At 43.5% G+C, this 144,179-nt stretch overlaps 2 protein-coding genes and 1 pseudogene across 3 annotated transcripts; 1 reads left to right on the top strand and 2 right to left on the bottom strand.

Moving 5' to 3' along the window:
• The first annotated feature begins 24,588 nt into the window (after positions 1 to 24,588).
• On the top strand, positions 24,589 to 87,601 carry C8a (complement C8 alpha chain). The gene is made up of 11 exons (XM_052175594.1): positions 24,589 to 24,665; positions 42,504 to 42,597; positions 45,304 to 45,448; positions 46,571 to 46,718; positions 55,685 to 55,874; positions 57,218 to 57,418; positions 58,063 to 58,303; positions 76,711 to 76,833; positions 78,189 to 78,343; positions 83,062 to 83,293; positions 87,450 to 87,601. The coding sequence occupies exons 1-11, from the start codon at positions 24,589 to 24,591 to the stop codon at positions 87,599 to 87,601; spliced, it is 1,758 nt and encodes a 585-aa protein (XP_052031554.1).
• On the bottom strand, positions 49,018 to 54,997 carry LOC127679727 (alpha-enolase-like; annotated as a pseudogene).
• A 13,347-nt stretch (positions 87,602 to 100,948) lies between the features above and the next one.
• C8b (complement C8 beta chain) lies at positions 100,949 to 141,223 on the bottom strand. 2 transcript variants are annotated; one of them, XM_052175591.1, is made up of 12 exons: positions 141,138 to 141,223; positions 134,050 to 134,206; positions 124,842 to 124,983; positions 122,481 to 122,622; positions 121,003 to 121,135; positions 118,623 to 118,820; positions 114,959 to 115,199; positions 112,922 to 113,050; positions 111,466 to 111,629; positions 104,403 to 104,556; positions 103,487 to 103,555; positions 100,949 to 101,100 (listed from the first exon to the last, which is right to left on the bottom strand). In XM_052175591.1, exons 1-12 carry the CDS (start codon positions 141,221 to 141,223, stop codon positions 100,949 to 100,951), a joined length of 1,767 nt encoding a protein of 588 aa, XP_052031551.1. The 2 variants fall into 2 exon arrangements, with proteins under 2 accessions (XP_052031551.1, XP_052031552.1); XM_052175592.1 differs by lacking the exon at positions 118,623 to 118,820.
• Positions 141,224 to 144,179: the final 2,956 nt, after the last annotated feature.

The following is a 144,179-nucleotide window of genomic DNA, read 5'->3' as shown; positions in this document are numbered from 1 at the left end:
GATTTGAATGGAGAGGCGGAAGGCGGCAGATTGGCTGCCTTTTATTCGTATTGCAAGATGAAAGTCTTTCGTCATTGAAAGGAAGGAATCTCTGGGTGGCAGGCATGTTTCTGTCAGTGAGATATGTTTCTCACTGTCTCTGGAGCAGAGAATGTTTCTTCTAGCCATGGTGGCACAGCTGCATCAGTGTGCAAATCAGTGACTTACTCAGACATTTTGTCACTGTGCCATGTAATCACTCACATGAACATTTGTTGCATTGAATTACCTCATGTAGTGCTTGCAAGTACCTAGGCAAGGTATGTTCTAAACCCCCATATAACAGATAAAAGATGTGGTTTGATTGGGCCTGGTTTGGAAGGTCTGGGCGTGGCATGTTGGGGAGGAAGAGGAAGTTGCAAGGCTACAGAAGTGTGACAAACTTGAAAGTTCCATGATGAACATGATCAGTCTGCTTGCTGGGTACCTCCCTGCTCGCAGTGTCTACTTACATCCTATCCACACCTATTTCAAATGTTCCTAGGTCCTCATGCATTAGATTAGACAAATCTAATTTTGTCTGTAGGCTAGAGTAGGCCAAGACACACAGAAGTGAATAAAATGACTTCACTCCAAGGAGCCAACATTAGATCACAGGTGAATCTTTCTAGGACACTCGCATCCTCAAGTACTATAGAGGACAATAACTGGGGACAGAAGACCAACAGCCTCTGCCACACAGAAAGTGGTCAAGAAGCTCAGACCATTCTTGAATTCCAGACCTATTCAATTTTTTAACACATATTTTGGGTACCTGCTTATGGAATTGAGTTAGGTAGGCACTGTTCTATGTATTGGGGACACAATGAGTGACCCATTTCCAGATGCCAGTGAGGTTTCTCATTTGGGTCTTCCACAAACATGTCAAACCCAGCAAGATCATGACCTAACCTAAGATATGACCCCTTAACCTGCTCCAGGCAACACAAAGATCATTCACCTTCCTTGAAGGTACTTTGGGCCTTCCTGAACCCTGAACTCTGTGTACCATTTTGCAGTGACTGGCAAATGCTCCATCTCTGAGCCCATTCCTGTGTTTGGTACTTGGTTCTTACCCACCAAAAGTCAGAGCAGTCACTGTCATCAAGATACTTACAGTTTAGTTTCACCTCAGAAGATGATTAGGCTTCTAGAACATCTTTCTACCCCAGCAGTTCTCAATATGTGGGTTGTGACCTTTCCATGGGTGTACATATCAGATATCCTACTTATCAGATATTAACATTATGATTTATAAAAGTAGCACAGTTACAGTTATAAAGTAGTAATGAAAATAATTTTATGGTTGGGGGTCACGAAAACATGAGGAATTGTATTAAAGGGTTGCAGTGTTAGGAAAGTTGAGGACCACTTCACTGGCCAATTTCTTTAGTGAGTCTCCTCTATAGGGAGATGTATGTTTAGACCCAGGATGCCCCTGCCTCTAGCCTTCCATTCCACATCAAGAAAGTTTTCTGGGACTTTCCAGATTGATCTTCCCATAGGCAAATCTTGATAGTGATGTTGCACTGAGAAACACCCCTGACCCCACATACAAGGGATGAAGTCCAAAGTTTTTTCACATACCAAAGGCTCTTTATAACTCTTCATAATTGGATTCTGGGGATGTTCCATCCTTGGCTACAGATGCCTCTGCAGTTGATTTCTTCATTCCTGGGCTCACAGTGAATCGCCCTGTTCCAGATATTTCCCTGATTTTCTCTTCTCTGCCTAGAACTCTGTTTCTGGTGTGCCCACCACCCACCTTGTCAGCCATGCTCAGGAAAGGTGACATAGGTTGAGGACTGCAGAAAACGTGGGTTGTGCTGTTGTTTTCAAGTAGCTGGAATGCAAACCCCCAGCTATTCCCAGATCCAAATGCTTGGCTTCTAATCAGCCCGGACCATGGAAATAGAATAATGTTTCAGGCAGCTTCAAGGCAGTCATCCGGCTGTGTGCCTGCCTCAAGCACAGGGGAACATTTTAGCATCCACTCCAATGTCCAAATCTGCCTATTTGGCCACAAATATGCATCTTCCCTTCATGTGAAAATTGCCCTGGGCTCCGGGAATAACAGTAAATTGGCCTCATTCTGGCTAAAGTCACATATCAGACCTGGGGAGTGGAAGGGGACGCAGTCCTTCACACTGTGCTGCAGGCTCAGCCAGCAGCCCTGGCTCTGTGGATCTGAAGCGTTTCCGATCTGATGATCTCACTCTGCACTCAGTGTCTTGACCATCTGTCAGGGAGGCAAATGCCACACAGCGCTGGTTAACTTGAACAAGGGGCTTGGGAATAGGGCACTGTACTAGGAAGAGTGGAACCTTTTCTAAAAGTGAGTTAGAAAAGCAATTTTTGGAGGAGCCATAAATGGCTTGGAAATCTAAAATGCATCTGTTATAGGTAAACACCGTAGTGATTTATCCTTTCGTTGGCTGTATGATTAAGCCAGCTTTCTTAGATGCTAGATGGAGTGAGAAGCTGGTGTGCAATTACAAGAACACAGAGTTTCCTTAATATCGGACAGAGGGGATGTCATACAGAGAACTGTTCCTACCCTGAGAGCTACAAGGAAACCAGAGGTGAGTAAAAGCTGGGAGAAGCCACTAGCCTGGAGATGTCAGCTCAGGGTGGGGTGTCATCAGTCTGAGATCTGGGAACACCCAAGCGGAGCCAGAACCACATGACTGTTAGTATGTGTACCTCCCGAGGCTTCACGAGAAGAATACCCCAGCTTCTCCCCTGTCTTCTCTTCAATCTCCTGGCAGTACCTCCTACTCAGCAAGCAGAGGCCGGGTTCGCCTGATGAAGGGGTCTGGAACTAGCAGCCTGAAGTGACCAGGCATTCTGTCGGACTGAAGGGAATTGGGAAGGGATGAAGAACTAATTGTTCTGAGCATGACTGATTGGAGTGTAGCACGCACAAGAGAGAGAAAAGCATTGCAAGAGACAATAGCTCCACACAAGATTAAAACAGACAAAACGATACAGCGGGGAAAGGAAGAACAACACGGTCTTTCTGTGAATTGGGAGGGGTCAGGTAGGAAGGTTTGAGAGGAGCTCACATGAACATGAGGCAAGACAGTTTGGTCAGGGGAAGCAGAGAAAACAGAGGAAGACTGGGCCATAGCTTTCTGGTCTCCCAGCAGGGAAAGAGAACTTCAGTCTGGAAGGTTCATGTGTGTACGTGTGTGTGCATGTGTCTGTGTCTGTGTCTGTGTCTGTGTCTGTGTCTGTGTCTGTGTCTATGTCTGTGTACGGTTTTGAATGGTACTCAGAGTCCAAAGCCTGAAGATGGGGGGACTTCTCCTGCAAGGGGTGAAAGAGTGTGGTTTCAGAGCATGTTGGCCATGGGAAAGGAGGACAGGACTACAGGATATCATCCTGTCTCCTCCTGTTTTTCTATGCAACAACAACAACAACAACAACAACAACAACAACAACAACAACAACAAATTCTACACTTCCTTGTGAATATTCACACTTTATCATTGACCCCAAATACCAGAATCCAAAATATTCTACTTCTCCACAGACAATTGCATTCCTATCCTGAGTTACGTTATCCAAGAGGACAAACCTTTGTTTGGAGTTAGATTGTCTTTCGAAAGCCTTACAGGAGCCAGGAATCCAATCAGAAGCATAGTGCAGTCTGACAAGGGCCTGGACTTTGGGGTTTAAACTAAAGAAATAAAATCTGAGCTATGGCTCAAAGACATTTGGGTAGCATATGAAGATTACCTCTCTAGGAGCCTGTTCACAAGTGCAATTATTTAGGATACTCTTAGGAGTATCTAAATAATCTCCTTAAAATTTGGTCTGGTTACCTAATTATTGAGCACCATGCGATTATCCTAGCCAGGAAGGGCACAGCAGTCCTTCATGTCTACAAAGCACCGTGTACTTTCTAAAACACAGAAATCAAAGGACACACAAATCAAGAGGGAAGGAAAGGAGGATAGAAGAGCAATTTATTCTTATGAGAACTTTTTTCAAAAGCATAGCACTGTCAAAAGAGATAGGGAGTCAATATCTGAGTGTACTTCAAGAAGTCAACACCTGAGGGTATTTTAGGAGACTCACTGTCAGAGGTTAGGAATTGTAAGCCATATCATCCAGTTAACTAAAAGATTTCTGAAAGATTATTTGGAGTGATTGCAAAATAACACTCACCATTTCCTGCTCCAAGTTGCTTCTAGTGTCCTCTTTCTTCTACTTCCCTGTGGTGGTTTGAATAAATAGTCCCCAGAGGCTCATTAGCCACTGGGGAGTGGCAGTATTTTAAAGGATTAGAAGGATTAAGAAGTGTGGTCTTGTTAGGGGAAAGTGTGTCACTGGGGTGGGCTTGAGGCTTCAAAAGTCAGTCTCCCTCTCTCTCCCTCTCCCTCTCCTTTTCCCTCTCTCTCTGCCTCTGCCTCTGCCTCTCCCTCTCTCTCTCTCCCTCCTCTCCCCTTCCCTTTCCTCCCTTCCCTCTCCCTTCCCTCTCCCTCCCTCTCTCTGCCTATGGATCAGGATGAAGAGCTCTCATTTATTTCTTTTGCACGCTGCCATGATTTCTACCACCATAGTGATGGACTAACCTCCAAAACTGTAGCAAGCTCCCAAGTAAGTGCTTTCTTTTATAAGAGTTGCTTGGGTCACCAATGGAGCAATGACTAAAACATTACCCTTTCTTCTATTAAAAAAGCATCCTTAAAAAAATTCTTCTTTCTAAAATGTGTAATCTCATTCTTCTTGGTCTGGGCTTAAGCAAACCTAATCCCACCCCTGGCTTCCGATTCGATTCCTAATTGGTTGAGAAGTGAGCAGGGCAACTAAGCCAGTCTAATTGGAAGAATCACAGGATTCAAGGCACCTGGGAGGGGTTTCCCCTGCTCTTGAAACAGCTATGTACTAGCAACTGTTGATAGTTTCTGGGAAGTCAAATTAGGAAGACACTTTGAGTGGATTAAATTGCCCCAAGACTTAATCAACACTGGGCCTGCCTGGCTTTGAGAAGCTGGTTTTATTGACATATTGAAGCAAGGAATTCCTTTTCTTGAAACTGAAACCCTGGGTGAAAACCAAAACATGATTTCAGAATTCATTATTGCCAACAATAGACCATACACTTGCATTTCCTATGCTTGGATTCATTATAAATGTTTCTCATATATTGTTTCATTGAATTTCCTACACTAATGCAAGTTTTGGATGAGAAAACTGGGGCTGGGATGGCTTGACTCACTTGGATGGTGGGATGTCTGACCCCTCTGGCTGCTATTCTGAGCTCTCTTCTTGGAGACTAAGTGTGCTCTCCCTAGGTTGGTTTCTGGGAACCAGGTGGCTCTTCCAGGTCAGCGCTCAGTAAGACATGAACTCACTATCCTGGAGAAACTGTAGAGATCAGTAAAGGAAAAGGGACTATTGCTGAATAGGAAAGCAAAATAGAGGAGCAAAAGAGAGAACATCTTATGGGCAAAAGAGGGAACAAGGGGCTCTAACCATGGAAGGGGGAAGATAAATACAAAAGATGGAGGGCAAAATAGCTGTAAGGATATCACAAAAATTCATCATACTGTTAATTATCTACCTAAGAATACCTATAATATAAGTCAGTCTGTGTATAAATATACATATACAGTTTGAAGGAAAATTTCTCAACTCTGCTGACAATTCTTCCTAGAGTCAAAGCCAGATATCTAACAAAACCCCAATACTAGGAATGAGAAACCTTCTTCTGAGATGCTGGTTAGGGTTGTCCAAGAAACTTTCAAAACTTTACAGGCTATTGCTGGGGCCTTAATTGCATCCCCCCAGAGGCAGAAGATAGTAAGTCCCTATTGCTAAAACCACCAGGCATTTCAGACCTAGTGAGACCGAAAAGAGTCTTGAGCTGAGAGAGTCCTTCCTGACTAACTTCCCTGGTTCCAGAAGCTGCCACACAAGATGCTAAGGAGGGAGCAAGCCAAGCGTCTGACCCTGCTATGACACTTAGGAACCACAACAGCAGCCACCACGCCATGCTGTCCCTAAGAGTGTGGTAGCGGGAATGCATCTCTAGGTCGTAACCACCAACACTCTAATTGGATTTAGGATGTGCTCAACACGAAAGATATCATGGGAGCTGGAGAGATGGCTTGGAGGTTAAAACCACTGCTTACTCTTCCAGAGGATGCAGGATCGATTCCCAGCTCACAACTGTCTGTAACTTCAATTCCAGGGCACCTGACACTCTTACACGGCATACATACTGGGTAATAAACACCAATGCACATAAAAATAAACTAATTAAAAAAAGAAGGAAATTGTGCCTAATACTAGAAACCTAACCAACTACCCAGGGCTAGTGAAGTCATGGATTTTGGAGGAAAACCTGTAACTGCTACTTTACTAAACTAGCGTAATCCTTAACTACATTATAAATATTGTTCCTTATATTCCCAGGAAAGTGTAGCTTTCACCCCTCACCAGGGAAACTTCTCTTTGCAATAAATGGAGAAACATTTCAGAAAACTACAACCAATCAAAACATACCATTGTGGAACCTAGTCCCAGCGGCTACATCTATGATGTAACTCCCATATCCAAGGCTCAGAGATCACTGAGAAAGAGGAGACTAGAAGACTAGAAGAGTCAGGGGAACAGGGAGTTTGCTGTGATAATGTGTCTCCCAGGAATATCAGAAATCACAACATGAAGTCTCACTAACCCAGCTGCCGAAGCACGGGTTGAACGAGGCCAGCAATAGGCACACCAAGGTGGACAGGAGAAAGATGGAGGCCTTGGCCTTAAAGAACCACAGGCAACCTAAGAGAGAGAGAGGAGGAAGAAACAGTCTTCCCAGGGGGAGACCGATTGGTTACACAATTCCAAATCGTCAGCCCTGAAAACATATATACAAGTTACATTTACAGACTGTATTTATGCATTTATGTATACATACACATACATGAATAGGTAAATATATAAATGTGTATATGTGTATATATCTGTGTCTGTGGAAGATGATAATTAATGAAAAAAGATAATATGAATTTGAAAAAGAGCAAGGAGGGTATATGGGAGGGTCTGGAGGGAGGAAAGATACAGAGAGAATAATGTAAATTATATCATAATCTCAAAAATGAAAAGAAATGCGTTTCAAACAAGAGATGACTCCACTTTTGTCCTGTGATATCTTGGAGTATTCTGTTGCCATTCGTGTGAGCACAGAGACAGTGGGAGTCATCACCAGGCGCTTGAGGGTTGGGCCAGGAAGTGCTGCAGTTACCTCTTCCGCCCACGCCCACTCTCTGGAACTGTTACTTGGGTCCCTAGTTACCTGCAAGAAAGGCAAGGAATCACAGTCTCTCCAGAGAAAGGCAGAATCTGCTATTGCAGTGGAGGATGTCCTGGGATCCTGCCTCCGACCCAGGGTTCTACGCTGAGCCTCCCGTCCATCTCTCTCCTACACCTCTCCAGCACACACATTCACAAGTCATCCCTTCTTGTCCCCGTGATTCTCTGACAGCCAGCTTGCATTTCACTCCTCCACATCTTCTAAAGCAAAGAAGAAACCCCCAGCTTCCCTGACATTTGATAGAACCAGGGAAGCTCTTACCTCAGAGATGTTCAGCCTGATGATGTATATGAGGAATAGATCATTTACTTACGCTCAAAGCAGATGGACTTTATAAGGAGAAGTACTCTGTAACGCAGACATGGCTGGGAAGAATAAATCAAATCTTTCTGTGTACTTAGGGGAAAAGGAATTATTCAAATGTAGCCTACAGCTTCAGGTCCATTTATGGAGCCTGCAATCCTAAGTAGTGACCACCAGGGGGAGCGCTAGGCCCATCTCTACACGGGTTCTATTTTTAGAGGCTGATACTTGCCTCAAGGAAGAAACCAGAGAAATAAGACTATAATACTTTTTTTCTTCAAATCGGACCAACTTATAAATTATTTGTGAGTCCAATAAAAGGCAATTATCAACATTTCCTACTATTTCAAGAGTAATATATTCTATGTTAGAAAAAGATTCAATTTATTCCTTGGCTATGATTCAGATGACAGAAAATTGGAGACAACGGACCAAAAGACTGTTCTCCTGTGTAAATCTGTCTTTAAAACCCAAATCAGATGCTTAGGAGAGTGCTTGCTATAACGAGAGGAGCCATTGTCTTCAAAGTTCCCCTTTCTTCTCTCCAGTCACTAGGACAAGCTGTGCCCTTGCTAGGTATGGTGTAATAGGACACTGTGGACAAAACCCAGTCTTTGGCTGTCTCTGAACACAGCAGTACAAGTAGCCGCTGAGGAATGAGGCAACTTGAAGCCTGAAGTCTGGGGGGGGGGGAAGGGTGGGTTGCAGATGTGTAATGAACTTCCAGGCGCCTAGGGGTCAAGTTAGGGGTCCAGAGTCAAGGACAAGAGGACAGTTCTACAAGGAAAGCCCTGGCTCGAGGTCTGCTGCGAAGCCACACAGTAAGGAATGCGCTGCAAAAAGAATCTGAACCCCGCTTTTCTGAGGCAGTGAAACTGAGATTTTGGACAAACGATCTTTAGGCACAGCAGCTCTCTCACAGATTGAGCATAAATATGAGCTGAGCTGAGTGTGTGTGTGTGTGTGTGTCTGTCTGTCTGTGTGTGTCTGTCTGTCTGTCTGTCTCTGTGTGTGTGTGTGTGTGTGTGTGGCCATCACAGGTGGTCAACAAATACCAGCTTTCTTCCTGAGAAGGTCTTTCATTTTCCTAAATATAGTTACAAATCCATTGGACCTCTGTATTGTCACAGGTTCTGAGTCTGTGGTCTAGGTGCCTAAGCATTTGCTTTGAAGTTGTAAACGGGTAGGTGATGGTGGGGCATGGGGCTCTATTCTTAAGTGCCTTGACTCTAAAGAAGGCCTGTTGTTGTTGTTAGAGGTGTGACACTTAGCTGAACTGAGGAGTCCTTTTTCTCATGAATGGTGAAGAAAGGTCCAGGCAGTGGAGGTGAGAGCATGCGGAGATCTCTCACCCAGCTGCGTGGACCAGCGGGAGCTGCTTTCCTTGGCTGTGTGATGTGCAGACCACATGGACAGAGGAAGATGAGCCGCTAGACCAACCTCAATGCCTGTGCCCACCGCAAATCCTTATCTTGGGTCTAATCCTCAGGGTGCTTGTGTTTGGGAGGAGAAGCTTTGATAAGGTCAGGAGGGTAGAGCCATCCTGGATACAACTGATGCCCACCTCCTGTCCCCCATGACAACAGTGACAAGCCTGTGACCTAGAAAGCGATTTCAGCTCTGACACATGACTATCTGTGCCTTGATTGTAGATTGCTTGGTCTCTAGAATGGTGGGGGAAAAAGGTTTTCTTATTTCAGCCATCTAGTCTGTGACATTCTGTCCCAGAGACCCAGATAGGCCAAATGAGCTAGAATCCAAGGAACTTAGAGGAGAGAAGCATTAGACATGGTTGGTAGACATGTTGCAAATGTCCAGAGGTCAAGGGTGTAAAGGTAGAGGTCCAGGATGGAGGAAAGGGGGCTAGGTGGACCAGGAAGGACCTGACGCAAGGTCTGCTGTGAGATTCCATGCTGGAGCAGCACAAGGCTCGCAGAGTGGGCGGACCAGTCAACTCTTCTCGATCTTAGTTGTCCATTCGATCACTGCGTTTGACCATGTTCAATCATCAGACATCATATTCATCTCGGCAACTTATTCTCAACTTCCTCCCTACCTTTCTACCTTTCTTACGTTTTCTCTGTGCTCAGGAAGGCTGAGTTCCAGAGAACCATGGTCAGGGCGGTGCTGGCAGGTTCTCGTTGAGAAACTCTAGTGTGAGATCCCAAGGCGAGGTAAAATGGTCACAGCATCTCTCCTGCCTCCGCCTATTGTGTGGGTCATAGGCAGTCCCTGCATCTTTGTCTTCTTGTATTTCCTCATGCCTTGGCTCTGGGGTGTGGCAGACACTTCTCTGGTGGTAACGGTACTGGTTCTTCCTGATACGGATCTCATCTCACAGGTTTCCTCCATCCTGTCCACACCTCCCTGGGAGGTTCAATTTTTACCCATTCTCCTTTTAAACCCTGTGGGTGAATTATCTTCCACCAAGGCCCAACTTTTATATTACTTCTTCATCCATGCTTACTTATTGTCTTGTTGGAAAAGGAAGTTCTAGCTTATTAACAGTGTATTAAATGGAAAACCTTTTAAGTTAAAACAACGAGAAGACATGCAGGAAAGACACACACTGGAAGTAAAGGTGGAGTTGGGACAGTTGCCAGGCTTCATAACCACACCCACTGATCATCAGTAAGGTGTAAACAGGAGCCCTTGCGTTCACAATGCTTAGATAAAGCACAGCATCGATTCAGTTTCGAGTGTGTGAGATACAACTAACCCAGTTACTGTGTACACAGTCACCTGTATGGAGCTTGGAGCTTTGGAAAAGTTCTCTTTGTTATAATGAAGGGTCCTGTGGAGATAGCACCAGGAAGAAGAGGCACACTGGAGGGGGCAATGGTTCAGATGCTCTTGGCAAAAGGGACGGAAGGCGCTCCTGGGAATCCTAGAATGGAATCGCATGTAAGCCAGACCTGCCATCAAGGCAGCTGCGTGCAGGGATTCCAGAGCCATCAGTTCAGTGCTTGCTGATCTTCACCCAGAACCCACCATTGGCATAACCCACCAGAATCTTATTACTGGCATTTCTCGGCTTCTCTTTCTGCCAGTGATTAGCTTTTTCCGATGCCTTTTGTTCTTATCGGACCTCTAGCTGCTCAGCTTTCCACCTTGTCCTGATTGTATTTGCATACAGCACCAGGTTATCGAGGGTCTCCATTCCACCTAATAGCCATTTTCTGAACAGCCAGCCTCCCTTCTGCAACTACTAACTGAGTTCTCCTTTGGTTCACAGAGTATAGATATGACTACCTGCCTATCTTTGGGCAGAACTAACCTAGGCCGATGCTATTATTATTACATGCTAATAGTTTTTGGTTAGGTTGCCTAGCCTCTACCAGGGCAGAAGTGTTACCTGCTACTCATGATGGCTCAGGGGCTGTGACATGGTATGGAGTTTCCTCTGGTGAAGGAATGTATCCATGTGGGCTATGCGAGTGGACAAGGAAAGAAACCACAGTGTTATTCTTTTCATAAAGTTGGTTGCATAATTTATAGCATATGCTCATTTTGCTTGACTGGTGTTCCTTAGACATCTCCCCATGGTTCGGTTCTCTATAAAATCAGGTCTGCTCCAGTCTTGAGACAAGGACCCAGACAGGGAGAAAAATATGGCAAAGGCCCAAGGAGTAGGGGTTAGAATTTGGGGAAATTCTAACAGACCAGAAATTCAAGCAGACCAGAAATGCCACTGGGGTATGCAAAGCAAATGCTGGGAAGGAGAAAAGTCACCCCCATGGCACAGCTCCTGATAACAAGCGAGCGCCACCAGACTCAGGATCTGCAAGAAGCAAGGTGTCAAAGGAGTCCAGAAACTAGCTGACCACAGCTAGCCAGTTGTTGAGCAAACTCCTCTGGCGAGGGAAGGGCTTCCCTGGAGACTTCAGTGAAAATTCCTGGTGGCTGAACCAAAGTTCTAATTCTTCCTCATAGCCACGAATGCCCTTGGATCAATCTCCTGATGACCGAACTTGTTTCTACAAATATGAAACATGGACAGTAAGATCTGCCGTGAAAATCTGTGCCATGAACTCTGTGCCATGGTTGGGCAGTTGGTTATTAAGTCCTAGCGCCGATGAATTGACACAGTTTAATGACAACAATTGTTGGAGGGCTGCTGACCTGTCTGGTAACATTTGCACTAGGACTTGGGCTCCTAACAACGTGAGAGAAAAGCGATCTTTCGTAGCAATCCCGGGAAGCCAAGCCACCTATGAGGAGGCAGCCAGGGCATCTCAGGAAGGCAGGGCTGTGTTAGCCAAAGCAGAGGCCAGGGCTATGTGTTTCTTGCGGCTCTGTTGGCTATGGGTTGAATAATCTATGGCGAGGTCCAGATTTGAAAATAAATTTTTTAAATAGGCAGCCATACGAGAACAGATAACAGCTCTCCCCAGGGGCACAGCAGGCTGGAAAGTGTTTTCTTGCGTGAAGGCAGGGGGATGGCTCGGTCCATCATAGCATAAGCCTGCCTCTGAAATCCTGGAGGGCTGAGGGGAATCCAGGCAACCTTGACCTCCTAGTCCAGTGTGCTGGCTCTTCCTTTTCATGCTCATCTGACCGCCTTTGTCCAGGTGAGGATTCTACCTGCACTGTCTGAGAGGGCTGCAGAAGGCGGGTTATGCCCGGTCTTTTATTTTTGCTTGCTGGGGGAAGACACTGTTCTCCTTCAGCCTAAGGGGGCATCTCTCTGGCAGGAGCGGGGAGCCTCTGCTCAGTTTTGTTGCCAGGCAGAGGCTGAGGCTGAATTATCTTGCAAGAGCAATTGAAGCCTACCTTGGCTGGAGCCGGTGAGGTTGTAAAATCACTTCCCTCAGGCACTCCGGCACCCAATTTGGAGATGAGTGGGGATTTACATGATTCAACGGAATGCTTCTTTCCTGTGTCAGGGCTCAGTCAGTCGTGAAGGGGGAATGTGTGAGCAAAACTTAGCAGCTGCTGGAGCCTGTTCTTCTCTGGAGGGGCTGGCAGAGTGGAAGCCAAAGGGACCGAATCTTTTGGGGTCTGGGATGCAGGTGCTCCATGTGACCCTTAGAGCTTGATCTCTCTCTCTCTCTCTCTCTCTCTCTCTCTCTCTCTCTCTCTCTCTCTCTCTCTCTCTCTCTCTCTCATATCATCATCATCGTCATCATCATCATCAGGTTGTGTGAAGAAAACTTCTCAGGCTAAACCCACCAGGAAAAGGATACCCAGTTTACTCAAGACTTATTATGGACTATGGACTATATGTTGTCACTTTCCTAACAATTTATTCCCAGATCTCTACAATGCCTCTAAGAAGTATTGTTATCCCCATGCACAGATGAGGAAACTGAGGCTCAGGGAAGTCTAAAGAGGCAGAGGTGGAGGGGGAAATTACCTGACTGACTCAGCCAGTGCCATCCCACTGCCTGGAGTGCTCTGGGATTGATACCTGATGTGTTTCTTTCCAAACGCCTATCACTGAGAAGAAAGCTTTGCACGTAAGGACTCTTAGGATTGGGCTAGACACAGGTTCATGGGGAGCTGAAGTCTAGGAAAGGTCAGAGTCTACCACACTGCCTCTAGTGTAGACAGGAGAGCTAGAAGGTCATGTTTATAACCAGAATGAATCCAGATCTAGGCCAGTCCACTGGCTCGGTGCAGAATCTATCCTTTCTGAGCCTCAGTTTCCTCATGTGTTCAAGAGACGGTTATAAAAACCTAGGGCTAGTTGTCAGTATAATGGTCTTGCTATATGACTATGAAGGGCTGTCAGGATAATGACCTTGCCCTGCAGAACAGCTCCCCAAGTTTCAAGATGGCCACTCCTTTCATTATTTACTATGACACCATGGTTTAAGACAAGGCCCACCGTTTATTTTGCTCATAAAGCTTCAGTTTTGTCAGGCTCAGCAGTATAGTTCAACCCCTGCTCCAGGCAGCACTAGTTGGAGGCACCTCTGGGGATCTGCCTACAGGACCAGCAAAAGCTCCCTGGCAGTTCCTTTCCAAGTGGGACAATCTATGGCTCCCATATAACAACCATGGCTGGGACGGACGACTGAGAATTCCCAAAGACAGGAGATGAAAGAAGCTAGTTTATTAAGCCTTTAGCTTCCTAGATTGAGGGAGAGGGCTTATCAGGGAGGAATATGAATGGGTTCAGCAATCATGCTTTAAGAGAACCATGGTGGTCTGCCCTCTGACCACAAATCCTTCGCCTTTCTTCCCCAAGCCTGCCATGCTCACCGATTCCCCGGCAAGCACAAAGCCTCACCCCTGTGTGCTGGGAGGCTTGGGTTCAAGGTGCAGGATCCTGCCGTCAATCAGGCCAGGCCGCCAACAAGACTCCTTGAGCGCAGTGTCTGAGACAAAGCCCTTTCTGGATCAGCAGTCCTGTGAACTAGAAAGACAGGTCATTTGCATGCACAGCCCTTGACAGGAGAAACAGTCAAGGAGGACCGCGATGGAGGTTGGCTTGTCTGGGAGAGTCCGGGGCAGAGGCTGGACAAGACTTCCCTATAGGAGCCTAGCACTGCCATGGACCAGGTAGGAGTTTTTCCCTAGGACATGGTTCTCATTCAAACCTCATCCTTGTCCTTGAGTATGGGGACAGTAGGAATGTCACTCGGGACTCCGTTCCCTTCTCCTTAAGACAAACTAATAATTTTTACTTTGAAGGACTTGTGATGCTGAAATGAAGCAGTGTACTTGAGCAAAGTGCAGGCATCTCTAGTTTATGATAAATTGAGCATAATAATGTTTATTTTGTGGACTGAATACAAGACCCAAAATACATGAAAGAGATCTGTGAACTGTACAGTTTGGGGAAAATAATGCACATTTTTGTGTCTTTTGTTAATACTGGCTGCCTCCTAGTCATGCTCCAGCACCAGAAAAGTGGGGACCCCCTGCACTGGAGTTCAGGATAGCTTGTGTCTGTGGCATAAACTGTGGAAGAGAAGCCACTATCAGGCCTTGACCTAGGAGTTGACCAGACTGAATCTTTGTCGTTCCCTTTGCTTTTCTCTTAAGTCACCAGATTCCATCGAATGGGGGTGAACCTTCTAGTGTGTGTGTGTGTGTGTGTGTGTGTGTGTGTGAGAATGAAGGCTTACATATATCACAGCATAAGTATGTGGGTCAGAGGGCAACTTTAGGTCTTTCCGTGTTGTTTGAGGCAGGATCCCTTGTCATTTTTTCCCTGCTGACCATAGCTTTCTAGTTAGCCCACAGGTTTCTGGCATTCACCTGTTCCCCCTCCCAGCAAGAGAACTGAGGTTACCATCTTCTTGCTAACATGTCCAGCTCTTCTGTGGGTTCTGGTGATTCCAGTTCGTGTCCTCATGCCTGCAAGATGAGCATTTTTACCTACTGAACCTTCTCCCTCCTAGACAAGATTTCTGAGAAGACTGTGAGAGCAGGTGAGGGCACTTCCATGTGTCAGGCTCAAGCATGTAAGGACACACAGATTCCTCCCTCGTCCATCTGTTTCATCAAAGTGATCATCTTAAGAAGTAACTGGAGGGCTGGAACGATGGCTCAGCAGTTAAGAGCCCCAGCTACTCTTCCAGAGGTCCTGAGTTCAATCCCCAGCAACCACATGGTGGCTCACAACCATCTGTAATGGGATCCGATGTCCCCTTCTGGTGCGTCTGAAGACAGTCACAATGTACTCATATAAATAACATTTAAAATACGTACATCTTAAAACAATAACCAGAAAAATCCCCCTGCCTCTCACCAGCTAGAGCTAGGTCATATGTCCCTTTCTAAATGAGTTCCAGCACACTATTTCTTATAAAAACAAGTAATTCTCCCTCGGGTTTGAATGTCACTTCTAGGAATAAGCGTGGACGACACTCAGGTTAAGAGAAATCCAACAACAACAACAAAAAGCAAATGGGGGAGAGTGGGAGAAAAAGGACCCATCTTTGTATTTTCTGGCAAACTGAATTCCTCAAACACAATTGCATATTTTACATAATGCAGTGAATGCAGGGCTTGAGGGCAGCGTCAGAACTGTAGTCAGTAAATTAAAAGCATTTGCAGTAAGGAATTTCACAATGCAGTTAACAGCATGCTATAATTACTATTGGTAATTGGCTATTACTAATACTTAGGAAGAGCACGCTAAGTGCCAGGCACCTTTCTAAGTACCTTAAACACACTAAATCATTACCATCTGCTTCTCACTGGGGTGAATATAGACAACTTTTTGATATTCATGCCTTTGTAATGATTTACTTATTTTTACCTTATGCGTGTAGGTATTTTGTTTGCATGTATGTCTCTATACTACATGTGCACAGTGCCCTTGGAAGCCAGAGTCCCCTAAAACTGGAGTTACAGATAGTTGTGAGCCACTGTATGGGTACTGGGACTGGAACCCCTATCCTCTGGAAGAGCTGCCAGTGCTCTTAACTGCTAAGCCATCTTTTGCAGCAGTAACATACTGATGCCTTTGTATTGTCCCTTCCCACATAGAGCCTGGGCTTGGCCACTGTGATGAGTTCTCTTTGGGGTAACCTGCTATGCAGTAAAGAAGCCCTGGCTAGATGCCCGAGTGAAGAGAGTCCACATACAGAAAGGCCAGGGAAGGCAGGGGTGGGGCAGCTTGGATGTTTTAATCTCAGCTGAGCAACCTTTATCAAATCGTTATGAACAATAACCCAGCATCCCCAGCTGCCGGATTCTAGAGTGTTTGTTACATGGCAGTGGAACAGAAATTGCTTCAAAAAATGTGTGCAGGTTCCTTGGTCAGTTTTTGTGAGAAATTTTATTATCTGTGATCAGTGAGTTAAGCTCAAGCCCCGATTCATTCGGTCATCTGTCCGTTTCATTCGCTCATCTGACAGCCATCATAATATTGACTACCTGCTGTGTCCTAGGCTGGGCTCTTGGTGCAGGGACATTGCAAGGGGAAAACAAAACACGATACTTTGTAATTTGTGACCAAAGTTCATCTTCTTTGATGCTGCATTGACAAGATCAGTAGTGACCCTAAAGGTGTCATTTTTTTGTTTTAGAATTTACTGTGTATTTTCTGATGTCACTACTTTTGCAATCCCCTAAACAGAACCCATTCATAGGTAGACTTTGAATCCTGACTAAACCTGGTCTTAAATTCTCTCTTCCTTCTTTACTGATTTGGACCTCAGCTTCTTTGTATTTGTATTTGGTTTAAGAATCCCATCTAAAGCTACCACAAAGGTTACAGGAAGACCACCACTGCTTGATAATGTCTGCGCCTTTCTTTCTGCCCTTGTACACTGACTATCTACAACCAGGTAGGTCATGACACTTTCCATCAGAAAGCAGATCATGGGTGGTCAGAATTTTATCACAGCAACATTGGGAAAGACAGGTTTCATTTGGTTTACCAGTCCATATCACAGGCCAGTGTTGACAGAAATCAGGGCAGGCACTTGAAGCAGAAACCATGAAGCAATACTGCTTTCTAGCCTATGCAGGGTAACACTTAGCTAGTGTCCTTATACAGCCCTAGACTATCTGCCTAGGGAATGGTGCTGCCCACAGTGGTCTGGGACTTCATGCATCAGTTAACCATGAAGACAATCCCCCATAGACATGGACACAGGCCAGTGTGCTCTGGGCAGTCCCTCTACTCCCTTCTCAGACTGCATCAAGTTAACAGTTAAAGCTAACTAGGGCAATGGACATCTGCTCTGAACCCTTTCTCATTCTCCAGGACTCAGACGTGGATCTGCCTATTCTGAGTCCTCTGTGTCTGTCCTGATTTCCTGGTTCTTTGCTTTGGAAGACCGAGTGATGACCTTCACCCACAGAGCTTTTCCAAGGTGTTGTCCTGTACGTTTCCTCAGTTACTCTGGCCTATGAGACAGGTGTCCTTAGTCTCATTTTACAGTCAAGATGTTCAAGACTCTAAGAGGGACTTACACAGGTTACAAAGAAAATTAGTAGGCTAGCAAGCTTTGCTTTGCAAGCGTGGGACTCTGTACCTGCTGTCTTCAGGTCCTTGCAGCTTCTGAGCACTGCCTTCCTGCTGCACCTCCCCCAGCACCCCACAGCATCTCACCAAGAAGCTGCTGATGTGAAACCCAGAGCATCACCCAAAAGGGAGTCCAGCAAGTTATCAGTCTTCTTACAATTGCATACGTAGATGGCATTAGCACTCACCCAGGAGCTGCTGAAATCTACTCAACCAGAAAGAACCATGACTGGCAAAAAGGGGACTAACCAAATTTGTTGGCTGTGGACCAATCTGATGCCGTCTCTCACTTCACACAGCCTGGCTTATGAGTGGAGAGAAAGCCAAATTATAGATTGATAGCCCAGAGTGTCTCATGGGAAGACAAATGTTGAGTAAAAAAGTATTCAGAGAGACTTGAGAACTTAGAAGTGTGTGTGTGTGTGTGTGTGTGTGTGTGTGTACTGTGATATTAGGATAGTACCTCTGCCACTTTAACAGTTCTGAAAGGGATTTTCTAGATCAAGATTATAGAACCCTGACATTTTAGACAAGGTAAGTATACAGATAAGCCTAGAATGTTCTTCTTTCTTTGTCTAATGAACAAAGTTGGGTCAAACAGTTTCCTAGTCCTCTCCGAATATTTCCCCTAAGGCTCACTGACACGTGTGTCTCTGATCACAGACACCCCAAGCTTGGTCCTCATTCCCAATCCTAGCCGTGAGTGTCTTGTAATAGGCAGGAGCTATGCTCTTTATCTCCAATGTCCACCAGTGCTTAACTCTAGCCCTGGCTGGAGACCAGGCAGTAGCTGACTAATTTCCACGTGCAGTCCATCACTGAACACGACAGGATAGTCGAAGGCCTCATATCGTGATCAGTCCATTTGTCACTATTGGCTCAGGAGTCATAATTTTGCACATGTAAAAATATGTGTGCTGTACATTTGTATAAATATGCCTATTTACCTGTGTATGGACACACATGTCCCACACCTCCACATTCCATGCCACATGGGGACAACAGGTATCAGGGGAGTCACTGTGGGAGGGAACAGAGGACAGGGAGCTATGGGCATTGTTTACAATTGCCTGTCCTTGGTGACTTCATACAGATCACTCATTTCTAGTCTGTATAGGTTTTAATTTCCCTGAACACACCATGCCCGCACCAGAGGCAGGTGAAGCTGGTCTTGATTTGCAGAGCAAGTTTACTCATTGAGTGTCACATACTGGGTCAGGAACAGCTCTGCCTCCCAGGAGGACACAGATACCACAAGCAGGATAAAAGACAAGCCATCATCTTGGTGGTCTTTTAGTGAGGAAGTGTGGCCAGGCTCTGAGCTAACAAGGCGGAGGCCTCCTGCATCAACCTGAGTGGACACATTGTACAGGGGACAGTTGGCCGAGGGACAGAGGCTTCACTCAGCTGCAGAGCTCACAAGGCTTTTCATTGCTGCTCATTTCCAATGAGGATTTCCTAAAGGACCACCCAGATTTGGCCAGAGCCACTTAGCATGCCGAATCCCTTCCTGGAGAATAGGTCTTTAATTTGTACTGTAGTGAGCCAGACATTGACTCCTCATCCCACGTCCTTAAATGCAAATACAGAGCTCGCTTGGAGGTAGAGAGCAGTAGGCACGAATTAGCCCATCCAGTGTACAGCCTTTGATTGAGACCAATTACTTAACCCAGCCCTACTTCATTTCCAGTGGAATTCCTACCACTAATGTCTTTGGCTGCAGCCAGGAACTGATGAGGCAATCAGGAGGAAAATAGATACAATAGACACGGGATCTCCCAAAGGGTAGGAGAGGAAGTAGGGAAGGCAGTGGGCACGATATGTTCATTCACTGTCTGCAGACTGTGCCAGATACTATGTTGGTGTCTTTTAGGCATTTGCACTGAGAAATTAGAGTACTGTGGCACACACACACACACACACACACACACAGTGACAGACACAGAGACAGAGAGTCCAAACCAGCAGCACCAGTGAACCCCCACATAAAGCTATACATCTGGTGACTCATGTTAATACCAAGTAGTAAGCTTCTGCAAAGATGCGTATTTGCTGTGGCCACTGGGAGACTTCCACATCCAACTTGGAGTTGTCATTCCGAGTTCTTCCCAGTTTTAAACCCTTGTGGTGCTGTTGGAACCCAGGCAGAGACAGGGGTGGAACCCGCTCTCTCTCTGGCCTCCTTGTATTTGGCATCATTAGTTCAGTTCTTGCTGGTGGCATCTGCCCTCCAGGCAGGCTCACACTCAGTCTAGGGGTGGACTTCTTACATTCTCTTTTCCTCGCATGTTTTCTTCATCAGACCTGAGCTTTCTGCCCTCTTCCCTGTCCTGAGTACTTGAAGAAAATCTCCCATGCATATACATGAAGAAAAATAGAGAATGGGAGTCACTACTTCAACAAGGCAGAAAGTGCTGTTCAAGGTGCCCCGTTGTGAACAGATTTCCTTATTTGGTGTTTAAGCTTGTCTAGGAAAGTATTATTTTATCTGTTTTATGAAGTACGGCGCCAAGGCTAGGAGAGAGTAACTGGTTAGTGACACTTTCTGACCTTTCTGCTTTCTTTCATCCACAGAGAACTGCCTCCTTTCCCCTAAGGTTTGCAGCATCAGATCACCAATGTGATTGCAAACTGCAGGTCCAACATGGGAATTGTGGAGAACTTCTGAAAGTGTACCCTAGAAAGTGCAAGCCCAGATGCCGAGGTAGTGCACGAGCCAGCACGGGGTTTACATGCTCTGCTCTGAGGCCATAACTCACGGACTGATTTCTATAGTGAAGAGTGTTTCTACAAGACAGGCGGCAATGCATTTTCAAAATGAATTACCATCTGACTGTTGCTTCTGCATAGCAGTTTACAACAATCACTGACAGCAAGATGCTATAATTAAGGTGAAATTCAAATATGCAAACCTAACAGGTTTTGCTGAAGGTTTTTTTTTTCTTTTTTTATTTTGCTTCCACCAACTCCATTTATCTTAGAAAATTTCAACTGGAGCAGATGGGTGTCACCACTCCAGTGTTCCACACACACTCTCTCATAGAGGTATAGCATGACTCCATTGACCTCCTTCAGTTCTCTTCTCTGAGGTATGGTCTCTTTATGTATCCAAGGCTTGCTTTGGAATTTTAATCTTCCTGCCTCAGCTTATTCAGTGCTGGGCTTATAGGACTGTGCTACCACATACAGTCCAGAATCTTTTTATTCCATTTGAACTTGTTTTATATTGGCTCCTTTGTAGAAATGATATTCATTTCTACTAATGCATAAAAGGTGGGACTCTGGACTTGATGCTAAAGGGTCTAGCCTTAGCCTGACGTGGCTCTTTGTAGTTGTACTAGATCCAAATGGTCTCAGGCTCAGTAATGGGAAAGATTATATATACACCCATGACTCAGACTCAGGAGTGTAGCCAATCTGGTTACCCCCTCTAAATCGTGGTGTCTTCATTGTTGATTGAATCAATACTAATTAGGATTGCATCAATATTCTTGGCATTGGAAGATTTCTGTGAGGATTGTACTTCTGAGAGAAGGCAGGCACAGAGCATGCACTCCATAGTTCTGACATCCAGAGGGCTTTCAAAATCATTTTGAGGGGCTTGGCAAGATTGTTCAGAGCCGGGCAGTGGTGGCATATGCCTTTAATCCCAGCACTTGGGAGGCAGAGGTGGGCAGATTTCTGAGTTCGAGGCCAGCCTGGTCTACAGAGTGAGTTCCAGGACAGCCAGGGCTATATAGAGAAACCTTGTCTCAAAAAAACAAAACAAAACAAAACAAAAACAAAAACAAAAAACCCAACCAACCAACCAAACAAAAAACAAAAAAGGATGGTTCAGTGCATAAAAGAGCTTTCTGGGAAAGGCCTGAATTGACTTTCTAGGATCCATGGTAGAAAAAAATGAAAGTTGTTCTCCACACATGTGGTGTGGCATGTGCCCATGTTCACATATACACATGCAAGCATGCAACACAGACACACACTCACTAACACTGTAATAATAAGGACAATTGTTTTGAAGACAGAAATGATACATGCAAGTACTGTGAAAGTCGTGTATTTTATAGCATCACTTGATTAGCCACGGATCAATAGCTCTGGTTGAAGATTCAATAATGAGTGACATGAGAGATTATAAGGAAGAATCAGAAGCTGGACTTACACTAATGTAAGGCTCACCACCCAGAGAGCCTCCACACTCGAGGAAACAATAGGAGAAAAATTAAAAGTGCAGTTGCCATGTTTATGAGATAACAAGGCAACAACTTCGAATTGGAGCCTTATGACAGGTCTCTGTGATGGATCTGGCTTCGAGAAGCCACCCAGAGGAAAGATGGGTGTGATGGCTACAGATGGTCCTGACGGAAGAGTCAAGATGTGCAAAGGCACCACTGTGATCAAGTGGGAGGAAGGCAAGGGGTCTGTAGGTTGTACTGAGGGGGCACTGAGATCATTGAGGGTGAACTCAGCCATGGGATGGAAGGAGGAGGAATGAGGCCCACCAGGAGTCAGTTGAGAGTTTCAGAGTGTGTGAGGGAGAGGCTGGAATGGTTTAAGGTAGTGAAGTCAAAGCAAGAAGGAGGGGACATTACAGAGAAAAGCAATGTACTTTAAATGACAGTGTTGGAGGATGTCAGGGGAGAGGCCAACCGGGAGTCTGGAAGGCAGCGAGGTTTGAGGTGAGAATAGTCACCAGGGACACTTCAGGAGGGAGAGGGTCTAGAAAGAACATGTTCATAGCAGCCCTATTTATAATAGCCAGAAGCTGGAAAGAACCCAGATGTCACTCAGTGGAGGAATGGATACAGAAAATGTGGTATATTTACACTATGGAATACCACTCAGCTATTAAAAACAATGAATTCATGAAATGCTTAGGCAAGTAGGTGGCACTGAAGAATGTCATCCTGAGTGAGGTGACCCAATCACAAAAGAACACACATGGTATGCGTTCACTGATAAGTGGATATTAGCCCAGAAGCTTGGAATACCCAAGACACAATTCACATATCAAATGATGCCCAAGAAGAAAGAAGGAGAGGCCCCTGGTCCTGGTCAATGCAGCAGTGTAGGGGAATACCAGGACAGGGAAGCGGGAAGGGGTGGATGGGGGAACAGGGGGAGGGAAGAGGGCTTATGGGTCTTCGGGGAGGGGGGATCCAGGAATGGGGAAATCATTTGAAATGTAAATAAAGAATATATATAATGAAAAAAACCACAAAAAAGAACATGTAGTCACACATATAAAAGGAGAGACAGAATGTCATGTTCATGTTCAGGGAAGAAGACAGGCCAGACTCTTATAGTACCTCATAGGCATTATTGATATTTTGGTTAGTTATGTTTCTCTGTAGTGGGAACCTCTGTGCATTGTGGGACATTTAGCAGTGCCTTTGTCTCTATGCACTGGATGCCAGTAGTGCATCCCTACCCCATGGGGGCAATCACAATCATCCTTGGGCTTTTCCAAGTGGTCTTTGGAGGGTTATGTCACTCCTACTTGAGAAGACAGTACTGGGGGAGGGATGTTCCCCATGAAAAAAATCTGTGGAAACAGTTGGGGACTCTGAGTTCCAGTCCCAGGGGAACTCTGTATGTCTGAGATAGAAGCTTTGTCATACACTGGATGTCAGGAGTTAGAGAAAGGTGAAGTCCCGATACCCTACCCTGAGCAATTTAAGGGAGCCCAGATGTAACATTCCCATCTCGATATCTGCAGTCACAGCACAGAGAAAGGCAAACTTGGTTTCTTGTTGGGAAAAGAAGAAAGGAAAGTTTTCAAATGATGTATATGCAGGGGAAAACTGAGGCGAAGAAGACCTAGGAATCAAAACTGGAGAGAAGTGGGAAGCAAAGAGACGGTCTTAGAATCCTTCCAACATTCAGAACTGGCGCTCACATCTGCCAAGTTTTGCCTACACCTCTGAGGAGAGGAAGGGAGCTGCTACTTGATGCCTTTCTGAGGTTTCCACATATGAATCAGAAGTGTGTTTCTCAGGCATTCAAGCTAGGCAAGTGTGTCTCCCCATTGAGATCAGTAATGATACAACTGGCTAATCCTACTAAGGCAAAACTACAGCTCCAAGCACAGCAAGGCAGCTGTATATCCTTGAGATAGTTGGTTCACTGTTCTGAGCTGCCACTTCATCTGTGGCAATCTGTACTTAGTAATTTTCACGTGGCAGACTTCTTGATTGAAGATTAAATACAAAGAGACATATGAAGTACCTATCACATAGTAGTATTTAATGGGTTTGGATTTAATGGATGAACTATTTGCTCATCTATTTTCTGTCCATCTCTATTTACTTGATTTACTTTATGTCTGGAGGAGTGGGGGTTTATATCCAGGTATGGCATCTTCAGTGCAGATGTGTTGGCTATGATTGGCATAATAATTCCAGAGAGAGATTCTGAAGATGTATTTTTAAGACATCTAGTCTCCTTGAGACATAAATAGGCTGGATCTTAATAATACTCAGTGTTTGTATTGAAAGTAGAAAGTCCAGTGAATCACGTGCACTCTCAGGCTCCAGATGTTTGGTGGTCTATGGCAGAAGCTCTATGTAACTGTTAGCATTCATGCACCTCCCTGGATGCTTGGATCTGAGCGTCCATACCAAATGAGCCTTATGCCTTGCTACTATCTTCAACAACAGCTTTGTCTGATTTTAGAAGCTCCAGGAGCCACTAGGAGACACTGGGATTCCTGAAACAGCACCTGTGTCTTTCTGGAAGCAAAACTCTTCAATAAACTGATTTTAGTTAAACATCAACTTTCCTTAGCTACATGGACAATTTTTTTTTTTTTTAAAAGAAGGGCTAAAGGGCTTGGGGCCATTTTGAAGGTGTTTGGCTAATCAATACCTTGGTTACTAATTAATCACATTGAATGGGAACTGAGGGACTTCTGACCATTTTAGACAATTTGGGTTACAGCCTGGAGATATCTATGGCTTCTAAAGTAGGCTGTTCTCTTCTTTACATAGATGCTAGATGGTGACTTCTGGATGAGATGTTTGCAGTTGCTTTCTTTGGCTTGTCTTTGGTGGCATGGCTCCCTGGGGTAACTGCACAAGAGAAGGTGAACCAGTAAGTGGGCTTTGGGTCCTCACAAAACTGAGGTCCTCTGCTGGGGATCTAAGACACGGTGATGTTGGCAATGGGTTGTGTTGGCATAGAAGATAACCTCTTTTCATATTGTTACTAATCCAGTGGAGGAGTGGAGCAGAGGGAAAGCCAGTTTGTAAAAATGTGATCAGCCAGCTACCAATTCCCACTCAGCAGTGGGGTAACCCAGACCACGTTGTTTAATCTCTGTGATTCTCAGTTTTCCTGTCTGTAGACGGAGACACATATTAGCAGTGGGGTAATCCAGACCATGTTGTTTAAGCTCTCTGATTTCTCAATTTTCCTGTCTGTGAACAGAGACGGATAATACCTTTTCTACAACAGTTGATGCAGATGTAATAAAATGCTGGATTTAAAATTTCCTCTGCACGTAGGAGGCATTTAATAAGTCACATTTTTCTCAAGCAATGTGAGCCAGTTAATTTCTACTTGGCTATCTATAAGAGAAAATGGTAAAAAAACAAAAACAAAAATCAAAAAACAAAAAACAAAAAAACAATCCCACCTTACACTGGTGGGGGATATATTTAGATAATATATGTAAACATTTTTGTGGGTGAGAGCCAGACCCTGCAGAGAGGCATGGCCATGCCATTCTAAACCTTTGCTTTGAGGAAACAACAAAGCTAACATTTTCCTGTGTCTTGCATTCTGAGATTTTCAACCTGGCTCCATTATTTATATCTCACTATTGAATATTTTATTGTACTTAAGCAGAACCTTAATCTAACCTTTGGGACAGACAGCCTTTAAGCATTCTTTGCCTTTCAAATGATGGAGGTTTAAAATAGAGTTATTTTATTGAAATTCTTATTAGTTGATTTAATTTTGAATCATTAGTACTTAAATCAGTGGTCCTCAACCTGCGCGTCCCGACCCCTTTGCAGGGGTTAAATGACCCTTTCACAGGGGACGCATATCAGATATCCTGCATGTCAGAGATTAACATTATGATTTACAACTGTAGCAAAATTACAATTAGGAGGTAGAAACAAAAATAATTTTTTCAGTGGTGGTCACTACAACCTAAGGAACTGTATTAAAGGGACACAGCATTAGGAAGGTTGAGAACCACTGGATTAAATGCTACAGTAAGAGAGATTTCCTTTAAGTAGCAGTTCAGAAGGGGAAGCAGGTTTTACAAGCAGATAATCTGTAGCTTGTATTAAAACAAATACAGCTTTGAAACATCATAAAATTCATTGTAATAGTAATTAGAAGACACAGGCAAGAGGTCCGTGGTGAAGAAAATCTCAGCTGAGATACTCTCAATTATAAAAGCTTATCATCATAATCCTTTCTGAAAACGAACAGAGTCTTGATGTTTGATGAACTTATCAAACAAGACAGTTCAGTGGAGAGGCAAATTTCACGTTAAGGCAGAGAGATTCAATTCAGTGCTTTACAAAGTGCTGAGGGAGAAATCACAGTGCTCGCTGCCAGCGCGTCTGACATTGGCTTTCAAAATAGAAAGTTACAGGACAAAATCATTCTCCTGGGTTCAAATCCCAGTGCTGGCACTTACTATTAATAGTTATTTGATCTTGAGCAAATTATGTAACTGTTCAGGGCTTCATCTTACTTGATTGTGAAATGGGAGGAAAATAAGACCAGGAATTAAATGCCAGCAAGTCCCTAGAATAATGGGACAACACCCCAACGAAGCAAGCACTCACCAAGATCTGCCTGCAGGCATGGCGCTGGGACCATTGTTAGGGTTGGATTTTCCATTTGTTTGGATGTTTGACAGCAATCAGAAAGAAGAAATTTATAATGCGCCAATTGGCATGAGTTTTCTAGATTTATCCGGATCAACTTTTGGTTGTATTTTTAGCAACAGCACTTGTTCTTTCCCCAAATAAAATTCCACAAGAAGATCCTTAATATGGAAGATGTGTGAGAGAGAGAGAGAGAGAGAGAGAGAGAGAGAGAGAGAGAGAGAGAGAGAGAGAGAAAGAGAGAGAGAGACAGAGAGAGAGAGAGAGAGAGAGGTGTACCCACACATGTGCATGCAAATGTTCAACTAAAGGTACACATTTACTTTGTAAGTTTATGATTAACATTTGCTTTTTATATATCTTGATAGAAATAGGGTTGTATAAGTATACAATCTTAAAGCCATGGAAGGCTGTTATAATTAGTGGCAAAATCAGTGATTTTCTAGTACATGTCTTATACAAGTAATTTTTTTGGGTGCGTGTTATTTATAAAGCTTATTTAAAATTGAAATTCTTTCAATTTATTGAGATTTCTTTTATGACTAAGAATGTAGCATTAGCGGATATTCCAAGTTGTTCAGTATATATCTAAATCAATCAAGTCCACTTGGGCAGCCTGGGGATTAAAAAGTCAGCTCTTTCTTCTATTACTAAGAGAGGGAGACAGTAGTCAGCTGTTCTTGTGGGTTTGTCTATATCTGTTTCAATTCCACCAGTATGAGTCTTTCAAAGCTGTTATTAAGCACATGCATGCATGATGGCACACATATACCCATGCACACACACACACACACACACACACACACACACACACACGACAGGGTGGGGCATTTCAGAACATCACAGCGGGGTCTGTATGATGAAGGGGAGTAGAATGGTTCACTGCGTGACAGAGAGGATGCAGAGATGGGAATGTCTGCTCTTGTCTGGCTTCTTTTAATTCTGCCAGGGCCCTTAGCCCATATGATGGTTTCACACACATTCTTGATTGGCCTTTCTCCTCACTTGTGTTTCCCTGGAAAGATTTTCACAGACATACCCAGAGGGTGAACTTCAGCCTCTCTTCAGTGATCCTGACTGCAATACCACAGACAATTAAGATGGGCTACCTCACAGGACCCTCTTGTTGATGACCATCTCTTTCAGCATTGAGAAATGCTTTCATTATCTTAGATGATTATTTTTAATTTGTAGTTTATTTTGTTTAATGGTAATGTAGTCATTCTTGTTTGCTTATTGCTTGTGTTTGCAATGCAAGTGACTATCTAATAATTTATTTTAGTTTATATGACCATAATTTTAAAATATATCACCATGCAGTCAAAGATAACTGCTTTATTTATTTAGTCTAATTATGATTTCTGCCTTAAGGAATTAGTTGATTATCCATCATCATCATCATCATCATCATCATTACTTTATTTTGTTTTTTTTTGGTGGTTCTTTATTGAACTTGGGGTATTATACATACATATAGGCACTGTTTCATATGAGCTACCACTCCAGCCCCGGTCTCTGTCTTTTAGTCATAATAATTAGGCTACTTACATTGAATGTAATTATTGGTGGAGGGTGGCTTTGAGTTCATCATCTTCCTATTTCTTATTGTTCCTACATCTTGTTTCCATATTTTTCTCTTTCTGAAATCATCTTTTAAATTTAGCATCTTATAATTTTAAATGGATAGAGTAAATAGTCTACTTTATTTTTGTTGTTTCCCTGTAAGATTTATAATGTATAGCGCAAACTTACCACAGCCTATGTTCAAATGATAGTATATCTCTTCTAATATTGTTACTTCATTCTCAAAAAAATTGTTACTTCATCTGTAAAACTTTCTTTGACATTTATCAGAATGCATTTTTGTCAATGAATTTTTAAAATTCTTGTTCTGAAAGTGTCGGAATTACACAATACTTAACATTTAGTTTAATCAACTCATGCTATAGAGGAGAACTGAGTGCCAGGAAGAGGGGGAGACTTTTGGCAACAACATTTCTCAGCAGGCATTTCACGAGCATTGGTGAACTTAATAGTCACTGCATCCTTCTAAACTTGCTTTTGTATTATTCTTCGAATTGAAGACCAGGGAAGAACAGAGCAATTTGGTTCATTCCACAGAGATGTGTGGTAGCACAGGTGGCCTTCCAGCCTGTGGACCAACCCTATCACCAGACCGATCACCAGTCCTTCACATCAAGAAAATAAAACAAATTACCTCTTCAAAAATAAGCCCTTGCTTTGATAAGCAAGTCAAAGATTTAACTTGGAGTTAAGATAACTTAAAGAGTTCCATCCTATCATTTACACTGACAAAACCCAGAATTTGTCAGGGGGACTGGAGAAGCGTTAAATGAAGACCCCACTCCCAGAGGGAGCACAAACCTCCCCTAAGCATCCAATGGAATCATCACTTCTTTAATAGACCCCCTCATGTCATGGATGCCAAGGAAGTGTCAATCAAGCTTCTTCTTTTTATTTTATTGCCGTTATGGGTATCAAAGTGTGTTTGCCCAAGTGTCTGGGCCAGAGCCATGTGAATGTTCTCAGCAGTCATCAAGATGACTGGGACTAATATGGTCTTCTAATTAGCATATGCAATTGGGTGGCTGTGACTCAAAAGTGAGTCACAGTAATATAGAGATTGATATTCAGAGTAACGAACTCTAAGCGACGCATCCAATAGCACTGGCATGAATTATACAGAAAAGCCGGGTACAAGCTTGGAATGAAAAGTGTGAGTGGAATACTATGTGACTTGCAGATACTTGTTTGTATCATTCGTTTGTTCTTTATTTAGTAAGTAAATATCCTAGATATAGTAGTTGCTAGGTAGTAAAATAAGCAAATGATATCCTGATCCTCATGTAATTTGCAGGCTGTGCTGGTTTGAATGAGAACGCTTCTCCTAGGCTCATGTATCCGAATACTTGGTCCCCTGTTGGTAGACTGCTTGGGAAATATTAGAAGGCGTGGCCCTGTTGGAGGAGCTGCGTTACTGACAGCAGGCTTGGAGATTTTCAAAGCCCACACCATTCCCATTTGCTTTGCATCTCTATATCATGTCTGTGGATCATGCTGTTGTGCACTGAGCTCCAGCGCTACGCCTGCCTCCCTCCTACTGTGCTCCATACCTTTGCCATTATGGTCATGGTTCACCCATTGAAACTGTGAGGCCCATAAACTCTTTCTTCTATGAGTTGCGTGGGTCACGGTGTCTTAGCACAGCAACAGAAAAGCAAGTCATGGACTCAGACAGCAAACATGTAAACACAACATTTCATCTAAAATTGTGAAGAATTCTATGGAGGAATCAACAGAACACATTGACAGAGAGAAAGAGATCCAAAGATAAATTGGCTGGGTGACATTCTCTGTAGGGGAAGGATCTACACTGTGAAGCTTGGGAGAAGCTGGGTGAAGAGGGCGGTGCGGAGGGATCAGCAGTTGCCATGCTCCTGTCATGGGAAGCAGTTTGTGATGAATGGGGACTGAAGGAGGTAGGCTGGAATGCAGAGAATGGCATCATGAATAAAAAAGAAAGAAAGAAAGAAAGAAAAGCAAGGACAGAAAAGAAAGGCAAGGCTTTGTCCTGAAGAACTCGCATTCTTAGAGATCCCCAAAGGACTGGTCACTGAGCGAGAGAGCAAGCAGAGGTTGTGTTGAGGAGTCAGGAGAAGGAAGCTTCCAGAGGCTAACACAGAGAGAGTCAGATGAAGTTGGAAAACTCTCTAGTGGGCTTAGCAACGAGGAGGGTGCTGGTGATGGAGCAGTTTCAAAGCTACGTTTAAAACATCTCCATCTCACAATATAATTCCTATGTAATTGAATGGATTAGCTCAAGATTATATCATTAGTGACTTTGGCTTTAAGCTTTGACTGTAAGCTGAGCCTGTGTATTAGGATGGCCCCCTTGGAATGATCAGATAGGCTTTCTGACCTACTAGCCTAGGATAAGTAAGTAGTTAATTAGTTTGTTTTTAAGTTGCTGAGGTGACTATATTCTGAGGTCAAGTATTTGACTTTCCGGTTGTACATTCAACTGGATTTTCAACTTTTTGTTTAACAAACCAACCTAATATAAAAGTAGGTGAGAACTGGGAAGATGGTTCAGACAGAGAAGTGCCTGCTGCACCACAGGAGGATCTGAGTTTGGACTCCTAGCACTGCAGGAGAAAAAAGAGCACAGCCATGGCTGTATTCTCTGCACCTGAAGGTGGATCCCGGGGTTTGTTAGGCAGCCAGGCTAGCCAATCAGTGAGTGTCAGGTTCAGCGAGAGAACTTGGATTAAAAACTTAGGTGCAGAGCAATTCAGGAAAACATCTAATCCTGACTCTGTCTTGTGTATATACACACCCACACTCACCCACATGCACACACACATACATGCATACACTTACATACACATGTACATATACACACACAGACACCCCCCCCCACACACACATACACACAAACAGTATCTCAGTGGTCCACAGCCCTGTACAGGGCAGGTTTCTGATGAGGATGGAGAGGTTTGTACATGGCTGAGTTGAGAGGACAGGGGACACTGGCGTGTGTCCTAGGCTGCTGCACAGGGTTCCATACATGATCTCAGGCCACATTCAGAAGCTCACCAAGTTGCTCTCCCTGTTTTCAGTTGTGACTGGCAGAACCTGGGATCAGAAGTGTGGTTGATGGACTCTAAACTTCTGTTATCTCAGCATTTCTTCAGTTGTGCTTGATAGTCTTATAGATGTGTGAAAAAATGTTCTGAATTCAAAATAATTGGGGGAAATAATGGAATGAGCAAATTAAGATAAAGAACCCCAAACACTGTCAGGCATTTTATATGTGCGTGGATGGCACATTATAGGGAGTTTTTATTCAAGAGAAATAGATTGCGGAACTTTTCTTTGTCCTGTTCCCATTCCATCATTTTAAAACTAGAGAATGAATTTTGGGGAAATGTGCAACAACACTATTTGACTTGTGCCATTTCAATAGATGAGGAAAACTAAGTCATTCAGAGTAACTTGCTAATGATAGCAAGCAAGTTAGAAGCAAACCCAGACTAGACTCATGTGCCCCTAAGTTCTGGTACTCCAGGTTAAGTTGCTTACTGACTGAGCAGGTTCTGTAGCTGGGAGATACATTGGAACTATTTGCCAAGACTTCATAGGCCACAGAATTCTCAGAGCCTCCTTAACTGTCACTGATTCAGTTTGCACTGCTGTAGCCAAAGACACGCACTTAATGAAGAGGGTTATTTCACTTGCAGTTCTGGAGGTTTGAGAATATACTGCTGGCATTTCTTGGCTGGGTGATGGCCTCTGGCTCAGCCAAAACATGGCAGATGGCATCACGCTAGAAACATATTGTAGAACAGAACACATGGTGAAGCAGAAAGCAAGAGGCTGGAGAATGAATGTCTAGGCCACTCCTTGCATAACAAGACATTTTCACAGGACCAGCCATGCAGAGGCCAGTAATCACTTCATAAGGATGGGTGCTCCATGATGTAACACTGCCCAGTAGATCCTACCACAAAGAGATTCCCTCACCTCAACCGTACATTGCTGGGAACTCAGTCTCCACATAGGAAAACTTTGAGGCAGGAATCACACCAAACCATAAGCATTACATCATTTAAAAATGGATACAACTCCCTGGGAAAGGTATTTGGCAATATGTGTCATAAGCTTTAAAATCATCCACTCCATTCTACAGGACATATTGTCAGTAAATAACCTGCAATTCAGAAAAACACAGAGCTCAAGTATCTATTATTGTAGGGTAGTAAAGCAATACGGAGTCATAAATTCTTTATATCTCTTCTGTATTAAGTGCAAAAAAATCAAGATATACGACATGATATTCAGTATGCCCTCAACTATATTATGAAAATAGAATGGAAAGAAATATAATAAAATATTAATGGTGGTAAGATTTGAAATAATATTTTTATAATTGTCATTATACTTTCTTTAATGTGACTGCATTACTTGTGTAATCATCAAAAATGAACTACACTTAAAAATTCATTAAAATGATGGGAGAGTGTTGTTCGCGTTGGCTGGAGGTGATTTAATGGCAGTCCTGGAGTTCCTTCAGTGTCTGGCCTCTGTGATAGCATTACCGAGGGCTTCTGTCTAGACATCATGTCATGAGCTTTGGAAGCCACAGCAATGTGGCACTGCTGTTTGGGCTCCTGCTTTCAGCTCTATCTGGCTTTACTGTTTCCATTCATTGTGACATCACAGCTCAGGCTGGGGACTTACAGTGACATTATCTTGACAATTCTGTAGTGAGGTGCATAGCTAATGCAAGCTCTCTTCAACCTCCAAATCTTTGGCCTGCAAATTCTCTCCATGTTTCTTCAAAACATTCTTTTATTTTAGGAAAGTATATCAGAAAACAAAAGTTCATGAGCTGTCAGCATTTTTAGATGTCAAGATTATTTAATTTAGTTCTAACTAGGAATTGGGTTCAAACAAATCTCTTAAAAATGTCACTGTACATTACTCAGAAATTGACTTTATTTTTCCTTCCCTCTCTGCCTCCTCCCTCCATCCCTCTACCCGTATCATCTTCCATATTCTCTTTCTCCTTTTCCTCCATTTCAGTACTTTCTGAATATCTACCCTAGGCCTATCTATGACAGAAGGAATTCAGTAGCAACGGATATAGGACCTGAATTCCAAGGGTTTAGACTGGTGAGGACAAGAATTTCACCAATATTGTAAGCATGCTAATTAAACATTGAGAGTATATATTTTAAAAAATCAGTAAAATTGTGTGGTGGTCAGAAAACTTCTCCTTCCAGCACTGACAGCTGCGATGATGCTGACATATAACTATGAACTGAGCACAGGGACAGCAAATGGGTTCTTGGGTGGGTGTGACGCAGGAAACATACCTAGGGAGAGTTCAGAGTCACCGCCATCGAATGAAGTCTGTATATATAAAAAAAAAAAAATCATTGGATAATGGGCTTCTTGTTGAACTGGTGGAAGATTTGGTGTCAGGATAAGTCAAAGGAATCATTGAGCTACAAGCTGTGGCTGGGCAGGAGCAGGGGTAGAGGCAGGGACGGGCAGGGGTCAGAGGCAGGGACAGGGACAGGGACAGGGGCAGCAGCAGTGGGCTCAGAGCAGCTATGAGCAGATTCTATGGGAAACAGGAAGGGGCACAAAGAACTCAGAGTGCCAGCATGATGGTTGATTGGAGGAAGAGCTATTGCTTGAGTTGTAAATCAAAGCCGTCGCTCATTTTGGTTGGTACAGGAATCACAAATTGCAGGAGCTGGTGGCCTTTTCTAAGTGCTTTTGATTGAACATGAGAGGCAAACACTCTACTACCAGATTGCATCTCCAGCCAGGCCCAGTTACTTTAAGGTCAAATGTTTTTGTTTCTATAGTTTAGGAGGTTGAGAAGGTCAATCTAAGATATAACCATAGATTCTATCTCTAGTAAAATAAAATAGAGACATGGTATTTACCTCCTAGGATGATTATAAAGATCAAATGAAATGGTCTAGGTAATACCACAGCACACAGCACTTAAAGACAACTTTTTAGCAAACATTTTATAAATACTTTCATGTACTTTTCAGTAACTATTTTGGGTAATGCTATTTTAATGTAGTTTTACCAATGAGACAATAGGTTAGAGATGCTAAGTACCATAAGTATTTGAAGCCAGACCCTGGTCTCAATTTGTGTCTAACCACTGAAGAAGTTTCTGCTTCTTTTTTTTTTAAAAATTAAATGTATTCTTTATTTACATTTTAAATGATTTCCCCTTTCTTAGTTCCCCCTCCCGGAAAGTCCCATAAGCCCTCTCCCCTTCCCCTGGTCCCCAATCAACCCCCTTCCCATTTCCCTGTCCTAGTATCCCCCTACAATGCTGCATTGAGCCTTTCCAGGACCAGGGGCCTCTCCTTCTTGGGCATAATTTGATATGTGAATTGTGTCTTGGGTATTCTGAACTTCTGGGCTAATATCCACTTATAAGTGAGTGCATACCGTGTATGTTCCTTTTTGATTGGGTTACCTCACTTAGGATGATATTTTCCAGTTCCACCCATTTGCCTGTGAATTTCATGAGATCTTTGTTTTTAATAGCTGAGTAGTATTCCATTGTGTAAATATACCACATTTTATGTATCCATTACTCTATTGAGGGACATCTGGGTTCTTTCCGGCTTCTGGCTATTATAAATAGGGCTGCTATGAACATAGTGGAGCATGTGTCCTTATTACATGCTGGGGAATATCCTAGGTATATGTCTAGGAGTGGTATAACAGGGTCCTCTGGTAGGATCATGCCCAGTTTTCTGAGGAACCCCCATATTGATTTCCAGAGTGGTAGTACCAGCTAGCAATCCCACCGGCAGTGGAGGAGTGTTCCTCTTTTTCCACATCCTCGCCAGCACCTGCTGTCTCCTCTGTTTGTTTGTTTATTTATTTATTTATTTATTTTCTATATTATTTGTTTACATTCCATATGATTTTCCCTCTCCCGGTTGGTTTCCCCCTACCCATAAGTCCCATAAGCGCTCTTCCCTCTGCCCATTCCCCAGTCAACCCCCTCCTACTTCTTTGTCCTGGTAATCCCCTACAGTGCTGGATCAAGCCTTTCCAGGACCAGGGCCCTCTCCTTCCTTCCTTCCTTGGGAATGATTTGATATGTGAGTTGTGTCTTGGGTATTCAGAACTTTTGGGCTAATATCCACTTACCAGTGACTGCATTCCATGTGTGTTCTTTTGTGAATGAGTTACCTCACTTAGGATGATATTTTCCAGTTCCAACCATTTGCCTAAGAATTTCATGAATTCATTGTTTTTAATTGCTGAGTAGTATTCCATTGTATAAATATACCATATTTTCTGTATCCATTCCTCCATTGAGGGACATCTGGGCTCTTTCCAGCTTCTGGCTATTATAAATAAGGTTGCTATGAACATAGTGGAGCATGTGTCCTTATTGCATGCCAGGGAATCCTCTGGGTATATGCTCAGGAGTGGTATAGCAGGGTCCTCTGGAAGTGTCATGCCCAGTTTTCTGAGGAACTGCCAGACTGATTTCCAGAGTGGTTGTACCAACTTGCATTCCTGCTAGCAGTGGAGGAGTGTTCCTCTTTCTCCACATCCTCACCAACACCTGCTGTCTCCTGAGTTTTTAATCTTAGCCATTCTGACTGGTGTGAGGTGAAATCTCAGGGTTGTTTTGATTTGCATTTCCCTAATGACTAATGATGTTGAACATTTCTTAAGGTGCTTCTCAGCCATCCGAAGTTCTTCAGGTGAAAATTCTTTGTTTCACTCTGTACCCCATTTTTAATAGGGTTATCTGGTTCTCTGGGGTCTAACTTCTTCAGTTCTTTGTATATATTGGATATTAGGCCTCTGTCGGATCAGGGACTAGACAAGGCTGCCCTCTCTCTCCATATCTTTTCAATATAGTACTTGAAGTTCTAGCTAGAGCAATTAGACAACATAAGGAGGTCAAAGGGATACAAATTGGAAAGGAAGAAGTCAAACTATCACTATTTGCAGATGATATGATAGTGTAGTTAAGTGACCCAAAAAACTCCACCAGAGAACTCCTACAGCTGATAAACAGCTTCAGCAGAGTGGCTGGTTATAAAATGAACTCAAGCATATCAGTAGCCTTCCTATACTCAACGGATAAGCAGGCTGAGAAAGAAATTAGGGAAACGACACTCTTCACAATAGCCACAAACAATATAAAGTATCTTGGTTTAACTCTAACCAAACAAGTGAAAGATCTGTATGACAAGAACTTCAGGTCTCTGAAGAAGGAAATCGAAGATCTCAGAAAATGGAAAAATCTTCTATGCTCATGGATTGGCAGGATTACTATAGTAAAAATGGCCATCATGCCAAAAGTGATATACAGATTCATTGCAATTCCCATCAAAATCCCAACTCATTTCTTCATAGAGTTAGAAAGAACAATTCTCAAATTCATCTGGAATAACAAAAAACCTAGGATAGCTAAAACTATTCTCAACAGTAAAAGAACTTCTGGGGGAATCAGTATTCTGGACTTCAAGCAGTACTACAGAGCAATAGTGTTAAAAACTGCATGGTATTGCTACAATGACAGGCAGGTAGATAAATGGAATAGGATTGAAGACCCAGAAATGAACCCACAGAATTATGGTCACTTGATCTTTGATAGAGGAGCTGAAACCATTCAAAAGATGTTTTCATTTTTTGATGAAAACTCAACTCAAAGGAGTTGAAAGGAAAAAAGATAGCCTTTTCAACAAATGGTGCTGGTTCAACTGGAGGTCAGCATGCAGAAGAATTCGAATTGATCCATTCTCATCTCCTTGTACTAGTCTCCTGAGTTTTTGATCTTAGCCATTCTGTCTGGTGTGAGGTGAAATCTCAGGGTTGTTTCGATTTTCATTTCCCTGCTGACTAAAGATGTTGAACATTTCTTTAGGTACTTCTCAGCCATTCGATATTCCTCAGGCGAAAATTCTTTGTGTAGCTCTGTACCCCATTTTTAATAGGGTTATTTGGCTTTCTGGAGTCTAACTTCTTGAGTTCTTTGTATATATTGGATATTAGCCCTCTGTCAGATATAGGGTTGGTAAAGATCTTTTCCAAATTTGTTGGTTGCTGTTTTGTCCTATTAACAGAGTCCTTTGCCTTACAGAAACTTTGTAATTTTATGAAGTCCCATTTATTAATACTTGATCTTAGAATATAAGCTATTGGTGTTCTGTTCAGGAAATTTTCCCCTGTGCCCATGTGCTCAAGGTTCTTCCCCAGTTTCTTTTCTATTAGTTCCAGTGTGTCTGGTTTTATGTGGAGGTCCTTGATCCACTTGGACTTAAGCTTAGTAAAAGGAGATAAGAATGGATTGGTTTGCATTCTTCTGTAAGCTAGCTGCTAGTTGAACCACCACCATTTGTTGAAAAGGCTATCTTTTTTCTACTTTGCTGAAATTGTTTGTCAGTTGTAGGAGTTCTCTGGTGGAGCTGTTTGGTCGCTTAAGTATACTATCATATCATCTGCAAATAGTGATAATTTGACTTCTTCCTTTCCAATTTTCATGCCTTTGACCTCCTTTTGTTGTCTAATTGCTCTAGCTAGAACTTCAAGTATTATATTGAATAAATATGGAGAGAGAGGGCAGCTTTGTCTAGTCCCTGATTTTAATGGGATTGCTTCAAGTTTCTCTCCATTTAGTTTGATGTTGGCTACTGGTTTGCTGTATATTGCTTTTACCGGTTAGGTATGGGCCTTGAATTCCTGTTCTTTTCAAGACTTTTAACATGAAAGGATGCTGAATTTTGTCAAATGCTTTTTCAGCATCCAATGAAATGACCATGTGTTTTTTTTTCCTTTGAGTTTATGTAGTGGATTACATTGATGGATTTCTGTATATTGAATCATCCCTGCATCTCTAGGATGAAGCCTACTTGATCATGGTGAATGATCATTTTGATGTGTTCTTGGATTTGGTTGGCAAGAATTTTATTGAGTATTTTTGCATCAATATTCTTAAGGGAAATTCGTCTGAAGTTTTCTAGGCTAATATCCACTTATTAGTGAGTGCATACCATGATTGATCTTTTGAGACTGCATTACATCACTTAGTATGATGTTCTCCAGTTCCATCCATTTGTCTAAGAATTTCATGAATTCATTGTTTCTAATGGCTGAATAGAACTCCATTGTGTATATATACCACATTTTTTGTATCCATTCCTTTGTTGAGGGATACCTGGGTTCTTTCCAGCATCTGGCTATTATAAATAGGACTGCTATGAACATAGTGGAGCACGTATCCTTATTACATGCTGGGGAATCCTCTGGGTATATGCCCAGGAGTGGTATAGCAGGATCTTTTGGAAGTGACGTGCCCAGTTTTCTGAGGAACCACCAGACTGATTTCCAGAGTGGTTGTACCAATTTGCAACCTCACCAGCAGTGGAAGAGTGTTCTTCTTTCTCCACATTCTTGCCAACACCTGCTGTCTCCTGAGTTATTAATCTTAGCCATTCTGACTGGTGTAAGGTGAAATCTCAGGTTATTTTGATTTGCATTTCCCTAATGATTAATGATGTTGAACATTTTTTAAGATGCTTCTCAGCCATCTGAAGTTCTTCGGGTGAAAATTCTTTGTTTAGCTCTGTACCTCATTTTGTAATAGGGTTATTTGGTTTTCTGGGGTCTAACTTTTTGATTTCTTTGTATATATTGAATATTAGCCCTCTATCTGATGTAGGGTTGATGAAGATCTTTTCCCAATTTGTTGGTTGCCGATTTGTCCTTTTGATGGTGTCCTTTGCCTTACAGAAACTTTGTAATTTTATGAGGTCCCATTTGTCAGTTCTTAATCTTAGAGCATAAGCTGTTGGTGTTCTGTTCAGGAACTTTCCCCCTGTACTGATGTCCTCAAGGGTCTTCCCCAGTTTCTTTTTTATTAGCTTCAGAGTGTCTGGCTTTATGTGGAGGTTCTTGATCCATTTGGAGTTGAGCTTAGTACAAGGAGACAAAGATGGATCAATTCGCATTCTTCTGCATGCTGACCTCCAATTGAACCAGCATCATTTGTTGAAAAGGCTATCTTTTTTCCACTATATGTTTTCAGCCCCTTTGTCTAGGATCAAGTGGCTATAGGTGTGTGGGTTCATTTCTGGATCTTCAATCCTGTTCCATTGATCTGCCTGCCTGTCACTGTACCAATACCATGCAGTTTTTAAAACTATTGCTCTGTAGTATTGCCTGAGGTCAGGGATACTGATTCCCCCAGAATTTCTTTTGTTGTTGAGAATAGTTTCAGCTATCCTGGTTTTTTCTTATTCCAGATGAATTTGAGAATTGCTCTTTCTAACTCTATGAAGAACTGAGTTGGGATTTTGATGGGTATTGCGTTGAATCTGTATATTGCTTTTGGCAAAATGGCCATTTTAACTTTATTAATCCTGCCAATCCATGAGCATGGAAGATTTTTCCATTTTCTGAGGTCTTCTTCCATTTCCTTCTTCAGAGACTTGAAGTTCTTGTCATACAGATTTTTCACTTGTTTGGTCAGAGTCACCCCAAGGTACTTTATATTGTTTGTGGCTATTGTGAATGGTGTCATTTTCCTACTTTCTTTCTCAGCCTTCTTATCCTTTGAGTATAGGAAGGCTACTGATTTGCTTGAGCTGAATTTACAGCCTGCCACTTTGCTGAAGTTGTTTATCAGCTGTAGGAGTTTTTTGGGTCACTTAGGTAGACTCTCATGTTATCTGCAAATAGTGATAGTTTGACTTCTTCATTCCCAATTTGTATTCCTTTGACCTCCTTATGTTGTCTAATTGCCCTAGCTAGTACTTCAAGTACAATATGGAAAAGATAAGGAGAGAGGGGGCAGCCTTGTCTAGTCCCCGATTTTAGTGAGATGAAAGTCTATTTTATTGGATATTAGAATGGCTACTCCAGCTTGTTTCCTGGGACCATTTGCTTGAAAAACTGTTTTCCAGCATTTTACTCTGAAGTCATGTTTGTCTTGTACATTGAGATGTGTTTCCTGTATGCAGCAAAATGTTGGGTCCTGTTTATGTATCCAGTCTCTTAGTCTATATTGTTTTATTGGTGAATTGAGACCATTGATGTTAAGAGATATTAAGGAATAGTGATTTTTGCTTCCTATTATTTTTGATTTTTTGATACTAATTTTTATGTTTGTGTGGTTATCTTCTTTTGGGTTTGTTGAAAGAAGATTAATTTTTTGCTTTTTCTAGTGTGTAGTTTCCCTCCTTTTGTTGCCGTTTTCCATTCATTATCCTTTGAAGGGATGGATTTATGGAAAGATACTGTGTAAATTTGTTTTTGTCATGGGATACCTTGGTTTCTCTCTGGTAATTGAGAGATTTGCTGGATATAGCCGTCTGGGTTGGCATTTGTATTCCCTTAGAATCTGTATGACATCTGCCCAGGCTCTTTTGGCTTTCATAGTCTCTGGTGAGAAATCTGGTGTAATTCTGATGGGCCTACCTTTATATGTTACTTGACCATTTTCCCTTACTGCTTATAATATTTTTTTGTTTAGTACATTTGGTATTTTAATAATTATGTGATGGGAGGAATTTCTTTTCTGATCAGATCTATTTGGAGTTCTGTAGGCTTCTTATATGTTCATGGGCATTTCTTTCTTAGGTTAGGGAAGTTTTTTTCTATAATTTTGTTGAAGACATTTACTGGATCTTTAGATTGGAAATCTTCACTCTCTTCTATACCTATAATCTTTAGGTTTGGACTTCTCATTTTGTCCTGGATTTCCTGGATGTTTTGGGTCAGGAGCTTTTGGCATTTTGCATTTTCTTTGACTACTGTGTCATTGCATTCTATGGTATCTTCTGCATCTGAGATTCTCTCTTCTATCTATTGTATTTTGTTGTTGATGCTTGGATCCATGACTCCTGATTTCTTTCCTAGGTTTTCTATGTCCAGAGTTGTTTCCTTTTGTGATATCTTTATTGTTTCTACCTCCATTTTTAGATGCTGGATGGTTTTGTACAATTCCTTCACCTGCTTTGTTGTGTTTTCCTGTAGTTCTTTATGGGCTTCTCCCTGTTTAATTGTGTTCTTTTGTATTTCTTTAAGGGAGTTATTTATGTCCTTCTTGAAGCCTTCTATCAGCATCATGAGCTGTGATTTTAAATCCAAATCTTGCATTTCTGGTGTGTTGCGGTATCCAAGATTTGCTGTTGTGGGAGAATTGGGTTCGGATGGTGCCATATTGCCTTGATTTCTGTTAGTAATGTTCCTACCTTTGCCTTTTGCCAGCTAGTTATTTCTGATATTGGTTGGTTCTGTTGTCACTGGCTGGTGCTTGTCCCTCCTGTGTGCCTGCAAGCTTATATCAGCAACCCTGGGCTTTCCCCTGGCACACAGTGCTGTGGGGTTGCCCAGCTCTTGGCTGCAAGTGGGGCCCTGGTGGACCGAGTCCCAAGTGATCTTACCCTCTGGTGTTCTCTTTGTTCCTGGCTGCACCTGTCTGCTTAGTCACAGAAGCAAAGATGGCAGCCTCACCTCTAAATGGGGGACTCCTTCTAAATGAGGGGCTCCCTGCAGGGCAGATATCCCCTGGTAGGATAGATGCACAGAGGACTGTGGCAGTGCTGCCAGGCTCCTGGGTGCAGGTGGGACTCTGGTAGACTGTCCCCCAGGCAATCCTACACTCAGGTGTTCCCTGCCTACCTAGCTGCATCTGTCTGCTCCAAGTTTCTGCTTCTTTGGCTCATGAAAAACAGTTTTTTTCACTCACCCCGAGGACTCATTCTCTGAAATGCTAATCATTTGAGTTATTTGGCAAAGATGTAAAGGAATTGTTGGGTTGAGTTATTGTTAAAGATGTAAAGGAATGGTGCTTGTTGATGGTGCTTGTTGTTTGGTCTGGCTATATCTCAGGCTCTTGGTATCTTGTTCAAGGAACAGAAGTACGCACAACTAGCAATATAGTGAAGAATTTTACTCATAAGCATGTTGCAGAGTACCCTGCCTGGGAGCAGCAGCCTTGGCATGATTACTCAAGAGCCCAAAGTTACTTCTCATGGCTTCCTTTTGCAAGTTCAAGAAGACAGCTTGCTAGAGGCAGGGTTTGGTGGTTTATACTCTCATAACTATTGATTGACAGGTAGAAATTTGGGCCTTGTGTGCAGACATTGTCTTGCATCCCACAACTTTAATCATGCACATGCAGTCATGCATAATCCCCTAAAAATTCAATCTGAAAACACAGTTTGCCTGACTGTGTCTACAACTAAAAACAGTTTAGCTCATTTCTAATCCAAAGATGTATTGCTAGGGCAGAGAGACCAACTGCTTTGCAGGGAAAGGGTGTGTTCAACTTCAGCCATGCTGGACTAGTCCATCCTTTTAAACTGCCTGCCTCAGTAGTTTATTTAAACTTTCAAGCATCATATCAACCTTTAATGGGAGTATGATATTCTCTGTTCATTTCTGACAAAGCATGCTTTAACCAGGAGGAAAAGTGTGTACAAGTTTCTCTTTTGCTTTAGTTTTGAATCTTACAATTGATGCAGAGTCTTATATCTCTTTAAAGGCGGGTCACCCGAGCTGTGACCCCAGAAGCAATTGCCTGTCGGTTGAGTGACTGGTCAGAATGGACAGATTGTTTTCCATGTCAGAACAAAAAGGTAAGTCACCTAGGAACACCTCAAGGTGTCACCCATCTTATTTCTGCATTAGGTACCAATGGGAAATAAGCAGTGGGGACCATATATCTAGGGCTCTTGGGAGAAACTAGATCTGAATATAGGTGTTGGGAAACCTTAGGTACCTGGGTGTCAGTGAGGCTTGTGTCTGCCTCTCTTGTTTTTATTTATAAGACATCATGAGATGTGGCTAATGAAAGTATCTGTGTTATGACACAGGAAAACAGTCACCATAACACAGATACAAAGAAGCTTCCCGGAGTTTCTGGGTCCTACTCAACATTTGTCCTCTGATGAGGGTCATCTGGAAGGACTGCTAGATGGCTCAGTAATAAAGAGAAATAAAAATATCTCTTGATAAGTATTAATTTTCCAAGTCAACAATAATACATTTCTACAAACATGGTAGCTTTACCTAATAGACAATTGTCCTCTGGATCCTGGAGGTCAGAGGAAAGCAAGAGAGGTGTAAGCAGTGCCAGCCTCCTTCTGAAGACTCCAAGGGAGAATGTGTGCTTTGCTTCAGCTACTGGTGCTGGCTGCCAACAGTGCTCAGCCTATGGCTGCATCTACCCCCACCCTAAACACATTGTTTCCTTTTTTGTGTGTCTTCTCCCCCGTGTCTGCCTGCGATCTCCTAGTACATCCTTCTTTTTAAAAATTATGACAACACTTTGGGCTACTGAGAAAGTCCAAAGTAATCACAAAACCTTTAATATTTTCAGCAGAATGCTTTACAAATAGAGGGAAATTAAAATCTTTTACAGATGCAGAGTTATACCCTTTGGTATAACCTACTAAACCTTCTTTTTCCTCATTTGTTTTTGTTTAGGTATCAGATTGCACAGGGAATCCTCTTACAGTTTATATAAAAATTGAATTACTTCCTTAAATACTTAGAAAGATTTATGTGTCTATGAAGTAATCCTTAAGAAATGAGATCCTGTTAATTATTTAACTAAAAGACCACCTTTGTTTTATTTATTAATACAGCTCCCTCTCTCAACTGTCACCCAAATAAAGATGAGAATTTCTGAAAAGAAACAATATCTACTACATAGAAAAGGAAATTATGCTTTTTATGACACAAGCCACAGGCAACAGCACAGAGAAGTCCCCCAGGGAGTATTGACACTTGCCTTCCCACAATCCATGGCCTTCATTATTTGATGGCATCCTAGTAAACAGGGGATGGACGGAAATGAACCTGGAGGCACACGCCATTGTTCTAAGTGCAGATACTACAGGAAGGATGGTGATGGCATTAATAGTCACCATTTATCAAGTATTTTCCATGTGCCAGGAGCTGCAGTAATGCCTGCATTACTACAGTAATGTTTTATATAAACACATTGTCTAGTTTGGCTTTCAGAGACAAATGGAGGATGGGCGCCATTGTCCACTGTCAGGAGGTTGAACACTGAGAAAGGCAGAGCAGAGGCTTAAATCTGGGCAAACTCATAGATTTAAGAAGTAACTCACAGATGTTCAAATCTCTGCTTTCTGACTTAATAACTTTTTTGGAGGAAGGACTTTTGCTGAGCCAAGGTCAAAGACAGATGCTACAGGCCTAGCATTTCATTGTCAATCAGTCCAAGGATGCTTTCTGTTGAATGTGCTTTGTATTATTACATATTTTATCTCAACTGGACTTTAAGCTTCTAGAAGGCAGCCATGAGACCTCACATTTCTCTTAATGTCCTAGTTTTTGGCCTCTTGCTTCTACACCATTATCTGACCTCTGTACATTTTCCACAAAGCCTTTATCATGAAAATCTAGATCACCAAATTGGCATGGATTTAAATCCTTCCTGGTCTTATATCAACAAGTACTCACTAATCTGTAGTCAAGGCTGGAGTCAGGGGTTGAATGGTATTTCCTCTTTAATCTCCATATTTCCCTACTTTGTAGGTATGTAGTTACTTGATGCCTATAATTTCTAGAAATGTCACTTTCCTCAAAACAGAATCAATAGAGATAACTATTATTGGCTCAGGTTGTCAAGAGCAATCCCTGAAGCAGTTACTGCAAATGGGCAGCTCTATCCATCTTCCTCTGTGCCTGGAGGGAAGAAGGAGACTACTTCTATCTGGATCATATAGGTATATACCAAGCAAAGAGCAGACACCATGACCAGAAAAAAATAAAATAAACCCTGCAAGAGCAAAACAGCTCTAAAAGTGTACCTGAACATGTGATGCCACCTAAGGCTGTCTTTCCTTCATTTCTTATCACTGCTCCATCTCAGTCTGTGAATTCCTCACAGAGACATTAGGCAAGGTAGGCAAACAGGCAGGTGCTAAGTCATCATCTTATTTGACAACTACTAAGGAAGACAGAGGAGCCAAAGTGTACGTGATCAAGTTAGGGAAGGCTGTCCAGAGGAGGGAAGCCATGAACTTGGAAAGATAAACCCTTGTAACTGGTTGAATATGGGAAGAGATGTAAGAGGACTTTTAGAAAGTGCTTGGCCCAGCCTTTTGCATTCTTATTCAGAATTCTAGCTGACGACTGTGCCACCTTTGTCTGAACGCCACAGTGCATGCTCGTGTGTCCCCTTATAAGACAGCCCTGAAGGCAGCTTTCAATCATAAAACAGTTATTCCTTATGTTGAGCTGAGACCTGCCTACACAGATCTTGGTTGATTGATTGACAAGACTATGTCTGGTTCACATTCTGATTTTAGTACCGACACCGGAGCCTCTTGCAGCCAAGCAAGTTTGGAGGAACCATCTGCACTGGTGATATCTGGGATGAGGCCAGCTGTTACAGCCCCACACCTTGTCTAAGGCAAGCACAGTGTGGACAGGATTTCCAGTGTAGAGAGACAGGTGAGTAGCATGCCAATACAACAACAGCTGCACTAGTCAAACACACTGTGCAGAGTAAGTTCTTGGGAGTGGGTTACAGTATCGACTCCTAACTGCTGGAGGTTCAGGAAAGAGCCCAGTAATATGCATTTTAAGTAAAGCTAGCAATACATGTAATTTAAAAAAAGTAATTGTTTTTTTAAAAAAAATATATGTCTGTATATGTATGTGTAGGAAGGTAGTACATGTATGTGTTAGCATAGGTATTCATATAGACCAGAAAAGGGCACCAGGTCCTCTGGAGTTGGAATTACAGTATCTCTGATATAAGTCACCACCAGTTATGGGTGCCCAGAACTGAACTCAGGTCCTACGCAGGAGCAGCGTACATTCTTAACTGCTGAGCTAGCCTTTATAGGTTTGATTCATTTATACATATTATTTCCAATTAATTTAGGAAAAGTGCAACTCATAGTTAGTAGATAACATTTATTAAATAAATACTTACTAGGTATACATTATGCTCCAGGCAGTGTACCCTCTGCTGTTAACATGCAAATTAAAAACAATGCACATGACCTTGAGGTAGTCCTAATCTGTCTGGAAGAGAGACCTACAAAAGGTCAATTATAGTATCATGGGATATACATTGGGTTGTGTGCAATTCTTTAGTATGGAGTACCTAAATATGTTTTGGGGACTCAGGACAGTCCTTAAAATGGAATTTGAGTTGAGATTTGGAAAATGCATGTGCAAAAATGAGAATTCAGGGAATTATAATTTTCTCAGAATCATTGTAGCATGAAGGCTTTAGAATCAGACAGGTTGGGTGATCAGCCCCGAGATAACTTGGAAGGGTTCAGATTATGACATTTGGAAGGACAGGAACCCTAGGCAGATGTGGGCAGACTGGCATTTCAGAAGATGACAGGTAGATTTGATGTGGAAGCTGGATTTGAGAATGTGAGATGGGTGGTCCTGAACTAAGGGATACAGCACACTAGAGAATGAGGGAGTATGGAAGAGGCAGAGTAAGCAGAGAGAATAGGATATATAGGAGGGTAAAAGTAAGCCAGCCTCATGACTAACCAATGCTGTTGAGGAATATGGTCTAGGAAGATCCCTCAGCCTCATATCACTCAGGTCGCTGCCTGAAACATCACCTGGTGTGTAATGGAGATGAGGACTGCCTTGATGGCTCTGATGAAGAAGACTGTGACGATGCCAGAGTTATTGAGAATGATTGCCATCAGTATGAACCAATCCCAGGATCAGAAAGGGCAGCCTTGGGGTAAGTGGCCACCCTCTGGATGTTCAAGAGAGGCAGATGGTTCCTCTCTCATTATGGACATGAGGCAGAATAGACCCGTTCTGAAAGGTGCCTCTGAAGGGTTCCTGTAAGTAGCTCTTGTCTCCTGGGGGAGTTTGCATGGTCCAGTACTGTGACATCACCCACACGGTCTATCTTTTTCTACCCAAAGGTCCTCCTTCCCTGTCTACTGTCCCTCTCCTCTCAACCTAATTTGTTTCATTTTCTAGACTATTGTCTTCCATGAAGTCTTCCTAGATGTCCCCAAGGGCAGCTTTCCCCAGATGCATCTGACCTTTCCAACAGCCTTGCTCATGCTACACACTGAACAAACTAACAGTAAAGAAAATGGGCTTCAGGGTGAGACAGAACCTTGACTCACTCTCAGACCACAGTTCTTCTGTTGAGCTGAAATTAGCCTCCATTCTAATTTATCTTCACCATATACCTTACATCCAGGCTCAATTGTTCATATGCCTCACACTTGGTCTTCCTGTACATTAATCAATTTACTTTCTTCTTTCTGGAGTATCTTCATTCATATCCTAATACAGTTGACTTCTTGTCTAGTACAGTGAACTGAACTGTGGTCCTGTCCAATTATTTCAGAACACTAAGCACCTAACGTGATTACATTTGCAAACAGAGATTTGAGGGAGTAATTCGGGTTGAATTATCCATAAGGACTGGCATCCATTGAAAAGGAAAAAGAGATACTGCATTCTATCTAAACAACTGTATTGACAAGAATCTACATAAGGACATGAAAAGAGCATCTGTCTGCATGCCCAAAAACTCTCACTGGAAAAAAAACTAAAAAAACAACCAAAAACAAACAAACAAACAAACAAACAAACAAACAAAACTGGATTTTTGTCTCTAGAACTAAAGAAAAAAATGGTTTCTGATGTTTAAGGCACCAATCTGATATTTTAAAGCACTCCAAATATACCATTAAGAGGACTGGGGCATGATTTCTGGGAAATCTAGGCAGTGTCTCTCACTTGCTCTTGGTTATGCCTGGATAAACACAACCATTCTTAAATTTCACAGAACATCCTCTGTTGCTATTTCAACATATAATTGTCTTAGTTAGGATTGTATTGCTATGAAGAGACACCATGACCAGGGCAACTCTTTCAAAGAAAATGATTTAATTGGCCTGGCTTATAGTTTCAGAGGTTTAGTCCATTATCATCATGACAGGAAGCATGGTAGCATGCAAGCAGACATGGTACTGGAGAGGTAACTGAGAGGTCTACATCTGGATCTGCAGGCAACAGAGAGAAACAGTAAGCCACTAGGCCTGGCTTGAGCTTCGGAAACCTCAAAGCTCACTCCCAGTGACATACTTCCTCCAATAAGGCCACACCTACACCAACAAGACCACACCTATAATAATGCCACTTCCTGTGAGTCTATGGGGCATTTTCATATGGACCACCACAGCAAGCCTAGGGATGGAGACAACTATTATGGCCATCTGTGGAGGTACGGAACTCTTAGTCATCTCAGTCTCCCAGTATCTCAGTTCAAGGGCTAGCTCATGGCAATACTCCGGTGTTGCTAGATTCTTGCTGTTCTGTATTTGTCTTTGGCCTTGTCCTCTAACTGGACTATCAGCTCCTTGAAGACAGAGATTGCTTAGGACTCACACTCCATATTCTGTCTTCTTCATCAGAGCATGCCCCGTACTTGCTTCTCACTGACTCTAGGCTGCCTCGAAGCACATCAATATGACCAGCTCCCTCTTTGCAAAGGTGTTTTGATGAGATAGCAATTGTCACAAGTGACCTGGTCAGGTTATGACCCTCCCTGGGACACTGTGAGCTCTCTGTCCAGCAGCTCTTGTTCATAAAGCTTAATTGCTCTTGAGATCACAGCCCACTCACCAGATGGGCTTGGATCCTGTAAGTTCCTGTAGACTCACATGTACAATGCCAAGCACAATGCTTTTCTCCAAACCAACTGTTTCTTTCCATTAGGATGGCAACAAAATACTCTAACCTGGCTAAAACCACAAATGTACTTTGTTACTAGAACAAGTACTAGGAAACTAGAAGTCTGAGAATATATATCAGCAAGGCGGGGTTTTTTTTTCTGAGGACATTCTCTAGGGCTCACAGGTAGATATCATCTCCCTGGGTTATCACAGACTCAGCATGTCTGCCCTAACCCTAACTTTATTCCCTGGGATAAAGCCTTATTGTAGTGTCTTTAACTCAATTCCTTCTTTAAGGGATCTTTCTTCAGTTGAAGTCACATTTTGTGATTCTGAGACTTAGACCACCAACCTAGGAACATTTAGAGACAAATTAGGTCTCAACACAATCTAAGGGGATTCTTGTTGATTTAGAAAGTGGCTGTGGTGAACAGAGTTGGAGTATGGAATGCTGATGTAAAAATAATCTCCTCCAATCGACACAAAACTTTGCAGACTACAATGCTTCTCTCTTGTGTTTGTATCAGAAGCCATTCTGATACACTTCCTGAATAGTGTGTTTCTCTCACACTGAATACAGAAACCAGTGAAATGTCCCTATCTTCAGCAAACAGTTGACATTTTGACATAATTCTATACTTTTCTTAGGGATTTTTGATATTGTATTCTAATTTAAGAATTTCCTAGTCTCAATTATTATTTGCTAAACACTATATATGTAAATATATTTAATATATATTTACATAATATATAAATAAATAAAAATCTATTTTTATTTATGATGTATATTCTCAGACTATATAATATATATCTATATATATATTTGTAATATATATTTGAGCTAAAATCTATGTGTCTTCATGTGTGCTATCTTCATGCTAGAACTTCATCCAATGACTAGTCCTTGCCTCCCTAGAGCTGACCTTGTTAAGACACAGTGCAGGCATTTTCAGATTACCTTTAAAAATGGATTAACACCATATACTGTCTAGGAAACAAACCTCTATGATTATGCCTTATACATGCAGGTAGTAGTTATGTAAATTTGATTGTGGCATGCATATTATAAAACGCTTTTTGTTTTTAGTTAAATGTTTTCTATATGGCACACATTTCGATCAGGTTTCTATCTCTTCTGTCAACTCATCCAAGATCCTCCAACCTCCTACCATCCAACTTTATGTTATGTCATTTTAAAAAACAAAAAATAATGTTTTTTTTTGTTAAACACATTTAACACTATATGACATTTGAAGATTTTCTCCTCAAGCACATATTATATATCTCATTTTTTAAAAAAAGAAATGGAATATTGCAATAAGGGTTAACAATAGTGTAAAGACAAAAATCTGTTGCCTTTATAAATAAAGTTTTATTACAACACAGCTTTCATTTTGAAATGGCAGAGTTAAGCAATAGCAGTTAAGCCCAATGCACTTACTACCTTTATAAAAATATGTCTGCTGACCTTTGTAATGTAATCATAGAATATATCATTTAACTATCTTTTACTGAAAAATGGCCATATCTTTTCCCATTGTGTTAGCTACCTTTTCTCAAAGCTGCAACCAAATTATTTTCAAGAAACATCTTAGAGGAGGAGCCACTAATTTTGGTTCAAAATTCATGGTACAATCCATTATGGGGGGCAGGGGGATCATGGCAATGGGAGTGTCTTACAAATGTGATGGTAGCACCATGGGGTGCTTGTTCATCTCTTAATGGATTAGGAAACAAGAAGAGGGGCCACATACCTCCATGACTGTATCCCACAACTCACTTCCCCAGTCAAACCCCCACATAAAAAGTCTCACAACCCCTTAAAAAGGTTCCTTCAACTGAGGACTAAGTCTTCAAACACGACACAGACAAATGTTCTGTGGATACCATTTTCCATTCAAACCATAACTGCCATTTTCCCTCTTACAAACAGTGCTGCAATGACTATCCTTGTGTGCGTGTTCTTTGTGTACTTGTGTAGATCTCTAAGAAGGTAGAATTGTTACTATACATTTTCATTTCCACTGGAGCCTTTCCAAATGTAGTAGGCTTAATGTTTACATACCATTTTGAGGCCCACTGTTGCTCTAAGTTTTTATTTGGTCTGTATCAGAGGCTGCACTTTTAAATTGTGGTCAGAACATGCTAAGTGGCCAGGCAGGTCAAAACTGCAGGATGGAGACAAAGGCACAGAACCTAGAATTTAGTGCCAAAAACAACTTGGGGGAGAAATCTGTTGTGACTCTGGATAGGCAAATTGTTCTTTCTTTTCTTTTCTTTTCTTTTCTTTTCTTTTCTTTTCTTTTCTTTTCTTTTCTTTTCTTTTCTTTTCTTTTCTTTTCTTTTCTTTTCGTTTCATGTCTTCTCTTCTCTTTCTTTCTTTCTTTCTTTCTTTCTTTCTTTCTTTCTTTCTTTCTTTCTTTCTTTCTTTCTTTCTTTCCTTCTCTTGCTCAATTTCTGCATTTGCCAAGTTGTCATGAAAGCTAATGTGTGTTAAATGTCTAGTTTAGTATGTATTTAATTTATCACAGCTATTATTACATGACTTTTATTAATAAGAAGAGATGTAAAAAGGAAATGAAGATGAAAATTCACATACACTGAATTGATAAGGTGTGTCAGGCACTATGTAATTATGCACTTATTCTTTGAGGTAGATTGTAGCCAGTTTATCTTTTGTTCCTTTTTGGCCTTTGTGCCTGCCACAGAGTGCATGAACAGTCACAGGAGTGCCATGCCAAAGGTAAGTATCGACTACCAGGAGTACAGGGGTTGCAGGGAAGCACTATCTAGAGCAAAAGACAGCTTCTGAGTTGAGTCTCAAAGGCTACTTAAGGATTTGGGAGGCAGAAAGAAGCAATACTTTTATTATTTTATTACACAAGAGGCATTTATGTCCAGTCTTAGAACTCTTAATCATTCCTGATGTCTCCACTCTGGTGACAAAGTTACAGTTAGTTGGAGTAAGTGGCAGAGCTGGAAATTACCCAGGGATCTCCCTGATCGTTACTCTGTGCACATTTCTCACTCCAGGCTGCCTCAAAGACAGTAAATTTTCTGAAGATTAGAGCCTTACACACATATGGTTATTCAAATGTGCTTTTTAGTAGGAGAACCTTTTTCTGAAATAATACTAAAATTAGCATCAGAGGGTATCTATCACAGCTAATTTTCTATGGCTGTGATTAAAACAGCATGACAAAGGCAGACTATAACACCAAGTATCTCATTTGGGGCTCATGCTTTCCGGAAGGTTAGAGTCATGACCTCTCATGGTGCTGGAGTGGTATCTGAGAACTTACACTTGATCCGCAAGAAGGAGAAAGAAGTATATTAGAATGGTGTGGGCTTTGGAAACCTCAAATTCCATCCCCAGTGACTCACCTCCTCCAACAAGGCTACACCTCCTAATATTTCTTCAAACAGTTCAATAAACCGGGAACCAAGCAGTCATACATATGAGCCAAAGGGCCATCTTCACTTAAACCATGACAGTGTTTATTTAGTGTAACATATGCCAAGCCTGTCTATAATACTTTTACATAGATTACATATAGCTAACTCTAGGAGGGAAGTACTTTTACTAACTGCTTTTTGGCGGGGAGAAGAAGGGAACCCCTGTGGATTTTATTTTTGCATGTAGACCACTGGGGGAGTCTGGATGGTGGACACCCTAGAGATTACACTGTAATCCAAAGGCTCCAGACACTACCTGGAAGTCAGGTGACAGAAACAATGATTCAGACCAGTCACATGATTACAAAGCTGGGGTCTCCAGCAGGGTTCCTGGTGGTAAGGTGTGGTAAGGTGATAAGGTGGTAAGGTCTAAGGGAGCAGTGACATGGGAGGGGCAAGCACTGGGTTGGCCTTGTCCCTGACATCAGGGACAGAGCACCTAAGCAGTTGGTGGTTCCAGAGTCTCCAGTCTGTGCTTTACTTGGCCAGAGAGTTTCTTTTATTATTATTATTATTATTATTATTATTATTATTATTTTCTATATTCTTTACATTCCAAATGATTTCCCCTTTCCCGGTTTCCCCCTCCCCATAAGTCCCATAAGCCCTCTTCCCTCTGCCCATTCCCCAATCACCACCTCCCACTTCTCTGTCCTGGAAATTCCCTACAATGCTGCATCAAGCCTTTCCAGGACCAGGGCCCTCTCCTTCCTTCTTCTTGGGAATCATTTGATATGTGAGTTGTGTCTTGGGTATTCAGAGCTTCTGGGCTAATATCCACTTATCAGTGACTGCACTCCATGTGTGTTCTTTTGTGAATGAGTTACCTCACTTAGGATAATATTTTCCAGTTCCAACCATTTGCCTAAGAATTTCATGAATTCATTGATTTTAATTGCTGAGTAGTATTCCATTGTGTAAATATACCACATTTTCTGTATCCATTCCTCCACTGAGGGACATCTGGGTTCTTTCCAGCTTCTGGCTATTATAAATAAGGCTGCTATGAACATAGTGGAGCATGTGTCCTTATTGCATGTCGGGGAATCCTCTGGGTATATGCCCAGGAGTGGTATATCAGGGTCCTCTGGAAGTGTCATGTCCAATTTTCTGAGGAACCACCAGACTGATTTCCAGAGTGGTTGTACTAACTTGCATTCCCACCAGCAATGGAGGAGTGATCCTCTTTCTCCACATCCTCACCAACACCTCCTGTCTCCTGAGTTTTTAACCTTAGCCATTCTGACTGGTGTGAGGTGAAATCTCAGGGTTGTTTTGATATACGTTTCACTGATGACTAATGATGTTGAACATTTCTTAAGGTGCTTCTCAGCCATCTGAAGTTCTTCAGGTGAAAATTCTTTGTTTAGCTCTGTATCCCATTTTTAATAGGGTTATTTGGTTCTCTGGGGTATAACTTCTTGATTTCTTTGTATATATTGGATATTAGCCCTCTGTTGGATGTTGGGTTGGTGAAGATCTTTTCCCAATTTGTTGGTTGACATTTTGTCCTTTTGACAATGTCCTTTGCCTTAAGCTAAACAGGGCCAGGGGGTTTCTGAAGGACCTGCCAGCAAACTTGGCTTTGCTGCCTAGCTTTTCCTTAATTCAAAGGATCTGATTGTATTTGGCCAGGCATTCAGATCGGCAAGGGGCATCTGTCTTGATCTGACCAGTGCAGAGCCCCACCACCAGGTCAGCAATGAAAGTGTCCTCAGTTTCCCCAGATCAGTGGGACACCATGACATCCCAGCCATTGCACTGGGCCAGCTTAGATGCCTGTAGAGACTCAGCCACAGAGCAGATCTGGTTTACTTTGAACAGGAGGCAGTTTTAGTACTTCTCGCCTGCAGCCTTGCCAACCCACTTAGGGTTAGTCACTGTGAGGTCATCACCCATCACCTGGATGCCTACACTAGCTGTGAACTTCTGCCAAGCATCCCAGCCGTCCTGGTCAAAGGGGTCTTCAATGGACACCACTGGCTGTAGTCCTGAATGAAGGGCTTGTACAGGTCAGCCAGCTGGACAGGTGTGATGTACCTGCTGGGGTCATCTGGAGACTTAAAGTCTAGGTCATACTTGCCAAACTTGTAGAACTCGGAGGCAGCCACATCCCTGTCAATGACAACCTGATCAGCATAGCCGGCCTTTGCAATCGTAGCCTTGAGCAGCTCCAGGGCTTCTTTGTTCTCCAGGATGTTAGGTGCAAATCTGCCCTCATCACCTACATTGGTGGCATCCTTCCTGTACTTCTCCTTGATGACATTCTTCAGGTTGTGGTAAACCTCTGCTCCAATGTGCATGGCTTCTTGGAAACTGGATGCCCCCAACAGGCAGGAACACGAACTCTTTCTTGGTCAGCTTGCTGCCAGCTTGAGAACCACCTTCGATCACATTGAAAACTGGGACCAGAAGGATGACTTCAGGGTTACTGGCCAAGTCAACAATGTGATGGTAAAGGGGCATACCCTTTTCTATGGCCCCAGCTTTGCAGACAGCCAGGGACACTGGGACACTCCCAGGATGGCATTGGCACCAAATTTAGATTTATTCTCAGTGCCATCCATCTCAATCATCAGCTGGTCAGTCTTCTCTTGCACCACAACATTCACTTTCTTGCTAACCAGGTGCAATAGTGTTATTCATGTGCTCAACAGCCTGTGAGACACCCTTCTCCATGAAGCAGGTCTTTATCATTGTCTCAGAGTTCTAGGACCTCCAATGCCAGCAGATGCCAGTGGACACACCACTGGGCACCACAGCTCGGAAGAGACCTTTTGCGGTGTACAGATCCACCTCAATGGTGGACCTCCTACAGGAGTCAAAGATCTCCCTCTCTGGCATGGATCTTGAGAATAGACATGGTAAACTTCTGGCAGTCAGATCATTTCAAAGGAAGAAAAGAGGGTTCTGCTGACACTGAAGAGAGCATTAAGGATGGACATGAGCTTGACCCTCTACTGGAGCAGCACTCTACTAACTGCTTTTAACAAATGACTAAAGTGGGGCAAAGAGACGAGATGATTTGCTTGTGCTTACACAGCTCTCTACCAGCTTTTGTGCTTGGGTTCTTAATAATCCATGCACATTTCCCTCTAACTTAATAGCTAACCAGAACTGCCTCCTAAGGACACTGGCTCAGATGCTCTGGCTAACAGCCACCTGGGGCCCCAAGCCCAGTCCACCTAGTCACTCAGTATTGACTACTTGAAGGAATACCAGGGCTCCACCAAACATACTTGGTAACTATTAACTACAATACGTTCTAGAGCAGTGTGGTTCTCTACTTGTAGGTTCTGACCCCTACAGGAGTTGCATATGGGGTATCCTGCATATCAAATATTTTCATGATGAGTTATTGCAGTGGCAAAATTACAGTTATAAAGTAGCAAAGGAATAATTTTATGGTTGAGAGTCACCACAATATGAGGAACTGTATTAAAGTGTTGCAACATTAGGTAGGTTGGAAACCAATGGATCTACTGGATGGGATGTTGTATTTTCTTTGCCTTTGCAAAGATATTTCCAAGATACTGCTTTTCCAACCTAGGTACAATATCCTGACTCAAGAAGAAGCCCAGAGTGTGTATGATGCTAAGTATTATGGGGGCCAGTGTGAAACTGTGTACAATGGAGACTGGAGAAGGCTACAGTACGACCCCGTCTGTGAGCGCCTCTACTATGGGGATGATGAGAAATACTTTCGGAAGCCCTACAACTTCCTTCAATATAACTTTGAAGTAAGTCTGATGGAGGCAGTATAGGGTGGGATGGTGGAAGCCACCTGTCAGGGGAGATAGCTTGCTCTGAAGGTTTTTATTTTCCATAGGGCTTAAGGTGACTGAAGGCTCCTTCATGCCTGCTGCACATGTATGCTCAGTGTTGAGGGTGATGTGACGTGAGTGTAGGAGAGCCATCTCATGAACACATCGACCTACCTGCTCAGTCTTGACTCCGTTTCCAAACCAGTGAAACAGATCATTCCACAATGTGGTTCTGTTAAACTCTTAACTATAAAAGATTGCTAACAACTAATCTGCCGTTTCTCCCTAGGCCACTCTCCTAATCTGTGAGGTGGGATTAGGCACAGATGGGTGGAGCTCTGACACATATCCCCTCTGTGTGCTTCATCAAGAATGCTTTATATCTATCATTTTCAATTTTTTAAAAACACAATTTTGTGGTCGCCTTATCACTTGCCTCGAGGACCTGATTGAGGGTTGACCCTGAGGCGCTAGAAAATAAATCTCTTGCTTTTGTGTGTGTGTGTTTGTGTATGTGTGTGTGTGTGTGTGTGTGTGTAATTTTGCTTTTCAACAAAGTGTTCTTATAGCTGGGCAGTGGTGGTACAAACCTTTAACCCTAGCACTTGGGAGGCAGAGGCAGTTGGTTCAAGAACAGCCTGACCTATACAAAGAAATCCTGTTTCCCCCTACCCCACCCCCAAATCAAAACTGCTTTGAAACTGCTGATGGTCCCACCCTCCATTTCTAAACTCTGTGCTTTCCCAGTCACTCAGAACATCAAGTGGCTCACAGTACATTTGAGAGCCAGTTCAAGGCCACACATTTTCTCACCTTCAACCTGTGGGGAAGTGGCCGAACTGCGATCTCACCGAAGGCTTGCTCTGTGTGCCACATCTTCTATGTATGGCAGCACCAAACCCCACTTATTGGGATTATTACTTTCCCCCTGGCCTTCTTGACCCCTCTCCACCCAGGTCAATGCCCAGTCCTCTAGATTTTAGCATTTCTTTGTAGTTCAAGCCAGCACTTCCCCTTCATAAAAGATGAGCAACCCTTCATGCCAAGAAAATCTGTGCTTTGAACATTATTAATGTTTTAACATAACTGTGTACATGCCGGAACAAGCAGGTGTACATGTAGTGTGTTTATAAATATCTCTGAAGTCCCACTTAACACAAAGTAACATTGCTGGATTTTCTCTATTTTATCAAGGATCAGTCTGATGCATGGAGTAGTTTTTTAAAGAAATCTTCAGGTATCTTACAAAGCAAAGATCCTGATGGCATGAATGAGTTAAGAATCATGCACAAAGCTAACATCCAGTTTTCTCTTTTCAGGCCCTGGCAGATACTTTAATCTCTTCAGAATTTTATGATGATGCAAATGATCTTTTTTCTAAAATAAAGAAGGACAAGTCCCAGTCAGAGAGTGTAACCTTTGGCATAGGCCCCGCAAAAAGTCCTATCACACTAAAGGCAAATGTATCCTGGTCTGGTGCATCTTCATTCCTGAAGGAGTTAAGCAAGTATAATGAGAAGGTATTAAAACATAAAGTCTGTGTCTAACAGTATCCCATAATCTACACTGAACACGTATTACCTTAATTGCATTAAAAAGTACAGTAGTAATTGAACCTCAATTTGCTTGTGTAATTGGAAACGTCTGATCAGTGGTGATCGTGTTTGTTTTTTATTATGCCTTTGCACACAGACCCATCATCACAAATGGAATAGAGCTGCACTGTGAGACTAGAATGCTTATCATTCTGCCCCTCCCCCAGTCTTTGCATGGTTACCTAGAACTTGTAGGAAAACACATAGAATGGCTAGATGAAAGAAAACCAGCAGACCCTCTTAATTTGACTCACAAGGTTTCTAAAACAAGACTCCCCCTACCCTAAAACTGATAGGAAGGTTTGTATGCTCATTTGTCTACCAGACATTTGCCACTCAGTACCTAACCTGTGTGAAATTACTATGAACAAGACATGGGTGGGGCACAGAAGAGAGGGGAATACATGGGAGAAATCTTTCATACATTGGTATCTATGATGTGCTTGGCAAATCTAACACTTTATTATTATATGTGTTGATGAGCTTGTGTTTCCTTCAGCTACTCCCTGCTGACCTTTGGCATTTCCCCCTCCCCCCTTTTTTTTGCCTCGTTTGGATCCTGTCGGAAGAGATACGGCTTCATGAGAGTGTCTACAAAGGTGCAGACTGCCCATTTTAAGATGAGGAGGAACAATATCGTGCTGGATGAAGGAATGCTGCAGTCATTAATGGAGCTCCCAGAGAAGTTTAACTATGGCATGTACGCCAAGTTCATCAATGACTACGGCACCCACTACATCACCTCTGGAACCATGGGTGGCATTTATGAGTATGTTGTGGTGCTTGACAAAGAGAAAATGGCGGTTCATGGTAAGTAGATCCAGAGCTACATACACAGTGGGCAGTGCACACAGAAGGACATGTGTCTCAGTTTCATTTGTTGTTTCTGGGATACAATATCCCATCCAAAGCAACTTAGGTGACAGGGTTTATCTCACAGTTTCAGGTTCCAGTCTATTGTGGAAAATGACAGTGGCTGGACCTTGAGATAAAGGGTCAAATTGCATCTATAGTCAAAAAGTCAAGAGAAACAAATGCACTCAATGTTTATGCTTATATATACCCAGACAGAATGCCAGATCCTGCCCAGGGAATAGTTTACCCACAGTGGGCAGGTCTTTCCTTTCCAATTAAAATAATCAAGATAATTCTTCATAGACATACCCACAGGCTAACTTGATCTAGAAAAGCTTTTATTTTGACTTCACCAGTAATTCTAGACTGAATCACATTGGCATTTAAAATAAGCCGCTACAGCATGCTTTTAGTGTCTACTGACCCTGACTTTGAGGTAGTGTGTAATCATTTCTAGGGAGGCAAGGTTCATTAGAATGACTTGCTAAGTAGTACCACAGGAAGGGCTTGAACTCAGACTGGCTTGGCCCCCTAAACTGTGTTCTTCCTATACCCTTGCAGTTACCTCATCATAAAGAATGAATTGGGGGAGATTTGTTATTTAAAATGTGAAAATGTTTTGACTATAGAGTTCTTGGTAAAGAAACTTCTTTGCAGTTAGTCAGTTAAACCTAAATTCATTTGTCCCCCTCAGTCTCTCTCTTCCACCCTCTCCCTACACTGCCACTCTTCTGTGATAGGCTGAACATTCATTTTTTACTTATGACACCAACTTCTAGACTAGCCTTTCCAATTGCTCTCAGCACTTGCCACCAACAGATAAATACTTCACAGATCAAATGATTAATATCTTGAAAGATGAAGAATAATGTTTGAAACCCTTTGCATGTCATCCACAGCCTTCATGACTCTCATTTAACCCATATGACAGTGCTTCTCAGGGTGAGCTCAAAGCCAGCCACACCATACCACCTAACAACTCATCAGAAAGATGGTGATGAAAGGTTTCACTCCAACCCTGAAGGAAATGCTGCTGGAGTGTACTCAGTCTGTGACCACCCTTCCCAATAACTCATTAGAAAGGTGGATTCTCAAGTCTTTGCCCCAGTCCTAACAAAAGAAACTCTACTGGAGTATACACTCAGTAGTCTGAGTTTTCACATGACCCCCATGCGATTCTGGTGCTCCCTACAGAGAACCTTCTACCTAGCCCATGAGTGATTGCAGGTTATAACATCCATCTTGATGGCAAAACCAAGTTCAAATGCCCAGTTTTAAGATGCCAGGCTGTCCACTCCTCTTCTTCAACCTGCTCATGTAAAGGACACACACTTTAGTATTGATATAATTTTTCATCTATTAGTATTTCCTCTCCCTCTAGATAGCAACATCGGTGATAGCAAGAACCGTGTGCCCCATGCTCTTCTGTCTCTTTATGTTCACACAGGCCTAAGCCAAAGCAAATGAACAAAGCAAGACAGGAAGTATTAACTCAGACCCTTGACTAGCCTAGCTCAGTTTGAATTTGTTCTTCTATGTCCATACTCTTTTGGGGGTAATGATGCAAGGTATGCTTTTGAATATTTACTATACTTGTGCCCAAGATGTAATGGTGTCCATTACCCATTATTTTGCAAACTGTGGGTTGCACTGCAGTAAGAGGTCTCAACATCACTGCACAGATTACAAGGACATTTTTGAATAGCATCAAAAGCAAAGGATAGACCATAAAACAGAATAGTAGATGTTAGGAACCACAGACAAGTTATTGATTTGGGAAAACTTTTCCAGTTATATAAAGATGTATATATGTGCACTGTCATACCAAAATACAAAATAAGCCTTATAAGATTATTGTAAAAAAAACTTCAAAATCTATTTAAGTGAGTCCTTTTTTTAAGTAATTCAAAAAAGCAAAAGAGGAAGGAAAAAGAATCAACATTATTGAGCATGTATTAAGTTCCCCGCATAACTGCTTATCTTCTCATTTAATTTTGTAACAACACATAGAAGATAGTGTTGTACAAATGTTAGCCTCAAGAGCACCAAGGCTCACCTGGGGTGGGGGTGAATTACTTTGCCCAAGGCTACAGGGATCTGACCTCGGGGCCTTGAATCTATGGTGTTTCTCTTGTGGCTCAGGCTCCTATCTTTAGTGTTGGATTACTAATGAGTTGCCTGGGGTATCTGGTGCCCCCTCCTCTGTAAAATAATGTAGGGCAGAAATGGGCTTCCAAAGTGGTTAATATTCAAAAGGAGCCCACCGACAAATTGTCCCGGGATAATTACCTCAGCTCTGTTTATAGAAAACCATATGTCGATAATAGCACAATTTGCTATTTGTGAAGGGCTGATTTTCTATAAATCCAAAAAGTTAGTGTTGCTTTTCTATAAATATGGAAATGTGCTAATCATCACCTCATCTGCTGGAGACCGCTAATAAATCAGAATGTCATTTACATATTAACCTACAAAGAACAAAACCATCTCTACCTTCTTTCCCTTTGACAAACAGCAGTATGAACGCCCTTTCCCCTATCTGATGTCTGACTGTTTTCCTCTGCCTTCCCTTCCGCCCACCCCACCCCCAGCCCCCACATTCCCTTTCTTTCTAGGTATATGTCTTTCTCTCTCTCTCTCTCTCTATTTCTTCTTTGTCCCTGCCCTTTTCACCTTCTTGATCTTTCCGACTTTAATTTATATTCTATTAAGTGCAGTTTCCGTTAGACATTCCAGGTGGGGCACACTCATGGCTGACCTTGGTTTGGAAGATATCTGTAAACATACTGCTTTGCAATGGGGACTCCTTTGTCCTTGGGCTTGCCTCAGATCCTTTCTGGGTTTGTCCCAGAGGATGCACAAGGCTGTTTTCTTCTAATATGTCCTTTAGATCAAATGCTTTCCCCCCAAAGACAGCATGGCACCATGCTTCAAAAAAATATTGAGAGAAAACTGCATTTGGGGGAGGCAACATAAGACTCCATTGTGATCCTAAACCTTCCTTAAGGGCTTCTCCTGACTACCTACTCCAGGAAGCCTCATGGCTGTGGGCAATTAGCAATTAAGAAAATGTCCCACAGATATGCTAATTTTATGTAGGCACGCTCTCATTTGAAGTTTCCTCTTCCCAGGTGACTCTTGTTTGTGTCAAGTTAACAAAACACATTACCATATGGATATACTTGTTTGTTTATGGTCTCCCTCTTTCTGAAATGTGAGCATACGTAGGTACTTCTGTTTTGTCATTTTCTGCACATTTATTTCCCAGCACAGTGCATGGACCGTAGCAGGGATGTAATGACTAGTGCTGAATCCATCATCTGTCAATCCATCTACCTACTACCTATCATCTAGCTATTTATCTATGTATCTATCCTGTCTGATTTATCTATCCTGTCTGTCTATCTATCTATCTATCTATCTATCTATCTATCTATCTATCTATCTATCTATCTATCTATCCATCCATCCATCCATCCATCCATCCATCTATCTATCTATCTATCTATCTATCTATCTATCTATCTATCCATCCATCTAATCTCTCCCAGAACAAGCTGGTATATTTTCCATATCAAGGTATTCTATTTGAGACACAAATGTGCCCTACCCAGGATGTCTAATGGAAGGGGCTCTTAATGGAACGTAAGTTCAATTCATAGAGCTCAAAGATAAGAGACTGACAAAATTGCAAATTATGATAAGGGCCGTATGTAAGATAACAATATCAGGGTGTAGAAACAGAGTGATGGCACAAAAGGAACACTCACTTAGCTCTGGGTGATCAGAGATTGTCTCTCTGAGGAGACAAAATCCAAGCCATGCTAAGAGGTAAAGGATAATGAGGAGACATCAAAGCAGGAAGAGGGTATTCTGGGCAAAGTGGGTGGCTTTGAGAAAGACCCTGCAGGAGGAAGGCGTATAAGAGGATTCAGAGTGAAAGCAGGCACAGTGTTCTGAATGAAGCCTTTTACCAAAGGGAAGAATAACAGGAAAGACTAAGGTTGTAAGAGGTGGGGCCTGGAGAGACAGCTAAGCCACAAAGAGCATACTGCTCTTGCACAAGACCTGAGTTCATTTCCCAGCATCCATGATGCGGCAGCTCACAACTTCCTGTAACTCCTGCTCCAGGGGAATCTGACACCCTGGCTTTGCTGGGTACCTGTATTCATGCACCCATATGCACATACAGGCTTGTCATACATACATATAATTTAAAAGCAACAAACATTTAAAAGTATAGTAAGTCTCTCAAAGACCCCCTGACAATAGAAAGAAGGGTGGAGCATATCTGTAATGACATGGGTGTCCATCTGGATGCAATACGGTCTGACCCATATGACTACAGACGGTTTGGCTGCTGTGTGGATCACAGATAGAAAGCAGTGAGACTCAGGGAGAGTGCTTAGGGGCTCTTGCTGAGTATAGGTAAGAGATAAAGAACTGAAGTAGAAGAACATGGCAGATCTGGGTCATGTGACAGTGAATCTTGATTAGATTAAGATATGCTTCGGACATTAGTCTTTGATGGTGTTGCCTGAAACAAGCACAGCTTGTCCTCTCACCTTGTGCAATCATCTTCTGAACTCAGAGATTCCATCAACTCCCCAACTTCCTAGAACTGACAGGTAGGAGGTGACCAACCTTTATTATGTCACCATCCCAGGCAACTTCACATGAGTTTTCTTATTCATCAATGATCCCGTGAAAGTTGTTTCCTTAGTTCTAGCTAGTGAAAAGTACTCAAGGTATTCTGAGTTAAAAATCCACATTTACCTTTCTATGACAGTTCCCTGTATTAGGACTCCAAGTCTGTAAATACCTTTGGTCTCTTCTATGTCTCCCCTTCCCTCACTGGTTACCTCTCCTGTATTCATAATCTCACTCTGCTTCCCCTGGGTGTCCACTTCTACCACCGGTCAGGCTGCTTTCTGATCTCTCTGTCAGTCTCCCCAAGGACACTTAGATGCTGGATGTGTCAATGGTGGATGGATATTCCATAAATGGCATTGAGAATGAATGATGTGGCAGTGGTCTGCGTTAGTCCTTCTTTTTAGATCATGAAGATAAGGGCTTGTGACATGTGTTTCAGCTTTGGAGACCTTGGTCCCTCAAACACAGCTTGAAGCAGACTCTTTTTCATCAATTAAAGAGCTTATGAAGGTCTACAAGGAAAGTTCTGTATGTAGTAGAAAATTAAACTAACACACCAATGGCCTCCCAGACTGACAGTTCTGTGGGCTTGGGGTATATTAAGAAGGCTTTGCAAGGATCTTACAGAAAATTATTGCTATTGATGCTTTGCTGAGAAGGAAAGCAGAAGCCTCCTGTGGCACCATCAAAGCTAGCATATCATGTGCTAACACAGAATTCTTCATCCTTGGGCACCATTGCCCTTCGCCTACAGTCTGCTGCTTACAAACGGCAATGCCATTTCTCTGAACTCAGTTTGTCAAAATACTATAGTAGCAGATCATAATTTTAAAAGGTTACTATGCAGTTTTGTGTGGTGATGGATCACACTCAGAAGACTAATGCAAAAGGTTTGTCATGTTTGGTCTACATGGAGAGAGTCTATTCCAAGAATAAGGGGGAAAGGATATACAGTATGAGAATTAACCAATACAAAGGTTAGTTACTGTTGTGAACTGTAATTTCAAGTGGACTCAGTCAGGCACTAAAGGCATTTGAACTAAGAAACAGGCCTGTTGGGGTAGCAAAGAGTTTAAACTTTGAAGTCAACAACCCAGGTGGGGAGTCTCCATTCTAGGTGACTCTGACCAAATTACTAAGAGATTTCCTTGTACTTCTCAGCTTCAGAGCCCAAATGAGGATGACAGTAAAGGTTTATTCAAGAATGATTTCATGTACATAAAAACATGGTAAGCAATCAATAAATGTTTCCCCCTTTACTGCAAGATATTGATATGATTATTTAATTGAGCAGTTAAAACCATGGGACCAGTTACTCATTAATTGTGGCATTCTGGGTAGATTCTTTAATCATGTGAAATCCAATTTCACCTGCAAGCTGGATATATTATCCTTTCCCTCATGGTTAAGATGGGTAAATGAACTTATTTGTAGAGAACACTTAGTGTAATGCTCAGACTCCAGTAAGCACTCAGAAACCTTTGTTGAAGTCAGATCTGGAAGGCAGCTATGCTAACTGCTAGACCACCAACTCCTCCAATAAAGTCAACTCTGAATCAGACTGCCAGGCTGTGTGTGTATTCGCCACTCATCATTCATGTGGCCCACAGACACATTCAGTAATGTTTCTGGACTCCAGTTTTCTTTTCTTCCAAATGAGACAATGAAAGATGTACTTTATAGATTTGTTTTAATAATTTATTTTTATTTATATGTGAACTGGTGTTTTTCCTGCATGTATGTCTGTGTGGGTATCAGGTCTCCTGGAACTGGAGTTATAGATAGTAGTGAACCACCATGTGGGTTCTGAAAATTGAATGTGGGTCCTCTGGAAGAGCAGCCAGTGCTCTTAACCACTGAGCTATCTCTCCAGCATCACAGATTTGTTTTAAAAATGAAAAAAATAATCTATGTGAGCACCCAGCACAGAGAAAATTCAGATGTATTACCTATTCTTGGGCTATGAAATTGTTGTTTGTCTTGGTCTGTTTTCTAGTTCTATAACTGAATACCTGACACGGTTACTTACATTCAAAATCAATTTAGAACTCCTGGTTCTGAAGGTTAGGTAGTTTAAACGCCTGGCATAGGTAAGACTTCACGTTGCACCATCACTTGGCAGAGCAGCCAAAGGCTAATGGCTATGCAGAAGGGAGAGAACTCAGTTTTAGTAGGAATGAATGCACTCACTGTCACTTATGGGAAGCTCCTCCCACCCCCAGCCCCCACCCCTCTGTGATACTGAGACTAGAATTTCACCATGAGTTCATCTTCAGGGGATGGACCACAGTCAGAGCAAGGCAGTGGCAATGTTTCTATGTGGCTTCCAACTTTGCAACCTTCCCAGTCTTTCAACTTCTGATGTAATCTTAACTCTTCTCTCATCTGTAAAGTGGGGCTAATAGGAAGACCTCTATCTCAGGGTTCTGCAGCCGACCAGTGCTGAAACATTGCTCAAACAGAAGGGAAATCATTAACATTATGTCCTGCCTGCAGTGGCTGATGTTTCTGCTGTAGACCCGAAGCCTCAGCCATCATGTCTCCTCCCCCACCTGCCCAGTTTTTCAATCAAGGTCATTCATTTCTGTCTCCAGAGCTTCATCCAGTTTGGAAGGGTCTGTTTCTCCCATTTGTCAAGGTCACTTTGGATTCTCATCACTATCTTTCAAAGTGTTAACAACTCTGTCTGAATCAGTGTGTGTTCTCCATCATCCCTGTCCCTGATGGATGCTAGATAACAGCGACCCTGGACAGGCCCTTCCAGCAAGAGTGTAGTTCATCTGACCCTTCATTGATCATCCCCTTCCATCAGGGTCCTTGGCCCAGCTGACCACTACTAACACACAACTTAGGATGAGCCACAAGGGTGGAATTAATTATTGCTTTCCTCGCTCTTCCTCCCGCCCTCCTGTCTTCCTTATTCATTCATTCCTTTAGTTCTCTATTAAATAAACATTTGTTAAACACACTTAACATGGGAGCTACTGTCCAGATACCAACATGATTAATAAGTGTTCCTTCTCATCAGGGGGCCCGTCAAAGGCGGTGGGTTTCTCTTTGTTATAATCACCTGATTATAGTCATGGATGATTTACTTTGTGGGCAGCCAAATGAGTTGCCACCCAAAGTGACTAATGATTTAAATTGTCATTCACCATACCTAGAATCAACCAAAGTATTTGATTTTAATAAAATATATTTACATGTAGTAACACCTAATATTTATAAAGCAAATATACAATCACATCTGGTATTCAAATTAATCTCTGTAATAGTTTCATGAGGAATTGTGTTATTATTTCCTCTAATTTTTTAGAGAGAAAGCTGAGGCCCAAAGAGCTTAAATAAACACTGTAACGTGACTCAGTGCTGATCCAAGGTCTTCTGAATTAGAGTTTGTATATCTTCCAAATATGTATCCTTTTCCCATACAGCGATACATTCTTCCATTTATTCTCATGTTATACACCACCATAGACTTAGTGATAGAGCCAACCAACAGTTACTGGGCATCTGTTGAGAGGTTGACATTGGGCTAATAAATTAAAATTCATTATTTCAGTGAATTAGAGGGCATTTGTGAAAAGTAAAATAAAATATGTAGTTTACAAAGGACTGGTGTTCAGAAATGTAAAAAAAAATTACCAGCATCTTGCATCTATCTCAAAGATATCTATGTATCACTGAAATCACTTGTCAGCCTTGGAAATTGTAATCTTAACCAGCAATTGTAATCTTAACCAGTGTCTCAAGGATGTTGTATCCTCAGGTTTTTCAAACTTCAGAATATATCCTATTAGTGGATATTACATAGAAATATAGTATCTGGAAATCAGTCTGGCAGTTCCTCAGAAAACTGGGCATAACACTTCCAGAGACCCTGCTATACCACTCCTGGGCATATACCCAGAGGATTCCCCAGCATGCAATAAGGACACATGCTCCACTATGTTCATAGCAGCCTTATTTATAATAGCCAGAAGCTGGAGAGAACCCAAATGTCCCTCAATGGAGGAATGGATACTGAAAATGTGGTATATTTACACAGTGGAATACTACTCAGCAATTAAAAACAATGAATTCATGAAATTCTTATGCAAATGGTTGGAACTGGAAAATATCATCCTAAGTGAGGTAACTCATTCACAAAAGAACCACATGGAATGCAGTCACTGATAAGTGGATAATATCCCAGAAGCTCTGAATACCCAAGACACAACTCACATATCAAATCCTTCCCAAGAAGAAGGAAGGAGAGGGCCCTGGTTCTGGAAAGGCTTGATGCAGCATTGTAGGGGATTGCCAGGACAGTGAAGTGGGAGGGGGTTGATTAGGGAATGGGTGGAGGAAAGAGGGCTTATGGGACTTATGGGGGGGGGGACCAGGAAAGGGGAAATCATTTGGAATGTAAACAAAGAACATAGAAAATAATAATGATAAAAAAGGAATATAGTAGATCATCACCAGCATTAAATTATGACACATTAAAATATGGTCCGATATAGAATCGTATGTGTCACTCAAAATATAATTAAGTACTAAAACTTTATTTAGCTGAATGTGTGAAGGCTAGATCCCAATGTAAAATGTATTTCTTACTTTTAGGGAAAGTGAAAAGACTATTAAAAATTCTGCCTTAATATGCTGTGCTCCATTGATTATGAACATATACCAAACCATACCAATAAGGGAAAATCACCAGTAGTCACAAAAGAGGCACCAGGAAGTAAATTAGTTCGAGCTCTCCAAAGAAATAGAATCAGTAGTATATATCTATCTAGAACTTTGTATGAAATATATACTATTAATGAGATTTACTATAAGGAATAAACTCACAAATGAGTCATCCCCAAATATTTTGTTAGCAAGCTGGAGGCCCAGCACAGCCACACAGACTGTAAATCTGCACTGAACACCCATGATTTCTGGTACATAGAGGTGAAGGAACCAGATCCCTGCCCTGGGGAGCAATGTGCAGCTGTCTGGAGGTCCTGATGACACTCTTCTGGAGCAGAAATAGACACAAGCAAAAGCACTAAGGAGAGACCAACACATGCTTTATACCTTTTCCAGTTTTCAGCCTCCAAAAAACAGTCAAACCTTCAGGGAATAGCATGGGTTTTGGTGAAGCAACAAGTAGGGAGAGTGAATGTTAGCAGGCCACTGTCCAGGCTCCCTTTGTGCTAGATTCTGTTGAGGAGGCCTTGGCCCTGTGTGGGTTGTGTTAGGAAGAGTCATCACAACAGTGGCCAGGAATGAAGTCGTCGTGGGCCTCAGAATCCAGAGAAGATAGCCAGCTGCAAGAGGCATAAAAAGATGAACACTCAGCTGGAGGGCCCCTGTGCTGGGCAAGATGGCCAGCATCCATGTTAGTGTGCATTGATCTTGTCCACACTCTCCTTCTAGGCTGCAGTGCTGACCTGAGACACATTCATCCCTGAACAGTATCACAGTCTCTTTGGGATTCTGTAGTCCCTCTTATTCCTTCCTTGCCTATCTGATACATGCTCAATCTTAGGTTTCTGCCTAGCTTATATAGAACTTCTAAGCAATCATTCTATCTCTCCATTTCTGGGCTGGCTGCCTGTCTTTAAGAGCTTCAGTGGCCTTTAGACTGAGATATATGTTTTACTTTACAGCATGCTCTTCTTTCCAGATGGATTTCATTATTTGGTAAAATTTCAGAGTCCTGCCCAAGGATGAAGTCTAAAGTCCACTGGAGATCAGAATCCTAACTTGACACATATTCTTAAGAGCTTTCCTTGTACTTGGCAGAGTTGAGTGTTTTCCTAAGGGGTGGTCTCAGCTCCTTTGGACAGTGAGGAGGATGAGGTAGGCAGAAATTTGATTGTGAAGAGTTCTATATTCATGGCTAAGCAGTCTGGAATGGCCCAGCAGGTCTTTTGCTGTGCCTGCTAACCAACCAGTCACCCTGAACAGACAGTAGCTGGATTCTAACAAGCTCCAGGCTTTATCCCCCAGTTACCATGGCAACCAGGCTTCATGGTGATGGATGGTATTGATTGACTGACAGACTCCTGGTGTCTTGGCTCCATCCCCATTCCCCTTAAGTCATTTGCATACACATGGAATTGGAAGTCACTCAGTGCCATCCTTCTGACTTTGTCCTGATTTTTGAATTTCTACTGCTAATATTATGGAAAATAGCTTCATACTTAAAAGAAAAATCTGATATGGTATTATAATTCTTCCCACACTTAGCTTTGCAGGCAATATAACATGAGGGCTTAGGCTTTGGATACTTTGGTACCCAAATATCCTCCCTGGATATTTACTTATCTATAATCTGCCTGTTGCTTTGCTGTCTTCACTCACCCATGTCCTAGCAGATTATACCACTAAAGTGTTGATGCAGAGAACCTATCATCACAAATAAACCTGCATCCTCTAGTCTAAGATCTTCCATATTGAGACTCAGGAACCCAGAGCCTCAGTAACCTGCAGCACTTCCCAAACCAGCAATAAGTGGTAGTATTTAGCCTTGAATAACATTTCTGTGAACTGTTACCATAACATCTCACCATAGCCCCAGGAGCGGACTATACTATAGTCACCTTCTAGGTAGACAAACTGAAGCATGGTGAGGACAAACAATTGTCCAGACAGAAGCTGGACAGAAATGGGATTCCAGCTAATGGAGTCTCCACTTCAGACCCTGGCTTCCCACACATTGATCCTTCTCAGGGCCAGTATCATCATCATGCAAATGCAGAGACTCTAAAAATCAGCTCCCATCAGCTGGGCAGAAGGCTGGGATGCAGCCCTAATACTGCCACTGTGAGTACACTGCGTGGCCACCACTCTCTGAGCTTCCTTGTGTGATGAGGACATCACTGAAGGACAGGCAGCCTTTGCAAGGTTCTTTTGGCGACCACCATTGATCGTAATGACACGTGATGAGTGCTTCTCTGCCCAGCACCACTGGCATGATGACATAGACACATGTAGATCTCGGTAAGCATGCCTAGCTTTCAAAGACCTGATTGCTGAGTGGCTAGTAACAAAACCTGGAGTGAGTGAGGCAACAGTCCAAGCTGCATCGGCCGCTCCACCGTGCTCGACACTCTTTTCAGAGACTCGCCAATAGAAATGATTATTCCCATCCTCAAGACCAGAGAACTGAGGCACAATGAGGTTAAATAAATTAGAGTCCCACTACCAGCTAATGGCTTCAGACTTTACACTCTCAGCCACCAGGCTCACCCCTCCTCTAGTAAGCTCATAATATGGCCAAATCCTCCAGGTGTCAGAGGTAGTTGGAATGAGACGATGATATAAGGCAAATGAAAACACTTCATAAAAGATTTAACCATGATGGTGACAAAGCTCTGGTTTGTATCTTCTTTTAAAAGAGTATACACAACCCCCCCCCAAATTCACACAACTCCCAAGAATACATACGGTCCCTCAAATGCTTTAGTGGTATTGTCTAGAAATGGTAGAGCTAGCTGGTACCTGAGCACTCCTGAGGGCGTGGAACATGCCATGCTCTGTGCTGGACCTTGCCTAAACAAATAGTAACTTCCAGTCTAATAGGAAAAAATGGACTAAGAAATAAATTTAAAAAAAATTCACGGGTGTGCTAAATATGGTGCTGTCAGGAAGCACAGAGGTTCCTTGGAGGTTCCTAGGTAGTTGGGAAAATCTGGCTAGAGAAGAACCGGAAGAGGCTCAGTGAGAGGGGAAGAGGGATACCTGGCTACAAGGAGTACAACAGGCAAAGGCACACAGTACTCACATCCACCAGTGTTTGGTAACAAACATGAATTTAAACAGAGGAATGGAAGCGTGGCGAGGGCAGGTGAGATAGGCACTGCGTCTTGGCCAGTCCAGCCACAAACTGAGCAATCTTCTTCCGCACTGCAAGGGCAGGAACAGACATTAAGACTCTCTTTTCCCTTTGGAGAGATTGTTTGTGCAGGCAACTAGTGTAGCGCAGCAGATAGATCATAGTTGACGAGTGGTGTTTGTTTGTGAGGAAGAGATAAATAATGTATTGCGCCTGTTTTACACTTGATACCTTTAATCTGAGGAATGACAGAGCCTCTCTGTGTTCTCACACTTCAGAAGTCAAGCTGCCTACTTCTACTTCAGAGCCCTGTGCAATCTGTAGTACCCACGCTGAGGCGTGAGGACAGCTCTCACATTGGTACTGCTGCTGAGCTAAACAAGAAAGCAGATGGTAGGCTAGGTGGCCAGAGACATAGTCTTTGTGGTTCTGGACTGCCAAGCAGACCTTCTTTAAAGCAGCCCTTCTTGACACCAGGCTAGAGCGAGACGCAACCCTGAGGGAAATTCCCTCCTTATCACTCTAGAGTTTATGTTAGCCTTCCTGAGTACTGTCTTGTCACTGGGAACACGAACCATCCACATGGGATCCTCTGCTCTCTACAGCCTACTTTTTCTCCTGAGTGCTTCTTGATCTGCCTGCATCCAGAATCTTCTTTCTAACTTGTGAGGAAGCCTGCTCAGGCCTGCCACACCATATCAGAACACTCCTCTATGTCTGTTTACCTGACTTCCCACACTTCCTAGATCTTCTTGATCCCCTTTACTCCAAAGACACCTTGTGTGTACTGAAACACTGGAAGATGCTTATCAAAGTTTCCTCAAATCCTTTTTTTTTTTTTTTTGGGAGCATTATGGTGTGATCACAACATTTCATAATCTCAGCACAAGAAGACCTCAGGTCTTCCACTCTTCTTGCCTCCTTGCTGACCCCTTATAGGCAGGCAGCCCAGCCCCTCATTGGTCCTCTCCATGAGGAGAGTTCTCTGCCCTCTGAGGTGACTCATCTCTGGTTGACTTCTGATCATCATGATGTATCTCTCTTGGGGAGATTTCTTTCTGAAGTCTCCATTCATCTGATGCAAGTTCTTAGGCCTGTAGCCACACACTCAAGCCTTTAAAAAAAAAAACCCAGGGTCCCTCCAACTCAGCACGTGCCCCAGAGAGTTGTCTGGAGGTGTTATTACTCAACTGAAGAGAACTCTCCATGCTTTCAGATAAGCAGTCCCTGGTCCAAAGGTTATGGCTTTGAATGTGGCTCAGATGGTTAAAACGCTTGCTACAGAAGCAAGAGAATTGGAGCTCAGAGCCCAAGTAAATGCCACGAGCATGTGGCCTGCCTGCAATTCCAGCCTAGGAAGGCAGGGATGAAGGTTCTGTCGTGTATAGTAGTTTGCTTCCTATTGCCATGATGAGGACCACAATCAAAATCAACCTGAATTATATACTTCTCCATCACAGTCCATAGAGAAGGAACTCAGGGCAAGAATCTGGAGGCAGTAACTGAAGGAGAGCCTGTAGAGAGATGGCTCTCATTGGCTTTCTTACCATTGCTTACTGGGTTGAATTCTTTTTTTAATTAGATATTTTCTTTATTTACATTTCAAATGTTAGCTCCTTTCCTTGTTTCCCCTCCAAAAATCCCCTATCCCATCCCTTCTCCCCTGCTCACTAAACCACCCACTCCCACTTCCTATCCTGTCATTCCCTACACTGGGGCAATGAGCTTTCCCAGGATCAATGGCCTCTCCTCTCACTGATGCCCAACAAGGCCATCCTCTGCTACATATGTGGCTGCAGCCATGGGTCCCTCCATGTGTACTGTTTGGTTGGTGGTTTAGTCCCTGGAATCTCTGGGGTACCAGTTGGCTCATATTGTTGTTCCTCCTATGGGGCTGCAAACCCCTTCAGCTCCTTGGGTCCTTTCTCTAGCTCCTCCATTGGGGACCATGTGATCAGTTCAATGGTTGGCTGAGAGTGTCCCCCTCTGTATTTTTCATGCACTGACAGAGCCTCTCAGGAGACTGCTATATCAGGCTCCTGTCAGCAGGCACTTGTTGGCATCCACAATAATGTCTGGGTTTGGTATCTGTATATGGGATGGATCCCCAGGTGGGGCAGTCTCTGGATAGCTTTTCCTTCAATTTCTGCTCCAAACTTTGCCTCTGTATCTCCTCCCATGAATATTTTGTTCTCCCTTCTATGAAGAACCGAAATGTCCACACCTTGGTCTTCCTTCTTCTTGAGCTTCATATGATCTGTGAATTCATGAAATTCTTAGCAAATGGATGGAAGTAGAAAATATAATCTTGAGTGAGGTAACACAATCACAAAAAGAATACACATGGTATGTACTTACTAATAAGTAGATATTAGCCCAGAAGCTTGGAATTCCCAAGATATAATTCACAGACTACATGATGCTCAAGAAGAAGGAAGACCAATGTGTGACTACTTTGGGTTGAATTCTTACATAACCCAGGAACACCTTCCCTGTGGTGGCACCACTCAAAGTAGGCTGAGTCCTGCTGCACCAGTCATGTACCAAGGACATGCCTATTGGCAATCTGATGGCAGCATCAGCTCAACTGAGGTTCCCTTTCCCTAGGCCAGGCATGGGGACACATGCCTTTGATCCCAGCACTCCGAAGTAGAGTCTGGTGTATATCTGTGAGTCTGGGGACAGCCTAGTCTTCATAGGGACTTTCAGGACAGGTAGGGTCACATAGTGAGTCACTGCCTCAAAAATTACTTACTTATTCAATTAATTAATTTTGAAAAGAAAAAAGAAGTTCCCTCTTCTTAGATGACCCTAGCTGTGTCAAGTAGACAAAAAACAAAACAAAAATAACAAAGCAAAAAATTAATACTAATTAGCCTCCCACATCAGTAGTGAGCTATGGGTTTGATTGAGAGAGCTACCCTCAAAGATAGATTATGGAAGACTTCCTAAGTTCCTTGGCATCAATTTTGGGCCTTTATACATAGATGTACATACATGAGAAGAAGGTATACACACACACACACACACACACACACACACACACACACCAAAAACCTTTAATGGTACAAAAATACTAAGGACATCCACCCCGTTAGCATGTTAAGTATATTGCAGTATTATTAATAACAAGAGCAGTGCTGTACAGAGATTTTATGATAACGAGATTTTATGTCTATTGATTAGAAACTTCCCTTTCCCCATACTCCCAGTCACACTAAGATCCCCTTTAATTTAATGGTTGCATTATTTAGATACCTCATGTAAGGGGAAACATATAGTCTTGTCCTTCTGAACCTGGCCTCCTTCAGTCAACATATTGTCCTGGGGATCATCTGGTGTCTTAAATTGCAGGGTTTTCTTCCTCTCTAAGGAATTTTAATGGCTAAGCAGTGTTTCCAGGGTGAATGTATTACTCAGGTTGCCATCAGTCTAGATCTCTCTAACATGGGAGGGGGCATGGGCTTACCCACCTACTTTTCTGGTTATCATTTTCATCTGGCTTCATCAGCCTGACAGACTGGGAGTAACCAGAACTTTAGGCCTTGTCTGCTCAGCTCTCCACATTCCTCACGGCGTGCTTGTCTGGTTGGTATTTTGTTCCCAGGGTAAACTGTCATAAGTTTCCCAAGTGAGTCTCGTTTTTCTCAGACGGTGAATCCATTCAATCTCCTGAAGGGTTTCTGAATCCTGATTATTAGCCAGAAAGCCCTGCCCCACCCCAGCCTTTCCAGCTCTTATTCTGAGTAGAGACGATGAGGTTGACTACTGTTTCCATATGTAAGGCCCCTCTGCTGAGGAGGCACTGATCAAGATAGTATGTGCCCCAGTGTACTGGAGTAAACGACCAGACACCATCATGTTCCAGACTCACCACCTGAGAACCACGTGTGGCCCTTGCTTTTTGAAAACACATATTTCTAATTTCTCATAAATATAAACTTAGAACGAAAGGAGATGGGGCTCAGGAGTCTACTTGTTTAATCAACTGTTGGGTATGGTGAGGTGACATGAGCTCACAAGCTCAGAAGTCAAAGTTTTGATCTGCCCCACGTCAAGGCCTCCTGTGGAACATGATCTGGTGGGATGGATATAGAACATTGGCAGAGGCTTCTGTAAGATCAGGCCGCCTGCTTAGGTCACACCGGTTCTCCACAACAGATCGACACCTTACTCGCTTCTCTCTACTATACCTCTCTACCCCTTTACATCCATCCATCTGGATCGGTGTCCCTTCTTCCAATATTAGTTTCGGCTTCTGCATTTGGATGCAGGATTGAGCTCCTCTATGGCACCTGATCATTGTCCTTGATGTCTCCGTGGGCTCTGTATGGCTGCCTCTGTTGGTAGCATCTCCTGCAGCTTCATTCTAGCTTCTCATCAGCTCTGCTGAATTCCAACAAGAAACTCTCTGATACAGATTTGCTTCAGCTGGTACATGCGTCACACACACTCGCCTTATATAGACTAGTTAATCAGAGTCACATCTGACACAAAAAGTTTTAACCCAAGATAGCTACATTACCAGCACATGATGTGCCAGGAGGGTACTGAGTAGGTGCCTACTACATTTTTCTCTCAGAGGACAGACTGCTTTAGTCTGATCCAATAACTGGGGATGGTGAAGATGCTGCAGGCTTCTGAGCCAGATAGCCATTCACAGAATCTCAGCTTCCCTGACTTCAGCCTCATGGCCTCAGGTGAGACAATTAACCTTTGTGAACCATGCGCATCCTGACTATAAACTGGGTTTATGAAGGCTCTTTAACTCTTAGATTCTATGATTCTCTGAGTCATGGTTCTTCCCTTACTGGCTGGTATCTTATTTTGCCCTCCCCACCCCAGCAAGCAAAGCCACTGAAGACAAGTGTCATGGCTCAAACCAAGCTAGAATTCTCTTCTGCAAGCACCTTCTGGCACTAGGTCTGCAGATCATTTAAGAGCACAGTTGCTGCGTAGCACTCTTCAGTCCAGATGCATCAGGCAGTACTCTGGATGATTCGGTAGCACTCCACTGTCCACTGAAGACTTCATTCTGGCTTTTGCCTGTGAATGCTTTTCATGAGCTTTTGTTTATCACTATTAAAGCATTTTTTAAAAATCAAAACAATTAAATATGCTCGTTCTCCTGCAACTAGTTATACACTAAAAATCAAAAGTGCTTCTATGGAAATAGCAGACGTTCTTTATGTGGTGCTAAATGGGCTACTCAGGGCACCTCTTCCTCCTAGCACTCACTTCCAGCTCCAGAAACTGATCTTTCTAGTGTCTCAGAGGGCTTCTGCTGATACATGCCTGGGGGAGAACAACTCTCTTCTTTTCCACAAATGAGAAACTGAGGCCAGTGGGATCACGGCTTTTTTTTGCAGAGCTCCCAGGTGTCAATGGCTGGGATTTGAAGTTCTAAGCTTACTTCCATTCCCTTCCATGGGACCACAATATTTATTCATCGAATGTCTTTCATTTACCAGCCATTTCTTCTGGGGAAAAAATGACTGAACATTAAAAAAAAAAAAACAGTTACAAAGATGACCAGTAATACACAAGTAAAGGGAGTGGGGGTATTCTGTCCCAAAAACACATCATGAAGTAAATGAAGGAGGATATCCTGTGAAAAATGGGGTGAAGCCCAGGGCTGACAGGAGAAGAGCTAGAACACTTGCTTCAAGGAGACTCAGAGGAGAATGGTAAAGGAAAACCAAGGAGAATGTAGAGCTGCTTGAGCCCATCCCTCACCTCCCCAATTTCTACAGGTGTTTGGTTGGCTATCCACAGGAGAGAAAAGTGACTGTTTCAATCTGCCTCCGAAGTCTGAGTAAGCGTCTCCTAGCCTGAGCTGGTTACACCATGGCAGCTGTCCTTTCTAATCCAGGACTTTGTTTCTGTCTTCCTGCTACAGGTATTACTGTGGAAGATGTCAAAAAATGCATCGGAGGTGGCGTTGGCCTGGAGTTTGGGAAGTTAAAAGTCGGAGGAGGTTTATCAGGAGAGTCTTGTCACAAGTCTGGAGGTGGCAGCATTGGCAAGTGTTTATCAGTGGGTCTTCCCAAGTGTGAAGCAAGACTTTCCTTGGGACACACCATTTACACAATGATTCTCTTCCTCCAGCTGATCCCATTTCATATTCTCCAAGTCATAACTTATGTATAATGTCTCTGTTTTGGGTCCACCTGCTTACACTGAAGTTATCTTGAAAACATTCAGCAGTCTAAGGATGCTTCCTAGATTCGAAGGGCTAGACAAGTACCCCAGCAAGACGTCGGGTGAAATGGGAGGTGTGGATAGCATCTTTTGTCATCTCATCAGGAATCAGTGCTGAGGGAGTAGGCAAGTTTCTCAGGAGAAGAATTTATGACTCCCAAGTTCAAGTTCAAAGAATGAGCAGTGAAAGCATGTACATGGGTAGTCAACATTTCTTGAACAAATCAGTGTGGGTGTTCATTCATTCATTCATTCATTTGTTCACTCACTAGCCCGTCAAATACAAATCAAGTTTTATAAGGTGAGGGACAGAGAAAGGTTTATGAAAGCAGCTATAATTTAGCAAGTGAAGTGCATGTTGACTGGATTAAGTTATACACGTGGGTTAGGTTATTTATGTCTTGAGTGTTAAGCCAAATTACCCATTTCTTTCTTTTCTTTTTTTTAAACTGTTGCTTTGAACTTTTTTTGAAGATTTATTTATTTATTATATGTAACTACACATTGTAGCTGTCTTCAGACACTCCAGAAGAGGGTGTCAGATCTCATTACAGATGATTATGAGCCACCATGTGGTTGCTGGGATTTGAACTCAGGACCTTTGGAAGAGCAGTCAGTGCTCTTAACCACTGAGCCATCTCTCCAGGCCCCAAATTACCCATTTCTGACGACCTCTCAGCCTCTCTCCTTGACCTGGCAAATGCTTACTTTATCAACAACTAAGTTTTCTTCCTAACTGGCCCATCAAACTGCTTTCTTCTCGGCATCTGCATTGAGGACCCTGATGACAGCTATCAGAGCATCTGCCATATTTAGCAGGGAAAGTAAGAGAGAAAAGGAGAGAGGGAGTGAGGGAGAGAGGTGGAGGGAGGGAATACAAGAGCAAACATGTGCCAAGTAAACCCTGACCCATGAATGGATGAGTGGACAAACAACCACTGACCTTCCCAGCCATTTATCACCCATGTTGTGTTGGCCTGGCCTCTCCATGACTCCTCTACTCACAGGATGTGAAGTTTCTGTCCATTCCATCCTGCTGGTTATGGCTACAGTAGAAGAATGGGCTAACTCTAAGAGCAGATGAACACTATTATACATCTCCACAGTAGAACTTACCATCCAGCCCTTTGATTTGGGGCAGGGGGAAGAAAGCTAACACTGTTATTCTTTTGATAGACAAAAGGAAGAAGGACTTGGGAGTGGAAGACATCATTTCTCGGGTGCAAGGTGGAAGTTCTGACTTGGGCAGTGGCTTGACACACAACAGTGCTATTGCATACCGGTCCTGGGGGAGATCACTAAAGTATAACCCTGTTGTTATCGATTTTGAGGTGAAGAAACCCTACGTCCATAAGAAATGAAAGTGAAGCAGAGCAGATCATTTCATATTTCTTATTATGAGCCCATCAAAGAACAAGATTAAATGTAACGGCACACTGAGCTGGTGCCCTTGCCCAGACCTGCCTAGAGAGAAGATGTGACTTTAATCTAGAGCCACGGGACAGCTGGGGTCAGAAACTTAGGACTGTTCAGGATCTGGATGACCACAGCTAGCCCAGACCCTTTACAGGGTTAGACGTGAAACAGCAACTTACATTTTTACATGAACTAATTGAAAGATCCCATCTGGTAAATTAGGAGGCTATAACTTCTTTCAAAGGCTGTAGTTTATGAACAGCAATACGATTCATATGTTAAATAGCACTGTATCAGAATGATTTGATATGGTTTTAAACAGAAGAAAAGAGAAGAAATTAGAAACTGTAGCACCAAATTAAATGTAATAAAAAGGTCACTTTTTCTAAGTGTATCAATGTGACAAATGTACTCAGTCGCTAGTCATGTATAATTCCTGTGGTGATCATGGTCAACGACATGCAAGAGAACACCAGACTCTCACAACTGCTCCCCCAAAGGAAGAACACATGGTGTATTCTATTGCAATACAAGAGTGGTTCTTGCTCCTCCAATCCCCGCATCCACCATGAAAACTAGATGAAGGTTTGCTTTGTATCCTTTGTCATTGCCCTCTCTTGATCCCCTTCGAAGGTTTTTGTACTTTACCACATTCACAGCTATTTATGTGCACATCTATCTGTATTAATATCTAGGGTCCGCATAGGAGGGAACTCATGCTTTCTGGAACAGGCCACCTCTCTTAATATTACAATTTCCATATGCATCTATCTCCCTGCAAACTTAAGTTTTTAACAGCTGAGTAATATTCCATTGTGACAAGTACCATGTTTTAATTAAAGGGGCAGGCAATAAATATTGAACAAATTAGGAATCAACCCCACAGACACTAAATGAATTGCTTAGGGCTAGATAGTGTCCAGGTGACAGTGCTGAGACTTCAGGCCCATGGAGCATGTGTTCAGTTCTTATTTGCTTCTTAGTCATAGGGCAGGGTCGTTTTGGGCCCACGGGAAATGGACAATGTGCCAGTCAGTGAAATTTGAAGGACTAAGCTAGGGACCCCACTGAGCAATCCATATGACACACCCCTTCCCACACCCAGGAAGGGTAAGAATCCTCTGACCTGACATGTCAACAAGGTTGAAAAAGAATCTGGCTTTGTTCCTAGCCTCACAAACTGGGTTATTCTAGCTGTCAAACTCTGTTTCCTTTCTTTTCTCCTCTTTTCTCTTCTTTTCTCTTCTCTTCTTTTCTTTTTTCTTTTCTTTTCATTTCTTCTTTTTTATTGAATATAATCTTCATTTACATTTTAAATGCTAAAACCTTTCCCTATTTCTCCCCTCCCCCAAACCCCCAGCCCCTCCTCCCACCCCTCGCCTCCAAGTATATGCCCCTCCACCGGACCTACTCGGACCCACCCCTACCTACCCCCCCCTCGATTTTCCTTTGTTGGTGCATCTACTGAGCCTTCACCAGACCAAGGACCTCTCCTCCCACTGATGCCTGACCAGGCATTCCTCTGCCACATTTTTGGCTGGAACCAGCTGTTTGTTTGAAACTTTTAAGAAAAATATTATTGATGTCCTAACTATTGTCACTGTATTTGTGCCCATTTTTACATGTATGTAAGCATAGAGATATTGTCTATTTAAACCAATAGATATTTCTAAAACACCTAGACCTAAAACTGTATTTTAACATCCTGCTTTCTATGAAAAAAAAAGGGGGGGTCAGATGGATTAACCTTGATTTTATTTCTTCTCCAGTAAGTAAGGGACCACTTTCACGCACCTGTAATTCACATAGGGTCTGAAAATTGCTATCATTCTAGCTATTAGTGATTTGGGCAAAAACTGTAAAATTGGTATCAGGAGAACACACACACACACACACACACACACACACACACACGCTTTCATAGTCAAGATGGGAACTTTGTGTTTGTTTTGAGCAACAACAGTACCAAGGGGAAGGCAGGGTCAAAGTTTGAGGCCTGAAACTCTCTTTGGAACAAAAAGCGTGGGGATTGGGAAGGTGACAAGAGGAGGAGTTTGGATCACAGTTCATTCACCCTTCCTGGGGGAAACCTGGGTCAGTTCCTTCACTTTCAGACCACCGTGTCATACATAACAAGGAATGAGAGGTTATAAAGTTAGGAAATCTTAGCTGAGGAAACAGAGCCATACTACGGAAAAGACCAGCATAGAAGCCTGTAGAAAGCAAAAGACGCCCCGTTAACTCTTCAACATCTGCATGGCTGCACAACCTTCACCCCCTCTGAGAAGTGTAGCCCTCTGAGGAATCAATACACTGAGTCATGAAACTAGTTTTATAATTTAAAAGGAGAGAGAGAGAGAGAGAGAGAGAGAGAGAGAGAGAGAGAGAGAGAGACAGAGAGACAGAGAGAGACAGAGAGAGACAGAGAGAGAGACAGAGAGAGAGAGACAGAGACAGAGACAGAGACAGAGACAGAGACAGAGACAGAGAGAGAACAGATAAGCGTGCCAGTTAGGAATTAAGATCCAAAGTAGATGTCAGCATTAAGCATTTATTTATAACATGTACTTAGATTAAGCGAATCCATGGGTCATATTGTTTTATTTTGTATTATATATCTTGTATTAAGTATGTATTAGTTATACATACATATACAAGCTGCTACATTCCTTGCCTGACTCTGTTGACTTATCTATAAAATGGCATAAGATCATTGTCAGTAAATTTTAAGCTCTAAGATCCTATTTTCTCTATCCTTTCTTCCTAAAAGAAACCAGCTCTTCCCAGGAGCATTTCCTGAGGGTCCTGAGGGCAGGGGAGGGACTTGAGTTGAGCCTGCTTCAAGGTTAAGGGGAAGCAGCCCCGTGGGACTGGCCTTACCTGGAAATAAGAGTCTTCTTTGACCAGGAGCCAGGCAGCCCAATTCCTACTCATGTCCTAACAATGGGCCCAATTTCCTGACCTTCCAGTAAGTGATGTTTTTCTGGCCTTCACTTCAGCCAATCCTTGCTTCCCATGTCTGAAGGCCTCTAAAATGGCCTCTGACCACTCACCAAGGTCTGTTTGCCATGAGTCTTTCTGTCCACATTTCCAGGAGCCTGCCAAAGTTCTGTGAAGTGCCTGCCCTTGACTTCTGACTGACCCACAGTGGCTCTATCGGACTTAGGCAAATTGCTTCTCCTTTGGGCCCTTAGGTTCTTCCCTTATACAATGAGAGCCCTGCTGAAAACGTTCATCTTTTGATTTTCTCCAAATGCAGAGCATTATAAGGGTGCTAAAGATAACCAGAAATAATGCCACTGGTAAAGCACAGTCCACCCCCACCCCAATTCTCCCTCTCCCTCTCCCTCTCTGTGTGTATGTTATACTGATCCATGAATGTGTTTGGAGGTCAAAGGTCACTGCCAAGTGTTTTTCTCTTATGTTTTTGAGGTAGGGTCTATCACAGAACTTGGATCCTTGTGATGACTAGCCAGCAAGTCCCCAGGCTAACCTTGTCACTGTTGAGGTTACAGGAGCTGGTGGCTGTGCCTGACTTTCTGCATGGATGTTTGGGATTCAAAGCCAGGTCTTCATGCTTACTCAGCAAACACTTTACCCAGTCAGCCATCTTCCCAGCATTCTTCCCCCTCCCACACATTTTTGTTGTTTTTTTTTTTTTTTTTTTTGCTAATAGCATTTCTAATGAGAATGGTGTGTTGTATATTATTATTCTGTCTCTTACACGGTTGCCTTGTACTCACTCTGGGTCATGAGGATTCTAGAGTGGCTATCATTCCCAGGCTTAGAGGGAAAGCTGAGACTCTCAGCCACACAGCCAGGAAGCAAGCTGCTCTCACTTCACAGTTTTCTAAGCGATGAGGCTTTGCCACATGTCCTTTCCCAGGGTCCTTACAGTAAAACCAGAATGTGGGGTGTTGGTTTCCATTTTCAGATGAAGAAGGGAGGTGTGTGGGTTCCATGACAAAGATCACACAGCGGGAAGCAGAAGGCCCTCTTTCTGCTCTTCTTACTGCTGCTCAGCCTAGGGCATTTATTAGTAATGGCATGGGACAGGTTTAGATTTTAGCACAAGGATGTCACTGGCATCTGGTGTGCAGAATCCAGTGCTGCTATATAGCCTGTCACACACACTGTACCATGTTCCTATCAGCACACCATTCATTTCAGTCAACAGTGTGTAGGCAGGGAAACCCTGGTTACATCACAGGGAAATGACCCTCCCCCACCCTAGAATTCAACCCATTGCATGCACCTATCTGGCTTCCTCGAGTTCAGGGAACAAGTGAGTTGTTCCTTCTTCTGGGTAACTTCTAGGGGTTCTTCTTACTCTGGAGTTAGGAGAGCATCAATTTCAGAGGTACTGGAAACCACGTTCAAAATGGCTCTTGCACTGAACACTCGCATGGATCTGAGCTAGTCACACAGCTACTCTGAGCCTCAGTTCCTTATCTGTGAGTGGGATGCTTAGAGTCCATTCATAGAATGGTTGTGAGGATCCTGAAGGATGGAGGGAGACCTGGGCATCTGCTCTCTGTAGCAGGCCTTTCAGAAGCTTCACAGCCAGTTGTTGGGCTATGAGAACACAGGCAGAGCCAGAGGGACTATGTGATTGATCCTCTTGTACCAACAGATGAAGCCCATCTATCAGCTACTGCGGCACACCAACCTGGGGCCTCTGGAGACTAAACGTCAGAACCTGCGCCAGGCTTTGGATCGGTACCTGATGGAATTTAATGCATGTCGCTGCGGGCCCTGCTTCAACAATGGAGTGCCCATACTCGAGGGCACCAGCTGCCGGTGTCAGTGTAGTGTGGGCTGGCAAGGCTCTGCCTGTGAACACATGGTCCTGGAGGGGATAGAGGGTAAGACTCATGCAGTCCACTCTGCCCTAGCCTGACATGGACCCCAGGGGTCAGTATACAGAAGGAACCATTGGGATTTCTAACCTCTATTCCTGGGTGGAATTCTCTTTGACTGCTCTAGAAATGCACAGCCAAGAGTTTTATAGTTCATGTTGCATGCCGGATTGTTCTTCCATTCTCTTCCTGCCATCAAGACTCTTCAGTGTCCAGGGCTGCTTGTAGGCTGAAATGCACTCCAGGGGCTTGAGGAAGATTGTCTCTGGAGTCTCTAGACAGGATGTGCCCCACACCTCTCTTGGCTTCTAGTGGTTGTCAACAGACCTTGGAGTTGCTTGGTTTCTAGACCTATCACTCCAATCTCTGCCTCCACAGTCATATGATTCCCCTCCCCTCTTTAGGCCCTAGCTGAATGCACGTGGCTTTATCTTACTGTGGTTTCACAGAAAAGACCAAACTTTCAAATAAGGTTCTGTTCACAGGTAATGGGAGCTGGGAGTTGAATGTGTCTTTTGCAGGGATGCAGTGGATGCCATTAGATAGGGAGTTAGTACTAAAAGCAAAGTCAGAGCAAAGAAGATGGAAGAGTGTATAGTTTTGGCATGAACTCATTAACCAGCAATGTGGAAGAAATCTATTAAGAGGAATAAAGACTTTCTTCCTTTAGCATGAACTGGGGCAAACACACTGTGAATCCCAGTTATTTCATGAACCCACCCTGGGGAGACTGTTTAAACACTTCTTTGAGGGGTTCAACTAGTTCCATTTAAGTTTTTCTCACACACCTCTTCCTCCCTCCTTCCCTCATTCCCTCCCTCCCTCCCTTTCTCCATCCCTCCCCCCCTCATCCCTCTCTCCTTCCCTCCCTCCCTCTCTCTCAGGGCTTTATGTATCTTGGACAAGTACTCTATGACAGATTTACATTCCAGCTCTCTGTTTGCTTTGGTTTGAGACAGGTGTTCACTAAGTTGCCTAGGCAGAGTATGGGCTGTAAAATCAATGTATAAACCAGTTTCATTTGGCTATTGTATGGAAGAATATGTACATAGAACAAGGGAAGTCTGGGTGGACAAATCAAAGGTACTGTGTCCAGAACAACCTTCTGGGGAAGCACAGAGTGGGTAAATAGGAGCAACTGGCTAAACAGCCATTTGTAGAAAACAAAGTCTGCAGCCCTCTGACTCAGTGGGAGCCGGACACAGCTGTCTCCAGAGTAAGGGACTAGGTTAACGGAATTAAAGAGCTAGATTGTCATTATCCTTCTTCTGACATGCCAGGAGCTTCAGTCCCATGTGTTTCATCAGATGTTGTTGAAACAAAGTTGGGACACTGTAAGAGGAAGAGCAGGAAGGAGTGGACATTGTTGGCATTAAGAACACGTAGGAAGGTCAAAATTCATGGGGACTGTCACACAGGAAGGACTGAGCATTGCTTTGCACGGCTGTTGAGATCAAAGTTTAAGATTAATAGAGCAGAGGATGTTGGCTTAAGGAGGGAGGACCTTCTTCCAGAGCTGTTATCACGTGTATGGAGGAAAGTTGTTGATGAGCCCATAGGACGTGACAGTGGGGTGGTAAGATTGCCTCAAGGAGGCTTCCACCAAAGAATCTGTGCCTCAGATTTGGAATAGGGAAGGACAAAAAAAAAATGAAGACTTGTTAGTCTGAAGCTGAAAATAATCCAGCTTGGCTGGGAGGAACCCCAGACAGCAATTTCCTTAGTATTCAGAGGTGATCTCCTCGTTGATCTGGTTTTGAGATGAGATAATGGTGGGTTATCGTTCCCTCACTGAGAGAGTGTCTCTAAGCGGGAGGCAGGGCAGCACAGCTCCGAGGTCAAACATGCCTTGGAATCCCAGTGTCTGATTCTCATGTAAGCACTTGCTATAAAATGAAATCCTGGCAGTATAGGCCTCACAGGCTGGGCTGAGCATTAAACCAGCTAAGTAAGGCACATGCCACCAAGCAGAAGGAAGAGGCCATCACATGCCTGATGTTCTATGGACAGGATATACCTGGGTTGGTCACTTCTCTGGATTTTTCCTCTGCTCAAGAACAGACAGTTTAAGTCTCAGACTGCTGTCTGCTACCCAAACGAGAAAATTTGAGAGCTGTGGGAAGGGGAGGGAAAGCCCACATTTGAGAAATGCAGGTACAGAGAATAATATCTATATCACCAACTATCCAAGGTCCAAGGCTGTTGCACTTTCTTCTCCTGGGAGTTGGAGAGGACACTGCCTAACTATTTGGAAATTGGTGGATTAGGACATGGGGAGGGGAGGAAAAATGCTCTGGACCAAGATAGTCCAGCTCCAGAGCTCAGGGATCCTCCTGGCTCTCCAGCAGGATATGTACCAGGTTGCTGGTCTCTCAGCTAGGAAACTTTCCCCAAGGACCAAAGGCCACTTGACAGAAATAATTGTTCTTCATTCTAAGCCAGCATCATAGCAGCACATCCTTGTATGTGAGCTTAATTATTCCCACAGAGCCTTATGAGATAAATGTTCTTGTTGATTTCATTCTATAGATGAGGAGCAATGGTAGATAATTTGCCAAAGGTCATGTAACTAGAGAATGAAGGAGCAGGGAGCTGAGCCCAGGAAGTCGGATGCCTGGACCCAAGGCCTTGGCCTGTCTCTACTGAGTCTGTCTCATGTCAGTATGGTTTGAATGAGCATAGAGACTCTGAAGCAATCTCAGTAGCAATCACATGGGATGTGGGCAGTGGGAATGGGCTAATTACTTCATAATTTCAGTCAGGCCTGACTTCAAGGCACAGGTATGATCCTTGGCTTGGCCATTCTAATTATTCCCTTTCTAGGGCCTGGTCCTCATAGCAAAGAGATAGAGAGAAGAGGTTTCACCTAGACATTCCTCACAGGGTGGAGGGCATACTCTGTGAGAGTCATGCCGAGCTGCATGCACACACTGTGGGCTGTGGAGGAGGAGCAAGATGCCAGCCATCTGGGTGAGAGTGGGAGACTAGGAGCTGTATTCAAAGTCTCAATCCTCCTGCATTCATTTCTCATACATTCAGATAACTGCCAGCGTTGCAAGGAGCTCTAACAACCCTCCAAGCAGGGTGTGGATATCAGGTGACCTCATGGCCACCTTACTGGACGTTCACCCTGACAGAGATTAAGCTGGCAAGGACATCTAAGGCAGAAAAAAAAATCTGTCAGCGTCTACTGAAACCCATTAGGATCCCTGGGAGTTTTCCTAGCAAACCTTTGCCAACAGGGACAGAATCACAGAGGTCGGGGAAAATAGAGACTAAGAATCCTGCTGTGGCTGCCCCATCAGGGAGTATAATTACAGTGCTGGAAGGGACTTGGAGATAATCTAATCCAATGATGCTCACAGTGAGATCTGAGGAGCCCTAGGGTGCTAGGACCTGCCCCCAGGGGAGGAGGGCGAGCCTGGAAGTCACCCCAGCTTCAATGGAATTGCTCTGCTTTCATCTGAATTAGATGTGGGGTTCATGGAAGATTTAATTAGGAAAAAGGAATGGTGATAGAAAGTGATGAGCAGTCCCCATTGGATTCATTCACGCTTCTCATGGAGCCAAACTTTAACTTTCCTGGGAGGAGAAGGACTTGGAGAGGCCCAGCCAGGGAAGTAAGCCAGCAGCCCTGGGTGGGGTTCTGGGTGCTCGGTTTCTAGATTCCACACCCAGTGTAAGCGTTTGGAAGTTCTGCACAGATAATCTGTCATACCCCAGGGCCCACTGTCAGGCTCTGAAAAGTTTGGATTAGAAACTTACAAGCTGAACCTCAACAATCTGCGACAGAGATCTCTAACTAGACCTCTGCCTTGGAGAAGCAGGTTGGTCATGGTTCTATTCCTTACAGCCTCCGACGATTTGGAATCATTCTCCTGGAGGAGTACACTTCCTGCCTTGCTCTGCTGTCCATCTTCCATACAACCATGGATTCCAATGTCATGAGATGGACCCTCAAGTGGCTTATTTTCACTCCATCCAGAGTTCCAAATTAGCTGTGAGGCTGTAAGCACAGAGGTCCTGGTTTGCTACTCAGGGCCTTTCCCCGAGGAAGGACTTTGGACCACTCTGGAGCAACAAGATGGCCTCTGGCCCTACATCCCCAGCCAGCTGCTTCTCCTACACTAACCTCCTCCTCCCACCACATGCTTTCCTGCAGGAGCCAAAACTGATGGCCGCTGGAGCTGCTGGAGTCCCTGGTCAGAGTGCAGAGGAGGCTCCCAGGAGAGGACGAGACAGTGCAACAACCCAGCCCCCCAGAACGGAGGTGCCCCATGCCTGGGGAAGAGCCTGCAGACCCAGTCCTGCTGAATAACTCTGGATGCAGCCTGGGAAGGAGGCTGCAGATGCTGCTACCTGTCCTGACTGCTGGTTAGGATTGATTGCTGCCCTGAGTGATTGCGATTTTTTTTTCTAGTAACCTCATAATTCTTACCCTCTATCAATAACTTGGCTCCAAAGCTGTCTCCTTGTTCCAGGGATTGTTCCCCGTTACCTCTCAGAACCACCTTTCTGTCCTATTCAGGATGCTTAGCAGTAAACTGATTTAGATACATCAGAAATTATTCCTCACAATTCTGGAGGCATAAACTGAGAGAGAAAGCTTCCAGCGGGTCTAGGGTCTGGATAGGCTGTGTTCCATTTTATATATGTCCTTTTGATGTATTATCACATGGCAGAGGCTTATGGAGTCTCTAGGGCCTCTTTAGTAAGGACACTAGTACTACTCATGAGATCTTTGCCTTTATCACGTCGTCATCTCTCAAAGTCCAGCCCCCTCTTTCCACACTGGGTGGAGGACTTCCATGAGGAGAACTTAGAGACCCCAGCATTCAGACCCTGGTACACCTCCTGTGGATCTCTTCTGGTAAGCAATTATATTTGAAGGCAGAAACTGGATTGCTTTTCTTCAGCACAGTATTTTCAGTTGCCAAGGCTATACAGTACAGACTGTAGGGGATCTCATCAGCAATGGTTGCAGGACAAGCAGATGGACCAAGAGTCAGTTCACAGGTGAGGTTTGTCCTGGTCAGCCTCACAGAGCTGTGGGTGGACTTGGAAGGGTCAGTCAGTAAAGATCAATATCTATTCCCAGACCTTCCTGAGAAGAGCCAGCCACACCCACCAGTCTAGTGTTCTTACGTACCCTAAACTGTGTACATGTTCCACACAGTGGCCAAGTTACTTAATCAGGGTTTCTGTTGCTATGAGAAAACATCAATGGCAAAAGCAATTGGGGAGAAAAGGGATAATTTCAGCTTGCACACCCCACTCAGCCTATCATGAAGAGAAGTCAGGGCAGGAACTCAAGGCAGGAACCAGGAGGCAGGAGGTGAAGCAGAGGTCATGGATGCTGCTTGCTGACTTCCTCCTTGTGGTTTTCTCATCTTACTCTCTTGTATCACCCAGTACCATCTATCTGCCCAGGCATGGCAACGCCCAGAATGACCTGGGCCCTCCCACATCAATCACTAGGTTTTGTTTTTGTTTTTGTTTTTTTTAAGTACTACAGACTTGCTCAGAGGCCAGTCTAGTGGATTTTTTTCCCTTAACTGAAGTTCCCTCTTCTGAAATGTGACAAGTGGACATAAAACTAGCTAAATCAAAAGCCCAGGTTTACCCCTGGCTTCTCTTCGAAGTTGGTAAAATTTGTAGATATGAAGCCTTCAGAAACAGATGGCCAACTGTATACCTGAAAAAGAGGAGGCGCTTGGGCCACTGAGGATAAATTATTAACATCAATATCATATGTAGCATTCAAGTGACTGCAGAGGGAGAATATGTCAGAGAGTGCAGTCTTCAAATGTTTTATACACACACACACACACACACACACACACACACACACACATATATATATACACCAGAGGCAGCAAGCACAGGGTCTATCTGGCCCTGGATGGGCTTTTTAATAGATCAACAGGGAGGAGACTTTTGAAAAGAAATCCAGCCTGATAACAAAGCTTGACATCGAGAAAGAACATGGAGAAGGGGAACTTACAAGTGTGTATGTGTTGGACATGGGGACTGGGAAAAACAACAAAAAAACAAAGTCGGGTATATGAGACCCATTCTATTGTCATGTGGCAAATTAACATCAGTGTTATTTCCATTGTTAAAACGTGGTTCAGAGGTTTATCTAAATAAATTTGGCCCTTCTATCTGAAAGAAAGAAAACACTCTATTCTTGCTTTCTATCTTGCGAATGTAGCTATTCCTCTTTAAAATTAGTTTATAATAATAATTCGCTTACATTTCTGATTTGGTGATTATTAGTAGTTACTTGCCAGCAAGTGACTGGTGGCCAGGTGGAAGAGGCCATGCAGGCAATTGATGAGGACTGTCTGTCTTGCTCCAAACAGCAGTTCCGTAGCTCCAACCTTGGCTGCCCATGAGAATAACCTGGGGGAATTTCACAAACCTCCTGTCCAGAAGCTGCATCCCAGACCAATTAAATCGGAATCACTGGGGGCTGGTGTCAGCCATGAGCAGTCTTCAGTGCTCCCTGGGCAATTCCAAGCACAGTCGAGGCTGAACACCATAGAGAGTGAACCAGTCGTCTTCTGCCCAGGAGGAATGCGGTGCGTGGCACACAGAGGGCGGGGGGGGGGGGGGCAGAAAGCTTGATCTTTGCTATTTTATGTAGGCTTACCGAGGACCTCTAAAGACTTGTTTTGTGAGGTCTGCTCACAGTTAAGGAAACTAAGTCTCATGGGTCACAGCTCTGGACCAGATATTTGATGTACTACTTCAAACACTACACAGCCTACCACCCACAACCCCTCGCCCCGCTGCCCAGCTCTGTTCTGTCACTGGAGGGCTCTGCATGATAGTTTGTGGTGCTCAAGGCAGGGAGGAGATGATGAGGCGGGGAATCCTTGTCAAGGGTGGGGAAACCTGGGAACATGATGGGAAATTTGGAAGAGGCTAAAGCAGTGATTCTCAACTAGTAGATATCAGCATATCATATTTTCATGATGATTCACAATAGTAGCCAAATTTCAGTTGTGATTTAGTACCAAAACAATTTTATGGTCGGGGGTCACCACAGCATGAGGGATTATACTAATGGGTCAGAGCATGAGGAAGGTTGCGAACCACTGGACTAAAGGATCGCAGATGAGCTCAGACCACCAGCAAAAAACAGAACTCTTTCCCTCAGCAGAATTAACCATTGAAATGAAGCAGCTGGGGCAACCTTTTACTACATCAGTCTCTCCTTCCCAGCAGTGGTTCATTCCCATAAAACATACACCTCTCCCAGGTTCCCCCGGGTCCTTTAAGAAGATCTGTATTCTCAGGTTTTATAGGCAGTGGGGCATAAACACATGGCTTAAAGATATACTCTTCAGCTCAACAGTGTGTCTTTTGAAAAGTAAATTAACGACAGAGAGAAAGGCAGAAAGGAGAGAGGCTTTCTTCTTTTCCTTGTCTGTGAGGAAGATCTGAAGAGCCCCACCCTCAACGGATCTCTCCTGAGTGGTATGCCTTCAGGAGGAGAAAATGGACCCAGAGAAGGGGCAGGCTTCAAAAGCTACACTGCAGAAAGGAGGGATGCCTCAGCAAAGCCTTTGTGCCTTACAGGAAGGGAAGATGCTGCCAGCAAAACAGACCAGCATCTCACTGCCGGGAAGGCAGGCCCCACTGCTACCCATTCACTTCAGAAATAAGCAGGTTGGGCTGGGAATGGGGCTCAGTTAATAGGCTCGCACATAGGAAGTGTTAAGTTCAATCTTTACTACTACATGTCTTAGTCAGTATTCTATTGCTGTGAAGAGACACCATGACCATGGCAACTCTTATAAAAAGGAGACTGGCTTAGAGTTTCAAAGGTTTAGGTCATTATTGTCATGGTGGGGAGCATGGAAGCATGCTAGCATGGTAGCTGCAAGTTCTATATACTGATCCACAGGAAGCAGGAAGTCCCTGGCCCTGGCTTGCACTTCTGAAACCCCAAAGCCCACTCACAGTGACACACTTCCTCTGACAAGGACACACCCACCCCAACAAGGCCACACCTCCTAGTCCTTTCCAAATAGTGTCACTCCTTAGGCATTCAAATTATTTGAGCCTATTAAGACCATTCTTATTCATACATACCACCACATTATCATATAAACTGGGCCTGAAGGCTCACAAGGAGATAGGGACAGGAGGAACAGAAGCTTAACTATATAGCAAGTTCAAGAGCAGCCTAGGCTAGGAGCAGTTATTATCTCAAAGAAAATCTATTTTTTATAGTAATACAAATTTATTGTCTTAATATGGTGAGGGCCTGAAGCTTGAAAGAGGTTTCACTGATATAAAAAGTTAATTGGTTATTATAGCTGTAATTACAATGGCTAAGTTGTAGAACACACCTAGGTTTCTAAAAGCAGAGGAATGCATGAAGAAAATGTTTTTTTCCAGCCCTAAAGAATGAAATAATGTTTGTAAAAAAAAAAAAAAGTGAATGCAGCAGAATATCATATTAAGTAAATTTAGTCAATCTCAAAAACATAAATTTTCTCTCACTGATGGTTACTGGATTTTACATAAATATATAAAACGATGTTTATATGTATAAACAAATGTAGACGTGAGGGCCTGGAGTGGCTAGAAGTACTTACTGTCCACTCTTCCAGAGGACCCGGGCTGGTTCCCAACATCCATACAGGTAACTCACAACAGCCCATAACTCTACATACAGGGATCCAACACTCTCTTCTGGCTTCCGTGAGCACTGCATGTATGTGCCGATCACATACACAAATTTTTAAAAAATCATTTTTTTTAAATGGAGAAATAAAATTGTCTAGGAGACATTGAGCAGACACTAACAGGAGAGGGTGTGAAAGGGTGGGGGGAGTGTGTAGGAGTATGCTTCATATACTGTACGTGTATGAAAATGTTTTATAGCGCAGTCCCACATACATTGAATATTTTAAGAACAAAAAAGGTAATCAATACACTCATAAACATATAGATAAAATCACCAGGGCTATATTTCTTCTGTAAGACTCAGTGGACAAACTATTCTGGGCATTCTCCAGTTTTTGAAGTGACTACATTCCTTGGCTAGTGGTCCTTTCCCCAGAAAATCTAACAACAACAACAACAACAACAGTAATAAAAAGACATTTTTAAAAGAAAAGAGGAACAGAAAAAAAAAAGAAAAGAAAATGTCAGGCTAACTTCCAGTGATAGCTGGTGCGCAGGCCACTGCTGGATGCTGGAGGTGATGAGCCACAGGCCCATCAGTACAAGGACTTGGAGTCTGGCAGAGGAGACCCATAGACAATTGCAATGCGTCCCTAATTGGAAGAAGCCCAGAGGGGAATAAAGAAAGTCTAAGCTAGGAATCAGGGAAGCCAGCTGGATGCCAACCAGCTGAGCTCTGGGAAAAAGGTGAAAGTCAGAAAAGCAACATGTATCCCAGGAAGGGGAGGACACAGGCACAGTGACTGTGAAGTCACAGAACTAGCGCTCACGGGTGTTCTATTAGCTCTGAAGTAGTGTGTGTTCTTCTCAAGTGGGTGCCAGTGAGTATGAGCCTCAGGTATGGTCATGGGCCTTTCTGGGAGGACCAGGTGCTGCATCTCATAGCCTTTGGCTGCTGCCTTTCTGGGGTTTCTGTGCCCCATAATTAGAATGACCGCATTCATAGCATGCTTTCTAATCTAAGGCCTGCATATCTTTGTGCCTTCATTGTATTACTCAGCTACCCTTCAAACCATTGTTTCAAAAATCTACTACTGACCTCGACATAATGGACTGAGTCCTCCATGGCTAGTTCCCAAGGGTGCCTCTGATCCTAGCTCCCCTCTCCTCCCAGGATTCTCTGGGCATGGCTTAAATTTCTTTCTCAGAAAGCCAGTCCAGTTATTCCTATGTATCCACAGCTCAACAAGTATATGTCCCTGAGTGGCTGTCTTCCTACACATTCCAAGTCCTATGACTATAGCCTGCCTGCCTGTCCCATCTACTGACTTCCATGAAAGATGGGGACTTTTATTTCCTCTCACTTTTTAGAACCCAAACAGCTAAGATAAACCTCTCTAGTTTCCTCTTGTTCTCTGATACCAATGACTAAAACCAACATGGATTTCTTGTTTGGCTGTCAAAACTTGTAAGAAGGAGCTCAAGAGCAAGACACTGAGCAGGATTCCTGGATTCCATGACCTTCACAAAGCATTTGAGGACAGCCAAGCCCATAGCATCCGAGAGACACAAATTAAAGAGCAAGCTCACTCCTTTTCACCTTAGTGAGAGAAAGTCTATCAAATCAAATTAAAAGTCCCTTATTCATGGCCTTGGGATTCCCCCCCCTTCTCCTGAAGAGATAAAGAAAAATATGTCTCCTTCCTGTATTAACAGCTTAAAGCATGAGATAAATCCTCCCATCCTAACCTGTTTTTAACAAATAGACTTGGCTGTCAGGTGGCATGATACATGTCTGACAGATCTATTTATCCATTCTATTTCTTTAGAGATAACACGGAGAAGTTTTATCTGTTATTTGGTCCCCTCCCCCACTCTCATTTTCCTAACCAAGCATGTGGAGCCAGCCGTTGATGGATGGGTGATGTTTGGGATGAAAAGGCGCCAGAATCAGATCATTTTGAGGATGTGAACAAACTGGATTATTAACAAGGAGTCACTGGGCAGGAGGCGGTGGGGGAAGCTGAGTGGATCTCAGACAATGGCCAGTGATGGATGGGGGGACACCTGGGGCTGCAAGGTGTGGACATGAGATAACTGGTAGCCGCTGCTGGGGCGATAATGGGAGTGTCCGGGCTCTGTGCCTGCTTCTGCTTCGAGGCCAGTGTCAGGCCAGACACTTGACTCCTGCTGAAAATCCTCCAAGAATTCTCCTCTGCACATGCGATGGTGGTTCCCTCTCTCTTTTCTCTCTATAAAATGCATGCTCAGGGAAGCAGTTGGCAGGCAAGTGAGGCAGGAAATAAATGGGCAGGGTGCTTTTGGTATAGCACCTGAGCATAGGAAGTCAGTTTAGTATCTGCCTTATGCCAGGCATTTGTGGATGATGCCTTTCCTTTGTATATGCCATCTCATAAAACTATTACATCCATGTCACATGCATGGAGGACTCAAGGAAAGAGAGGGTACATCGGTAAAGAACATGATGGTCTTCAGTTTCCTTGTTCTGCTTATCACATAGACCCCATTTGATCTCTGTTCTGCAGGGATGCATGCCAGGGCCCTTTCTCTGTGGGTATTGGTGACCTCCCTGAGACTAATCTTGGTCTGCTTCACCTGTGCTGGGAGGCTATACAAGATGGCCATAGCAGACTTGGATGACATGGGCTGTTTTGGAGTTGTGTGTTGTAACGTTAATTTTTTTCAAAGCTTCTTTTTAATGATGGTTCTTAAACACTTTAACCTCCCTTGTAACTAACCCCACACCCACTAGAGGTAGTGGGAAAGAAAGGATATGGGGGAAGGGGAGGGTGAACCTGTTCAGAAAGGTTCTTTGGAGCAACTCTAATCTGTGTTGCCTGGAAATCAGCAGTTCAGTCCATAGGTCAGCAGCAGCAGCAGCTCAATCCATTATGAAATGCTTCACTGATACAACAGTCCAGCTTGGTAGAGTTGGGTTAGCAGCAGCAGCAACATGACCTAGCAGAGACAGCCAGGTCTCAGCCTAGGCAGGAGTCAGCAGAAGGGACACCAGGAGAAGTTCTCAGCTGTGCCTCTCTCAGGGAAGCGAAGATCAGCAAAGATGTGAGACCCCCAAGTGTTGCACAGCTGGCTGTACGAGCAAGTCTAGCTCAGCCTCTGTCACTCTGTCGAGTTCTAGTTATACCCTGCAAACATCAGTGTCCTCCACCCTACCTCAGCACGTGCATCCACTCAGCCTGAGTCTGAGGAACTAGCAAGAAACTGCAGCACACCACCACAAGTTTTTTTGCTACGTTTCTCTCTATGGAGTCCCAACAAATGCAGCTCAACTACGCAATGTAAGATACACCAATACATGTGTGTTGTTAGCAAAGTCTCCTTCATCACATGTCCTTTCATGTGTTTGCTTTAGCAGAACATCCTCTCTTCTGTGTCTTCAGCTAATTGTTTCTTCATGAGTCTGCCTTAGTCTTTCACACTTGTGTTCACATTAATGAAACGTTCCTTCATGTGTATGCCCCAGCAAAACACCATCGGACTTTCCAAAGAACCCTTACTTTTTCACTTCAGTGTGGTCTCAGGGAAGTCACTCAGTCTCTCCGGGGCTCTCCTGTCACCTGTCACAGGCAGACAATAAATCCTCCTCTTGCAGGCACTGAGAGGATTAGGCCTGGATTAGGTATGTGAAGTTCTTTGTCACCAGTAATGCAAATATTAGTTATTATGATGTTACATTTCCCTTAATAATGCAGAGCTTGGGAGAGAGAAGCCTTTATTAAAATATCCCTAGGAGCTAAGCAATTTTATGTCCTTTTATTCTCTTATGTTGTAGTGGGTTTTGCATGGAGATGTTTTTAAGGTAGTTTTAAATGAAAACCAACATTCTTAGTGGTGTTTTGAGAATCCCTTCAAATGATCCTGGCAGTGATTTATCTAAGTAAAGAGAGCCTACTGGGCCCAGGGATTCTTCTAGGTCTAGGGATTCGCACGACACCTACATTGCCCCAAAGGAGACATGTATCACATACTTTTTATAAGTGAGGGGACAGAGGTTCCTACCGTACAGAGCTTGTTCAAGGCCTTAGGGCAGTCAGCCACTGAAGCCAGCCTCAGATAACAGTACTGGCTTCAGAGTATGTCTGTGGCTACAGTGAAGCCTCTCCTCAACATTTAACATTTGAATGCCTCAGGTAAGAATCTGGCCAACACTGAAGACAAGTTATTCAAAGAAGAAATGTCTGAACTCACTGAGCAGAGTGTCTCAAAGACCAACATGCTGCTGCTAGGTTGTATTTGGGCAATTCTGCTATAAGAAAAACTGGAGGCTTTAGAAATGGATAAGTAGGTACTGTGAACTTGGGCTACAAGCACCTGTATAAAAGCTGGGTGTGGCAGTATACATCTATAATCCCTGCACTGGTCAGGAGGATATAGAGACAGGAGGATTCTAGAGACTTGATGGTCAGCCAGTCTAGCCCAAACTAGAGTTCCAGATCAAATGACAGGGCCTATGAAAATTAAAAAAAAAAAAGAGTGATAGAGATTTGAAAACTGACAAATGCATGTCATGCATTAGTGTAGGCAAACACATGCACATCACCAGCAGCGCCACAAAGTAAAAAGTGGAAGAGTAGTCTGGAGTGGATTCTGATAGAGCACACATGTGATTCCAGGTGGAGGTAAGAGGAGGAATTCAAGGTCATCTTTGGTTGCATGGTAAGTTTAAATGTAGCCTGGGCTCCATAAGACCCTGTCTGTCTCAAAAGAGAAACAGAGAGAGGGGGAAAGAGAGAGAGGAGAGGGGGGGGAGAGAGGGAGAGACAGACAAACAGACAGACAGACAGGAAGGAGGAAGGGAGAGGGAGGGAGGGAGGGGGAAGGGAGAGAGAGGAAGAAGAGGAGGAAGAGGAGGAGGAGGAGGATGAGGAGGAGAAGGGGAGGAGGAAGAGGAGGAGGAGAAGAAATGAAACAAAATGAAACGAGACAAAAATAACCTAGGTCAGGACTTACACCAGAAGGGGACACTAGCGGGACCTACTCTGCTATGGTGGAGGAAGCAGGGCCTAGAAGATATCTACCACATGGGTGGCAGAGGGACCACTGCCCTTCCAGGCTGTCTTTGGATATGAAATTTCAGTAAAAATACTGGAAGACAATTTTCTTTAATCTCCTGTCCACCCCACCCCCTACACACACCAGTAGAGAGATGGGAGTGTACTACCTATGACCCTTGTTCTTACCAGGTTTTCAGACTTACCCATCACTGGGATGAACTCACCCTCCTGATACCTCATCTTCTCCAAGGCTTCACTTTTCTTTTACAATGCATGATGATCTGGATGAAAGGCAAGCTTTTCATTGATGCTTAACTGTCTGTCTCTGGGGTTTCCAGGCCTGAAGTCTTGTCTTGCACCAGGTCACTAAGGCTATAAGGCTGTTCACCAGCACAAGGCAGTCCTTCCCTTGGCCCAACTCATTCCTTTTCACTAGTCCATTACTTCATGTGATATTTATTGACAACGCCCTAGTGCCAGACCCTGTCTTTAATCTCTAAAAGAGAGTACTATGCTGAATGCTACTGTGAGCAAAGTATGGGCTGATACAGCAATAGAGAAAAATATCTACTCTCCGTGGGTCAGCTTTCCGTTACTGTAACCAAACAGATGAGATTATAAGGTTGAAGAAAAGAAAGGATTGTTTTGGTTCCCAGTCACAGTTGGTGATGCTAGGGTTCTACGACCTGTTGAGGGCATGCCCCAGTGACCTAAAAACTCCCAATCGAAAGCCTTCCAATACCTTCCAATATTTCTAAGAGAAGGAGTGTAGCTTTATTATAGGTCTTTGGAATCATTCTAACCCAACACTGTAGCTTGCCGTAACCTCACAGGAACACCTGTCTGAAGGAAGAGACAGCTGACACGTGGAGAATGAGTTGAGCAGGAGACGTTCATGCTGCTGTGTGTAAGATCCTAAGGAGATGTAGAGATGGGGCATTGCTCTATTGATGAAAGCACTCAGGTCCTGCTAAACGCTTTCTGTACCAGGCACAATTTCTCTCTCAAAAGATTTTCTATAAAGTCTTGAGAACCACAATATCATTGTTTTTCTGTGTAGCCCTGGTTGTCCTGGAACTCCCTCTGTAGAGCAGGCTGGCCTAAAACTTAGAGATCTGCCTGCTTCTGCTTCCAGAGTACTGGGATTAAAGGTGTGCACCACCTCCACCTAGCTTCAGGGTCTTCTTTTTAAGATAGAGATGGCCCTTCTCTGACTGTGGACTGGCCAGCAGCAGCTCATACTGGGCCTGCACCCCCTCTTGCTTGATGCAGCTGCCCAGTTCTTGGTAAGGATCTGGATTCTATCTGAAACTTCCGCTGTCATCTACTGCTCGAATAAACTCTATCCCATCAAACTCAGACAAAAAATTAAATGGGATAATTCAGGTTAAACTGCAAAACACACTAATTGGAAGCTATTATTATTATTACTATTGCTAAAGTAATTATAACAGTTATTATCCCCACAGAAGTTATGCTATTAGCCCAAGGTCACTCTGGAAAACCTCCTGTCCTGGCATTCAGCATGCAAAGATACTCATAACGTTTGCTCCTCGTGGACAAGAACATCCCTTCCACGCCGGTACCTTGGACTGCGTTTGTACTCACAGTTCAGGGCCACTGCTAAACCACATTGCTTGGACTCTGCCTGCAGAATACTTCAGCTCAGCACAGGTACACCGGGGTGAGTCACAGTTGCCAAGACTCCGAGAGCACAGTTTGCATTTATTTTGTTTAATTCTTACATTACGTTTCCACCACCTCCTAAGCACATTTGTTTGCAGAAAGAGCCACGTGGGGAAGTTCAGCCCACAAATAAGAATATAATTATTACACAGTTTAGCAGTGCCTGGGCGTCACCCGGGTACTCAGTGGTGCTTCACAATTCAATTGTCTCTCCTTCAAGACCACATTTAATAGGATAAACAATTTCTGCTAAACGCAATAAATGTGAACCTGGGCTGTCATCTCCATAATCAACTCAGATTTCCCATTAGAAGTGGTGGCTGTGATTGAGATTCAGAATTTAATTTGGCGGTGCTCGCCTCGATGTGCTACTGTCGGCTTCCTGGGAGCCTCCCGTCAACCAAAGACAGAGTGGCTCTTCCCTGTCTCGGGGGAATCTTAAAAGAAGATAGATTATAACTCAAGAAAATTATACTGCCTCCGTATAATGAAAGAGATAAAACATTATTGCATTATCCTGTTGAAATAACAGCAGACAGCAAAGCAATAATATTAAGCTAAACAAGGGCCCAGACCCGTCAGTTCGATTGCAGGGGACAGGGGATACGGAAAGGCAGACGGAGCTGCTGTGCTGCCTGCCAGTGCTCCAGGCAGTGAGTCCGCAGCTACTTCCCAGTCTCTGCTGGAGAGAGCTGGCCAGGCCAGACTAGAGAAAAACTTCAGTACCATGGATGTGTTAAGGTCTAGGGGTCCAGTATCAAATCCAACTGCTACAGATGCAAAGCAGGTATCTTGCCTGAAAAAAGTGGATTGCAAACGAATCTGATGACCCCAAAATCACCTGTAGCAAACTGCTTTTCCGCATCTGATTTATTTCAAGAATAAACTCACCTGAAGATCCTAAATCAGGGGAGATGTGCCCATGGGCAAACAGAACAATGGAAAAGAAGGGATGTATAAGACCTCTGGAGATTTGACTACTTAGTATTTAAAAAAAAACCTAAGATATCGATAGTCTGGACCTCAGGAGTAATCTTGCCCACCTCTTCAAGTTCTCATCCCCACAAATAGTATTTGTACAAAAGCTCAGTGAGCTAAGTGGAATGTGCAGTCTCTCAGAGGAGGGAACACGGGATGCAGTGCATACTGCCACACAGCTAAGAGCCCCTGACCTGTTTCCCAGACACTGTGATCTCTTTCCATTGCAAACGTTTTGCACTGGAGCAATCAGCTTTCCTTGGCTCCCAGTCATCTTCTGTTACTGATCACCATCCAGGCCTGTCTCTTGATGACTGTTCCCATACGCTTTGTTTCCTCTGCTCAGCATCAAAGAAGCCAAGGGACCCAAAGCCACTCTCCTGACTAGGCAGCTGGCAGAGGCTGATCAGTCACATGAAATGCACAAGAACAGACACCTAAGCACACATGTGCACATACCTGCATATTCACAACCTCAAATACATACACATGGCTTTCTGCTGCATTTTATTTCAGGAAGAGTTCTTTGCTAACCACAGGCTCATTCAGAAAAGAGACGGGCCTCCTAGATTCTAGAGCCTTGTTTGCAGCACAATTCTGACATTTCCTAATGGTATGACCTGGAACAAGTCATTATATTCCTCCCCAACCCCCCAAGCCTGTTTGCCATGTATTTATCTTGCAAGGTTGTCATGGGGATGGATTTGGTGGCACACAGAGATCATTCATAGAGATTGGCTGTCTTTATTACTGAAGAAGACTCTGCTTACCAAGGGATGAACAACTTCTTCAACTTCCTTTTCTTCTTCTTCTTCCTTTTTTTTTTTTTTTTGGTTTTTTGAGACAGGATTTCTCTCTGTAGCCCTGGCTGTCCTGGAGCTCACTCTGCAGACCAGGCTGGCCTTGAACTCAGAAGTCCACCTGCCTCAGCCTCCCAAGTTCTGGGATTAAAGGTGTGTGCCACCACTTCCTGGCTGATGAACAACTTCTTATCAATGTACTGTTTCATTATTCAACACCTATGATGTGCCTGTTGTCACTACATGGTGAGCAAGAAAATTTTTGGCTCCCAGACCATGTGAAGGTCACCAAAGTGCAGCGTGGACAAAGGGAGGCTCACCATGAAAGGACTTAGGGTTTTGCCCAACCCACTGTTGACTCAAATTATCATGCACTGAACAAACTAAAATCTTTAAAGGGCAGATTGGCATTGCTTTTTGTGGTGCTAGCCCTGGGAGGCACTGGTGAGCTGGAAGCCTGGCCCAGTGTGTGAGGGTTAGAGCTCAGGCTGGACCACCCGCTGGGCATGTTCTCTCCTTTAACAGCTGAGTGTTTCTGAAGCAGGACCGAAACAGGGGCTGCCTCCGTTTTGAGGGGCTGGATTGTTGCAGTGCCTTTGTCTTGTTTTGTGTCCTGCAGAGCATGCAGACCAGTCGGACCAGCAACTCCACTTCCCGTCTATGGGGATGTCTGTAAGAAAGAAGGAAGGTGAATGGGAACTGGTTCTTATACCCTCTTGTCCTAGGAGGTGGGGTAGGATTGGGCGAATAAGCCAACAGGCTTTTGGAACCTGAATCTCTGGTATTTCTCCTCATTCTCTCCTATCACAGAATATTTTCACATTCTACAATTCTTTACCCAGGGTACTCCTCCCTTTCCCATTAACATCATCAATTCCATTAGCCTTTTAGATCTCAGCAAACTTGTATTTCTTCATAGATGTATCGGATCCTTATCTCTTCATCACATCCCTGTATTTTAAGCTCTCAAAGCATCTGCAGCTATTGTTGCATAGAAATTTTAAATATGTCTATGGAATAATTCATATAGCATTAGTCTTGTTACACCACAATCTTTGTGATGACAGGGACCATACCTGATTTGCTCACAATGGATCTCAACACCTATGCTGGCATACAGAAGGCCTTCTGCAAATAAGCAATGGCTGGCAGGAAGATGAATGGATGGGTGGGTGGATGGATGGGTATGTGAGTGGGCACATAGATGCATGTATGAGTGGGAAGAGGATGGATGGGTGGGTGGGTGAATGAATAAATGAATATGTGACTAGGTGGGTGAGTGGGTGGGAGGATAGATGGATGGATGGGTAAACATGTTGGTGGATAGATGGGGTAGTAGATGGTGAATTGGTAGGTGGGTGGACAGAGGCATGGACAGATGGATGGAAGGGTAGATGAATGTGCAGGAGGGGGGATGGGCAAAGGGATGGCTTACAGATTAGACACATTAAGATATGGGATAGTTTCTCGTGCATGAGAGCTGTGTTATCTTCTGTGAGAGTGGTGTATTTTAAATGAGGTGAATTCCACTGCCACTCTATGCCTTGATGCTAGTCATCTGTTAAGGATTGGCCTCGGCCATAGACGAGGCTGCTAAATAACCATTTCCCCCCTGGTAAATATGTGCAAAATGAAAGAGCTAGTGGACAGTTTCCAAGGTCTCCTCCAAACAGAAACACTGTGGAAACGCTGTGGTCTTGTGATCTACACTCTGAGCAGGTCACTCTCCAAGATCTGGGTGAAGTGCAAGAGGAGATAACAAAGCCAACTATGATATAGAAGGACTTGCCTAAAGGCTGTGCAGTCAGCCATGTTTGCTAACCTGGACCCCGGTTTCTGCTTTCATCTGAAGGGTGACCTTTAAAACTATCTTTAGCTTCTTTATCTATATAATGGGGACATCACCAGTATTGTCTTCATGGGCTTGTTGTAAAGAATGAATTATTTTCTATGTCTAAAATACAAATAATAAATCTAAAACAAAGCAACTAGTGCTTATTTTGCTTTTCCAGTGTATTAGCCATCATTTTAAATGATTTAAATCATTATAAACTCAGGTATGTGAGAAGTAAACAGGATCATGTCCATTTCACAGATGAGAGAGGTCAAGGGTCTTGTTCAAGTCAAAGTCATTAAATGACGGTGATGAGATATGAACTCGAGCTGTGTTCAAGAACACAGCCAAGGGGCCCAGTGCACAGTGAGGTGCGTAGAGAATGCCTAATGCTTTACCAAATGTATTGGGCCATTTTAAAGGAGGCCACCAAGAAGTTATGGGAAGGAATACAAATGAGAGAGGAATGTGAGTTTGACAATTCTTACATGACAAAGTGGGCAAAAAATATGGGAGTGGGAAGGAAAGTTTTATTAGCCTTTCATTTGTTAGATGCCTATCATGTATGTATGTATGTATGTATGTATGTATGTATGTATGTATGTATGTATCCATCTGTCTATCTATCCATCTTCTATCTATCTATATCTATCTATCTATCTATCTATCTATCTATCTATCTATCTATCTATCATCTATCACTGAGAAAAAAATCACACTTGAGTCATGGAGGTGCAGAAGTCAATGGATATGGCATTACTTACAGAATGAGGCGGGGGGGGGGGAACAACGTGAAATGCATTACATATCTTCAAAATCTTGTGAGCATCTTCAACAGGAACTGACTAATTCCACTGAGGGGATAGGGAGTGTTATAGGAATTTCTACATAGGACACACACACACACACACACACACACACACAGAGAGAGAGAGAGAGAGAGAGAGAGAGGAGAGAGAGAGACCCTGGATTTGGGTTAGATAAAAATAATAAAAGGACACAAGCTTTCCACCGCAATCTGAGAAGGACTTGGGGATGTCACACATTAGCAGTCCTACACCATGGTGCATTCTCAAGGATAGAAATGATAAAAAGCCAGGCAGGATCCTGAGCACCACAATGACAGCCTCTGAGTCCACACCCCATCTTGTTCTTGTTCTTGTTCTTTTCAGACATTTTTTCCAGAGTGTGTTTGGCCAACCAACTCTGGTAGACTCATTACCTTCCCGATTGGTAACCTCACAGGCTATGCCTTGGAAGCCAGCAGGGCAGATGCACTCACAGCGGGATCCTGAGGAAAACAGGCAGAGAGCTTGAGCACACCCTGTGAAACCACCACCCAAGAGCTCAACCCCCAGCACCTGCATTTCCATCAGGCAGGCATGGGAGCAAAACAGTGAGTGGGATGTCCAAAAATGATCAGGCAAGACCTGCTCCTTCCCTGCGCACCCTCATGAAGGGGTGTCCATGGCCATTATGAGGACTAAATGGTGCCATTGAGAAAATTGCTCCATAGTTGATCTTTGACTCACACTTATATGCTTTCAGGATCAGATGCTGCCTTAGCAGTCCTGGAGGCCAGCTGCTCTCATAAGTAATAGTCTAGTCTCTGCGTAAGTTCCTCTACGGAGGTCCCCACTATTTGAGTCTTGCCCCATCTACCTTTGGCAAGTTCTGGACCTTTTGAAGTGCTTCTCTATACTAGGAATCTGCCCCCTTGGAGTATCTCTCATCTGATCATGAAGAATATCTCCTCAGGACAGACTCTGTAAATGCCCTCATCTGACACCGCACCTCTATTCTACAAGTTGGTAGATACCAGCTGCTAAGCTCTAAATTTCTTGAAAAGCAAGAAACACTATAATAATCCTAGACCCAAACTCTGAGCTGCTGAGCTGATCCCACTTCCTGTGAAATGACCGTCATGCTCAGAGTTACAAGCTTCAGCTAAATGCTACTGTAGCCCCTAAAGCCCCCTGAAGCTGGAGTCTAGGTACCCTGACAACTAGAGCAGAATCCTCCTGCTGCCATTTTCCTGACTTCTTGGGAAGTAAAACTGGGCAAAGAGTTGCCCCAGAGGCAGCATCCCTGCAGATGATGCCTTCTACAAAGAACCCCAGGGCTCTGAAAAGTGGTACCTTTCAGGACGGGGACTCCATTGCCTTTGCAAGGAGCACAGCGGCAGGAGCTGACCTCCATCTGGAATTCTTCTAGTGCCTTCTTTATGTTCTGTTTCACTGTGCTGGAGTATGCAAAGTCTGTAGCTGTCACAAGCTCATACAGGGGCTCGGCCTGGGACAGAAGACACAAAACACACATCACCTAGAGGCCAAAGCAAAGTGACAGGGAAGAACAGTCAGAGAGGACTGTGCACGGAGAACGCAGGAGGGTACACCTCAACAGCGCAAATGCTACATACAGCATGTGGCTAGACATCCTCCTCTCTGCCTCCCCCACCTGGGAGATCCAAGTTCATCTGTTCAAGCTCAAATTAATTAACAAGGAATACCTATTAAGTGCTAGACATGAATCCAAAATAACTGTAATGGGAGAATCTCTTTCTAGGGGCTTCTGAAGCCAGAGGAAGACATTAGTGTAAACTAGTGGTTTACAGTCTCTGATTTGAAGTCAGACTTGAGATCTCTCAACCTTAGGAAGCAAGAAAGTGATTCCTCTTTAGTTGAAGTGTATTGTGAACTCCCCATGCTAGTGATAGGTTCTGTCAAGAGCACTATACTGCAGCCAGAGTCAGGGGATCTGGCCCAGTCAGATCCTCAGTCATGAGAAGCATAAAGCGCCCAGAGTACAATGTTGCCAGGCTGTGTTCCACAGGTCCGGTGGGTCGAATGCATTTCTGCCTTGATATTTTCAATTTATGATAGGTTTGTCTATCCCCAGCCCCACAGTGGGACAAGGCACATGATTTATGCACAACATGGTTTCACAGAGTAATAACCAAACCAAACCAGCAGAGAGGAGCAAGTGCGGGGAGGGTTGGGAGGAAAAGGGAGGAGTCTGGTAGGAAGAGGCGCATCTTCTTTGATGTGCCTGGATTGTTGTCCTGACATCAACGCCTTCCAGTTTTATGGGAGTCACTCATGTTATCCAGAAGCTCACTCCAGGAAGCCGCACTCCAAGGCTCACAGTCCCTTCCCTCAGAGGCCTCTGCACTATTCATTCGAAAGTATTCTGCCTTCCAAGTGTCCCTTTATAATCCTTAAACTTTTTCATACACAGTCGCCATTTTCTTTCTGATTTGATAGTAAGTTGGCAAGGAGAGAGGCTTGGGGATGCTCATTCTGTCTTTGGGCACAGCTTCGGGTTAAGGGTAAAGACGATGGCTGGCTGAGGAGGGTCAGAGTGAGGCAGTGGACATGGGAGATGGGGCAGGGGTTAGAAAAGTACAAGCGTAAACCGGAAGCTACAGGCGCTGGTCACTGCACATGCGCAGCAGTCGCTATGCAGTCTATGGGTGAGAAGAACCCGGGGCCCACTTGCTGTTTTGCTGTGTTCTGTTCCTCTTAGGGATGCAGCTCCAGGGCCTGGTTCCTCTCCAGATTTTGTTTGTGATCCTGTCCTAATTCAGCCCTGGAGAGTTTAGGGTCTGTCTAAATGCAGGCAATCATGCCTAATAGAAGCCTCCAGTGGGAAGAAAATTGCTTCCATTTCTTAATGCATCTGACGCTGACCTTCGCTCCAGTGGGCAAAGCAAGGCCCCTTGGAGGTCCCATTGTCTCACCGGTCTGTGGTCAATGAATTGATCCGGAGGCTGTTTTCAGAGAGACCAGCCTGCTGGTCTTACATGGGGGAGGGTAAAAGAGGGGAACTTGGTTTACACCACCGACAAGGTTCTCAACAGTCAGATTTTGGCTTTTGCTCTGAGCTCCTTGAAAAGCCTACGTTAACCACCATGGCGTTTCCCTACCAAGACACAGTGCTAGCTGGCAGCCAAATCTGAATAAGCTCCCTACATACACTGTACCTCAGAAGCTGATGAGCTTCTGTCCTCACAACATGGTGATGATTAGTGCAGTTGTCAGGTGAGGAAATGCTCCAAGAGTCACATGACTCATTAAAGCACAAACAAACAAATAAGAACTCCAAGATGAAGATCCTGGTAACTATCAGGCTTGGAGTTCAAAACCTGTTTCTCCTCACAGGTGTCTCAGGAGTTCCCATCAGCAGTCTCACCCCTGTGTTCTCCAGAGTTTGCAGGCTATGATGGTTTTCTTAGGTGAAGCAGAAACCCCACGGCTCCAGCCCCTTACATTTATGCGAATATGGCTGTGCTCAGTATTTGTCCATTGTCTGTTTTCTTATCTCCCTTCTCTTTCCTTTCTTCCTCTACTTTCCCTTCATTTCTTCCACCTCTCCCTTCTGCACCTCTCTCTTAGATACTCCATCTTGAATATGATGGCCACTGGGTCTTCTTTAACACACTTGACCTTGGGAAAATTTTGAGGGGATGCTGGAGAATATCTATTATGCTCCAGGCAAATCTCTGCAGTGCATCCTGTTTGTTCTTAACTGTGTCAAATAATTGTCACCAGATTTAGTCATACAAGGAGATGACATACACGCTGCATACACCCACCCCCTCACTCTTCATAGCAGTTTGAGAACTGGGTGGTTCTCTATCTTCTGCTACAGTTGAAAAACCTGGGGCACAGAAAAGTTAAGTAAACTGACAAAGGTTTCACCTCCACCAAGGGTGGGCTGTGATTGTTAATAATGTGCTTTGTTGCCTGTTAACTCGTATATATTTTTAGACTTATGGACATACCATATTGGTGTATAAATGTAATTTTATAACTCACCTTTTCACTTATCGCAATGTGAGGCTGTCCCTGTGTGCCTCAGCCTGTGGTGATAGAAGGACTTTCCACAGCTTGAGGCTACAGGGCAGACTGGTTGTTTACATAGCTGTTCTCCTTTGTTGCCTCCAGTCGAAACCTTTGTCCCTTTAGCCTTTGCTTCCACAAGTATCTGACCCAGTTTGTCTTTATACATATTAATTTACAAAAAATTAAAGTGAGATCAATAGCTATCAACATTTTTCATAGTATGAAGATAGTGGATTTAAAATATCTCCCTAGACTACAGCCAAGTTACATTGCCACCCTACCTCACCAAAGGCCCCTCTCAGCACTTATGATGCTTTGAGTATTACAGATTTGAAATCAATGTCAATTTGATAGGTGAAAATAACACTGTTATGATGTTTTTATTGGTAGACAGGTTAAAAGTTTGGAAATTTATTAGTCAACTGATGGGTATCTGTTTCCTTAGGGATTGTATCTTTCTTATGAATTGTGTCATTTTCCACACGATAAGGGGCTTATTTGTGGTAAATCATTATGTCATTATCATCATCACCACCATCATTATCATCATCATCATCATCATCATCATCATCGTCATAATCACCAATCATCATCGTCATCATCACCATCACCACCACCACTACCACTACCACCACCATCATCAGTAGTGGACAATCTGCCTATCTGCTATGATGACATCTACCTACTGGCTAACATTTGTTTTCTGGTATATGTGTATGCATGTTCATTTTGGTGCACACAGGTGCCAGAGCTCAATCTTGGGTGATGTTTAGCACCCATGTGCCTTATGCTGTTCTGAGGAGCTCACTGATTAGGCTAGACTGGCTGGCCAGTGAGGCCCAGTTGTCTTTCTGTCTCTGCCTTCTCAGCACTGGGATTATAAATGCAGTCCACCATATATGACTTTTTAAAATAAGGGTTCAAGGGATTTGAACTCTGGTCTTCGTGATTGTACAGTGTGAAATTTATTACTGGGCCATCTTCTAAGTCCATAGCTGACAGGGTTTTACTAGAATAGCGCTAACACATCACATTTTATAGCTTCTTTTGCTTTGAGAACATCCAAAGACTTAAACTCTCCTTTTGGACATAGCTTCCCAAAGGTAGGCTTACATGATAGGACAGCAGACACTCCAGAGCCGGGTCACACACAGCGAGACTGAAGCTCTGCAGAGGAGCATGTGGTAGAACTGTAGCTTCTCAAAATCAGGCTGGCATAGTGTAGGGATATATCTCTTTAGAGGAAAGTTTGCAGGTAGTAGGGCCTCAGGTCCCCAGAGGCAGGTTTTCATATGGTAGGGCTACAGTCTTAGGAGGTAGATTTGTGCATGGCAGGGCTACAGGTCCTCAGGCTTTCCATGTGACTTGTCCCGATTACTGACAGGTGAGCAGGAGCATGGAGTAAAGTAACTGAATTCTTCTGGCAATCTTCAGAGCCATTATCAGCTGTTATCTGAACATTGGAATGATCATATTGGGCAGTGCTCGCTTCCCAATACTTCTTGGACATGTGTAATTGGGAAACTGACTCATATTGAACTAAGATGCTAAGGCTTGGTTGCTTCTCTGCAGCATGACCTTGACTAGTCTGACCTCTGTGTAAGCACCATTCATATTTCCCCTTTCTACCCTAGGCAATTCAGTGTCTTCATCAGCTTCAGTTCAAGTGTACCATCTAGCTACCTTGACCCATGCAGAAACATATGCAGATGATAGACCAGTGATTAGGATTACCATTTAAATACAGGACACCCAGTTATATCCAGATAAGTAGCAGTTAAAGAGTCAGTACATTCTGTGCAATACACCAGAGATGCTTTAAACCAAGAGAATTATCCCTTATCTGAATTTCAAAGCTGGATGCTTTGTATTTTCAACTACTAAATCTGACAACCCTTTTTGTTTTGCCTCAAAATGGTTCAGGAGTTCACCCACTGAGGAACATCTCACCAGGCCATGAGCTTTTTCCTTTAAAGACCTAAGGTGCCTGGTACACTGCATGCTGGGATGACTTTGGTGATTGATTTTTACTCCTGGGGGATATATTTGTTCCTAAAAGGAAAACATGCCAGCAAGGTGTGTTGCAACATTGTTTTGTTTTGTTTTCCGTATTTCTGCTTAGCTTTCAACGCTGTGTTCATCCCACTTTGAGGGTGCAGGGCAGATTCTGTGCTACACGCCTGATGAATGAATGGGAGCACTTAATCGCATCCTTGGCTCGGGAAGGAGTCTTCTTCATGTCTTAGATTTCTACTTCTGTATCCCATCTATCACATTAGTTTCCCGTTGGTGTTTGAATCTCTTTGTCTTTTGTTTCTTTATTATAAGAGCATTTTTATAGTGCCTTCCACCTCACTGACTCGATTTTCTGCAGTGTCAATTCTGTTCTTTATGGTTTCCAATGTGGGTTTTAATTCTGCCATTGAGCCCTCGGTTCCCCATATCCAGCTACTTTCCTTTCATGTGATTAGTGTCTAAATAGCTCAGCTTCTATTTTTATTTCATAAATTCCTCATTTTCTTGAATTTTATTGTTGTCACAAAGCAAGTGCATCCTCAGATTTACTTCCATCTCTCTGTTTTATAGACATGTGCTCATTTTCTGTGGCTTGAGCATAATTCCTATCTTTTGTGCTAAAACAAATCTCTTTATTTATCCATTGTCATCTCTAACTCTTCTTTTAACAAGGTGCCACCTCTTCCTGGCTGTGCTTACCTGGGAATGACACGAGAGCGTTCTTGCTTGCATGCCTTGCATCTGCAGAAATCTCATCTCCGCTCTTCTCAAAGGACACATTATTATACTCAGGCAATGGCACAGAAATTGTTTATCCACTGGGCTTTCCTCTCCTAAAAATCACCCATCACTCCAGCCTCTTGGAAAGCTGCCTCTGTAAAGAGGCCTTATTCTGAGATAATGCGAAGCAGCCAGGAGTTTCTGAGAGCAGAGAGAGTGCATGAAGCGGAGAGATGGATGAACATATGTTTTCAGTGCAGGTGACAGATGCACAGAGGTGCACAGAGGTCTTCTGCACTTCTGACGCTCTCCTGCTGTGCTCCTCAAAATACTCTCCTCTATCATCCTCCACTTGACATCGCCAGTTTGACCTCATGTGACAATCCCTAGCCCCAGACAGTCACATTTTTCCTCACTGGGTAACCAAGCCATCTTTCGTAGGTCTCTGCTTTAATAGATATCAGATAGGATACCATAGTACAGAGCTAAAATACAGATACCCATTTTCCTCTGAAGTCCCTGTTCTCTCTCACACCTGGCTGTGATGCCATCTGATGTCACCGGGGCATCAATCAAGCTTGGATTTCTCTGGAGCTGCCTGCAACCCGTGGCTGGCGGTATCTCTATTGTGATTGTCGATGCCTGCTCTGTGTGTCACTAGTGACTAAATACAGAGGCAAGAATTGAATGGCAGCCTTCTTGTTTTGTAAAGCTATGCATGATGCTCTGATGTGCAAATACAGATCCTGTTGGAAAATCGTCGGGGTCTCTTGTCAAGGTCCAGTCTCCCATTTTCCCTCCCTGACTGCAAAGAGAATTCTCAGGGGATGGACATCGGTCCATCAATGACAGTCCAGACAGCAGCAAGGAGGAAGTGATGTAAAGCACACTATGGGTACTGTGCAGATGTCCCCACAGGCAAGGACCTACCATGGCTGATGTGTGTGACAGTCCTGTTTTAACAAGCATCTGTTTAGTTTATTTACAGCTGCAAGTTTCTTGTGTGGGAGTCAGGTGGTTAAAATCATTATTTTTCTATCCACCAAGCCCACATGGGGGAAGAAAGAAGTCAGTTTCTCTTGTCTAGACCTAACAGATTCTGGAACTGTCACAGATGACAATGACCCTCCTGACCCTTGGCTTGTCACAAGAGAAGTCAAGCAGATTAAATCTGAAGACCACTGAAAGCATCACTCTAGATAACGTTCCTGATGCCCCAGCAGAGTGTTGTGAATTCAGTAGGTGCTGGAAACAACATTAGCTATTATCATCACATTTTATACTATCCTAAGAGATGGCTATGTATGCTGCTGACTTAATGTCCTCTCTAAGTGCCTCTTTCATCTAGGCATGTCTTTGTTTTTCTCTACTATTTCCTTAAAGTATGGTAGGTGGTTCCCTTAGTAGCTTGGGGACCAAGCGAGGAACTTGGGATCTTTAGGTGACATGGAGTGCTGTATTCTAACACTATTCACCTCATATCTATTTTCTATTATAATGCAAGTAACTCAAGCATGGGGCCTGTGCCTTGATGAGCTAAACATTCCATACACAGCTCATTGCGGACTCTCAGAATCCATGCTCTACACAGAGGTGGAGTGGGTATGACGGCTGCAGGTACCTTGATCTTGATGATTGCTGGGTTGTAGTGCACAGCATCGCCCCATTCCTTCATCAGTTCAGCAGTTGGCAGCTCTCTGTATGCCAAGCTCGTGATGTACTCGCTTGTCCCTCCTCGCACAAGAACTACCAAGTCTTCTACCATAGTGCTCCTCTGATTTCTGTCTGGAATGGGCAGGAAGAGTGGCATGGAATCAAAGGATTGATTGTTATGCCTTGGAATTGAGATACTGTGATTTGTAGATTAATAGTGAACGTGTCTGGGAGACACGGGAGAACAAGACATGGTCCTGACCATAGGGAAGTGATAGGGGCTCAGACAACTGGAAACTTACTCAATTATGCATAGCATAAATGAAGAGAACAAGGAAGGAAGATTCATGATGAACGTATTCAAATGCCTCTTATTGAATTAGCGTACAGGAGATAGAGATGAAAGAGATAGAGATACACAGACAGACAAAGAGAATTGTACATAGATGATAGACACACAGAAAGACATAAGTAAATAGACACACAGATGGTAAATAGATGGCAGATTAGTAAATAGCTGGGCAGACAGGGAAGGGGACATTGTAATTAGTGGGGCTTTGTGGGTTCTGGCAATGTCCTGTTCAGGGACCTGGATAGGGATTAAGTTACAAGCTATCTTAAAAGAACACCTATGTTTTATATATCCATCACAATGAACAAATAATCAAAAATATATACAACTCAATCTCGAGTGTAAGTGTCTGCTCTAGGCTGGCAGCTAATTCCTGTGTTTGTGAGTTACTGAATGCTGTTTCCAGTGTGGGATACTCCACACGGCAGAACCTGGGAGGGAGCAGAAGAGCTGGGGTCAGAGCACTACCATCAAGCCTCATTCCTATTAGATATGTACTAGGCTCCCATCTCCCTAGACTCCATACAGGCCTTTGCTCCCAGACCCTGCCTCTACACTAAGACTAGCTGTAACCCCCAAGTCAAGCATATCTTTTTCTGCTGTATGTCCTTTGCCATGTGGTCTCTGCCATGTGGTTAGTGGTGTGCCACATTTCTTAATCTCTTTGGCATGCCTTGTCTCAGGTAAGGCCCAGTCTCTGAGATCTTGCCTGGGCCCCCACCATTCTATATCTAGCCAGTCCAACTCTCAGCTCCTAGAGCAAAGTGATACTGTTTACACTACAATGCTATAGTACTCAGGTTGGAAGTCACAGCTCTGGAAACTCTGTCCTAAGGTTTCAGCCTGGATATTGAACTTTTGGCCTTCTATCTATTTTATGTACTCATTGTGAAATGGAAATTCAATTTCATTCACTTTTACGTATTCATTACACTAGTAGGAAGTAGGTGGGCATTGGATAGATTATTATGTTCATTGAAATGCATTGAAACATCCCACACTTGAAGAAAGCCTGGGGCCAATGGTGAGAGAGAAAGGCTGGGAGAGAGAGAGTCACATGAAGCTGTCTCACCTTTGATTTCATTCAGAATGTCATTGCATTTCTTTTCAGACACATCCAAATTGAGGTAGATTTGATAGATGGTACCACCAAACTTGAAACGTCTTCCAGCACAGGCAGCAACTTCGTCAAGAGTGTAATCTGCGGAAAGAAGGAAAGATACTCATGACCTCCTAGGTAACTCGCTCTGTCCATTTTCCTGCGATTGACTCTTAACTTTAAACCTTCCTGGCATCAGAGGTTCAAATGAACATGTCATCAATCTGAAGACAAGAAGTATAGAGGGAATTACAGAGACCCTGTAAAGATCAGCCACAAGTTCCTGTTCTCCAAGAAGAAGGATATGTGCATCTTCCAAAGAGGTCACATACTCAGTCATCCTCTAAACACCAGACTCTAGTCTCTCAGTATTCTCTTAGTTAGGGTCACTTTTGCTGTGATGGGCTATCATGACCAAAAAGCAACTGAATCTTGATTTAAGTCTGGCTGACAAAAAGAAGGTTGTTAACTACCATGCTTCCTAGCATTATTAATGTAGACCATAACTTCCCCAAGAGTATTCTAAAGTCTTGAAACTCAAATCTCATTGAAATAATGTGTCTCAAGGGAAAAAAGCCCCTGTGATCATGCAAATTTGCTAACTGCATGAAATGTGGGAAATTATATATATTTTCTCTTTCTTTGGAAGTCCTCTGAAAAATTTCTAAGGGTGGCATCAATTTTACTTTTTCCTCAATTGTAGGGTTCTCTAGGCTGCTTCTGGGGGCCAGTTTTAGAAACCATAGAAAGAACCTTTGGAACAACTCTTGGAGGAAGGTACCTTTGATCTCGGTAGACTGGAGACCAGAACACATGCTTTTACATCATATGTCCTCTTGCAAGTACATTGGAATCATACCTAAGTCCTCGCCACTGATGGGACCATGTGATCCAGATCAGTTCATAGAACCAGACAAGGGCGCAGTTCTGAGGGAGAATACTAGATTGGAAAGCAGGATTCATACTCTAGACGGGTAATTGAAGGCATTTGGAAAAATCAGGAATGCCTGGAGGCAAGATGGAAAGAGAGGGAGAGGAGCATTGGAATTGACCATAGTCTGTGGACTCACTAGCGAAACTGTCATCTGTGGACCAGCACCTTGTACATCACCTCCAGAGATGGTGGAAAGACAGAATGACAGAATCTGGATATAACCTTGGTCCTACTGGAACAGATCAACCATTTCAAAGGTTTGTCTGTAATTCACATTTATCAGAGTAAATGGAGCGCTGGTCCCAAGATGAGGTTAAGATTAACTATAAAAATTAATATAAGGACTAGGGAGATGGCTCAGCAAGCAAACTGCTTGTCCTATAAAATAAGGAGCAGAGTTCAGATTCCCAGAAATCCATGTGAAGGTGCCCTCTATGCAATTACAATCCCTGAAGGTATTCTCCCCACAGCAAGCTGGCTAGGGAGACTAGCTATATCAATCAACAGGCTATTATGTACATATGAGCCCACATATGCATGCACTCACACACATGTAAAAATTAAAAAAAAACAACCATGAAATACATATACCTAGGAAAATACACTAAAAATGAAGCAGAATATAAAATTTGGAGATACAGCTGAAGAAATTTGCTGAATAGAAAAGAAAAAAAAAGCAATTGAGGTCGATGCCTAAGCTTTGGCTCATGTCTCTGGCTTGATGGTGGAACCATTTCTGAGAAGTGGAAACTACAGAGGAAGCCAGGTGCAGTGATCCCGTGATTCAGGATGCGCGTGTGACTCAGTGCACGAGCTTGGATCTGATGGGATATAGTTAGTCGAGGAGAGGAGGCTCAGCCAAAGAGAGTGCTGGACTGGGAGGACTGAGACAGCCTAGCCAAAGGGAGGAGGATAACGACTCTTCCAGGGCCTCTGTGGAGGTACAGCCAGGCCAGTCAGTGGGAGGAACGTGGGAGCACAGTTCACAGCTCTTCCCCCAAATGTTAGTGTAAGACTCTCCTATTCCTCATCCGGCCTGTGCTGGCCAGCCATGGCATGGCCCCCAGGTGGCGCACCTCCTCGCTCCATGGCATCTTTGTTCATGACAAGCGTGTACTCGTAGATGCCCCCAAGCACGGCTTCGGTGATGAAATGGGTCCCAAAGTCACGGAGGAGATCTCGATATTCCCCATAGCTATACTCCAGGGGCAGGCTCTTGACCCTTTGAAGGAATTCGTAATGGAGCATGAGGTTTCTGGACTTCAGCTTGTAATGCGCCACTTCAAGGACAGAGCGCGCGTGCAGAAACTTGCTTTTCTAGATGAAATACCAGCATAGAAAAAAAAAAGATCAGACCTTTACACTTAGCAATCGTGAGCGGGGAGTTTTTTGCCCCGGGGTCTTCACACTTATGATTCCTTTAGGATATCTGAGGGAAGATTTCAGTTCTCATAAATATTCTAGCATCCTTCTTAGCTTGGATGAGCACTGATCTTGTTACAGGAGCAAATGTGGACAGTGAAGGAAAATCAGAAACCTGCACTGCAGGATGAACGTAACCACTAGAGGCCACTAAGATGGGGCCGTAGAATTTGCTAACTTGTAAGCCGTAACCATTTGCATATATCTTTTGTAAACAAAATCCCAAATAATTCAAGTCCCGAAGTGCTCTGGGAAGGTGACTGTTGGCAGGAGTCAGCAAACCATGACCCACAGAACATATCTACTGGCTGCTCTGCAAACACCACCCTTCCTATTCATGTACATGTTTGTCTCAGTTTTGGACACACTGCAGTGGCTGGGTTGTGTAGCTGCAGCAGAGGCCCTTCCCTCAATAGTGTGTAAAGCCTCAATTCTTTGCTCTGGACCTTTTAGGACAGAGTCTGGTGTCCCTGGAGTTGGATGCTGGTGTTGCCAGATGAGAGCTAGGTATCAGAACATGTGAGATGAGGGGTTGGCATATGGGAGGAAGCAGGGATGGAGGAAATAGAGTTACAGTCTACCCTACCCGAGTCCTGCAGCTGAAGCACTATGCAGCCTTGATTGTGCTGTCACTAAAAACCCACACTGTCCATCCTGGCTTGCTGCCACTCCATCCCCCTGTCCAGTGCCTCAGAGCCCCTCTGTTCCCACCATGACTGCCTGCGTAGTCACTGGGAACTTTTCTGAACCTCCTAGGTTCTAGCTCTTCTCTGTAGCTTTATGAAAGCTGTCAGATCAAAATGGAGTTGGCTGGGTCAAGCCTAACAGGAAGTTAAAAAAAAAAAAAAGAAAGTAAAAATTCACCAGGCCCAGAAGTTAGGAAGGATAAGCGCTCGTTCACGATTGTCTAGCCATAGGAGCTAGCCATGGAAGACAGCCACGGCAACCGTACGCAAAACCACATACTTCAAGACCCTTTGTCCAGCTGCTGCCTGGCTCCCGAATGCTGTCACCCATGGTTCCTGTGGACAAGGCTCTTTGTTTGCAGTCCCCTCATTTTTACCTTTAGAAAGTTCCCTTGCTTCAGTTCCCTTGAGACATACATAGCCTACTATAGCCTGCTCAGTCCCATCATACTGTTCCTCAGTCCCCAAATACTCAAAGGCATTCTCTGGGAGTCTTGTTCTGATTATTATCCAAGTTGGCATATTATTATAAAACTTCCCCTGTCTTCTCCCTTTCCTCGATAACCTGTTTTCAGTGCCCTAGTCAGAGTCAAGATCCTAATCCTCTGATAATAATATGATAATACGCCTCCAGGCAAAAACAAAGCAAACAAAACAAGGGTACACTTGCTCACTGTTGCCTTCAGAAGTAATCTACTCTCTTACTTTGGAGACATACCCTTCACATCCTATCCACAGTGCTCTGAGCAGTGTCAGCTGCCCTGACATTGAAGAGTTCCTCTCCATGCCTGTCCACCTCCATCTGCCACACAGTTTATCAGCCTTAATCCAGCTCTGTACAGATCCCCAAACCTGCATGACATAGTTGTGCACTCACTCACCCCTCTGCTTCTGAGCTCTTCCCTTTCTTCTGGGCATGCGTTTATGTTCCTTTCAAATCCCTATTTAGCTCTTGCTTATTTAATACGATCCCTGGAAATCCCAGACAAGCACTCCTTTTTAAAGCTTGTATAACACATCACTTCTATTTCCTTTATGATATACATTATGCTATATTGCAACTGATATAAATGATTAACAGTGATATATTGCTTACAGGCTTGCATCTCCCACTGGACTGAGACTATGAAAGCGAGACAATTTGTTATATATTTTAAAAAGAGCTTCAAGAGACAAGTGTGAAGATGCCCAACACAAAAAGTTACAAATGTTTAAGGAGACACAAATGCTAATTACTCTGATTTTGTCGTTATATAGTACATGTATGAGGCAAATTATCACACTGTAACCCATAAAGATATCTGATTTTTCAGATAATACACATAACCATACAAAAAGAACCTTGTAGAACTTGTCTTATGACCCAAGGCTTATATCCGGTGACATACATGTTAGCTGTGTAAAATTGGCTATTTGTATTGGGGAGGCAAGCTCAGGGCGGAGGCAAGAGGAGAAAGAAGAGAATATGTTAAGGTACCCACTGTTTTCCATTATAATAAAGCAAGTTCTGGTGGTTGGTCCTGTCCTTCATTCCTACAGCTCGATGGTGAGTACCTACTATGTGCCACCCTGTCTAGAGAGGAAGGAAACAGCTCTGTTCCCAACAAGCCCCAGCCCATAAGATGAGTCAACAAATGAAAGATAGCTACAGACTACTTAATGCTGACCACCTGATTCCTACTGGCAACCATATCTGTAGCAGGGGCCCGTTGGAACCCCTTGAGATTTCTTTTCTTTTTCTTTTCATATACAATATTGTAAACTTTAGGTCTTGGTCTCTTTTCTTTCATATCCCCATTTAATTTCCTATCACATCAGTCCTGAGCTGAAAGTTCTCAGTTACTAGTAAAAAACACACACCTTCTTTACACAGAATTCAAAGTCTCAAAGTCGCCCATCACCTGCTTCTTTAACACATCACCCCACCCGCTTCCTGCTCCCTTTGCTCTGTTAACTTGTGGTCACCAAGGACTACACAGTGATTAGATTAGCATTGTGGAACATCTCTGGGGCAGCACATGCATGTGAAGGGCAAGGTGGGATTCACACTGTGTCAGGGCAGCACAAGGAAAAGCAGCCTGGGTTAGTAACCACATGGGAAACTGGTAAGAGGTAGAAAGAAAGCAGGAGAAGGGAGGGGTGTAGTAAAGGCAGTCCTACCAGATGCTTAAGAAGTTCCAGAAGAGTTGGGTCACATTCCAGACACTGATCTCAAACAAAGGTCAAGCTGTAGTGGGTTGAAAATCCTCCAGATAGGTTTTATTTGGGCAAGTCTGCTTATTAAGTTTATTGTAAACCAAAGGAAAGGGCATATCAAAAATCAAGGAAATTCCACTACATGGGTAAGTCAATGTGAAACTAAGATGTGATTTATGGAGTCTTTAATTGTTTGCTTGGACCGGGTGGAATGTAGAATACAGACACAGCTATGAGCATAAAACAATACACATACATTTACAAACAATACACTGATTTTTTTCAAGAGCAAGAGAAAACTTTAAGTTGGGTGTGTGGGAGTTAGTAGAAGGATCTGGGAGGAGTTGGGGAAGGGGAATGGAATATGTTTATGAAACTATTGAAGATAAAATAAAATTTACAAATGAATAAGTAAAAGCATTAAACAGGTACTTACAGTGTAGGAGAATCGTTTGGTTCTGCTAATGTAATGTCTGCCTTCGTTGCTTTCTTCTTTAATTCCAAACTCAATAATCTTCTCTATTTTAAAACCAAACTTGAAACTAGACTTGCTGGTTGCTTTTTCTGTCACATTATGTTCAAAATCTGAATATGATTCATATTCTGTAAGTACGAATTCATATTTGCCTTGGGTCTATAGAAAGAAAAATGTGCTTTTAATATGTTTTTGTTCAAATCCTCCTCATCAGACATTCACTGTGTTCTTACTGTATGTGGAGGTAAGCCAGTGACTCTGAAAACACAAAAATTATTGGGGACAGCATAGATCTTCAGGATGCCTACTTCAGCAAGACAGACAGACATTCAATACTCTGTTTCATGTTCAGAGGCTGGATTTCACTTGGGTTCTAGTTGGCAGGAAAGCAGGGGATGGGGATGTCTAGAGCTGTGGATTGGCCTTGAACTGAAGTTTGAAGCAAAGTGGGAGCGTATAAGCCAGTGCCTGGCTGCTGGTGTAAGCGGATCATAAGATGGAAGACTTGGGGAAACAGGAACGTGCGGCAAGAGAACATTCTAGCCCTGGGATATCTCTGGTTCTGGACTGTCGCACACTGCTAACATGAGCCAAGAGAGGAAGGAGTGGGATGGTCATTCTGGGACAGGAAGGCAGTTAGAATGGAAAGACCAAATCAGAACAAGGAGTCACAAACCAAGGAGGTGCTATGTAGAGTGTGGTGCACTGGAGTTGGGACAAGGAAGCGGCAGGGGAGTGAAGACTGAAGGAGATTGCTTTGCACCCTTGACTTAGGGAACTTAGCAGAGCTATATGCTAAGTCATTAGTGCTCCTTGTCCTTGCAAAGGGGAACTGCCAGAGACAGGACCTTGATGAACCTGGAGTGACCAGTATCTCTACCTCCACTCCCATGGGCACCTGGGAACTTGCAATTTCTTTAAAGTCCTGCAGCACAGGATGGGAGCAGCAGAGACATGGCCCGAGTTGGCTTCTGGCCCAGTGGTACTGCTTTACTGCTTTCTTCTGGGTGGATGACTTGGGACAACTGATTTCTCTAGGCCTCAGTTTCCCCATGTATAAAATGGAGATGGTAGTTGTCCCTCTCATTAGACCTTTCCTGAGGACCAGGACACAGGAGCCTGTCAGAGCCTTCAGCAAATGCTGCGTAAGGAGAGAGGAAGTTGCCTGTAATGTCTGTGCTGTGATCTGTCTCCTGTGATGGTTCTTTGGAAAGCAGCGGTTGGGAGGTTGGACTGATGGAAGGGTTGTTTAGTCCTAGGCTATTTCTTCCCCCTGATGGCAAGTAACTGTTGCAGAAAGGACCAGAGAAGGGGCATGAGGAGAAAGACCGCTGTCCAACTTCTAGAACTACGTATCTGTGGTCATGGAAATCACCATCCACATGGATTTCTCAGTCAACTTCTCCTTGTTACATAGATGAGGAACCTGAAGGAAAAATGGATCCTGGTCTAAAGCAAAATATCTTTTCATTCAATTGCATGAATTTTGGCAGCGTATATACTCTACTCTGTTATTGCCATGTCTGGGAGTATATCTGAGTCATAGTACAGACTTATATGCATGCAGTATTAAGACTTATTTGTGTGCATGTATGTTTGCATGTAGTGTGTATATGTGTGTGTTTGTGTGTGCACCTGAGTGTGTATATATGTGTTTCCATACATGAAGGTAATCATGGAGGCCAGAAGAAGATTTCAGATCCCCTGGAACTGGAAAGACAGATGGCTATGAACCATCTGATGTAGGGTTTGTGGGTGCTGGGAACTGAGCCTGGGTTATCTACAAGAGCAGCAACTGCTCTTAAATCATCAAGCCATGTCTTCAGCCCCCGGGGTGCATCATTTTATAACTTTAAATATTTAGATCACTGCCTGGCCTGATAGGCAAGGGCATGGTAATGATGAGGACAATAGTTCACACGAGCTGGGGACTCTCTGTGGCTGCAGGTACCGTGATGTCACTTAGCAACAACCTCTCACTGATTGTCTTAGTTCAGGGAAGAAGCCTATACCTTTTAACATAAAGATAGGAAAATAAAGGTTCTGAGCATTTAGGACTGCGTAGGCAACAAGCTAACAAGCCAGCTACACTTGTGTGATACCGAATCCTAGGCTCTGGCTTTGGCATAGCTATGATATCATCAGGCTAACATTACTGCTGCTATGGCACCTGCTCTGTTGCTGGACACAGCTTACCATCAGCACAAGGTCTTGGCTTAGGGTCCACCCACTTGGTACCAGAAGACACTGGGGCTCCAAGAAAAAGAACTGCGTTCAGGCTACAGAGTGCCCAGGCAGGGGTCCCCTCATTGCCGCTGCAGCTTACCTAGATGTGCCTTACCTGTGGGGTGTAGCCTTCTATGTTGTATGGCTTCCTAAACTTGGTGTTCAGGATGTAGTGGGGGGAACATCCACCAGCATAATAGTGGTGATCGAGAACTGGGCCCTCGAAAGTGTTCGTGAACAGATTTATCCTAGAAGAAAGGTACAGACAGGGTGGGAAGCTTAGGATTTGGAGTTCTGTCCTCTCTGTTGGAAGTTACCAAATCCCATGAAACGAAACTCAAAACTCATGGTTCTGCATGCAAAGGCTATGAGAATCTGGTTCATATCAATTCAACATTCTCTTTTTTAAAATTTGTGTATTATTATTTTATTTTTTATGCATGAGTGTTTTGCCTGCATGTGCTATCTGTGTACCATGTTCATGCCTAGAACAGTGCATAGAGGCCAGAAGAGGGCATTGAGTCCCTTCAGACAGTTGTGAACCACCTTGTGGGTGCTAGGAATTGATGCCCGGTCTTTTGGAAGAGCTCTTAACCTCTGAGCCATTTCTCCAGTGCCACCAGCTCAGCTCTTTCATCTCAGACAACTCCCAACACACTTTCACAGCCCTGTCTCTGGTCCTTTGTTCTTCTGCCAGTGGGCCTTGCTCCTTCCAAGGCAAGTAGCTCTCCTCCATGCTTAGCTGGACTCCATTACTGACTTTAAATGACTTCTAATGTTTTCTCTGCTCCTTTCCAGTTCATTTAAGCGTTCAGGGCCTCAGTTTTCCTATCCTGGAAGTGGGTACATATGGCTACTACAGAGCCCCTGAGAGGAGCTCCCAAGTGAAGAGTCTCTTTCTCTCTGATGAACTACCATTACAGGTCAAGACTGGCAGTTATCTAGGTAAATTCTATTCACAAATGCCTTTCCCGTGGCATTCTTTACAGTGATCTTTATCATGCAGAAAGAGATGCTCCCATTCATCCATCTGCAGGCTTAGACGCTACAGAATGTGGAAGGAAATGGGATGATTGAATGGGTCTCTTTGGCCATTTCTGACCTCGCTCATTTGACCTTTCAGAAGAGTGGACCAGTGCTCACAAACCCAGAAGCTGGGATGCACGTGAACAACAGACCTACCTTGAGAAATCAATACTTCACATAGTGCTCAGAAGTCCCCTCTTTTCAGTATTGTGGATTCTGGGAACGAGGGACATAGAAGCAGCCAGAACCTATGATGTAAGTTGTCTATAGGCTACAAGAGGTGGGTTTAGAAACCCACTGACCCAGCAAATGCTGAACGTTAGGCATAAGGCTCACCCTAGGCCTTGAATAGTAACAGTGTCAACACACCTGTGGCCCGCATCGTTTCATGATATGTGTTTCTGGAACAACATGGAATTGACCTCAGAGAACACGACCTCAGAGGCACCTACTTCCTATTCCAGAAAGGAGAGCAAGCAACCGTCCCTTCACACCTCTTGTCTACCCTTCAGAATTCCAGTTACCACTGTGGCTTCCCGTCAACCCAGCATGACGGCAGCAACTCACCCGCTGGCCAGATTGCCAATTGCCCAGTACTGCTCCATTTCCTGTTGACATTTTTTATAAATCCTCCTACAGTTTGCTTCATCTGATTGGTCTCCACAGTCATTGTCCCCATTGCAGAGGAGTCTGCGATTCACACACCTCCCTGGGATGGAGAGAGGGGACCACACTCACATGGCTGTGCTAAGAGGCTACATACACACTGCTAGTGCCAGGCATGTGGCCTTTAATGCCTGTTCTGCTGCCTTCATGCATCAGGCCTGACTAGAAAGGACACTAATAGTCTACCCTCATTTTGTTACCCTGCCCCCAGAGAGTTCAGTGTCACAGTTTTGAAAGCACTGGGGAAAAATTATCTAGAACAATCTATGAATGGGAAGGCAATATGTCTAAGAAGCAGAAAACAGGTGGACAGCCAGGATGATAGTCTGGAACAACCCCTCTTCCTGTTGCTGAGGGTAGTAAGATGTAGTGGTTAGCTTCTCCAAGTAGCACCAGCAAAGCTATCTAGCAGCTGTGACCCAACTTCCTGGCCTCGGTTCCCTCATCTGTAAAGCGCAGATAGCATCCCAGCCACCCGGCATGACACAGGTTCTTAAAGTGAGCAGCTAAAAATAGAACCTACTTATGCAAAGTTCTGCAAAAGCCTGTCCTGGCTGGGGGTGGTGTGTCTGAGAGCCATGCACATGTTGCAAGTATATATTTGCAGCACGGATGGGACCTTATCTGCCTAATCGTGAATCCTTCCCCTAACCTGCATCGCCGTCAGCACCATCATCTGTATCACTGTTATTTTCTCTACAACTTTTTCTCACTGGCTTGGCTTTCTACCTTATTTGTGCATTCTTGGGGCAATAAAGTCCAGAAGACAGGTGGTTCTACTTCCTTGGACATATTGGGTCATTTTTAACCAATGTCCTTCAGTTATAAAAGGCAGGAAAATAACAACCTGATTTCAAATGTTTCCTACAAGGATTTAAACTAAAGCCTGCATGAATAGCCTTTATGGCTCCGGGCGAAACCATGGGACACTGGCCATAATGAGTCCTTGGGCATACTGTAAAAAAGTCTTTCAGATTTATTGGTTGGAATTTTACATTTGCAGGAAGCCCTAGAAATTGCTCTGATAATCCTTGTCTATCTTTCGGAAACCCTGGACCACAATCCACACAGGTATAGTGAATGAAACACCTCCCGAGATACTTCCGGGCTAAGTATCCCTGTTTGTGCCAGACACGTGAAGGCATGGAGACATACAGATTTACCAGGCAAGCTGAGTAAGTTGGGAAAACACATTTTTACTTGGTTCTGCAGTAGATAATCACTCATTCGTGTGCCATTTCCTTCTGCCCATTTCCTCACCTGTCTTCCATAGTCACTTCCCTTCCTTACAAAAAGTCAACAATCTTCATTGGACTTATTGTAGATGCTCTGATGCAGAAATGCAAATGTCAGGGCCTGTGTTTGTTAGTTCACACTTCTCAGCTCCACCCCAGGGCTCTGCATGCAGTAGAGCTTTTTACCTCCATTGTTATGTAATGTTTATGACTGACTTGTAAGTTATTAACATCACCCTTGCTGTGTTTGAATAGGGATGTCATATGCCCTAACCCTTAACCCTAACCCTAACCTTAAGCTCAAATGCTTGAATAATTAGTCTCCTGTTGGTGGAACTATTTGAGAAAGATTAGGAGATGCGGCATTGTGGGAGGAGGTATGACATGGGGGAGGGCTTTGTGGTTTTCAAAGACTGCTGACATTTTAAATTAGATCTGCCTCTTGCTTTCAGGTAAAGATGTGAGCTCTGGGCTGTTTCTGCTGCCATGTCTTTGCTCTGCCATCATGGACTCTCTGCAACTCTCTGTGACTTTAAGTCCAATTAAATTCTTTTTTGCTATGAGTTGCCTTGGTTATGGTATCTTAGCCATAGAAAAGTATCTAATACAACATTCCGTTTCTATTGATGTAATCAAAATCCCAAAAGGTTAAATGAGATATTCTAGATCACACATAGTCAGTATTAGATCTGGCCCAGGACTTCTGATACTAGCATATCTAACTTATGCCACTAAATGTAGCTGAGCTTCCAGATTATCACAATCGCTTCTCTCTTGACAGGCTGGATGATTTGTGGTGAGTAACCTCTACAAGCCTCAATTTCTTAGAATCTAAAATAGGGATAACAATAATACTACCTTACTATATGGATGCTGTCATGGGATAGCACATGGGTTTGTGGTAAGGAATCCTCCTGACCTGTCCTGCAGCCCTGATCTTCACAAACCCTATATATCTATCCCTCCATCATCACATGCTATGTTCTGCTTTTCAAGCATCTCTTCCCATCCCCACACCCACCCATACCTGTCTGTGCACACACAAAGCCTTCACATCGCGCTTGACTTCTGCAGGGTCGGTTGGTAACACAGTCCTCAACTTCCTTGTCGGAGGAGTCACACTGTTCCCCATGGAACTGAGAGGGCCGGAGCAAGTAAGCATGTCTGTACTGCATTGGACAGAAACCAAGGGAGTCAATGATGGGACCCTGGGGACTACAGGAGCTAAAGATACTGTATACAAATGGTCACCAACCAAGCTGTGGGGTGCTAGGAAAGCACACAGCTGGCTGATTGCTGCTGGTCCAATTCCTGTCCTTCGTTCACCACAAACACACTGAGGTTCTGTGCCAGGCTGGCAACTTTCTGAATGTTTCCCCAATTGGTCTGTATGCTCCCTATAGTTGGAGGACTTCTCTTGAGACTTTGTTTTGCTTCTTCTGTGGTCTGCCAAGATTTATTGAGTTTGAGAAAGGCATAGGCCTTGGAATCAAAAATTAATAAAGGGGCTCATATAGTCAGTTGAACAATGAACTAACTCTCAGTTTAATTATTCCAGTAGGTGATTCATATATTGTCACATATTACCTAAGGCATCATTGTGATATAAATGAAGGAATATGTGCTCTGATGCTCCAGGTGATGTTGGTACTCCTTAGTTGTATGATATTGGGCAAGGAGCTCAGTCTTCAGAATCCCAATTACTCATGTGTAAACTGAGGCAATGGATTACCTAAATGTACAGTTTGGAATTTAAATTATGTTACAGATTTGTTAATATTATTTGTATGCTATGAATTACATATTAACTTATATATCATCATATAGTATGTCAAGCTCACATTTTTTTCTGGGACAAAGTAGATACCCAATTTCTTGTCAGTATTTTCTGTTTTTATTACCCACTGTTTAGGAATCAATATTGCTATCTCTCTCTTCTTGTTCATTTATTCTGAAAATATTGATTAATCTATCTCATATTTAAAAGGATAGGTACTTTTGCTTGTTTGCCTGTTGGTAGGTTTTCTAATCATCATTAAGCCTCCTATCCTGCCTTCAAAAGGAGAGGTTGATTGCCAGTGGTAGGAGGCTCCAGGCAGTGACAACACAGTGAGCGGGAGCAAGGCAGGGCAAGTGCAGAGTGCTCTCTAAGCTCACAGTGAACTCCCTATTGCAAAAGGAAGAGACCACAAGTGGCTTCTAGTAAGGACATCAAGGCCGAGACCTGAACACTGAGGAGGGACAGCAGGCAGACGTAGAGGGCAGAAATAGGACATTTTGGATAGAGGAAGGTTTTGTGTCAAACCGAGAGACTGGATCACCTTATCTCAGAAACTAGAGATGACTTTGTCATGGATGGAGAGGAGTATGTGAGGAAGAGTGTGGAGACATGGAAAGAATCAGAGTGGGGTGGGTAGCCAGGGACCCCAGCCTGGGGGAGTGGTTAGTAACAGAAGGGAGTGATCGCATATGGGTAGTTTTGTAATTTTAGTAGTCAAATTTTGGGTATACAAAATGTGGCAAATAAGTAGAGTTGCCCCTCTTCAGATTAACAAAAGGCACAGTTACTCCTCATGTGACATCTGTACTGCAGCTCTGTCTGGAAACCCAGAAAGGAAGGCAGACAGTCATCACCTGTGCCTTATTTCCTTAGGGACCCATTTGTCCAAGAAGGTAGACACAAGCCTGCAAATAAGATCTTGAGGAACAAACAGACCAAAAATAAACCAGGAAAGTATCAACAAATTAAGTACACAAGAAACATAACTCCATACAAAGTATGACAAACCATAGAAAATGTCATGTTAAATGGGGAAAGGTTGAAGGTATATATTCAAAAAATCTGGGACAAGTTGCATGTCTATTCAACATAGAACTGGAAGTGTATGGTGATTAGGCAGAAGAAAGAAATGAAAGGCAGATAAATTAAAAGGGGGAAACGTAAAAGGATTCTGTTTGTCAATAATATTATCTTGTATGTAAAATCTCTGAAGACTCCACCAAAACACTGTTGGAGTTGATAAATACAGTAAAGTTGCAGGCTTTACAAAGTCCAGTAGCATTTTGCATACTTCCAACAAACAGGTCAAAAAAAGTTTAAAATAATTTCAGTTACAACATCCTCAAAATAATAAGACATGTAGAAATAAGTTTAATGTAGGAAGAGACAGGCTCATCATAGTGAAAACTTAAGAAGACAGGAGATACTTTGTTTTCATGAGTTAGAAGAAATAATGTTGAAATGTCCACACTACCCAAGAGACTTGATGACTCTGAGACTTGATGCTTAACAGAGCATGAGGTACAGGGTTTACTGAGCTAATGGGGGTGGGGATCACAAAATCCATATAGAACCACAACACATCCAGAATAGTGAAGATAATCCTGAGAAACAAAAGCAAGGAAAGGACCATCACAACCCAAGACTTCCAGACATGCTACAGAGCTAGTGTGATCACAAAAGAATGGGGTAGATATGAGCACATGCACACAGACCAGAGGAACAGAGAGAAAAATCCAGGGTGAATCCAAACACTTGTGGCCAGGAGATTTTTTTTTTAAGGCACCAAGAACATGTACTTACTTGGGAATGGACCATCTCTAATGAACCCACACACCTATGGTCACGTGATCTTCAAAAAAGGAGCTAAAACTATCCAATGGAAAAAGGATAGCCTTTTCAACAAATGGTGCTGGTCAGCATTCAGAAGAATGCAAATTGATCCATTCTTATATCCTTGTACTAAACTCAACTCCAAGTGGATTAAGGGCCTCCACATAAAACCAGACACACTGAAACTAATAGAAAAGAAACTAGGGAAGACCCTTGAGGACATGGGCACAGGGGATAAGTTCCTGAACAGAACACCAATAGTTTATGCTCTAAGATCAAGCATTGACAAATGGGATGTCATAAAATTACAAAGTTTCTGTAAGGCAAAGGACATTGTCAATTGGACAAAATGGCAACCAACAAATTGGGAAAAGATCTTCACCAACCCTACATCTGACAGAGGGCTAATATCCAATATATACAAAGAACTCAAGAAATTAGACTCCAGAGAGCAAAATAACCTTTTTAAAAAATGGGGTACAGAGCTAAACACAGAATTTTCACCTGAAGAATTTTGAATGGCTGAGAAGTACCTTAAGAAATGTTCAATAGTCATTAGGGAAACACAAATCAAAACAACCCCGAGATTTTACCTAACACCAGTCAGAATGGCTAAGATTTTTTTAATTTAAATTATTTTTTATTGATATATTTTTAATTTACATTTCAAATAATTTCCCCTTTTCTGGGTCCCCATTCCCTGCAAGTCCCATAAAACTCAGGAGATAGGGATTGTGTTGAATCTGTATATTGCTTTTGGCAAGATGGCAATTTTAACTATATTAACCCGGCCAATCCAAGAGCATGGAAGATTTTTCCATTTTCTGAGGTCTTCTTTGATTTCCTTCTTCAGAGACCTGAAGTTCTTGTTTGGTTAGAGTCACAGCAAGATACTTTATATTGTTTGTGGCTATTGTGAAGGGTGTCATTTCCCTAACTTCTTTTTCAGCCTGCTTATCCTTTGAGTATAGGAAGGCAACTGATTTGCTTGAGTTGATTTTATAACCAGCCACTCTGCAGAAGTTGTTTATCAGCTGTAGGAGTTCTCTGGTGGAGTTTTTTGGGTCACTTAAGTATACTTTCATATCATCTGCAAATAGTGATAATTTGACTTCTTCCTTTCCAATTTGTATCCCTTTGACCTCCTTATGTTGTCTAATTGCTCTAGTTAGAACTTCAAGTACTATATTGAAAAGATCCCAACTCAGCTCTTCACAGAGTTAGAAAAAGCAATTCTCAAATTCATCTGGAATAACAAAAAACCCCAGATAGCTAAAACTATTCTCAACAGTAAAAGAACTTCTGGGGGAATCAGTATCCCAGACCTCAAGCAATACTACAGAGCAATAGTGTTAAAAACTGCATAGTATTGGCACAGTGACAGGCAAGTGGACCAATGGAATAGAATTGAAGACCCAGAAATGAATCCACACACCGATGGTCACTTGATCTTCACAAGTGAGCAGAAAACATCCAGTGGAAAAAAGATAGCCTTTTCAACAAATGGTGCTGGTTCAACTGGAGGTCAGCATGCAGAAGAATGCAAATTGATCCATTCTTATCTCCTTGTACTAAGCTCAACTCCAAGTGGATCAAGGACTTCCACATAAAACCAGACACACTGAAACTAATAGAAAAGAAACTGGGGAAAACCCTTGAGGACATGGGCACAGGGGAAAAGTTCCTGAACAGAACACCAATAGCTTATGCTATAAGATGAAGAATTGACAACTGGAACCTCATAAAATTACAAAGTTTCTGTAAGGCAAAGGACACTGTCAAAAGGACAAGTCAGCAACCAACAAATTGGGAAAAAATCTTCAACCCTACATCAGATAGAGGGCTAATATTCAATATATACAAAGAACTCAAGAAGTTAGACCCCAGGGAACCAAATAACCCTATTAAAATATGGGGTACAGATCTAAACAAAGAATTTTCACCTGAAGAAATTCAGATGGCTGAGAAGCACCTTAAGAAATGCTCAACATCATTAGTCATTAGGGAAATGCAAATCAAAACAACCCTGAGATTTCACCTCACACCAGTCAGAATGGCTAAGGTTAAAAACTCAGGAGACATCAGGTGTTGGTGAGGATGTGGAGAAAGAGGAACACTTCTCCACTGCTGGTGGGATTGATTGCAAGATGGTACAACCACTATGGAAATCAGTCTAGTGGTTCCTCAGAAAACTGGACATGACACTTCCAGAGGACCCTGATATACCACTCCTGGGCATATACCCAGAGGATTCCCCGGCATGCAATAAGGACACATGTTCCATTATGTTCATAGCAGCCTTATTTATAATAGCCAGAAGCTGGAAAGAACCCAGATGTCCCTCAATGGAGGAATGGATACAGAAAATGTGGTATATTTATACAATGGAATACTACTCAGCAATTAAAAACAATGAATTCATGAAACTCTTAGGCAAATGGTTAGAACTGGAAAATATCATCCTAAGTGAGGTAACCCAATCACAAAAGAACACACATGGAATGCAATCACTGATAAGTGGATATTAGCTCAGAAGCTCTGGATACCCAAAACACAATTCACTTATCAAATGATTCCCAAGAAGAAGGAAGGAGAGGGTCCTGGTCCTGGAAAGGCTTGATGCAGCATTGTAGGGGATTACCAGGACAGAGAAGTGGGAGGGGTTTGATTGGGGGGGAGCAGGGTGAGAGATGGGGGTGGGTGAGCGTGGGGGAAATGGGTGGAAGAAAGAGGGCTTATAGGACTTATGGGGAGCGGGGGACTGGGAAAGGGGAAATCATTTGGAATGTAAACAAAGATTGTAGAAAAAAATCAGACAATAAAAAAAAAAAGAAAAAAGAAGTGGTGCTGGAACTAGGTATACAAGGGGGGAATCACATGGGAAGTAACATGCTCATCTTGCAAGCTTAAGGACCTGAGATCAATTCCTGTAATCCACCTTTTAAAAAGCTAGGTGTGATGGTGTATACTTGTGCAATTCACATATCAAATGATGCCCAAGGAGAAGGAAGAACAAAGTATGGATTCTCTGGTTCTTCTTAGAAGGGGGAACAAAATACCCACAGAAGGAGATACAGAGACAAAGTGTGGAGCAGAGTCTGAGGGAAAGATCATCCAGAGACTACCCCACCTAGGGATCCATCCCATATACAGTTACAAAACCCAGACACTATTATCAACGCCAACAAGTGCTTGCTGACTGGAGCCGGATATTGCTGTTACCTGGGAGGTTCTGCTAGAGCATGACAAACACAGAGGGGGACACTCTCAGCCAGCCATTGAACTGAGCACAGGGTCCCCAGTGGGGGAGCTAGAGAAAGGACCCAAGGAGCTGAAGGGGTTTGCAGCGCCATAGGAGGAACAATGATATGAGCCACCCAGTACTCCCAGAGCTCCCAGGAACAAAACCATCAACCAGACAGTACACATGGTGTTACCCATGGCTCCAGACACATGGGCAGCAGAGGATAGCCTTGTTGGACATCAAAGGGAGGAGAGGCCTTTGGTCCTGGAAAGAAGCAGCAGTGTAGGGGAATACCAGGATAGGGAAGTGGGAGAGGGTTGATTAGGGAACAGGGGGAGGGGAGAAGGCTTATGGGATTTTGGGGGAGGGGGGACCAGGAAAGGGGAAATAATTTTAAATGTAAATAAAGAATATATCTAATAAAAATAATAAAAAAAGAAAAAAGAAAAGAAGAAAGGAAGAAAGAAAAGAAAAGAAAAACTTAAAATGAGTCAGAGACTTAATTTAGGATCCCCAATTTAAGATATGCAGCTATTGGAAGGAGCAACCTGGGAAATACTTCAAGACCTGACCATAGAGAAAACAAGATTTTAGAAAGTAGAGGCAATAAAAGCCAAGCTATACAAACAGGATTAGAACATACTAGAAGTTTTTGTATAACCAAGGAACTCGTCAACACTGTTAGGAACAAACTGAAGAATAAAGAAAATATCTGCAAACTATTCATCTGTCAAGAGGCTAATCCCCAGGATATATAAGGAAATTCAGTGAGCAGAAAAGTTTTCTAATAATCTGAATTTAAAATAGGGAAGTGGTCTCTACAAATATGTTTAAATGATAATATTCAAATGGCAGAAATATGGAGAAGGGGAAGAAGGTTGTATACCCTGCAGACAGGAGTCTGAGTTAACATAACCATTATGGATTATGGGAAGAACCGTAGGCTCTATAAAAACAGGAGGAGGAGGAGGAAGAAGAAGGAAGCAGGAAGAAGGAAGGAAAAAACTAAAAAAAATAAAATCCTGGAAATAGATTTTCCAAATGAGCCAGCAGTCTAAATACTGAGTATAGATCCAAAGGAAATGATGACATTTTATAACCATAGAGTTACAAGAGTCACCGTAGCCAAAATAAGAATCAACAAGCATGTTCATCAAGAGATGAATGGATTTAAATGGTATGATTGACAACGCAATACTGATCATCTATAAAAGGATGACCCAGTTATTTGTGGCAACATGCATGGGATCTCAGGACATTGTGATAGGGAAATAAGCTTGGTAGAAAAAGCCAATCACAGCTTCTCATTCATTCACAGCAGCAGAAATAGTTCATCCCAGAAGTGGAGAATAGACTAAAGACTGCTAGAGAGTAAGAAGGGAAAGGGTCCCAGGCAGGTATTAATTATCAAAAACACTATGTGCAGGGAATTTTATTGCTTATAATACAGATATAAGCCCACAATGATTGTACAGTTAAAGTAACTAGCAGGGCTTGTGTTGATACTTCTCTACATGTCAGCACAGGATAGCAGTTATGTGTGCATGACAGAAAAGCTAACTGCCCTGGCTTGATCATTACACAGGGCATTTATGTATCAAACTATAAAACTATACTCCATAAATAAGCAAATACTGTAAGTCAATTAAAGGATGAAAATAAAGACACACACACATACACACACACACAGATACACAGATACACACAGGGAGACTCCCAGAAGACTAGCCTTAGGCTCTCAAGGCAAGGAGGATGGAGAGATTGAAGCAAATGTGCCTGGTTTTAGCTGAGAGGTTTCACTGAGCCCTAGGCATGGCTCCTGTAGACAGGACTGATAGCAGCTGAGGAAGTCCACAGTGAGTTGCAGTGAGCAGCTCTGGCTGGCTTACGCTTAGTCCTTCTGGTTTATTGTGTAGATGAGGCAATTATCCAGATAATTGGATCAATGTTGATAACTTCAGCAAGAAAGCCTATTCTGGGAACAGAATGATAGCACTTGGCTCTCCCCATTGATCCAATTAACTGTGTAATTGTCCTGGGCCAACTTCTTCAACCTCTTCAGAGTCTTTGCCATGATAGGTCTGGGTTCCTAAGGAACCAAGGGAAGGGAATGGCAACCCTCCCTCTCCCCCCCCCCCCATATCTGCTTTGTTCAGTGCTGGGGTCCTGGGTCAGTTCTCCCATCACAAGGAAACTGAAGGATAAACAACATGGGGACTAGTTAGTTCTACAGGCAGAAAACCAGTATGGACCCTGTGGCCTGAGCTAAGACTTGTATCTGCCACTAAAAGGCTCCAAGAAACTTACTTCTCTAAGTCTCCATTTGCCTGTCTAATGGAATGTGTGACAGCCAAGTTCTTTTGCTTACAAAGATGTCAGAAAGCAGGATGACATCAATTGTAAGAGACTTAAGAAATACCTGCTCTTTCTCTTAATCTCTTAGCTTCTCTATTCCCCTCTTGGGCTCTTCCCTTCCCTCTTCCTTCTTCTCTCCACGTGGTCATGGCCGGCCTCTACTTCTCTACTCTCTCCTTCTCTCTGCCTTTCTCTGCCTCTACTACCCTCTTAACTCTCCTCCCCATGTCCCCAATAAACTCTATTCTATACTAAGAAAGAAAGAAGGAAGGAAGGAAGGAAGGAAAGAAAGAAAGAAAGAAAAAAGAAAGAAAAGAAAGAAAGAAAGAAAGAAAGAAGGAAGGAAAGAAAGAAGGAAAAGAAAAGAAATACCTGTTAGATGAGTGTACAGTTAAAACAGAATTGAATGTCTTTACAAGTTTTCTGTTTAGTGTAGAAAGTGTTGAAATTCACAGTATGTTATATGCTAGGTATAGGGTAGGGGTGTAAAGGTTGCTTTGTCTACCTGGAGCTGGGGCTGATGAGCAGTCAGGGAAGGCTTCCTAGAAGAGGTTGCCCTGAGAAGAGTTTTAAGTTCTGAGTCACGTTAGAAAGTGTATGCGGTGGGGAACATCATTGGTGACTGAGAAAACAGTGCAAACAGAGGAGGAGAGGGAGTGATCCAGCTGGAAAAATACAAAAGCTGATATATTGTAAAGATGAGGCCAGGTTAGGTGACAGAGAAGTCTGCCCTCGGTCCTGGGGGTTCATGTAGGGAAAGACTGGGCAGATGTAGCTTTGTGGCCCCTTCTCTGGCTATACAATGTCTGATGGAGAGAAAGTGCAGGTCAGAGGAGGAAGCTGCTAAGAGAGCCGTGTGGGAAACACTGTAATGCCAACCCTGAAACACAGAGACAGGAGTCACTCCAACAGCCTGCATCTTAAAGGGCAGACTGTGGCCCGGCAGTGCCACCTCTGCTCCACTTGTTGACCACTAGTCTTCACTACCTCCCATTGCTGCTCGTCTAAGGCCTGGTGTCTTACCCTTTTCTTCTGACAGGGGTCACATGCTGTCCAGGATGACCAGGTGGAGAGCTCACAGTCAATGGGCGCTGGGGTGACATCCACACTCCGTGCTGGTCTGCTCTTGGCAAGGCTCCCGGTGACCGCATTTGTCTCAAACACATCTGGCTTCTCACCTCTGAAAACACCAGAAGAGAAGAGTTGAGTATCCTAAATGAATTACATTTATTCCCCATCACCCATCAAATTAATGTAGAGCAGATCAGGAGCACAAGGAAGTTGTTTATCATTTCAGTACTGGTTAATTCATCTAACAAGTATGTGCTGAGACCCAAGGATATGTCTGACAAAATAAGACGATGGTGGTAAACTCCAGTTAGAAGACAGTGTCTCAGCAGTGTGTGGACTCTGATTTCCAGTCTGTATGAGCTTCTCTTTTCTAGCCTACACAGTGGCTAAGATACATTTATGTAGCCATTTCTGGATTATGAACAATAGTCAATAGGTGGGCCTTTAAGGAACCCTTATGGGCTTTGGATATGCAGGGAATCCAATCACAGCAACTCACTATCTCTCTGGGTCTTTTATCCTCTGGAAATGGAGGGGTTTGGACTAGATGTTGCCTTTTTATATTAAAAGTCCAAGAAACATTTGCCAAGAACAATTGATACAGAGGATATTAGTACTAAGGCTATTTTAGGGGGTATGACATAGGATCTACTTAAAAGAGAAACATGTCTTGCATCTTAGCTCTAGTAGCAATATTTGCCCAGTAGGCAATATTTTAATGCATGTAGGCTCCAATGGCCGGGGCTGAGCTTGAGGATGTGCAGAGGTTAGGTGTGAATTGATTTAGTCTGGAGATTGGGGAGGAGAGAAGCTGGGGCAGGAGTGGACCTGAGCTACAACAGAGTCAGGATAGACGAATGGGTGAGAGTGTTTTCATGGAAGTGATAGGAAGTGCTTGGCAAGAGGATGGGCTGGAAGGGCAGGAGAGGAAGTTTAGGTTGATGCTGTACCCTTGAAAGGTGGTCAGGGCACAGGAGGACAGAGATGGTAGGGGACAGAGATGTTGGGGAAGATGGTGGAAGCGGGCTAAGCTCTAGGTGTCAACGGGATATCTAAACTCAGTCAGGCCTTTCCTGCCTATGCCTTCTGCCTGGGCAGACCATCAGTAAGTATGTCTGCTCCTCTTAAGAACCCCACATTCTTCAGCCCCCCCACCCCACCCCAAGAGGTCTGCTACAGCCAGGGCCACAGATAGGAGCCTAGCATGTCTGTCTTCCAAGAGACCCAACAAGCAACTGTCAGAGACAGAGGCAGATGCTTGCACCCAACCAATGGTCTGAAGTTGGGGATCCCTGTGATTGAATTGGGAAAAGGCTGGAAGAGGTTACGAGGAGGAGGGCAACCCCATGGGAAGACCAGCAGTGCCAAATGAACCTGGATCCCTGAGATCTCTTGGATACTGACCGTCAGCCAGGCAGCATACGCTAGCTGCTCTGAGACCTATATACAGCAGAGGACTGCCTGGTCTGGCCTCAGCGAGAGAAGATGGACCTAGCCCTTGAGAGACTTGAGGCCCCAGGGAGTGGGGAGACTTGGAAGGGTGTGGGGGTATGTGGGGGATATGGGGACATCCTCTTGGAGACAGGGCAGGAGGAATGGGATAGGCAACTGTTGGAGGGCAGAACAGGAGGGGGATAGTGACTGGACTGTGAACATTATTTAAAATATTAAAAAAAAGTGTAAAATTACACCTGCCTGACAGATGAAATCCTCTGTTCTTCTCACTGTTACACAAAACACTCTGAAAGGTTTATTTAAAATGCTTGATGGTTTTGTTTATTTGCTTTTTCTTTTTTAAATATGTATGTATTCCTTTTTAAAATGTAGCTATTTATTAATTGCCTAGGTGCTCTGAAACAATTACTAATTTAGACTTACAGTTTCAGCAGATGGTTTAAAGGAAAAAGAAAAGATAAATTTAAAAACAGTCTGAATACTTGATAATTCACATCCACATTTAGGCTATTGGACTACAGGTATTCTTACAGTACCAATGTTTGGTCACAAATAAGCTATACATCAGCAGCTGTGACCACAATGACTGCATTATTAATGAGTTCTGACAGTTAACAACATTTGGCAGTGTCTTAATTCAGGTTTCTTTTGCTACAATAAAACATCAAGACAAAAAGAAAAAACATCTCAGTCAGGACACAGTTCTCACCTGGGTCTGGGTCTGAAATCAAGAAGGGATGCCTCTGCTAGAGACAGATCTGGTTAGGGCACGCTGAGGAGGGAGATGACTGGTTTCCTTTGAGAGACACAGGCTGAGTGTATTAGTTCTTCTCTATCCTTGTGATAAAACACCACGGCCACAGCGACTTAAAGGTTTATCTGGCTTATGTTCCTGGAGGACTAAGAGACCACCATGGCAGGGAAACACGGCAGGGAAGCAGCAGACATGCGGCAGCTGGAGTAGAAGCTGAGGGCTTGAACCACGGCAGGAAGCAGAACAGGGAGAACTGGAGATAGCACAAGGCTTTAAAACCTCACAACTGGGCCCCAGTGATATACATAGTCCATCAGTGCTACACCTCCTAAGACTACCCAGACATCACCACCAACTGGGGGCCAAGTAATCAAACACCCACGCCTCTGGGGTCATTCTCATTCAAACCACCACACCAAGGAAAAGTGATTTAGGGGGCATCAGTGATGCAGTGGGGGAGGGTCAGTATCAGGTTGAGCCAGGCAGGGCATGAAGGGTCTGTGGAGACAATGGAGCCTGGAAATGGGGTATAGGGCAGAGGAGTCACACCTTCAGAGCAGACAAGCAACTTGGGAAGAACAATGCCTAAAATGGAAGGCATGCTATTTGTTGAGTCCCTGGCACACAGCCGAGTGAATGAACGGGCTCATTATTTCACCTGTGCGAGCCTCAGTTTCCCTACCTAGCACATGGCAGATGTACTGTGATTCTTTTTGATCTCTTCCCATTAGTGTGTACATCACTGTAAGATCCCTTATAGCTTGTATTCCTTTTTAAGCTTTAAAGGAGATGAGAAGAAGAAAGGAATGAAGATTTATTGAGAGCCTAGGACGTCAGACCTAAGCATTGTGAGAGCTGTTATCTCCCGCTTTCACCACACCCCCCAGATGAGCTAGAAGGTAACCATGGGGCGTTGTCAGCTAGACAGATCCTGAAATGGCTCAGAGAGACCCACCATGTGTACTGTAGTGAAACTGGGATACAGTGGCCCTGGGATCTAAGCGTTAGGCCCGTCGGATCCTGAGCACACACTACTCTGTCTCTTGCCCCACGTTGCCATTGTCTGGAAGCAGATCCAACCTGTGTCCACTTGGGTCACCTCCCACCACTATCTCTGTAAGTGTCTGTAGGGCTTGCTTCATTCTGTTCCTAAGATTAAGTCATTAGGGGGAACATCACAGCTTCCACCTGTCAAGCACACAGGATGTCACTCCCAACAAGGTCATTAACAACACATTCTCACTTTGGCAACAGTCCTAAAAGGAGCACACTATTAACTACTGTGAACGCCGTTTCCACGACTGCCCCAGAGACTAGCAAAAATCAATTGCCTAGTAAAGTTGGATCTTTAACAAAAGGTCAAAGACTACTGGGAACCACAGGTGGGTACTTGAAAGTGGTTACTGAGGCCGGATGCTGCACACCAGCGGCAGCCCTCCGATGGGCTCCTCTCTACTAATTTGCTCAGGTTTGACAAAACAATACTGTCTGTGATTTGGCTTCTCCTAAGTGTGTATTTGACAGCTCTGTGGGGCATCCTCTTCCTATTTCAACTACAAAGCAGTTACACTGATTTGTGTGTGTGTGTGTGTGTGTTTCCCAACTATCAACCAATTTGGGGCCACGGTAGAGACCAAGTGGATAAGTAATGTGTGCACAGTTGCTATTAAGAGTCAATTATTCTCCTCTCTGAAAATTGAGAGCCCAATAACGGACAAGCTTGCAGAAGGAACTTTCGAGGAGTAGTTAGCTATAACCACCAGATCTCTCATTTTTACACCCAATTTCCATTATGGAGGTGGCAATATAATAGAATAATCAGCTGAACAAATAGTATGTTTGTAAATTACATTGGGTAAGCATGGTTCATTAGTGCTGCAAAATGCAAATCTGAAAGAAAAAGCTAGTGTCAAGTCACATCTCAAATTTGAGGACGGCATGGTGCTGCACAGACGGCAGGCCCATCCGAGGCGTCTTTCATGCAGCTATGTGCACCGTCCACCCTGAGGAATTTCTACAGAAACAAACCCGCTGGCTTAGCTTCTGCGGAGTTGACTCCATATGGGGAGCGTAGATAAGAAAGAGTAATAGAGGCAGTGCATACGGTCGTAGTATATTACGAACATGTATGGAAGGTCTATAATGAAAGCCCAACATGCAATTAACAGACATGAATGCAAAGCCCAATTCCTTCCTAACATAAAACTGCCACAAGAAGTACTGACAGTGAATCACTCAGGGCCTCATATCCATGCGGACCACCACTCCCCACCCTCCCCCTTCCCTGGTCACCCTCCCACTCCTGTCAATCTCTGGCCACGCTTGTATGGTCTTAAGTAAGAGGTATCTCAGGAGCTGGGCAAATGAGTTTTACATCAGCCCCAGTTCTGTCGGTTTGCCATCCTCCTCAGAGGCAACAACCATCGCAGGCAGGCTGTGTGTCGCTCCAGTGTCCTGTAAATGTTTTCACACGCATGCTCGCCGTGCCGCGCCATGTCCCTGTGCTTTGCTGAAGCCTCGTGCATTCGTCTGCACCTGGCTCCTTGCCCACCCACATCGACCAGATCCACAATTCCTAAAGGGACCTAGTTCTCTCCTTTCATCTGGATGTTCTCTCCTGGAATATCGCTTTCATGTCATTGTTTTGTGGTATATTTATATTCTAACACTTTGCAATTTTAAAAAAGTTAGTATAAACTGCCTTTTACACTTCTCTGGAAATATGCCCCTTCTGAGGGAGTGCTGGCACAGCCATGCCTTTCTTTGGGGTGCACAGAATGTTGTTGCCAACCTTAGGATACGTTGCTCTGCATCCAGGTCTCTTACTTTCTTTTCTCTGATCAAAATAAAGATGGATCCATCATGCACAGCAGGTTTAGGTCAGCAGTAAATTTCCAGTCCTCAGCTTATATGGATGGGGTACATCAATATATTTTGGTTTTCTCTGGAAATACCCTGACACAACAACTTTCCTGTCACAGACAATTTGTTTAGCAGCTGCATCCCCGTGCAAACAGCATCTTCCACTTTGTTGGTGGGGAGGTGGGTTCTGGGGGAAGGGTTTCCCATTTCTCTCTGTCATTTGCTGTGGCAGACATGGAATTTTAAGCAACATTGCAAAGGAGCAAACATGTGTCTCAGAGAATCATCCTAGATACCCAGCAAGTCAGATGGAAGGGAGAGGCACATTAACAAGAGGCACAAGGCAGAGAGGATGTTTGAGGTCTACGCCCCCACCTCCACCCCCATCCTGCCACACACATGGACTAAGTAGCCTTGAGAGTCACACAGTCTTCAGTTTCCTTCTCCCTGCACCTGTAAGTGATCGAACGACTGTGAGGACGAGAGTCCATGCCTGGAACAGTGTGACAATCAATGATGATCAATAGGCCATATGACAGTGCGACCTGAGCAAGCGAAATGACCGACAGCCTTTACGATGGGAAGGAGGTTGCAGCACTCTCTGGCCCCCAAAAGAATACTTTTCTGTTTTGATTTCTGGGTGTGATATTTAAAGGCATGTGGTATTCAGCACTGGTACATAGAAATCATGAAAAAAAAAAGGCTGGGCAGTGGGGGCACAGGCCTTTAATCTCTGCCTGCTGCATCTGTCATCCTTTGCCAGGGCCCCTACTCAGGAGGACCGGCCACTCTCTCCCTCCCTCCCTTGATTGCTCTTTGTCCCTGCACCAACTCTTATAAGTCTCTGTATTTGCTCCCACCTGGCCACGCTCCCTGAGAATGTGAGTTTGGGGCTTGTTCAGCTCTGCAGCCTCTGGGGCAATCACAGGGCTTGTGGACGGGGGGCCTGCTGCTTCTGGGAGGGATGTCTGAGCCCTCCCCTCCAGGCACAGTTCACTGGATACTGCAGAGTCTTCTGCACCCAGAAGTAAATGCTTGGGAAGCGTCAGCAGTGTCTGTCCACTAAGACGAGGGTCATGCTAGTTCTAAAGGTGAGCACTGGGGTGTCTGCTGGGTGGTGAAGACTCAGAATCCTGGTCCTGGGGAAGGTGCTCAACGGGGCTGAATAGCATTGCTAAAGAGCTCAGAACAGGAGGCACGTGAACACTGGCGCTGCTCACTGGAATGAGAGGCTGCTATCAGGGAGTAGTTTGAGCGGAAAGAACGGCTGAACCCCTCTCTTTCCATGAAGTCTCATGAGCACCCAGGTACCCGAGCACATCCACATCTTACGGTGGCAACTGCTCTGGCCCAAAGAAGGTATCCAGATTGCTCTCTCTGCCACATCTTTCTTTGGAACTCACGTTTGAGCCCAGACTAAGATTATTTTCTTTAGCTGCTTCACTTCCTATGAATGGAAACTTTAATGAAATAAATCTTTTTTTTCCTCTTTGGAAACAAACATTTGTGAGAGAGGGGAAAGGGTAAAGAAAGGAAGAAAGTGAGAGTTTGAGAGACTCCTGCCCCTTAGATATATAGGCCTGCTGGGCAGGTAGAGTAAGACAGTGCCATTTATTAAGATCATTCACATAAACTGGCTCATTTTTCATATATAATAAACCTTCTTTTGCATAAAGAGCCGGACCAAAACCTTATTCAGTTATCAAACTTGTGTCCTATTCTTCACAGCACGACAGGATACATTAACCCATGCCATGCGAGTTCTTTAACAGGCACTCCTGTTGAAGCCAGCCAATTGGGTCCATAATAGTCCGGAAGGAATTGTTGATCTTATTTTGCCAGACACATGCAAATTGCTTTAAGAGACATTCCTCTGCCCATGGGCATGTGGCAGAGTTGGTCCGCAGTATGTGGCTTTCTGCTTTCTGTTACGTGACCGATCAGGGAATCATTTGTACCCGCCACTTACCTGGAACCAGGGAAATGGAATCCCAGGGCAGCACAGAGAAGACATGACTTTGCCAGTGCCCTCCAAACCTGAGCCCCTGTCTTCATAGTTTCTGTGTGGCAGGAGATCCAGTGTGGTTGAGGATGGAAGAAAAGCCTGCTCACTCAAGCTGCTTTCGGTTCTGTTGCCACAGAACAAACAGATCAGCAAAGCAAACAGGTGCCAGCGCCTGGAACCTTGACTTTGCACAGCGGGAACACACCCACTTGTGATACCGCAAACCTAGGACAGTGAGGCATACTGAGTCCATGCAAGCAGCCTCACCTGAGTACCTCAGGCACCCACATGCTACAGCCTCTCCAAAATGCTCAGGGTTAGATAAGTTAATATAGGCAAAGTAGTGATCACAGGCACACGCTGGCTGTGCAGACTCATGTTCTGTTCTCAATAAAGAGGCTGCAAGGACTAACGTCAAATGCAACTGTGTCCAAGTCCTAGGTTTGTAGGACTTCTGAAACCAAGAAGGACTTTAGAGCCCAGCTGAATTCTTTTTTTTTTTTTGATTTTTTTTATTCGATATAATTTATTTACATTTCAAATGATTTCCCCTTTTCTAGCCCCCCACTCCCCGAAAGTCCCGTAAGCCCCCTTCTCTTCCCCTGTCCTCCCACCCACCCCTTCCCACTTCCCCGTTCTGGTTTTGCCAAATACTGTTTCACTGAGTCTTTCCAGAACCAGGGGCCACTCCTCCTTTCTTCTTGTACCTCATTTGATGTGTGGATTATGTTTTGGGTATTCCAGTTTTCTAGGTTAATAACCACTTATTAGAGAGTGCATACCATGATTCACCTTTTGAGTCTGGGTTATGTATGATTTTCATCTGAGTTCAAATTCTTTCTCTATAATTCTCAGCTGTGTAACCAGAACACACACTACCCCCTCTATAGAACAGATGACAACAGTGCCCGTTTCCCAGGGCTGTGCTAAAGGGGTCAGTGGGGGCAGTGGGGTGATAGGAAATACTTTAAAAATATACATGAAAATGTCACAATGAAAGCCATTATTATCATGATTAGTATATGTTAATAAAACATAAAACATAAATAAATTTAACTATTTAGAACACATTGAATACTGCCAGCCCAGATCCATGTACTCTCCGTATACAGCTGATATTCTCTATTTCCTCTTGACCAAATGCCTCAGAACTGGAAGAATCAGATGAGATACTAAATGTGCCAATGTCATTCAAGGTGTTGTAAAAACTGTAATTTTAAGATAACATTCAAATATGTGTTGGGGTATTGATGCAACCTCTATAGTGTCTTATTTATGGGGCAACCAGCCCTGACCTTGCTGTGAAGTTAAGTTTAGCAGACATTGGTTCAGGTAAATCTAACATTTATCTCTAATATTTGCTGGAGATTGTTGAGAGCCACAGGTAATATACCTGAGTGGCTAGCAGACTCTTCACCTACCACTTCCCTCACTTTCTGGGTTATAGAAACCCTGATTACTTCTCTAGGGCTGAGCACAGCCAAGGTAGGCATCACTTACTACCATCAGTCTACTATTTGTGCCCATTCTCAGCTTTCTGTTGTTCAGGATGGCTCGAAGGTAACCTGCTATCCCTTTGTGTTCAGTCAAGTTAAAGACCAGACATACTCTAGAAATAGTATAATCGATTCAGCCACTTTCCTTAAAACATATAGAGATGCTTCTTTAGACCTGGGAGATGCCTTAGTCTCTAAGAACACACGTGCAAACAGGAAGACTAAGCTAAGATCTTCAGTACCAAGGTTTAAAAGAAACCCTCAAACCCCTACTAAGTCTGATCACAGGCACCTGTAGTGAGCCCAGTCTCCAAGACCAGAAGACTCAGTCTTGAAGGAATAAGATGGAGAATGTTAGGGGAGAGTACCCAATGTCTGCCTCTGTCCTCTGCACACATATGGTTGTATACATACGACATTCAAGGGAGAGAAGGAAGGAGTGAAGGAAGGAAGGATGGAGGGAGAGAAGGAAGGGAGCGAGGGAGGGAAGGAAAAGAAGCACCCTGCCAGATAGTTTCTGGCCAGACACGAGGTGGGCATTTACACATTCAGTCCTACCTAGACTGTGGTCCTGATTCCAACTTGGAGACAGTGGCAAAGAGCACAGTGCTGTGGGAAGACAGGTATACTGTGCAAAGCTAAGGTAGGATGCGAATACAGGAGGCTTAGCAAAGCAAGAATCAAATCTAAAATCACATCACAAATTATACTTGTCAAACAAAGTCAATGAACCAACCTGCAACTCTTTAAAGGGCAGAGGCTGGGAGAGCTGGGGACATGGTGAGGAACTTGGGGGTGGGGGTTCCAGACATGTAACACATGAGGTTGGGACAGAAAAAGCATTTGCTGTTCTTTGCCATTGCAAAGTATTTCTCCCAAACTGTCTTATCTGTAAAACAGAGGCCATTCATTGACATCCACTCTTTAAGTTGTCTCCAGGTTTGAATATTTAAAATACGAGACCCTTCACCTACTTCTGAATACAAGTTGGAGCGCTCTCCCAGCCTGCCACCTCTCTGAGTCTGCTGGAGTAGCTGGGCTGGGGTTGTAGAGAAGGGGTAGGGGGACAACTTGAGACGATAGTGGTCACCTCACATTTCCCTGTGCCCACAGCTCAGCAGCACATGCTCTACCATAGACCAACCTGTTCATATTATAGACACCATTAACTCAAGCACCAGGTACTGTCTCCCCAACATCCCCAAAGGATGCAGTTGACCTGAACTTTGACACAATTGATTACCATAGTTAATCATTGGTAAACAGGCAGAAAATTGAGTTCCATGAACTATCTCCATTTCCACCCATGCGTGTATTAGTTTGCTTTCTATTGCCATAATAAAGAAACCAGGACCAAAGGCAACTTAGGGAGGAACAGGTTTATTTGGCTTAACCTGATCGCTGTTTGTTCTGAAGGAACATCAGAGGCAGGACAGAAACAAAGATCAGGGCGGTATATTGCTTCTTAGCTTGTCTCCAAATGCTCAGCTTGTTTTTCATACATCCAAGG

This window comes from Apodemus sylvaticus, chromosome 3, assembly GCF_947179515.1.
Source record: "Apodemus sylvaticus chromosome 3, mApoSyl1.1, whole genome shotgun sequence".
Classification (NCBI taxonomy): Eukaryota; Metazoa; Chordata; class Mammalia; order Rodentia; family Muridae; genus Apodemus; species Apodemus sylvaticus.
This window is presented reverse-complemented; position numbering and strand designations above follow the sequence as displayed.

What these genes read in the sequence shown, in the direction of transcription:
- C8a (XM_052175594.1), top strand. Translation starts at nt 24,589, where the DNA reads ATGTTTGCAGTTGCTTTCTTTGGCTTGTCTTTGGTGGCATGGCTCCCT. An exon ending in GCACAAGAGAAGGTGAACCA is followed by an intron (nt 24,666 to 42,503) that starts GTAAGTGGGCTT and finishes ATCTCTTTAAAG; the next exon opens with GCGGGTCACCCGAGCTGTGA. An exon ending in AGAGAAAATGGCGGTTCATG is followed by an intron (nt 58,304 to 76,710) that starts GTAAGTAGATCC and finishes TTCCTGCTACAG; the next exon opens with GTATTACTGTGGAAGATGTC.
- C8b (XM_052175591.1), bottom strand. Translation starts at nt 141,223, where the DNA reads ATGAAGACAGGGGCTCAGGTTTGGAGGGCACTGGCAAAGTCATGTCTT. An exon ending in AGATGCCATGGAGCGAGGAG is followed by an intron (nt 113,051 to 114,958) that starts GTGCGCCACCTG and finishes TTCTTTCCGCAG; the next exon opens with ATTACACTCTTGACGAAGTT. An exon ending in CAGCAATCATCAAGATCAAG is followed by an intron (nt 104,557 to 111,465) that starts GTACCTGCAGCC and finishes CTTCTGTCCCAG; the next exon opens with GCCGAGCCCCTGTATGAGCT.